Source organism: Myotis myotis, unplaced genomic scaffold, assembly GCF_014108235.1.
Source record: "Myotis myotis isolate mMyoMyo1 unplaced genomic scaffold, mMyoMyo1.p scaffold_m19_p_2, whole genome shotgun sequence".
Lineage (NCBI taxonomy): Eukaryota > Metazoa > Chordata > Mammalia > Chiroptera > Vespertilionidae > Myotis > Myotis myotis.
Window position 1 is genome coordinate 132,191,067 of NW_023416324.1, and position 144,179 is coordinate 132,335,245.

General features: G+C 40.3%; 2 protein-coding genes and 1 long non-coding RNA gene across 3 annotated transcripts; 2 read left to right on the forward strand and 1 right to left on the reverse strand.

The window, feature by feature from the left end:
* The first annotated feature begins 55,373 nt into the window (after window positions 1-55,373).
* LOC118677322 lies at window positions 55,374-104,500 on the forward strand. The gene is made up of 7 exons (XR_004974372.1): window positions 55,374-55,451; window positions 58,531-58,720; window positions 64,706-64,839; window positions 65,179-65,337; window positions 71,210-71,314; window positions 78,175-78,253; window positions 104,305-104,500. It is a non-coding gene; the product is annotated as an uncharacterized LOC118677322 (long non-coding RNA).
* Window positions 104,501-107,500: 3,000 nt separating this feature from the next.
* LOC118675676 lies at window positions 107,501-111,396 on the forward strand. The gene is made up of 3 exons (XM_036348507.1): window positions 107,501-107,539; window positions 109,815-110,474; window positions 111,228-111,396. The coding sequence occupies exons 1-3, from the start codon at window positions 107,501-107,503 to the stop codon at window positions 111,279-111,281; spliced, it is 753 nt and encodes a 250-aa protein (XP_036204400.1). The 3' UTR covers window positions 111,282-111,396.
* An 8,494-nt stretch (window positions 111,397-119,890) lies between these two features.
* On the reverse strand, window positions 119,891-120,877 carry LOC118675677 (zinc finger and SCAN domain-containing protein 4-like). Its single transcript, XM_036348508.1, has one exon. The coding sequence runs from the start codon at window positions 120,875-120,877 to the stop codon at window positions 119,891-119,893; it is 987 nt and encodes a 328-aa protein (XP_036204401.1).
* Between the last annotated feature and the right edge of the window lie 23,302 nt (window positions 120,878-144,179).

Sequence of the window (144,179 nt, forward strand, 5' to 3'; positions counted from 1 at the left end):
TGTTGTTGATGGCTTCTTTTGCTGTGCAGAAGCTTTTTATTTTGATGTAGTCTTATTTGTTTATTTTCTCTTTAGTTTCCATTTCCCTAGGACAGTGATGGCGAACCTATGACACGTGTGTCAGAGGTGACACACGAACTCATTTTTTTGGTTGATTTTTCTTTGTTAAATGGTATTTAAATATATAAAATAAATATCAAAAATATAAGTCTTTGTTTTACTATGGTTGCAAATATAAAAAAATTTCTATATGTGACATGGCACCAGAGTTAAGTTAGGGTTTTTCAAAATGCTGACACACCAAGCTCAAAAGTTTTGCCATCACTGCCCCAGGAGCTGTATCGGTGAAGATATTGTTTCAGCATATGTCTGAGATTTTGCTGTCTGTGGATTCCTCTAAGATTTTTATGGTTTTCCATCTTACATTTAAGTCCTTTATCCATTTTGAGTTTATTCTTGTGGATGCTGTAAGTTGGTGGTCTAGTTTCATTTTTTTGCATGTATCTGTCCAATTTTCCCAACACCATTTATTGAAGAGACTGTCTTGACTCCGTTGTATGCTCTTGCCTCCTTTGTCGAATATTAATTAAGCGTAGTGGTTTGGGTCAATTTCTGGGTTCTCTATTCTACTCCATTGGTCTATATGTCTGTTCTTGTGCCAGTACCAGGCAATTTGAGAACAGTGGCTTTGTAATACAGCTTGATATCTGGTATAGAGATCCCACCTGCTTTGTTCTTCTTTCTCAGGATTGCTGCAGCTATTTTGTGTCTTTTTTATATTCCTAATGAATTTTTGGAGAGCTCATTCTAGGTCTGTGAAATATGTCATTGGTATTTTAATGGGGAGTGCATTGAATCTATATATTGCTTTGGGTAATATGGACATTTTGATGATGTTGGTTCTACCAATCCATGAACACAGTATGTTCTTTCATCTGTTTATGTTTCCCTCTATCCCTTTTTTCAGTGTCCTGTAGTTTCCTGAGTACAGGTCTTTTACCTCCTTAGTTAACTTTATTCCTAGGTATCTTAATTTTTTTGGTGCAGTGGTAAAATGGGATTGTTTTTTTAGTTTCTCTTTCTGTGAGTTAATTATTGGTGTATAACAAAGCCATAGATTTCTTGGTGTTAATTTTGTATCCTGCTACATTGCTGAACTCATTTATTAAGTCTAGCAGTTTTTTTATGGAGTCTTTGGGGTTTACTATGTCCATATCATGTCATCTGCGAATAATGACAGTTTTACTTCTTCTTTTCCAATTTGGATGTCTTTTATTTCTTCTTCTTGTCTGATTGCTATGGCTAGCACTTCTGTCAAACAGGAGTAGTGAAAGTCAGCATCCCTGTCTTGTTCCTGTTCTTAAGGGCAATGGTTTTAGTTTTTGCCCATTGAGTATGATGTTGGCTGTAGGTTTGTCATATAAGGCTTTTATTATGTTGAGGTCTGATCCCTCTATTCCCACTTTGCTGAGAGTTTTTATCAAGAAAGGGTGTTGGATTTTGTCAAATGCTTTTTCTACATAGACTGATATGATTATGCAATTTTTGTTTCTCAATTTGTTTATGTGATGTATCACATTTATTGATTTGTAGATATTGTACCAGCCTTGCATTCCTGGAATCAATCCCACTTGGTAATGGTGTATGATCTTTCTAATGTATTGCTGGATTCGATTTGCTAGGATTTTGTTGAGGATTTTAGCATCTATGTTCATCAGGGATTTTGGCCTATAGTTCTCTTTCTTTATGGTGTCTTTATCTGCTTTTGGAATTAGGGTAATGGTGGCTTCATAGAAAGAGCTTGGAAGTGTGCCCTCCTCTTGAATTTTTTGGAATAGTCTAAGGAGGATAGGTTTTAGTTCCTCTTTGAATGTTTGGTAGAACTCCCTTGTAAAGCTGTCCAGACCAGGGCTTTCGTTTGTTTGAAGATTTTTTATTACTGTGTCATTTCATCAGTAGTTATTGGCCTATTCAAGGTTTTTTATTCTTCCTGATTGAATTTTGAAAGCTTGTATTTTTCTAAGAATATGTCCAATTTGTCTAGGTTGTCCAAGTAGAGTTGTTCAAGTAGAGTTTTTCGAGTAGAGTTGTTTGAAGTATTTTAATTTTATTTTTTTACAATTCTTTGTATTCCTGTGGGGGCTGTTGTTACTTCATCTCTTTTATTACTGATTTTGTTTATTTGGGTCCTCTCTCTTTGTTTCTTGGTGAGCCTGGATAGAGGTTCATCAATCTTATTTATCCTTTCATAGAACCAGCTTTTGGTTAGTGCCATTACCAGGCAGATCTTTTTTATTTTTTTGTCTCTATGTCATTTATTTCTGTCTGATCTTTATTATTTTCTTCCTTTTGCTTAACCTGGGCTTTGTTGTTGCTCTCTTTCTAGTTCTTTAAGTTGCAGGGTTTGATAATTTATTACCATTTTTTTCTTGTTTTTTTGAGGTAGGCCTGTAGAGCTATAAACTTCCCTGTCAGGACTGTTTTCACTGTGTACCATAGATTTTGGATTGTTGTGTTTTCATTGTTGTTTGTTGCCATGATGCTTTTTATTTCTTCTTTGATCTCTCTTGGTAACCCAGTCATTGTTTAATAGCATGCTATTTAGCCTCCAAGTGTTTTATTTTTTTCATTGTTTTTATTGCAGTTGATTTCTAATTTTATGCCATTGTGATCTGAGAAGAAACTTGATATGATTTCTATCTTCTTGAATTTGAGGAAACTTTGCCTGAGTTCCAATATGTGGTCTATCTTTGAAAATGTCCCATGTCCAGTTGAGAAGAATGTATATTCTATAGCTTTGGGGTGAAATGTTCTGAAGATGTCAATTAATTCCATCTGAACTAGTGAGTCATTTAGGAATAATGTTTCTTTGCTGATTTTTTGTTTAGAGGATTTATCCAGTGGTGTCAATGAGGTATTAAAGTCCCCTACTATGATTGTATTGCTAATGATCTCTCCTTGATATCTTCCAGGAGTTTTTTTTTATATAATTGGGTGCTCCTGTATCGGGTGCATATATGTTTACCAGAGTTATATCCTCTTGTTGAATTGCTCCCTTTAATGTTATGGAGTGGCCATCCTTATCTCTTATTGTGGACTTCACTTTGAGGTCTAATTTGTCAGATATAAGTATTGCTACCCCAGCTTTTTTTCATTTCCATTTGTCTGAATTTTTTTTCCCATCTCCTTACCACCTGTCTGTGTGAGTCCTTTGTTCTGAGGTGGGTCTCTTGTAGACAGCAGATATATGGGTCATGTTTTCTAAACCATTCAGCTACCCTGTGTCTTTTGATTGGAGCATTTAATCCATTTACATTTGAGTTTATTATTGATAGGTACTTCTTTGTTGCCATTTTTATTGTTTACGCCTGTATTCCTTCTTCCCTTCCTATTTCTTTCTTTTTTTTTTTTTTTACAACAGTTTTTTAGCATTTCTTGCATTTGGTGGCTTCGTGGTAATAAACTCCATTAGCCCTTTTTTTTTGTCTATGAAGCTCTTTATTTCATCTTCAACTTTGAATGACAGCCTTGCTGGGTATAGTATTCTTGGGCTCAGGCCCTTTCTTTACATCACTTTGTATATTTCATTCCATTCCCTTCTGACCTGATATGTTTCTGTTGAGAAATACATTGATAGGCTAATGGCAGATCCCTTATAGGCAACTTTCTGTCTCTCTCTGGCAGCCTTTAAGATTCTTACTTTATTGTTGGTGTTTGCCAATTTAATTATGATAAGTCTTGGTGTTGGTCTTTTTGGGTTCATCTTGTTTGGAATTCTGGGTGCTAACTAACTTGTGTGAGTTTTTTATTCTCAATATCAGGGAAATTGTCTGTCATTATTTCTTCAAACAGGTTTTCTATTCCTTGCTCAGTTTCCTCTCCTTCTGGAACCCCTATTATGTGGTGGTTGTTTCATTTCATTTGTCCCAAAGCTCCCTTAGGCTCTCCTCCTACTTTTTAAGTTTTTTGTTTTTTTTTTTTCTAGTTGCTGCTCTGCTTGGGTGTTTTTTCCTACCTTGTCTTCTAGCTTGATGATGCAGTCCTCAGCTTCTTCTAGTCTACTATTGATGCTTTCTATTGTGTTCTTTATTACAGATATGTCATTCTTCATTTCTACTTGGTCTTCTTCATTTCCTTATGATTCTTACACATATTGTTGAATATGTCTTCCATTCTTTTCAGCATCCTTATGACCATTGATCTGAATTCTTTCTCTGACAAATTGCTTGCCTCCATTTCATTTACTTCCTTTTCTGGTGATTTCTCCTTTTCTTTCGTATGGGGGCTGTTTCTTTGTGTTTCTTTTTCTTCCCATATGAAACAGGGTGTCTGGTTATGTGGCTCACTCTCTACCACATTGACTGAAAGGAACAAAATACTACTCACCAAGACACAACACAGAGGGATCAAAACACGGATGTATTCATGACACCGATAACCCTAATAAAGGTGACCACTATAGAAAAGAGAATTAGGGGAGAGAAAAGAGCACAAAAATGATATTGAGGAAAGAAAAAAAGGTAAGAGAGAAAAGAAAAAGAAGAAAGAAAAAGAGGAAAAAATATGTATATGGGGAGAAAAATTCCACAAAACAAACAAACAAACAAACCAAAAAATGAAAACAACGAACACCTAGAGAAAAAGGGGGGAACTGAATCTGAAGAGGCAGAGCTTATTTTCATAAAATAAGGTAAAGGAATTGACTGAATGGGGGAATGGCTAAGGTTCAGTGTAGAGGAAGTAGAAATAGAATGAGTGGATAAGAAGAAAAGTAAAAAACAAAATAGTCAGTAAATTTTAAAAAGATAAAAAATTTCCCCTTTTCTTTAATCTAGCTATCTATATATTCAACTATTTTTGGAAAAGGAGAATAGAGTAGAGAGCAAATAGGCTTGAGTTTGGTGAGTAAAACTAATTAAACAATTAGTAGAAGAAGAGAGCAAGCCAAGAAAGGAAAAAGAAAAGCATTAAAATAAATAAATAAATAGGCTAGCGAAGAAAGAGAAAAGAGAAGGGTGCATGGACTTAGAGCAGGGGAGAGGAAATTGGATATATGAGTAAGCCAACAGAGACTACTATTAATGCATCAATAAGGCAGATAAAAAGATCAATTTTTAACAGGGTAAAAAGAAAGGAGAGAGAAAAACTAAAGCAGAAACAGGAAGAGAAATAGGATGAAAAAGGGAGACATGAGGAAGAAAAGGTTGGCAAAAAGGAAAAAGTGAGATAAAGTAAAATAATGATATAAAAATAGAATATAGAATACTAATAAAAAATAAAAGGTTAAATAATAATAAAAATAAAATAAATAAAAAAGAAAAAAATTTTCTTTCCCTTTCTTAAGTAAAAGATAAAAAATAAAAAAGTGAAGTGGCAAAGTGTCATTTGCTTCAGCTGAGTTTTAATGTCCCATGGGCGCTGGATTAAGACTCCTCTCTACTGTTCTGTCTGGCACTTTTCAGTTTCCTGTGAGGTAGTCAGCACCATGTTGAAGTTCCCAGTGATCTACCGCTCCTCTGTGTCTGTATCCACAGCCTTGGTTTCATGGCTGCGGGACTAATCTGCCTGCTTTTTTTGTCTGCCTGCTTTCAGTCATATTTACACAAACATCTATTGCTGACACGGGCTCTAGGTGGCGGTGTTGCTGTATTCGTTTCTGGGGCTGCTAGGAGGGGCTAGCTAGCTCCTCTGGAGAAAAGTGGCTGTTCAGGGGTGGAGGGACTGGGCTATCTCAGAGCTGGACTCCTGGTCGCCTCTCCTTGCTTTGCTCCCCAGCCTCCACCAAACCACCTCCACCTGCATCGCAGCCTCAGTAAGTGTTTGTAACTGAAAGATCCTGTGTACCGGGTTTACTAGTAGCGAGTGAAAGCAAGGAAAATTTAAAGACAGAGCAATGGTGCCTCTGCGAGTCTCTCTCCCCATGGCACTTCACTGCCAGTACAGAACTTCAGGCTGCCTTTCTGGGTGCAGCCTCCCATGGCTGTGGGCTTAGATCTAGATTCCCCCACTGCCAGCAGCCTTGTGGACACCCTTCTAGAGTCGAATGTTACGTGTATCCCCAAGGGATGCGGATTTGGTACAGCGCAGTTTTCTTCTGACCCTCTAGTCCAGTGTTCTCAACCTTGGCTGCACATTAGAATCACCTGGGAATCTTTTTAAAATCCTGATTTCTGGGCCTCATCCTCTGGAAATTCTGTTTCTTTGTTATGGGGTGGGGCCACAACATTAGTAACAAAGAAACAGAATTTCCAGAGGATGAGGCCAGAAATCAGGATTTTAAAAAGATTCCCAGGTGATTCTAATGTGCAGCCAAGGTTGAGAACCACTGCTCTAGTCCCTGTATCTCTCTCCAGGTCAGGTCCCCAGTCCTACCTTTCTCTAGGCATCCTCTGTCCTTCCCAGTCTCGGATTGTCTCACCAGCTGTGTTTAATTCCCCAATTCCTGGTGGATATTATTCAATTCAGCTGTTCCTTCTATCTAATCTGTAAGAAGTTGCAGGACCTGTCTGCCTATTCTTCCACCACCTTGTCTCCTGGACAAACTTCTTAGGCACCCGCGGCTGGGGAGGCTGGAGTCTCAATGTTCGTGGATTCCCAGCCAAGGCAGCAGGTCCCTGGCTGGTGTGGCTGTAGTGTCCCAGGTGGTGTCTGAGGTCTCCCTGGGTGGAGGTGAGGCTGGGCTCCTAGTCACAGTCGCTTTCCCTTCAAGATGGTGCGGTCTCTGCGGCAGAGCCGGCCGCCCTGGGAGAGATTTCAGTGGTAGCAGAGGCTGCCCGGCTAGGAGAGCCTGGTCCGCCAGCCTCAGCAGTTCTGTGGAATATAACTGTCCCTCACTCACACACACACACGCCCCACACATCCACGCACTCTCCTTTCGCTCCCTCACTCCCTCACACTCTCCCTCACTTCTGTCCTGCTGGCTGCCAGCTTGGATTTCCCTGGAGCTTTTTTTTTTTTTGGTAAGTGTTTCATTTATTACATTCCTAATGTCTGTCAAGATTTTTACGTATGTCACCTCTAAATGTTATAACAATGCTGAAAAGTGTCAGTTCCTGTTTTACAGATGAGTAAACTGAGGCCTAGAGGGAAAAAGGGGTGAATTTCCCTCAGCCAAATATTAATTACAGGCCAGACTTTGGACTTCTTTACTCAGTATCAGTTCTCCCACTCTTTTCGAGCAGTGGAACTCCAATTTTGCAGGAGATAGCAACGTGCCCAGACAAAACAACATTTCAGGCTCTTTTGCATGGTAGACAGAAATGAACTGACTGATGAAATGTAGCTGGAAGTTGTTTTGTAGGGCTTCTGGGAAAGTGCCTTAAAAAGGGGGCTGGCTTGGTTGATATGTACATGTTTGTCCTTGGTCCTTCCTGCTGCTTGGGACAGGATATGATGCCTGGAGCCCAGCAGCCATGATGTAAACATAAGCTCCTAGCCAGACTATTAGGATGAAGGAAGCATCCTAAAGAAGTTCTCAACCTGCTTCATCAGCTCTTATGCCAGAGGACAATAGAACTCCCATCCTGCTTACACCAGGGTTAGTTTTCTTATATAGGCAGCTATACTCAATCTTAATAGGTAAAGACACCAAATATACCCATCCCCCCCATTGCTTTGTTTCACTTCTTTATTTAAAAGAAAATTTATAAAATTAGAGTTATAAAAGTAATAACATAATATTACAGTCCAAGAATGTCCATGCACAATCACAAACCTCTACCTCTACAGAAAATTGGGCAGAACCTTACCAGGATTTGTCTTCAAATGTTTGTCTTTGATTCTCAGCCTTTGCAAACTTGTATCTTCAAGGCTTGTTTCTTGTTCTCCAATTTCAGTGACTCTGTGGCTTCTGAAGGAACCTTATCTTGCCTTTGCCTCTGAGAATGAAAGTCTCTTGCCTTTGCTTGAACTCTATGGCAGTAAGACTTCTAGAGTGACCAGACCTTTGGATCCCACATCCTAAATCAGTGCATCTTCAAATTTCAGCGGCATGAGAATCACATCGGATATTTGTAAATAATAAATCAGCTAATCAGACCTACCATAGATATTTTGAACCAGTTGCTCTGTGTGAGGGCCCAGTAAATTGCATTTTTAACAAATACTCCAGACAATTTTTAGGTATGTGATTCACAAGTTGCCCTTTGAGAAACCCTGCTAACCTTTCCCCTTAATCAGTGTTTCACACTATGTTATCTGACCTGAAGTTGTAATGTGTGGGGGTGGGAGGAGTGAATTTGGTGTCATTAGCAGAGATTGAGTGAAAATGCATACACACACATACAGAAAATCCCCCAAACCCTGGCTTAAGCAAGATAGGGTTATATTTTCCTCTCATGTAAGCTCGGCTGTGGTATGAATAAAGATGATTCCTGAAATCTGTTAAGCTAGGTCAAAGTAATATGGCTTACTTTTTTCCTTACTATGGAAAATTTCTTGCAAGTATTAAATTTGTACTAATTGGTATGGCTGGCACAAACTGTACCAGATAGATAGGTAGTTCTCCTACTTTTGCAGTATTCCAACTTGCCTTTCCTGTTCTTAATTATTAAAGATTAACTTTATTTTGCATAACATTCACAGAGAATTGCCAATACCTTTCCTCAAAGGACATAATTTACGGTTTAAAAGATCAAAATTTTAACAGGAGTTTGAAGGTGTTGCCAATATTTTTACAGGAGCTACCAAATGATTTCAATTTAATGCTTTGTATTAAAGGCAACAATTATGAAAAAGTGAAATCTAGGCCACACCCAGAAAGAAAAGATAGCTCTATCCTCATAGTGGTAACATAGGCTATCTTCTGCATCCAGAGAGGATGTGTTCCTGAAAACAGAAACAAAATGGAATGTGAAAAATTGAAACAATCAACCTATAGGCAGAACTAGACATTTTAAAAGTCTGCAATTTTAGCTGACTACTCAGTTATAAATTGCTAGTATTTCATACACGCTCTTATGCTATTTGATTTATTCTTTTCCTTCACAGTTTTTCTTTTCCTTCAGCCAGGTTGAAGTAAATTAATTTTTTCTGTAATACAAACACTATTCCTGCTGCTGTTACTACTAGTACTACTATTACCACTATGTTATCTCCAACTTTCCCCGCTCTTTAAATTTCCTCTCAAGATAATGTCAGTATTGCAGATATTGTCATTCAATGCCATCTTTTTAATGGCACATTTCTCTGTTCCTCTATAGATTGGTTGATCTCTGGGCCTGGCGCACAGTCACTGTCTTGACATCTCTCTTCTCTATCCTCCCGAAGAGTCTTTTCATTTCTCTTTGCTGTTGGATTGCATTTCCAAGCTTCCCGGCCTTTCTTTTCTCGGTTCATCCCTTGTTCTGGTGGAACACAACTTCTAGCAGCATTCTGAAAAAAATTGTACAATAGGTAAACTTTTTGAGTCCTTGCATGTTTAAAACTGTCTTTATTATTACACCATCACTCTTAACTGCTGGTTTGGCTGGGTCTGAAATTCTAGGTGGAATATTATGTCCCTCTGTAATTCAGATCTCAATGTTACACTCTCTTCTAGCTTCTGTTTTTTGTTGTTGTTTTTAAATATATTTTATTGTTTTTTTACAGAGAGAAAGGGAGAGAGATAGAGAGTTAGAAACATAGAGAGAAACATCGATCAGCTGCCTCCTGCACATCTCCTACTGGGGATGTGCCTGCAACCCAGGTACATGCCCTTGACCGGAATTGAACCCGGGACCTTTCAGTCCGCAGGCCGATGCTCTATCCACTGAGCCAAACCGGTTTCGGCTAGCTTCTGTTTTAATGTTGAGAAATTTAATGCCATTCTAATTCTTATTTTAATTTCTATTTTAAAAAACCTTCAGTTGCATTTGACACTCAATATTACTTTATATTAGTTTCAGGTGTACAGCACAGTGGTTAGACATTTATATAATTTACAGAGTGATCCTCTGGTAACTCTAGTACTGATCTGGCACCATACATAGTTATTACAATACTAGAGGCCTGGTGCATGAATTTGTGCACAGGTGGGATCCCTCGGCCTGGGTGGTAATTGGGGCTGATCGGCCATCTCGCCCAGTCCCAATGGGGGCCAGCTGGCTTGGGGAGGGGAGAGGAGAGGGGCTGTGGGAGGTTGGCCAGCCACGGGAGGTTGGCTATAGAAGTGCACTGGCCACCAGGGGGCAACTCCTGCATTGAGTATCTGCCCCTGGTGGTGAGTGCACATCATAGCGACCAGTTATTCGGTCGCTTAGGCTTATATATATAGACTAGAGGCCTGGTGCACGAAATTCGTGCAGGGGGCGGGGGAGGTCCCCTTAGCCCAGCCTGCACCCTCTTCAATCCGGGACCCCTCGGGGGATGTCCAACTGCCGGTTTAGGCCCAATCATGATTGGGCCTAAACCGGCAGTTGGACATCCCTCTCACAATCCGGGACTACTGGCTCCTACCTGCTCACCTGCCTGCCTGCCTGATCGCCCCTAACTGCCCCCCTGCTGGCCTGGTCACCCCCAACTGCACCCCCTGCCAGCCTAGTCGCCCCCAACTGCCCCCCCTCCCCACTGACCTGGTTGCCCCTAGTTGGCCCCCTGCCAGACTGGTCACCTGTTACTGCCCCCACCTCCCTGCTGGCCTGTTCGCTCCTCACTGCTGGCCTGGTCACCCCTCACTGCCCCCCTCTGCCAGCCTAGTCGCCCCCAACTGCTTCCCCCCCCCCCCATGGGCCTGGTCACCCTATGCAGCCTGCTGCTCAGTCATTTGGTCACCCCCAATTGCCCCCCCTGCGGGTCTGGTCACCCCACGCAGCCTGCTGTTTGGTTGTTTGGTCGCCTCTCACTAACCCCCCTGCTGGCCTGGTTGCCCCATGCAGCCTTCTGCTCAGTCATTTGGTCAGCCCTCACTAACCCCACTGCTGACCTGGTCGCCCCATGCAGCCTGCTACTCAGTTGTTTGGTGGCCCATCACTGCCCCCCTCCCCCCCCACCCACCAGCCTGGTCACCCCCAACTGCCCCTCCTGCGGGCCTGGTCACCCCACGCAGCCTGCTTGTTCAGTCTTTTGGTTGTTCCTCACTAACCCCCCTGCTGGCCTAGTTGCCCCACACAACCTGTTCGGTCATCCATTCGGTTGCGATGGTTGCTTAGGCTTTTATTATTATAGATAGATTATTCACTATATTCCCTATGCTACCCTTTTTCCCAATGACACATTTTAGCCTGCAACTACCCCCTGCCCCAGGCCTTCACCACACTATTGTCTGTATCCATGGGTTATGCATTATGCATACAAGTTCTTTGGTTGATCTCTTCCCACCCACCCACCCAACCAATCCCACCTTCCCTCTGAGATGTTTCTATAACTCTGCATATATTTTGTTCATCAGTTTATTTTGTTCATTAGATTCCACATATGAGTGAGATCATGTGATACTTGTCTTTCTCTGACAGGCTTATTTTGCTTAGCATATTACTCTCCAGGTCCCTCCATGCTGTCTCAAAGGGTAAGAGATCCTTCTTTTATACGGCTGCATAGTATTTCATGGTGTAAATGTACCACAGCTTTTTTATCCACTCATCTTCTGATGGGCGTTTGGGCTGTTTCCAGATCTTAGCTATTGTAAATTGTTCTGCTATGAACATAGGGGTGCATACATTCTTTCAGACTGTTGTTTTGGTTTCTTTTATTTAATTATTGTCTAAAGTTTTACATACGTCTCCTTTTTCCCTGCTTGATCCCCCCCTCCCCCCCCTAGCCATTCCCACCCTGGAAAAGCCCCCACCATCCCAGTGTCTGTGTCCATTGGTTATGCCAATATGCATTCATACAAGTCCTTTGGTTGCTCTCCCCGTCCCCCCCCCCCCCAACCCGCTCCCCTGCCATTTGTCTCTGGATCTATTCTTATTCATCAAATTATGTTGATCATTATATCCCACCTATGATTGAGATCATGTGATATTTATCTTTCTCTGACTGACTTATTTCACTTAGCATAATGCTCTCTAGTTCCATCCATGCTGTTGCAAATGGTAAAAGTTCCTTCATTTTTATCATGGCATAGTATTCCATTGTGTAGATGTACCACAGTTTTTTAATCCACTCATCTGCTGATGGGAACTTAGGTTGTTTCCAAATATTAGCTATTGTAAATTGTGCTGCTATGAACATAGGGTGCATATATCCTTTCTGATTGGTGTTTCTGGTTTCTTGGGTTATAGTCCTAGAAGTGGGATCACTGGGTCAAACGGCATTTTCATGTTTAATTTTTTGAGGAAACTCCATACTGTTTTCCATAATGGCTGCACCAGATTACATTCCTACCAGCAGTGTACTAGGGTTCCCTTTTTCCACATTCTCTCCAGAACTTGTCATTTGTGTATTTGTTGATGGTAGCCATTCTGACAGATGTGAGGTGATATGTTATTGTCATATTAATTTGCATCACTCTGATGATCAGTGACTTTGAGCATTTTTTCATATGTCCCTTGGCCATCTGTATGTCCACTTTGGAGAATTGGATTGTTTGTCTTCCTTATATATTTTGGATATTAACCCTGTATCAGATGGATCTTTGCCAAATATGTTCTCCCACACAGTGGGCTCCGTTTTCATTTTGTTGATGGTTTCTTTTGCTGTGCAGAAGCTTTTTGATTTTGATATAGCCCTATTTGTTTATTTTATTCTTAGTTTCCCTTGCCCTAGAACAGTGATGGTGAACCTTTTGAGCTCAGCATGTCAGCATTTTGAAAAACCCTAACTTAACTCTGGTGCCGAGTCACATATAGAAATTTTTTTATATTTGCAACCATAGTAAAACAAATTTATATTTTTGATATTTACTTTATATATTTAAATGCCATTTAACAAAGAAAATTCAACCAAAAAAATGAGTTCGTGTGTCACCTCTGACACGGGTGTCATAGGTTCCCCATCACTGCCCTAGGAAATAGATGTATTCACAAACATATTGCTACAGGAGATTTCTGAGATTTTGCTGTCTTTGGTTTCTTCTAGGAATTTTATGGTTTCATGACTTACATTTAAGTCTTTTGTCCATTTTGAGTTTTATTCTTGTGTATGGTGTAAGTTGGTGGTCTAGTTACATTTTTCCCAACACCATTTATTGAAGAGACTATCTTGACTCATTGTACGCTCTCACCTCCTTTGTCAAATATTAATTGAACATAATGGCTTAGGTAGATTTCTGAAGTCTCTTTTCTGTTCCATTGATCTATATGCTTGTTCTTGTGCCAGTACCAAGCTGATTTGAGCACAGTGACTTTGTAGTATAATTTGATATCTGATATTGTGATCCCTCCAACTTTGTTCTTCTGTCTCAAGATTGCTGTGGCTATTTGGGGTCTTTTTTGGTTCCATATAAAATTTTGAAGTCTTTGTTCTAGATCTGTTAAATATACCATTGGCATATTAATAGGAATTGCATTGAATATATAGAGTAGATTGTTTTGGATAGTATGGACATTTTAATGATGTTAATTCTACCAATCCATGAACATAGTGTATTCTCCCACTTATTTATTGTTTCTCCTGTCACTTTTTTCAATGTCATGTAGTTTTCCAAGTACAAGTCTTTTACCTCTTTGATTAAGTATATTCCTAAGTATCTTACTTTTTTTTTTTGTAATGGTAAGTGGGATCATTTGTTTAGTTTATCTTTCTGAGAATTCATTATTGATGTATAGAAAATCCATTGATTTTGGGGTGTTGATTTTATATCCTGCTATAATGCCAAATTCATGTATTAAATCTAGTAATTTTTTGGTGGAGTCTTTAGGGTTTTCTATGTACAACATCATGTCATCTGCAAATAATGACAGTTTTACTTCTTTTTTCCCAATTTGGATGCTCTTTATTTCTTCTTCTTGTCTGATCATTGTGGCTAAGACTTCCAGTACTATGTTGAATAAGAGTGGTGAAAACATACATCCCTATCTTGTTCCTGTTCTTAGGGGAAATAGTTTTAGTTTTTGCCCATTAGGCATGATGTTGGCTGTAGGTTTGTTAGATATGGCCTTTATTATGTTGAGGTATGATCCCTCTATTCCCACTTTGCTGAGAGTTTTTTTTTTTTTAATCAAAAATGGGTATTGGATTTTGTCAAATGCTTTTTCTGAATCTATTGATTATTATATTTATCTGAAAACTTAAAAATTTGACATGAAAACCAACTCAATTTTATAATTTCCAAATTAGCAGGATGTCCAGTGTCTTTTTTCCCATCTCTTTTCTGAACTGTATAATGATTCCAGGGACTACTCAAAGGGGCAAATCTTGCTTACAATTGTCTAACCAAGAGAGAACAAGAGAACTGACTGACTCACTGCTGCATTTATGCTTTGCTGGTCTATATCCTTGCACAGATTCTCTGATGAGGTAACCTCACTCTTCTCAGAGTCACATCTTTTTAGTTTAGACTCACATGCTTAGCTAATGTTTCCAGCATATTGCCCCCATTGACTAAAATGAGATTTCAATTTCAGCTACATGTTGTCCCAGGACAATGCCTCACTAAATATGCCTGAGTCATCAGTTTAGATTGATCATCCCTAACAATAAGTGCTTCTTATGGGACTTAGAGTGTTCTCCTGCCAGAAGTCATTCTAATGATTAGAAGTCTGGATGCTGCCTGAGAACTTCCAGTCCCTGACATAGGGGGAAGCACAGCTTTTCTTATTAGCCTCACTTGTATGAAATTTGGAAGGTGAGAGAGAACCAGAAATCCATTATTACTCCTTTTGATCGCTGTGGTCAGATATGTGGGCTTCAACTGATGTGAGATTTTGTAAGGAACTTCAGTACTGTTCTGTGAATGAGTTACTTCAGTGCTAGAGGCAGCTCTGGTCACCATCAGCATTTTCTTGTGGTTACTGCAAACTTTCGAATCTCCAAGAGGTTATAGCATCTCCTAAATGCTAGTGGCTAAATTTCCTGGTGCCAACTCCTCTGGCATGTTTGACAGTTGGGTATGCACCTAACTGCTCGTATTAATTTTCTTTCTGTTTGAAACACTAGAGGGACAAGATCATGACTGCTATTGTTCATGCCCATCTTCTTCTGTTGCATATTTTTCTCAGGGCTTTGAGTGCCTATTGCCTACACGGAAAATAACATGGTAACTTTCAAATGGAAGCTCCTTTGAGGATCAGATTTATGGGTTAGGGTTAAGTTCCATTGAACCAGGCACCCTGCTTCAAAAAGAAGAGTGAGGGATATCCAAGAGTCAAATTTAAATTAATTAAGGACAGCCTTTGTTCTCCAAAAGGGCATAAAAATGGTTAGAGAAAAATTACTTTTGAAAGTAAATAAATAAATAAAAACTTGTAATATTTTATCAGAAATCAGTCACATTGGTAGGCACTCTGTAAATGGTATGGCAAGTAAAGCTATATAATTCAGTGGATCCCAGCTTATCTAAATCTATTATTGTCCACACTGTCACCCCATGGAAAAATTAGAAAATATTTTTTGGTCTCTTTCTTCCCAAATAACTTTGATTATTGGATTTTTCTATTATAGACATATTCTTTTTTAAAATTACATTTATTGGGCGGGGGTGACATTTATTAATAAAATTATGCAGGTTTCAAATGTGCAATTCTATAATACATCATCTGTATATTGCATTGTGCGTTTATCACCCAAAGCCAAATCTCCTTCTGTCATCATACTCCCTTTACTCTCTTCTACCTCTTCTCTACCCCTCTTTCCCTCTGGTTCCCACTGTACTGTTGTTTGTGTTTATGATTTTTTGCGTTTGCCTTGTTTTTTCATTTGCTGATTTCAGTTTTATATCTTACACTAGAGGCCTGGTGCATGAATTCATGCACCAGTGAGGTCCCTCAGCCTGGCCTGTGGGATCAGGCTGAAACTGACTCTCCAATATCCCCTGAGGGGTCCCTGATTGTGAGAGAGTACTGTCCAGGCTGATGGACCCCATTGGTGCACAATCAGGGGAGGGACACGGGAGGTTGGCCAGCCAGGCAGGGACCATGGGAGGGTCCCAGGGTACATCTGGCCTGTCTTGCTCAGTGTCAATCGGCTGAATCCCAGCAGCAAACTAACCTATTGGTTAAAGTGTCTGCCCCCTGGTGGTCAGTGCACATCATAGAGAGCGGTTGAGCGGCCTTAGAATATCATTAGCATATTATGCTTTGATTGATTGAACTGCTGACCTGCTGACCTGACATTTAGCATATTAGGCTTTTATTATATAGGACTAGAGGCCCAACACACGCAATTCATGCAAGGGGCTCGGCCCTCATAGCCCTGGCCGGCCCTCGCAGCCCTGGCAGCCCTTTGCAGCCTCAGCTGGCCCTCGCAACCCCAGCTTCATCCAGAAGGTCGTCTGGATGGTTGTTCTGCTGTTTGGTTTAATCAGCATATTAGCTCTTTTTTTTTTTTTTTTTTAATGGACATAGACACTAGTGTGGTGAAGACTTGGGGCAGGGGACAGGGGCAGGCTAGAAGAAGTCAATGGGCCAAAAAAAGGGGACTTATTAACACTTTCAACAATAAACATTTCTAAAAAATAATAATAAAATAACAATGCTCTGTCTATGGCTCCTGAAATTGTCTCTGCTGATTCTATTTGCACAAATCAATATAGTTTTTCCATATGTTTCACACCAAATCTTTCAGGGGATCCACACGGGGGTCAAGTTGCCTTTTCCCTCTCCAGGCTCTATTTCCCTTCCCTATCTCCCTTTTTTCCTCATAATAAGCGAATGAATGTATCTGTTGCTTGAGCTTCTCTCTCATCTAAGTTACTTATTCTCAAGCAATAGGAGAGAGAGAAACCTGAAAGTGAAATCTTAGTGGAAGACTTTATTCCTGTGGACTCTTTGCCAATGGAATGTTTATAACTAAGGATCTTTGAGCATATGCAAAAAAGGCTCTTACACTAATCAGAATTTCATGGGGTTGTTCTCCAGCAGTTACGTGTGGAGTGAGTTAATTATGAACCAGTGCCAAAAAAGTTTAGCACACTGAGAGACGATATCAGAAATATCTCAAATGAATATTAATGTTTTGAAATGTCTATGTAATTGAAATCAATTTAAATGTAAAAATAATTTGAAGAATGCTAATGCAATGGCAGAGCCTCCCACAGATAAATATGTCAAAGCACATTAGAATTTCTCTAAGGCTATGGCAGAAACCTGCATTGCAAGCAGGCTGAGAGAGAGGTAGATTTTATTTCATTTTTTCCCTGTAAATCTATGTATTTGGGTTTTCATATTTGCATCTTTAGTCAGATGGCTTTGTTGGTTTTGCTTGGAAATGATTCTTCTGTTTTTTTATTTTAACTTCATTTACTAGTAGAGTTGACCAACTTACCTAAAGGTGCAGGTTTTGGTTTGGGGGTCATAAATAAACATGGGGTTGGGGGGATGGGTGATAAAGGTGAAGGGATTAAGAAGTACAAATTGGTTATTATAGAATAGTCATGGGGATGTAAAGTACAGCCTAGGACAGGGGTGGGCAAACTTTTTGACTCGAGGGCCACAATGGGTTCTTAAACTGGACCGGAGGGCCGGAACAAAAGCATGGATGGAGTGTTTGTGTGAACTAATATAAATTCAAAGTAAACATCATTACATAAAAGGGTACGGTCTTTTTTTTTTTTTTTAGTTTTATTCATTTCAAGCGGGCCCATGGCTGGCCTAGGAAATATAGTCAATACTATTCTAGCAACTAGGCCTGGTGCTGGATGGGTGTGGGATTTATTGGGATGATCACATATTAAGTTATGTAATGTCTGGTCACTAGGGTGTACAAAAATATAAAAAACTATAATAAAGCAAAAAAAAAACCCCACTCTTTACATTTAAAGTGATTGATAACAAAAATATGTTGGTCAGACAAATACAGTATGGTTCCACATACATGAACTATCTAAAAAATAATCAAACTCATAGAAGCAGAGAATAGCATGGTGGTTGCCCTGGAATGGGGAGCGGGGAAATGCAGGGGTGGATGGATATACAGTTTCAGTTTTGCAAAATGAATAAGTTCCAGAGACGTGCTGTACAACGCTGGGCCTATAGTTAACAATGTTGTATTGTACACTTAAAACATTTTGTTCAGAGGGTGAACCTTATGTTGAGTGTTCTTACCACAAAACAAAAATACAAAGAGATGTGAGGAAACTTATGGAGTTGATTAATATATTTATTACCTTGATTGTGGTGGTGGTTTGTGGGTGCATACATATACCCAAACTCATCAGATTGTGTAGCTTAAATTTGTCCAGTCCTTTTTGTATATTAGTTATATATCAACAACTTGTTTTTAAAAAGAAACACATATGATAACAAAATTACTAAAAATGTTTTAGTTCATCTTTTTATTAAACCTCGACAAAAGCCATGTGAAACATACAGAAGAGGCATGACTGTCTACAATTCACAGTTGAAGAAACAAGGCTCAGATACAAGGAGTGAGCTGACCCAGGCCACTGTGTAATCCTTTACAGTTGTACTGTGCTAGACCATTTCAAAATGATTTCAAGTCCATTATCTCCCTTGAGGTAGAATTCTACATTCTCTCTATGCTATAATTATCAAGTTCTATTCACTCTTTCTCATGTGCGTTTCCACCTGTCAAAATCTCTCATTGTTAAGACTCAGAACGTATCCAGCTGTTTCTAACTTTGAGCCGGAAGGAATTTACCCCATTTTGACCTTCAATAGCATGCAATTGTTTCAGTCATACATCCCCTGCTGCATGCTTTTTTCAGGGCACTATTTTGTGTATCTGATTTTATTGACACTTTTTGGTGACAAATCTGGGAAATTATTAATTATTATAAACTTTTGAAGGCTTGCCATAATGTATTCAAGAAATGCTTGTTAAAATAAATGCACAAGATATGTCCCCCTTTTATCCCTATTGTCTGTCATCAATCCTATCCTTCCTGCCCAAACTTACTAGTAACTCCAGCTACCTGTCAATGTTTTCCCTCTGCCTCAGTCAAAGCAGTTACACTATGTACACTTTGTAGTTTAAAAACAAATGAACTAAAAACAAAAACAAAACAAAACAAAAGAAAACATCCCAAATACAGGCTTTGCATATATTAATTCTTCTCTTCAGAGTCTCCTTGCTACTCTGACGGAATTCATTTCTCCCTCAATCTCTGTGTTTAGAGCTTGCATCTTGACTGGATACCTTGTGTTCTCTGATTTTTCATGGGCACTTAGAGAGCAAGTCAAAACTGATACCTGCCTTCCAGGCTGATTACTCACTAAATAAAATGACTGTAGAATAAGTTTTGTTGTGGCTAAAATAGCCCCAAGTGCCTAACAATGGACTAGAGTGGCCAGCAAACTGGGGCTCGGCGGGCCGCAGCTAGCGAGCCACATGTGGCTCTTTGGCCCCTTGGGTGTGGCTCTTCCACAAAATAAATACCGACTTCTGCGCGTGGGCCACGAAGTTTCAATCGCACTGTACGTGCGCGCCCGCACGTGGTGTTTTGTGGAGGAGCCGCGCGCGGGGGCCTGGGGAGCCGCATGTGGCTCGGGAGCCGCGGTTTGCTGACCACGGGTCACTAGACAAATGGTAGGAATCAAAAAACTTGTTGAGTTGAATTGATTCACATAATTCATTTCCTGGGAGTCTGGTTTCAAGATTACATTTTTGCTCTTCTTTTATGTGCTTTTTCTTTTTTATAATATTGCAAAGCATTTCCATTCATTGTTTAGAATATTCAACACATAGGTTATTGATTTAGGTTTTATTTCCTGACCAAATTGGAACACTTTGGACTATAATGTGGGCTGTACATCTGATATTAAGTTTCCTATTACAAAATTACATTGTCCTCATGTTCTAAATAGGTTGGATATTTCACTATTTCTAACTATCTTCTGAGAGGTCATGAATATTTTTAATCTGAGAAATTTACTTTGTTATTCCTAGTAAAAATCAAGAAAAAAGATTAATTTTTAATATGATAGAGTGTTTTTTATTTTAAAAAATATTTATTTATTAAATTGATTGGGGTGACATTGGTAAACATGAACATATAGGTTTCAGGTGTGGGTTTCTATGTTACAAAATCTATATATTGCACCATTTGCCTCTCACCCAAAGTCAAATCTCCTCCTGTCACCTTAGGACCTCTTTCTCTCCCCTCCCACTTCCCTCTGGCAACCACCACACTGCTGTGTGTGTTCATGAATTTCAGTTTTATATCCCACATATGAGTGAAACCATATGACTCTTAGCTTTTTCTGACTGATTTATTTCACTTAGCATAATGTTCTCAAGGTCCATCCATGTTGCTGCAAATGGCATTATTTCATCCTTTCTTATGGCTGAGTAGTATTCCATTGTGTATATGTACCACATCTTCTTTATCCAGTTCTCTATCGGAGGACCCTTTGTTGTTTCCATGTCTTGACCACTGTGAATAATGCTGCAATGAATATAGAAATGCATATATCTTTGTAAATACATGATTTCGAGTTTTTTGGGTATATACACAGGAGAGGGATTGTTGGGTTGTATGGTAGCTGTATTCTTAATTTGTTGAGGAATCGCCAGGCTGCTTGCTTGCTTTCTCTCTCTTTCTTTTCTCTCTCTCTCTCTCTCTTATAATATATTGTATAAATATATTGTATAAATATATTGTATAAATATATTGTACAAAAATATATAATATATTTATCTTATAATATATTCAGAGAGGGAGGGAGAGGGAGAGATAGAAACATTAACAATGATGAAAGGAATCATTGATCAGCTTCCTTCTGCATGCCCCACACTGGGAATTGAACCTGCAACTCAGGCATGTGCCCTGACTGGGAATTGAACCATGACCTCCTGGTTCATAGGTTTACACTCAACCAGTGAGCCATGCCGGTCTGGCTCACCAGACTGCTTTCCATAGTGGTACCAGTGTACATTCCCACCAGCAGTGAATGAAGGTTCTTTTTTTCCCACAACCTCTCCAACACTTGTCATTGCTTGTCTTGTTGATAATGGCCACCCTAACAGGTGTAAGGTGGTATCTCAGAGTGGTTTTGATTTGCATTTCCCTAATTCCCAGTGATGTTGAACATCTTTTCATGTATCTACTGGCTGTTTGTATGTCTTCTTGGGAGGGAGGTGTGTTTTCAGGTCCTCTGCCCACTTTTTGATTGTGTTGTTTGGTGTTGAGTTTTATGAGATTTTTATATATTTTGGGAAGTAAACCTTTGTTGGAGCACTCTTTGCAAATATCATCTCCCATCTGGTTGGCTGCCTCTTTGTTTTGTTGTCGGTTTCTTTTGCTGTGCAGAAGCTTTTTAATTTGATTCATTTATTTTTGCCCCATTCATTTATTTTATTTTATTTTATTTTTTTAAAATATATTTTATTGATTTTTTACAGAGAGGAAGGGAGAGAGATAGAGAGTTAGAAACATCGATGAGAGAGAAACATCGATCAGCTGCCTCCTGCACATCTCCCACTGGGGATATGCCCGCAACCCAGGTACATGCCCTTGACCGGAATCGAACCTGGGACCTTTCAGTCTGCAAGCCGACGCTCTATCCACTGAGCCAAACCGGTTTCGGCTGCCCCATTCATTTATTTTTGCCTTTACTGCCCTTGCCTTTGGGGTCAAGTTCATAAATGTTCTCTATGACCCAGGTCCATAAGTTTGGTACCTATGTTTTCTTCTATGTAACTTATTCTTTCGGGTCTTATATTTAGGTCTTTAATCCATTTTGAATTAATTTTTGCACATGGGAAAAACTGGGACAAATTTTTGTCCAGTTTCATTCATTTGCATGTGGCTTTCTAGTTTTCCCAGCACCATTTATTGAAGAGACTGTGTGTTTCTGTCTTTTTTGTGGAAAATTATCTGTCCATATACATATGGTTTTATAGCTGGGCTCTCTATTCTGTCCCATTGATCTGTGCATCTGTTTCTCTGCCAATAACATGCTTTTTTAATTATCATAGCTCTGTAGTATAATTTGAAGTCAGGTAGCATGATACCTCCAGCTTTGTTCTATTTTCTCAGGATTACTTTGGCTATTCGGGGTCTTTTATGGTTCTATACAAATCTGATGATTTCTGGATGTGAGGGCGAGCTGGCTGTGACATCTGTCACTCTATTGATCTCCATGGTTGATCTGGCTAATCTGGCTGACTAGGCGTCCCTCACCGATCCAGGTGCATCCCTCCTGAAGCACGCTCAGTCGAAGAGGATGAACTTTCCCCACTCAGGAGAGGACCAGTCTTCGGCCAAGGGTACATGAGTAGCTGCGCTCCCCTGCTGAAAACTCCGAACAAGTTCTCAAGGTCCAAATCTGATGATTTCTCATTCTATTTCTTTAAAAAATGACATTGGGATTTTGATTGGGATTGCATTAAATCTGCATATTGCTTTGGGTAATATGGCCATTTTAACTATGTTGAGCCTTTCAATCCATGAACATGGGATATTTTTCCATTTTGTTGTGTCTTTTTCAATTTCTTTTAATAATGCTTTGTAATTTTCAGTAGATAGGTCTTTCACGTTCTTTGTTAAGTTTATTCCTAGGTATTTTATTCTTTTGGTTGCAATTGCGAAAGGAATTGTTTTGTTCATTTCTTTTTCTGAAGTTTTGTTGTTGGTATAAAGGAAGACAATGGATTTTTGCACATTGATTTTTGTATCCTGCAAATGGACTGTATTTGATTATTGTTTCTAATAGTTTTTTTGGTGAAATGTTTAGGGTTTTCTATATACAGAATCATGTCATCCACAAAAAGTGACAGATTGACTTCTTCCTTCCCTACTTGGATACCTTTTATTTCTTTATCTTGCCTTATTGTTTTAACTAGGACTTCCAGCACTATCTATATACATAAAAGGCTAATATGCTAAGTGTCTGACCATCCGACCAGTTGCTATGACGTACACTGACCACCAGCGGGCAGACACTCAACTCAGGTGCTGCCATGATGTGCACTTGCGCACTGGCCATTTAAAGAGAAATGGCACCACGGACCTGGTGCCCACAAAGCAACACTCGGATTCCCCCAAGTGGGACACAGGCCCCACCACCACCCTGGAGTGATACCCCACCAAATCGCAGCTGACACTGCCAAGACCCCACAGAGCAAAATGCAGCCCACAGCCTAGTCCAGTGCAGAAATGGTGGCTGTGGGCATTGGGTAATGATGTCACATAGCAACACTCAGCTTCCTCTCCCTAGCGACTAGCCTTCTTGGAGTTTCATCAGCACAGGAACATGACTTGCTTTATAGCCAGGTGCAAACATCTTACACTTTAACCAAAGGTCTGTGAAGTGTTTTCCCATACCTCATCTCATTTGATCCTCACAGAATTCCTGGAGTAGGAGACTCAGTAGAATCCTATTTTCTTTTCATTAGCCAGAAAATGGAGATTTAGAAAGCTTAGGAACTTGACCTGACTGAAAAAAAGTAAGAAATGGTGGACCTTGAAAATGACTTCAGGTTTTCTCACTGCACAGAATATAGTCAAACACTGCTGCAGTTAAATATTTTACTCTTTGTTCTCCCTGCATGATCTATAATAATTATCTGCTTCATGTTGATATTTACTGCTGTGTTGCTGACAATTACCTGGAAGAGAAGATGAGTTATTTCACTTGGCTGGAAAAAGTTTAGCTAAATCAAGAAGCAGGTCTAATTAAACAAGTTTATTCTATATATATAAAAGGCTAAGTTGACCCGCACATGCGCGATATATATAAAGCTCTTGCTGGTGCCAATCGCACATGTGTGTTTCGATCTGTCATTGTCGATTGTGAATTTGGTTGACACTTCTTATAGAGAAAGGGCAAATAGCGATATTAAAGTATTTCTAATAAATTTCCTTTCAACATGCATGAATTCATGCACCGGGCCACTAGAGTTGAATAAGAGTTGTGGGGGTGAACATCCTTGGAGGATCTTGGAGGAAAAGCTTTCAGTTTGTCACCATTGATTATGATATAAGCTAAGGGTTTATAATATATAGAGGCTCAGTGCACAAATTCATGCATGAATGGGGTCCATTGGCCTGGCCGGCAATCATGGCCAATTGGGGGGAGCGTGTCAGTCAGCCAGGGAGGGCTGTGGGAGGTTGGCCAGTCGGAGGAGGGACCATGGGAGGTTGGCCAGCCAGGGAGAGGAACTGTAGGAGGTTGGCTGTGGGAGTGCACTAACCACCAGGGGGCAGCTCCTGCATTGAGTGTCTGCCCCTGGAGGTCAGTGTGCATCATAGCAACCGGTCGATTGGTCGACCAGTCGTTCAGTTGTTCAGTCATTTGGTCACTTAGGCTTTTATATATATAGATGGCCTTTATTATGGTGAGGTACTTTCCTTCTATTCCTATTTTATTGAGTGTTTTCATTATAAATGGATATTGTGTCTTATCAAATGCTTTTTCTGCATCTATTCATAAGATCATATGATTTTTACCCTTTATTTTGTTAATGTGGTGTATTACATTGATTGATTTGCATATGTTGAACCATCCTTGTGCCCCTAGAATAAACGCCACTTGGTCATGATGGATTATATTTTGGGTGTACTGTTGTATTCAATTTGCTAGTATTTTGTTTAAGATTTCTGTATCTGTATTCATCAGAGATATTTATGTGTAGGTTTTTTTTTGTGTGTGTGTTTGCCAGGTTTTGGTATCAGGGTTATATTGGCCTCATAGAATGTGTTAGAAAGTATTGTCTCTTCTTCAATTTTTTGGATGAGTTTGAGAAGGATAGGTTTTAAATCTTCTTTGAACATTTGGTAGAATTCACTGGTGAAGCTGATAGGGGGACTTATAATCTAACTAGAGGCATGGTGCACAAAATTTGTGCACTGGGGGGGGGGGTGTCCCTCAGCCTGGCCTGCACCCTCTCTCAGTCTGGGACTCCTCGGGGGATGTCTGCCTGTCGGATTAGGTCCAATCCCCCCATGGATCGAGCCTAAGCTGGCAGTCAGACATCCCTCTTGCAGTCCAGGGATCTCACAGTCCGGGACCCCTTGCTCCTTACCGCCTGCCTGTAGCAGAGGCAGGAGAGGCGCCCACCACTGCCGCTGTGCTCGCCAACTGTGAGCCCAGCTTCTGGCTGAGCAGCGCTCCTACTATGGGAGTACGCTGACCACCAGGGGGCAGCACCTGCATTAAGCATCTGCCCCCTGGTGGTCAATGCACATCATAGCGACTGATTGTTCCAGCATTCGTTCCGCCGAGTGGTCAATTTGCATATTTTGGTTTTATTATATAGGATAGATAGAGCACCTGAATTAATCTAAAAAGTAATCATATTATGTTAAATCTTAGAATACATATACTTATGTACATAGGGGGTTAAATTTCTTATCCTACACTAGTGGCCCGATGCACGTAGATTCATGCAAGAATGGGCCTTTCTTCCCCTGGCTACCGACACCGCCTTTGCTCCGGCCGGAGCTGCCTTTCCGCCTTCCCACGCTGCCCAGAGGCCCAGAGCGGCTGGGGAGGCGAGTAAGGCCTGAGTTGTTGCCATGGCAATGATGCAAGCATCCTGCCCCCAGCCGTTTGGCACCTGTGTATGCAAATTAACCCATCATCTTTGTTGGGCTCATTTGCATACTCACTCCTGATTGGCTGGTGGGCATCATCAAGGTATGGTCAATTTGCATCTTTCTCTTTTATTAGTGTAGATAATAAAAGGCTAATATGCAAATTGTCCCCCAAGGAGTTTGACCAAGAGCCCGGGAATTTGAACTCTCACTATGATGTGCGCTGACCACCAGGGCGCAGCATGGAACATGGTGGGTGACCATCGGTGGTGGTGGGGCACTGAGGGAGTGAGGGAAGGAGGAGGCGGGGTGGCTGGAAGATGGGGAACCATGAGGTGGTGGCGCACGGGCTGCAAGGAAAGGAGGAAACAGTGAGGCGGGGAACTGATCAGCCCTGTTCACCAGCCAGGCCTAGAATTTCATGCATCGGGTCTCTAGTATATGAATAGGGAGTTAAGGTTTTCTTAAAGTTTCCTTTTCAGGGCCTGTGGGAAGCGATTGGGGAAGTGATTCAGCTGTGAAGCCAGCAAGCAGAACTGATAGGCATGATCAGGCTGACCCACCAGGAGTCAAAACATCTCAGCAACATCATCTCAACAACATCATCTCATCGCCTGATGACTAATTACAATAGCTGACGTCTGTGGATCCCTCAGGCCTGCACATAGCTGCATCTTGTACCCCAACTCGCTTCCCACTTGTGCCCTAGCCTTGAATAACCTGTTTCCCTGGATACTTATCTTACAGGGGCCGTAAACCATGCACAACCCCCACAAGGGTAGCTGACTGCTGATGCCAGCTGCAGCCTTTGATTGTAGGCTCATCTCCCCCATACCACTGTCATAAGTGGGGGCTGCAAAAGCCCGCAAAAAGCCTGGGAACTGGGAACAAAGAACTTACTGCTCTTTGTAAGAAAGCCTGCTGCAATCAGTGTGCAGCTTTAGAGCCAGTTCCCCTGAGCCACAGCACTGGTACTCCTGCAATAAAGTGCATTTTCTGAATTTTCTGAGTGCCTGGTTGTATGTCTTTCTGCTGCCTGGAAATTTTGCCATAACAAAGCCATCTGGTCCAGGCGGGGAGGGGGGTTTGTTGGTTGTTTAAATTTCTTCACTGCTGATCCATATATTTAGGTTTTCCAATTCTTCATGATTTAGTCTAAGAAGGTTAGATATTTCTAGTAACTTATTCATTACTTCTAGGTTATTGAATTTGGTGGTATAAAGGCTTTCATAATATTCTAGTATGATCCTTTGTATATCTGTGATGTTTGTGGTGACTTCCTCTCTCATTTCTGATTTTGTTTATATGGGTGTTTCCCCTTATGTCCTTAGTAAGTCTAACCAGGGGTTTGTCAATTTTATTAATCTTTTCAAGGAACCAGCTCTTTGTTTTATTGATTTTTTTGGTAGTCTTTTTGTTCTCTATTTCATTTAATTTTGCTCTAATTTTTATTATTTCCTTTCTTCTGCTGACTTAGGGTTGCTTTTGTTCTTCTTTTTCTAGTACTTTAAGATTTGATGTTAGGTTATTTACTTGGGATTTCTCTTGTTTCTTTTTTTTAAAAAAATATTTTTTTATTGATTTTTTACAGAGAGGAAAGGAGAGGGACAGAGAGTTAGAAACATCGATGAGAGAGAAACATCGACCAGCTGCCTCCAGTACACCTCCCGCTGGGGATGTAAGGTACATGCCCTTGACCAGAATCGAACCCAGGACCCTTCAGTCCGCAGGCCGACGCTCTATCCACTGAGCCAAACCAGTCTTGGCTTCTCTTGTTTCTTGAGATAGGCCTGTAAAGGTATAAACTTTCCTCACATTACTGCTTTCGCTGCATCCCAGAGGTTTTGATATGTTGTATTGTCATTCTCATTTGTTTCTATATATTTATTGATCTCATTTTTTTCTTTTTTTTTTCTTTGACCCAGTCAGTTTTTAGTAGTATGTTGTTTAATCTCTATGTATTTGTGGGTTTCTTTTTTTCCTTTCTGCGTTTGATTTCTAATTTTAAAGCATCATGGTCAGGGAATATACTTGGTATAATTTCAATCTTCTTGAACTTATTGATGCTAGTTTTGTGACCCCAAATATGATATATCCTTGAGACTGTCCCATGTGCAATGGAGAAGGATGTATAATCTGATATTCTGGGGCGAAAGATTCTGTTAATATCAATCATGTCCATTTGGTCTAGCGTTTCATTTAGGCCAATAGTTCTTTATTGAATTTTTGGTTGATCTGTCTAGGGCTGTCAGTGGAGTATTAAAATCTCCAACTATGATTGCGTTTTTATCTGTTTCTCCCTTTAGTTTTGTGAGTGGTAGTTTTATATATTTTGGTGTTCCCTGGTTGGGCGCATATATATTAAGAAGGGTTATGTTTTCTTGATGGAGTGTTCTCTTTATCATTATAAAGTGTCCATCTCTGTCTCTTGTTATATTTGTTATCTTTAAATCTATCTTGTCAGATATAAGTATGGCTTTACCTGCTTTTTTGTGGATGATATTTGCTTGGAGAATCATTTTCCAAACCTTTTACTTCGACTCTACCTTTGTCTTTGCAGGTCAGATGTGTCTCTTGTAGGCAGCATGTAATTTATTTATTTATTTATTTATTTATTTATTTATTTATTTATTTATTTATTTATTTTTGCCACTCTGTTACTCTGTGCCTCTTTATTGGTGAATTCAGACCATTAACATTAAGGTAATTATTGATATGAGGATTTCCTATAGTCATTTTATCTTTTGTTTTCTGGTAGCTCTGTGCCTCCCTTGGTTCTTTTGCTTTATGTTTCTGTGAGTTGTTTTGTTTCTTTCCTCTTTCTTAAAGCTATATGTCTGGTTTGAGGATTTTTGTGTGTGATTACCATTAGGTTTATTAAAAATGAATATATATCATAGTTTTTACCCTTTTGAGTGCACCTGATGTTCATCATCTTTTGCCAGTTCAGACTTTTCCCCATCCCCTTTTTTGTTTTTGTTGTCACAAATGATCCCTGTTTATGCTGTAAGATTTTGGTGATCTTACTTGTAGTTGTGACCTTATGTTCTTTGTTCCAGGTAGAATAACTTCCTGAGTATTTTCTGCAAGGGAGGTTTTCTGGTGATAAAAATCCCTCAGCTTCTGTATGTCTGGGGACATCTTCATTTTCCTTTCATATTTAAAGGATGATTTTGCTGGATATATTATGCATGGCTGGTAATTTCATTCTTTCAGACATTTAAATATTTGGTTTCACTACCTTCTGGCTTGTAGAGTTTCTGCTGAGAAGTTGAATGAAATTCTGATGGCTTTTCCTCTATAGGTCATTTCCTTTTTTTCCCTGGCTGCTTTGAGAATTCTTTCTTTGTCATTAATTTTTAACAGCTTCAATACAAACTGCCTTGGAGAGGGCCTCTTTGGATTGAGGTAACTAGGTGTTCCATTTGCTTCTTGGATTCAAGGATCTAGTTCTTTCCATAGATTTGGGAAGTTCTCACCCACTGCTTGTTTTATAGACTCTCTACTCCATGCTCCCATTCATCCTCTTCTGCAATGCCATAATTCTAATATTGCTTTTTTTCTGATATAGTCAGATAGGTCTCATAGAACTCTTTGATTTTTCTTTATTCTCAGGTCTCTCTCTTCTTCTTTCTGCATAATTTCTTAATTCCTATATTCGATATCACTAGTTCTTTCCTCTGTCTCGATGGTTCCGTTTCCTATGCTCAGTAGTTCACTCTTAATCTTAATTGCATGATTCATTTCTAGGATTTCCAATTTTTATTTTTAAGTTTCAATCTCCTTGGTAAAGTACTTATTTTGTTCATTGATTTGTTTACTGAATGCACTGAATTGCCTGTCAGTATTTTCTGGCATATCATTGAGTGTTTTCTGAATTTCAATCTTGAAATCTCTGTCATTTATATCATATTTCCACATGTTCCAGATTGCTTTCTGGGTATTTATCATTTTCTTTCTGGTCATCATCGTTACTTTGGTTCTTCATGGTATTTGCTGTCCTACTTTGCTTATGCTTTTATCTCTGAAGAGGTCTTTCTATTATTTCCTGTAGATGGTGCTGAATTGCAAGATTTTACCTCTGTGGTCTCCCAGGCTTGAACCTCCAGGGCATCCATAAGACAGCACAGCCCTGCTCCTTGGGGGTGGGGTTTGTTTTGCCCTCACCATAATGCTGACCCCTGACCTCATGGGGTCCTGTCCCAATTCCCCTCCTGGGGAAGAGTCACAGAGGGAAATAGTGATTCTTGTGCAATAGCTCTTGATTTACAGATAATATGCTCCTGGACCCAACTCCAAGGGCCATGGGAGGTGAGTTTTGGGAGTCTAATTAGTAACATGGCTCTGTGGTTCTGCTTCTTTGTCTGAAACACCATGGTCCAGCCCCACAGTGGGGAGCCACATGGTGGAACCCCATGCTCTGTCAGGCATCTGCTGACTCAGACACTGTTCACTCATCGCTTGCCACTCACCCTGCTAGGCTATCTCCATCACCTCCCTCCCCCCACAGCTCTCTGTTCCTCATGGCCAAAGGAGGTCCCTGCTACTGCTGGCTTTCTTCCCTCTCCTGGCCCACTCGCGAGCTCCAAGCTGTAGGGCTGAGTCTTGTCTCCCAGTTTATTCCCAGTTGCCCAACTTCAGGTATTTATTCCATGGGTCTCTCAGGCGTGCATCTGCATTGAGCAGGATTTCCTTTTTGAATTATAGATGGTTAACTTGTTGAAATTTCAGGGGGAGAGGAAAAGATGCACCCTTACACCACCATTTCTCTGATGTCACTCTCCTGATAGAGTTTAATATAATACTTCTTTATGGGAATTAAACACTCCAACATTTTTTAGACATTTATAATGTTTCTATGATTGATAGGAAGGCACTGGTTTTTGTGTAATAATCTGCTGTAATTTTCCTTTGGAGTTTATGTATTCAGTGTCCTTCACTGTGTCTGACACATAGTGGGTTTTCATTAAATGCTAGTGGAATAAGTACAAGCTTATATAGATGAACACTTTTATGTGTGCACACATTTTCTGTTTATTTTGCTTTATTCTATGATTTATGAGTTTATGGTGAATATGCAGGGAAAAGAATATTCCAATATTCTCCAGTTGAGGTCCATGGGACATCAGTTTTATAGAGAGTTGATAAACATTACTTAAAAAATGTGGAAAGGTCCATGGGAAATAGTATGAGAAATTCCAAATTAAACAATGTTTTTTATAGTAGGACTTTATATGACTTTAATATGCTAACTTGCATAGGACTTCTCCAGTATAGTATTCAGTATTACCCAAATTTACTTAATAATATAGGGCTTTTGGTTTTAGGTGACAGACACATAACTCAGAAAGGCTTGACTTAAAAATGGAATTGATCTGCTATGTGACTGAACTATCCAGGAGTAGATTGGATCAGACATTCACGGCTACACAAGGTTCTCAAATGGAATCCATCTCTTCCTCTGCTTTCGTCTGGGGTAAGTTCATTATTGCATAGGATATCCCAGTGAGGAGATAGGATGACCACCACAAATTTAGTCATACATTCTACTACATTAGCAACCCCAGCTCAATGACAGCAGCTCTTTCCTAATACTTCCAGGAAAATTCCACTCATATATAAGCTTTTCCAAAGAAAAATCTTTTCTATTTTGCTTCTAAATATATTTGCAGTTGCTAGAATAGTTTTTATTTTAAAGTTGGTATACAATAAATTGAGTCTCATTTACTTGGCTTGAGCTGCATTCCTGAACCAACTGTTGTGAACAGGAGGGTGTAATCCTGGAATGGATCACATTTCCACTTCTGGAAGGAAGGAAGGAAGGGAGGAAAGAAGGAAGGAAAGAAGGGAGGAAAAAGGATGGAAGGAAGGGAGGGAGGGAGGAAGAAAGGAAGGTAGGAAGGGAGGGAGGGAGGAGGGAAGGGGGAAGGAGAAAGGGAAGGATTAAAAAATGTGCTAATATATTAATAGAGTTTTCTCCCATTATTTTACCAGTAGTCTTCTGGATATTGGATTATGCACAGATACTACATCTTAGTGTCAGGTCCAGAGTTAAATTTTATCCTACTTGTAAGCTAATCCATCATCCTGTTTTTATTTCATGGATGCTGGCAGAAAAGAGACTCTTTGTCAGAGTTGATGGGCTTTATTACTCATGGTACAGCAAGCAGCATGAGCATTAGTATGTTCGTATCCATTTCCCTGCCTCAGTCCCACGTGAGACGGAGCAGATGGTGCCCACATGCAGAGGTTTTGCATCATACCTGAGAAACAATACTTTGGGAACTCACTACTTTTTATAGCAAGCAGTAAGCCTGTCCTTTGGGGAAATAGCTTAACTCATCTTTCAAGGTTCTCAATGCAAACATAGTCCTGATAAAGGCACTGTGTAGAGTATTCATGGCATTTCGCTCCTGGCATGCCCAGCAAGATGTGTAGAAGCCTGAGAAATACATGAAGGACTGTCTCCCAGCACGTACCTTGAAAATATTATTGTAATCCCACTTCAACCAGATGAGATGACCAGAAAGTTTTGCAGTTGTCAGGGCTTTGTAGCATTTCAGAAATTCTGTAGCAATTGGCTCCTCTGTGGAACTATGCTCATAACAGGAACATAAATTCAAATTCAGGAAAAGTGTACATATGCTTTGGGGCCTTGGGTTTATGGGAAAAAAAGATACGATATCTTTACCTTTTATGATTGCAGAACATGATGTTTTGGGTATGAAAAGAGAATAAGTGAGATAACTTGAGTTTTCGGGGAGAATACATAAGCTCTGCTTTCTTTTAATAGATTTGATTTCCAATAGCAAGCACTTGCTCAGCATGCCCTGTGAAGAGTCTTCATGAAAATGAAGAGCACAAAAGGTCTTCAGTGCGCCCTGTTCTAAAGCTGGCCTCCATGGTGGTTTGACAGTTTATCAAAAGCCACATTAATCCTCATAAATAGTGCTTGATTGCCAAAAGACAGCCCCTTGTTCCAGCCTTGCAGTCTGAGCCATGCTTATTATTTTTCTTGACTTCTTGTACACAGGCTGCATGATTACCAAGTGGTCATGTGTAAACAGGAGGCTGTTTTGTGCTGATAAATGGATTCCCACTGTTGCACAGCCCCTAGGAGCCTGCATAAAAAAAAAGTTGAGATGCAGAACAGAACGCCACATTTATTTTAACAGCAGGTGCTTATCATTGGTGACATTACCTGATACAGCTGATAATGTAAAGCATTATGACTTTGGAGCCAAATTTGGTTCATAAAGACATATAGGGAGATAAACTTAGGGCCTCATAGAAATTGTGAGCAATGCTTTGAATAGAATAATCTTATCTACATTCATCATGCAGCTAGCTCTCTCCCCCACTGAAATGAGACAAGGTAGATTCATGGCTCCCATTAATGCTAATAGTAGCTTCAGAAGTAAATCCCTTGTTCCCCCACAGGAGAGGACGGCTGCCCCTCTTGTTATAATATGCACACAACTGTGTCAGTCTGAGCTAATTGGTGGGAATTTTGAATACAAGGAATTTGAAATTAACCTTTTTTAAATGGTGGCCAATGCAATTGTTGACGATAGCAGCTGCTGGCTAAAAAGCAATTCCATTTCTCGGTGGAGTGCTGGCTCTGGTCAGCTGGTACTAAGCCTTCCCTGTCCTTGGGCCAGGTTATCTGCTCACACCCGTTTCTGCTTCTGGCACTAGCCTGTCAGGATATGCCTGGGTGGACTAGGAAGGAAGGCTGTGGGTAAGGCATGCTGGCATGGGATTCACTGATAATGGACTGTGCCTCTGATATAAAAAACAAATTTAGCTATTTCTCTACTTTGTGAAGTTGAGTAAGTAGCTTAAGATCTTTGTATCCCATTTTAAACATTTATAATAACTCTTCTAATATTTTATCCACAGTATTTATCCTAAAGATTAAATGAGACAACATAGTTACAACAATAAGGAGTAAAATTAAGGAGCTTGTAGAGGTTCCCACTTGATTTTACTGAGGCGATTACTTGCAAGAATCTGAACCTCCCAAACCCTAATGTCTGCTAGGTCCAGCTTGCCTGAGGAAGAATTACTCTGCATAATAAAGAAGAGAAGGGTTTGATATTCCCAAGGAAGTATTTGGAAGGTTGGAGAGAAAAGAGAAGTTGAATCCAGAAAGGGAATGGCTGAATGAGCTTAGGGCAGTGATTGGCGAACCTATGAACTCATTTTTTTGGTTGATTTTTCTTTGTTAAATGCCATTTAAATATATAAAATAAATACCAAAAATATAAATCTTTGTTTTACTATGGTTGCAAATAATCAAAAAATTTCTATATGTGACACGGCACCAGAGTGAAGTTAGGGTTTTTCAAAATGCTGACATGCTGAGCTCAAAAGGTTCGCCATCACTGGCTTCGTGATACACAGGGGTATCTGATAGGTGACTTTTGGTCTGTCCCTGTGGCACCTTTAATAAAATCTTCACTCTTCATCAGGGCATTTGCATAGGGAATAGTTTGGAGAACACACGGTCTTGGGGATGAGTATTGCAAACAGTTTGGCTCCAGAAGATACAAGATTTCCATGGTTAGAGGATATTAACATTGAAAGTTTCAGCTGGGGCTCCCAGAGAGCTAAGAGATAAGACACTTTTAGTGAGATGCCAGACTAAAATGCAGCTTTTCAAAGAAAAGGAGAACAGGTAGGAAGGCTCTCAACTTGTAAGGATGGCAAAAGGAAGAAGTGGAGCAAGGATGTTGTAGTGAGCTTTCTACATCCGCAGCTGCTCCCTGGGCTCCTTAGGTGCCTGGGCCCTGCCTGCTGCAGTGTCCTTTAGCTAGCGAGCTGTCTGAGGAGCAGGCTTTCCCTGTCAACTCCTAGATACTGAGGAGTTGAGTCTGAGTGGGCTCTGCCAGTGTCTGGTGGGCTGTCCACACAGTTGAACACCGTGTGTCATGGCTCTGCAGCCCCCAGAGAGGCAGCTCGTGGCCAGGCTGCTCGCCATGCCCTGCAGGACCTCAAGGTCATGGCAGGCAGCAAGTAAAAGCTCCAGCTGGACTCATGGACTGACACCCTTGCTCCATGCTCTTCCTGTCCGCGGCCCAGGCATCTGCCCAGCTCTGCTTACCCTCTGGAGGTGCCAACTCTACCTCTGACCCAGATTGCCTCCCCGCAGGCTAAGGAGGGCGTGGGCCCAGGAGCCAGGGAACCACCGTTGCTTCAGTGGCCCAGGATCTGTATTCATGTTACTAGTGATGATGAGGGGAATGAAATTGGGAATTGTCTGCTAGAGACCGGAATAAAGGTGTTGCTCCTTGGATTCTTAAAAAAAAAAAAAAAAAAAGTATATAAAGCCTGCCTGGGACAGCAACAGAGAGCAGCCAATTCAGAATTTTTTTTTTAATTTAATTTTATTGTTTAAGGTATTACAAATAATAGTACATATGTCTCCTTTTTTTTTTTTTCCCCCACTGACCTCCCCCGGCCTCCCCTACCCCCCGGCACTTGCCCTGTTGGTTGTGCTTATAATTCAGAACTTTGTAATCTTATTTCCCTGAATTTTTTTCCTCCTCATATGTCTCCCCACCCCCTGCTAGTAGGGTGTGCACCTAAAGTTTGAAAGTGGGGAGGAGATGAGTGGAGAGAGAGCAAGCATTGGCAGTCCTTCCTTTCCATTGGTGCACCAGACTCAAACAAGGGAACACTGGGCAACTCTTACTTTGAACTGGGGTTAATATCTTGGTTTAGATCAGTGGTTCTCAACCTTGGCTGCACATTAGAATCACCTGGGAATTTTTTTAAAATCCTGATTTCTGGGCCTCATCCTCTGGAAATTCTGTATTTTTGTTATGGGGTGAGGCCACAATATTAGTAAGAAAGAAACAGAATTTCTGGAGGATGAGGCCCAGAAATCAGGATTTTAAAAAGATTCCCAGGTGATTCTAATGTGCAGCCAAGGTTGAGAACCACTGGTGTAGATAGTTTTACCATCTGCATGGAGACTGTGCTTGTGACTTAAACGGATGGTAGGATTGTGCATGATGTTACAATAAGCAGAAAAGCCATGGGGCCTGCAGTGTTTCCCAAGGCCTGATTCCTGGACCAGTAGCATCAGCATCTGCTGGAAACACATTAAAATATAAATTATCAGGCTCCGTCCCAAACCTCCCACATCATAAACTTGAGGAGGGCGGGGCCAGTCCTCAAGGAGATTGTGATGGGCAGGAAAGGTTGAGAACCCTGTGCTAGAGCAGGGAGGCAAGCACTGGCTTTATAGGTGCTTTTATCTTGCTAATGATTAGATGTAAGTAAAGGTGGGGAAATGCAATACAGGTACAACTCATTTTATTGCACTTTGCTTCATTGAGCTTCACAGATGTGTTTTTTACAAGTTGAAGACAAGAAAGATTATATTTCACTTTTTTAGGGTGGTCTGGAGCTGCACCTGCATTATCTCCGAGGTGTGCCTGTATACACTTCATGAATAACCATTTAGGGGTTATGTGAGGAAATAAAGAAATCATTTTACATGATACAAATTGGGCTGTCAGACCATTTTTTTCCTACTAGGACATCTTTTTGAACTTCCTGAGTGGTAAATATCCAGGTTGGGTTGGTCTGTGTAACAACTGCATCAACTTGACAGGACGCATGGCTTTGCTGAAACTGGGGCCACAAAGTCAAGAAGAAGCGTCCCCCGCCCCCCATACCCATCTCATGATGGCTCCCTTAAACTGGTGTGTAGCACTTAGGCCCGAGCAGGATAACCATAAACAATATTATAGTTTGGCAAAGACATCCCGCTAAATTAACATTTCCATATTGTGCATGGAGCAAATCTCAAGAAAAAAACAAATTTAAGAATAGAATCTAAATTTTTTTTTTCTAAATTACAGAAAGTAAGGACTAGCTGCTAGTAAATATATCAAAAAATATGAATACACGATGAACAGATTTCCAAGCCTGAACATTGTGCCAACTCCATGTCATTTGTTAAATAAAAATACATGGTGCTTCACAGAGGTGTTACAAGGTGACATGAATTATAATGGTTGTAAAAATGTGACAGGCAAAAACCAGTAATCCCAGGCCCTTAAAAAATAAGGTTCAGTGTAATATTAAAATAATTTAGAAATAAGTGTAAAATCAGAGATAAAGTCACTCAAGACAATAAAAAAAGCTATTCAGAATTACTAGTATTTTAAAGAATATTTTAAATATAAACAATGAGATAAACAATTGTAATGATGTTTTACATAGTGTTCAGAGGTTCTCTTATAGAATATTATAGTATAGTAATAAACATGAGATTACTTGTACTTGTTTCAACTTTCTTTAAAGACTTGAAGTTTTAGAGATTTATTTATTCTTAAAGTAAAATTTTTTTTCAGAGGAACATTTTTTTTCTATTGCCTCTTTGGATCCAAATATGATTTGCATATGTGTGTCTGGGGGGGAGGGGTGTTAAGGTATGGCTATCACTAATTAAAATTCACTTTGTAAAAAACTTCTCTGTGAGCCGAAACCGGTTTGGCTCAGTGGATAGAGCGTCGGCCTGCAGACTGAAAGGTCCCAGGTTCGATTCCGGTCAAGGGCATGTACCTGGGTTGCGGGCACATCCCCAGTGGGAGATGTGCAGGAGGCAGCTGATCAGTGTTTCTAACTCTCTATCTCTCTCCCTTCCTCTCTGTAAAAAATCAATAAAATATATTTAAAAAAAAAAAAAAACTTCTCTGTGAAATATGAGTGTTACAGAAATATTCTCCTATTTCTCTTTATTGTGGTCTTTTTCTCTAGCTGGGTTATAATCTCCATTTAGAATTTCTCATGTAATTTAGTGTGGTGCAATAAACACCATAAAGGCTCAATCAATCTTTTAAAAAAATATATCATTATTGTTGATAGTATTACAATTGTTCCCTTTGTTTTTTTGTGTTTTTTTTCCCCCCCATTAACCCCCTCCCCCCTGCACCTGCCACTCCCAGGCCTTCCCCAGACTATTGTCTATGTCCATGCACTATGCATATAGCATATAAATTCCCCCATTAATCTTTTTCCCTCACCCTGCCTTCCTTCTGAAAGTTGTTGTCTTTTCCATGCTTCTATGTCTCTGGATCTATTTTGTTCATCAGTTTATTTTGTTCATTAGATTCCAAATATGAGAGAGATCATGTGATACTGATTTTTCTTTGGTTTATTTCACTTAGCATAATACTCTCCAGGTCCATCCAGACTGTTGCAAATGGTAAGAGTTCCTTCTTTTTTACTGTTGCATAGTATTTCATAATATAAATGTACCACAGCTTTTTTATCCACTCATATGCTGACAGGCACTTGGGCTGTTTCCAAATCTTAGCTATTGTAAATTGTGCTGCTATGAACATAGAGTCAATTAATCTTTATGCAGTGGCCAGATAAGCTAGATAAAAACTCTTTTCACCCTTACTATCATCTGCCTACTGAAGTCCATCTTATTAGTCCCTCAGCAGACAGATGATAGAGTTAATTTGGGGTTAGGTAGAAGCAGCTTAATATCTGAAACAATTTCACTAGGAATGGTCAAAAGTTTTTGGGAAGCAGTCAGTGTTTATAACTTCTCCTTTTTTTTGGTTTTGTATGGCACGGATTTTTTTATTTCAAAGACATGATTTTGAAAATTACTAAAATTCTCATATAAAAAAGTTCTAAAATAAACTTCCCCTAAGAGTAGTACCAAAATATTATTCTTTGAGCTCTGTAACACTCCATTATCAAACTTGTATCCAGTCATATGTATTGGGTTGAATGGATCCCATAAGATGTTAGGCTTGTTGACAGCACAACCTTGCAGATCTAGTCAACTTCTGAAACTTAGTTGGCTTAACACTTTCTAGTTCCTCAACCAGGAGAGGAAGGATAACATCTCTCGGGATTATGGAGGAAATAAAGTCATATTGAGACTGGTAATAAAGCTCCTTGGTTTCTGCAAAGGAGAGATCTTATAGAACCATGTCATGGCTGCTTTTTCTAAGCTTATGAATTGAGGGGTTGACCTAGCAACAAGCTGAATAGCAAAGTATGTGTTTTTTAGTCCCCATTTTCCTGCAAAAGCATATTTTTGATTGAACCACAGTGGAAAGCCTAATTAAATGTTACAGAGACTCTCAGAACTTTAAACCATTCTCTTTTTTCTTTTTTTGTGTGACAACACAAACAAGTCTAATGTTCCCTTTTGCTGGCTGCAGATGTCCATTGTGAATGTGCATGATGAGTGGTGGAGCCGCGGCTTCCACAGAGCCGATCTTCGGAGTGAAAATGAGGCGCTGCACATCCTGCAGGTGCCTCTGCGGAGGGAATCTTTTCACTCTGAGGACATTTAACAGATAAAATATACAGCTGGCCAAAGAAAGCCTTTAGGCTATTTCAAAGTTTTTATACAAAATCAAATGCTTCATAAAGTTTGCTTGAAAGTGGAATTTTGTAAATATGGTCATCTCTGTTCTCTCATTTTTATTCCAATAATTTCAGGCACTTTTCAAGGCTGAAAGTACTATTTTTAAGAATCCGATAAACTCCAATATTTGGAGTTCCAACAGAGAGAAAAACTGTCCATTAGGCACATAATTTGGAGGTTGTATTCAAGTAAACAAAAACAAAAATGCAATGATTCTTATATTTTGTCAATAATTGCTGCTTGCAGCTTGATTGTTTTGAAAATGTCAAGATCTCGAGCCACACATTTGTGCCAAAGGCTTTCAAAGGACACCTAATGAGAACCATTTATGGAGATGGCGTTATGTCTGACTGGGAGAAAGCTGTTCATATGCTTAGCATTTGAACTAGAACTCACCATCTGATTTTTTTCAATCAAGGTCTGGGATTTGGAAAGAATCTATTGCTGAGTCCAAATTGTCTACTGAAGTACTTATGACTGAATTGGGGATTGAAAAAAGTATCGTGAGAGTTTTTCCTTTCTTCCTTTCCTCAGAAGCCCCTTGATTGTACTACCTGAGTCTGTGTGCTCCCCCTGTGATGACTCAGCTGTATTCTCTTCCCAAAATGCCTGCGTTCTAAAATGATTCTCTCTTTCTAACTCCCTGCTAGAACACCAGTTCTTTCTGTCAACACAGCTGACCACAGCAAGAGGAAAGCAACCAGATGGAATTAATTCCCGCTAAGATGAGAAAGTCTGCTAGCCTCAGAGGGGGGTATTTGCTTCATAAAAGAGACTGCTTCAGAAGCTAAATTTATCTTTACTTTGCAGAATTTTGGAAATGTAGATCTTCAACTGCATGGAAGGGACTTATGGTTTTGTATTTTTTTTTTCTTCAGTATTTGGTGCATAATATAGCAAAAAAAAAAAAATATGTAAAATCACCTTAAATGACCAGAAAAAGAAACAGATTGAACTATGACTGAATAGTTAACACATTTAAGGCAAAAGGCCTTACTTAGATATTGGCCACTCTTGCAAATGTTGAAAAGAATCGTCACAGAGGTCCATTTTCACAAGGCCTAGCCTAACATAGTTCAGAGGTGAGAGTCTTAGATAACAGAAGTTTTAGTGATCTTTCTTACTGGCAAGAAGATGCTATATTAAAACAGACCTTATTTACATTAAGCATTTGATTCATCTAATTAACTCTATTTTCAAGTTTTCTAAGCAAACTTCTGGTTGCATTTAATTTCCAGGTAATTCTGTCCACAAAGAAGGAATATGCTGGTCACAGGGCCTTGAGGAACTCAGGACCCATAATAGTTATTTTTTTACATAAGTCAGGTGGGTTCAGAGAAACAGAAACACTGTGATTTTTTTCAGAGATTGTACCTTATGCAATGGTGGGAGATGGTTAAACAGTCTCTGTAAGGCTGTTGTTTTTGCACCCTTTCTGGAGCTTAGAGTCTGCAGGAGAGTAAGTCAAGAACAGAAGATAGATGTGAAGTAGGGGAGAGCAAGGAAATACTGGAACCCATGGGCTAAGCTGGAGTCCACCAGGATGGACTGGAACCTGGGTCTCACACTGCCTCCAACTCTGATAGTGTGGGACCAGCAGGAGAAACGGATGCACTTTGTTACAGAGCCAAACATGCACCTGGGCCAGGAGACAGAGAACCTGAAGGGCAACTGAGGGGAGATGAGCCCTATGTCAGTTGAGTATTAGCTAAAATATCAATGAGCTTGAGATGGAACAGCACCTGGTGCCCCTGAACCAACCTGAGGGTGAAAGCAATATGGCTGCTGCTTCAAATCGCCTTCCAAAACTCGTGCAAAAAGCCTTTTTGGCCAATGCTGGAAAGAATTATGGGAAATGTAGTTCCAACTGAGCTAAATTGCCATGATATCCAATCCATTACACAGAATAACGTATTGGCATTCTGGTTTTATGTATCATCTTCATAAACTTGTTAATAAGAATCTGGCCCAGAGCGATGAATCTACTCTTGATGTCCTGACGAAAATAAGGAGCCTGGCCGAAGGCCAGAGCCTGGGGAGAAGTTTATCCCACAAAGCTAATGAGTGACACCCTGTGAGGCTTCTTATTAGACTGCCTACTCATCCCCCGGGCAGTGCAGAGGCAAGCTGTCATCAGTTTCCTACTGCTTGCCTGTAATCCTTTTTGCTTTCTTTCTTTCTTTTATAAATTCCTATACCTGGAATGTCTCAAATCTCCACATCAGAGCTTACTGTGGACAGTGATTTTTCTTTGGTGTCCAGAAGATGGAAAGTGAGAATAATAGTTCTTCGGTCCCAACATTATCCTTCTCCTTGCTAATTATCAAAAGTTCTTTTGTTGTCTGTCCTACACTCCTTTTGTGTCAAATTTCTATAGGAACCAAAATATTCAAATATTATAGATATAGCTATATATGTATTGCTAGATACGTCAACCTACATTATCTTACTAGCTTTTCACAGCATCCTCAGAGTCTCTCCTATGAGGACATTGGTTCTAACTTCTAAATATCTACTTGGTGCTATTATAATGAAATTTAGTTTTAACCTAAATTCTTAATGAGATAGGTAAGTGTGATTGTATTTACAGGTTTATAGGACATCCCAGGAGTGATTCCAAGAAGGGCATGGGGTTGGGGTGAGGAGAGAAGAGAGAATTGCAGTCACTCTTTGAAAAACCTCTTTTCCAAAAGTAGGTTATTTAGAAAAAATGTGAATAACAACTTATTAAACTAGAAATATCCAACATTCTTAATATGTTAGTGGGTCTAGTAAATGATTAATTGTTAACAAAATACTAGAAAAAAAACACTAATAAAGCAGCTTACTTTTGAAAGGGTGAGTTGTATCATTATAGGAGTTTTTTTTTTTTCCTCATATGCAATTCCTTTGGCCCATAATTGTAAAAAAGTTCAGAGGAAAGAAATGAGCAGAACATAAGTTAGAAGTAAGACTGGAGAGAGGACTGTGGATCTGCAGGGAGAGAAGGCAGGCGAAGCCCCTTGATGAAGGATCACAGAGGGCTTTTGTTCTGAGCTGAGCATTTGCCTTATTCAGGAGAAGCTGAAGCTCCCCGCTTAACTCAGGAACTTCTCCACCATGGATAGAGGGGGGTGGAGTTGAATGGGGGGGACTCTGGGTAAAATGGGAGTGCAGAGAAGAAATGAAAGAAGTGCAGCTGCCCATAGGACACTACTCACAGGTACTCAGACTTGTGGAAGGAGGGTTTAGATTAGAATGACAGTGCATATCAATCAGTGAACACAATTGAATCACGTAGAAGTGCTCACATTTTCCCCAAATTGTTGTGTAGCATTGACTGTCTCTTTACAAATCCCCCTCCCTCCCCTACCTAGCTTTAGGTTTCTGGGATTTGGCAGCAAGATAGTCAAAACACAGAGTGTGAGATTTGGGGGAGAGGGAATAATTGAAAAGCTTACTTGCTTATTAGGCATACATTATATCCTGGGATTGATGCCAAGGTGGTTTTGGAAGGGCCAATACAGATTGATCTCTGAAAAAAGCGAATTTATTATCAAACAGTCTTTGTTTGAAATCTTAACTAATGCAGGGCATGTCAGAGCCCTGCCAGTTAGGCAGCTCCAGTGAGCAGGTACAAGGTTGGGAGGTTGGATTCTGCTGATACTTGTTTGGCAGAGACACTGCTGTTTGGAATCTCCTGCTAATCAGAAGCTTGTCCAGATCATTTCTCACTATTGTAGATCATCCTCCACTCAACTGTAATGCATATTACGGGGAAGAGCTACCCAAATGTAAAAGGTGCTGTCAAATTCGGTGGCGGACGTCTACCCCAGCGAGTGTCCTAAAGCTAAATGTTTTTATATTGAATATTGTGCTGTAACCAGTGGAATAACTGTTGAATGGAAAATGTGACTCTGTTCTTGGAAGAAGAGCACAGTCCAAGATTATTTACCTGATCTTGGGAATAAAAAAGATTAAATTACAGCTGCAAATACTAGAGAAAATATTTAATTAGTGTCTGTGGTTTAGATGAGTTAGAAAAATCCCAAGCAAGTGGTTAAATAGAGGAAGAACTATTATTTATGAATGAGTTAGTCAATGCCAGTAAATATCTGTAGAACAATTTAAAACGTATAGTCATTTAATTTTTACAACACTATGACATAGATATTATGATCTCTTCAGTTTATAAAAGAGGATTAAACCCATTTCACTAACTCAGGGGCTCTCAAATGGGGACAATTTACCCCCAGGGGACATTGGCAATGTCTAGCAGCCGTGGGCAAACTACGGCCTGCGGGCTGGATCCAGCCCATTTGAAATGAATAAAACTAAAAAAAAAAAGACCGTACCCTTTTATGTAATGATGTTTACTTTGAATTTATATTAGTTCACACAAACACTCCATCCATGCTTTTGTTTCGGCCCTCCGGTCCAGTTTAAGAACCCATTGTGGCCCTCGAGTCAAAAAGTTTGCCCACCCCTGGTAGAGACATGTCTAGTTAACATAACGGGGCGGGGGCAGAGGTTGGGGAAACCTTGTACAATACGCAGGACAGCCCCCTCAACAATGTGTTACCCAGACCATAATGTCAACACTCCTGAGAGTGAGAAGCCCTGCACTAAGGTAATGCTGTTTCATGGTAGAAACAGGAATAACTAGAATGGTAGAAACGGAACTGGAATCCAAGTTCTATGAAGGCCCCTACCTTTCCCCCCAATGTTGTCCTCATTACAATATGCCCCATTCTCTTCCCACATGAGATGTGTTTAGAACAGGATAAATATTTGCAGGAAGCTCTAAAACATTTGTACTTTTGGGACTTCTATGGGGATGAGGATTCATCACAAATGCACAATTAATGTTAACTCTCTCCAACCTCTCTCCTCTTCCTGGAGGATAATGGGTGGGGCAGAAAGTTCCAAGCTATTAATCATGGATTAGTCTCTCTGATAACCTACTAGTCCCCATCCTGGAGCCACCAGGAGCCCAACCGGAGTCACATTCGAACAAAAGATATGCCTATCACCCAGGAAATTCCAAGAGATTTAGGAGCTCTGTGTTAGAAACCAGGAACCAGACTCAAAGACCAAATACCACAATAAAAGATGTCCCTAATGCTCTTATTATTCAGGAAATTATAAAGGGTTTTAGGAGCTCTGTGTCAGGAACCAGGGGCAGAAACCAATATATATTTTCTCTATTATTTCACAGTGTCCTAAGCAAGTTTCATATTTGGCTTCTATCTGATCCTGCCCTAAACACTTTGGGGGGAAAATATTCACATTCTTATATGTAAAGCTATATAACTCCTATAGTAATATATCTCAGCAATTAATCCATTCAGAAGAGTGGTTCTTAAAATGTGATCTGTGGACTCCTGCAGGTCGTTAAAACACTTTCAGGGAATTTTCAAGGCCAAAAATCTCTTCATAACAAAGCAAGGGTGTTGTCTTTTTCACTCTCATTCTCATACCAGTTTACAGTAGAGCTTTCCAGGGGCTACATGAAGTGTGGTGACATCATTGCTCTGACAGCTAATGGGATGCATGCTGGTGCATTCTTGTGTTTTAAAAACTTCTCAGCTTTAGTTTTGGCTGGATATACCTCACATAAATAAAGGCTCATGGAGTCTCTGATAACTATTTTAAGAATGTGAGGTGACTCTAAGGCCAGAAAGCTTGACTTGAGAACTGTTCATGTGGGCCAGCTGCTTCTGAGACTTACCGGGATACCTTTCAAGATGAGGTTTCTCAGGTCCTTTTGTTTTCCTTTCTGCTGGTTTCTCTTTCCTAATTTCAGAATCCATAGGCACGAATCCCACAGGAAAAGGAAGGGGAAATCTTGTTAGAGTATTTATACCGTTCAAAGACTTTTAGATCTAAAATCAAATGAGAGGAAATGGAATTTTTTGTGTGTGGCAGAATCAGCCTTTTTCAACATCAATCTTTTGCATCTTTAATCAACTGTAAAAGAGGATGAGGAACTAACTAAAGAGGCAATAGATATTTATGCCTAACTTATAGGAAGGCAAGAGGAATTCCAATCCTCCAACCAGTTAGGGGCAGAGTAATTTTCCTACATCTCATTAAGGGTTGTGCGAATTCAACGAAGTGGTGAACCTGTAACCCCAGGAAGGAGAACGCTGTCCAGGAAATAGAGCTCAAAACGACCCAGCTTTAAGATCCCACCGCAGAGTGTGCGGCGCGTCTAGCTTTCCCCGAGCAGCCCAGAGAACTGCAGCTGAATCCGCTCCTGCTCACAGAGAAAGCACAGACAGAGCAATCACGCACACATGCATGCTGGAGGCATCTTTATTTAGAGAGGCCCACAGAATAGAATTTCTATGAATGATCGAGGTAATTAAGAATATCGGCTTACATTTTTTGAATAATTTAGATAATAGACCTCTGTTCTCCTTGGGAATAACTGCGACACTTTGTAGATGAAGGAGCAATACCATCACTTTGGAAGGTGATCTGTGCATAACAAACACACTGTACCAGTTAAGGCCCGCCTCTAAGAAGTGCGCTCAGTTTGCATCCCTCTATTTTATCTGCACGGAACCTGAAAGACCCGCTCTTTGCAAGTGTGTTTTGAATTTAATTTTTGGCCAGTTCCTCACATGTTGTAAAAGGGGAAATGAAAACTATGTGGTCATATTATTGTATATTTTAAAAGTATATTTATTACAAAGTAACTAAAGTGAAGAAGATATATGAAATAGGAAACAATGATATTTCTTCTCTCTCTCTTTTTTCCTGTTGTGTTTAGAATGTTGAATTCAAAGAATTAATGTAGTAATGATATTCCAAATTTCTTGGGACACGTTTACCATCAATTTTTGTAAAAACTAATTTTTGTTTGGTTTATTGTTGCTTCCCTCTTTATCCTTGACTCTATTTTCCACCCCCTCCTCTCACAGGCACCCACTCTGACAGGTGGATATGTACAAGACCTTGCACTATGGGATAGCGTTGTTTCACGTGGGAGGGGTTTTTAATTTACGTTGCTGGTATTATGTTTTAGAGCTCATTTATATCTAACTCTTTGTACTCAATACTGTGTTTTAAGACATCTATCCATGTTTCAATAAACCATTTTAATTGTTTCTAACTGCTGCAAAGTATCCCACAGAATGCATCTGCCTCCTTCTCATTATCTGTTTCATTAACGATGAGCACTAAACCCATACCCCCCTGATTAATTTCTTTGTCATTTAGTTCAGAATTTAAATTGCATGGAGCTACTCGGGATTTTTGTCTGTTTAATTTACTGCTGAATCCCCAGCACGCATAGTAGGGGTTTGAGAAAAGTTTGTTAAGTCAATGAATTGACTCATTTGCATTTGGTTAACATGGATAATATACAGAAAAATTAAAACTGCTTAGGTCTAAACTTTCTTAGAAAATTCTACCCCGACTTCCTAACACAGGTTAGGTTTTCTTATATACTCACTCTATCCTGGGCTTTTCTAGGGAGGCACCAATCACAGTTCTAATTGTAACCACCCCACTTTCTCGATTGGCTTGTTCATTGCCAAGGCCCTGACCTTCTCTAGGCTTTCACTCCGTCATTTGGCGAACTCTGCCACAGGTTCTCACTGGCATGTGATGCTTGCATTTGGGAAGATAGTGGTAGCAATAGAGGTGGTCTGAGGAGTGGGAGAATCTTAAAATCTCCATCAGCATCAGTCAGGAGCCCGGGAAAATCAATAATTAATCACTATGTAATTACCGCCTTAATGTAAGCTTTCCAGTCCTTTTCCCGGGGCCTGTTGTAACCCAGTTCTGTGCAGAAATTCTGGAAGAGCCTCTGACTGATACTCTGTTGATACTGTGGTTCCCCAGTGTCCTCAATGAGGCATAGTAGCATGCGTTTGTCCATCCTTCAAACTACAATTTTAAGTCTTCTTTATTCTCTGAAGGCTGCTTGGACAGAAGGACTGTGGGTGAGAGAAAGGGTGAGAAAGCAGAGGGAAAAGTGAGCACTATGTTCACAAGGAAGATGTTAGTGATGCTTTCAAATATTAAAATGATTAAAATACTAAGAAGACTGTATTTGAAAAGAATTACCAATTCAAGTATTCTCAGTGTCCTTGCTTGCTGTAGAAAAATCTATGGATTTATGCAGTGGGAGAACCTGGTTCAATTTGTGGATGGAGCCTAATCAATGCCATACGGTACTCAACAAGGCTGAGTGTAATCTTCACTTCTCCCACTGAACTTTAATTTATTAAAAATAAATTCAAGATCTATATTTCTAAGCATCACCCACTAGTGCAGGGTTAATTATGTAACTTCAAAACATGCTAGCAATCTTCATAGATAAATTAGTAGCTGGCATAAAATCTAATGGGAGAAGAAATAGGCTCACAGGCTGACACTTTCTGGTAGTCAGGAGTACATGGGAAAGGCAATTTAAACATTCATTCTATAGTTTAAACACTAATTGGTTAGTAGTTTGACCACAGACATTGATATTGTTGATCTTATTAATTTCACAATATCTCCACATATTAAAAATGCAGAGGAAAAGTAAATGTATAAAATAGAAATCAGACTGAAAATGTTCTGTTGTCTTGAAAGCTCAATTAGGATGAAATGCCAGTTTTGTAGTGTGAGCTTTTTAGGAACTAGTTTTGCAGCAATCTGACATTCACTTTCAAGTAGGAATTATGTAGTATCCAACAGTAGTTTTTCACTTGGTTATCTTTTACATGTTATTGGATCTGTTCTCTCTCTCTCTCTCTCCCTCCCTCCCTCCCTCCTATCTATACGTGAGGGACAAGGTAGAAATATACCCTACACTGCTAATATTTAGAAACTGTGAGTGTGTATGTGTATGACTATTAAGATATGTTATATTTAATATTTTAATGGCGCTTTCTTATTTCTTCCTTTCTTTCTGAGCTATTTCATCTGAGGTCAACATTTAAGATCATTGTTTTCTTTTTTGAATTGCATTTTATGTTCTTTGTGGAAAGGAAAAAGTTATATTCTTTGTCATCTGTTAGAAAGATTCAGGCTTCTTAGGATATGGTGAATCAAAAGAATTTTTCTGAGCCCAGGATTATAATGGGGAAGTGGAATCTATCTTTTGGGTAATAGCTCTGGGAGGAAACTGTTTACTCTGTGCTAATCTGCTTCACAGACCTCCTCCTCCCCAAACCCAGAGAACCCCTCCAGATCTTCTCATGTTTACTATACTGCCCCCAGCCACACACACCTCCCAACTCACAAAGGTTTGTTATTTTCTAGCATTGTCCCCACTTCAAAACTCCATGGTTATTATAAAGGTCAAGCTACCCCTTACCTTTACCATATCTACTCCTACTGCACTGAAAATTCTATTAACTTGATTTTACCTGTAAAACATTTTAAACAATGTTTTTTTCTTAATCTGATAATTAAGAGAGAAAATATATTATTTACAAATTGTGCTCTTTATGAAAATACATCTATTTTCTAAACTCCCATTTTTCATCACGAATATAGAGATGATCATTGTAAATTTAAGATCAATATCAGACCAGATAGTCAACCAACAGAAATTTTAAGAAATCTTTATTGAAAAGGGCTGTATCATGACTCACGGAAAATTCTGATTTAGGTCTTTAAATATATTTTCAGACTCGGAATTTCAGAATGTTTAAAGGAAAGTGTATTTAATCATTGTATAGTCTAGTGGTTTTTGACATTTGAGAGGGACAGTAGGAACAAATCCTATTTCAAATAAATTCCTACCAGAGCAAGAAAGCAGAGCTGTCTTGGTGATGAAGGGTGCCCAGCCCACTCCCTTTGTTCTCCTCTATAGAACCCCAGGGCTTCATGAAACATCATTCTGAAACCAGTGTGTCCAGATTTATTTCTGTTTTGACTCTTAAACTCATATTTCCTTTTGTCTAACAGCCCATTGCCACACTGTGGACTCCTCTGCAAAGGAGCTGAGCTCTGGTCTTCCCTGGATCTCAGGGCTAACTTCCCTAGGCTCCTTCCAAGCCCACCGTCACTGCATCTTCTTCACTTCCTGCTTCTGCAAGTTCTCAGAAAGCCCAACAAGCTGTCCACTAATTGCTCTGGAATCTGCCCGTAGCCATTTCTTTAGCTACTGTCAGTACTCTAACCAGTCTTGATGTTTCTGGCCTCTCCCCAATTCAAATGCTTTAGTCTCAGGGATAGTCTAAATTTATCACAACTAAGTAATAAATCTAAAGTTCTCAGTTTCCTTAACAGCAAATAAAACTGTCACACGCTGGCCGTAAGACAAAGAATAATTGAGTGGATGAGCCTCTGTACTGCTACAACACTTTCTGAGTAAGGTATTGGTCCTCCCTACAGTAAATCCCATCCCAAAGTGATCATTTAGCTTGCTGAACATTGTCATGAAGACACGGGGTAGGTGAAAAAAGCAGTGATTGTAGAAGCATAGTTTCTGTTATGAACTGAAGTGTGCCCGCATGCCCCCATTCATACATTTAAGGTCTAACACTTAGTACACCTCAGATTCTGACTATCTTTGGAGATAGGACCTTCGAAGACATAATTAAGGCTAAATAAGGTCATATGGGTGGGCCTTAATCTGATATGACTGCTGTCCTTATAAGAGGGAAAAACATGGATTGGCTGTCTCCTTCATGCCCGCTACTGGGGATCAAGCCTGGTGACCTCTTGGTGCATGGGACAACACTCAACCAGCTAAGTCACACTGTCCAGGCATAAATTAAACATTTGAAAAATAGGTAAGTACTCTTTGTATCCCAGGTTAAGATATCAAAGCAATGCCTCAAAGGGATGCTTAATTTCCAAGTTTATTCTATTCTAGGTTTATAAAATACTAGTGGCCCATTGCATGGATTCATGTACATGGAAAGGAAATTAATTAGAAGAAATATTTTTATATAGCTATTTGCCCTTTCTCTATAATAGAGGTTTCAACCAAATTCATTATCAGCAATGACAGATTTAAACACATGCGTGCGATTGGCGCCAGCAAGAGCTTTATATGTATCACACATGCATGGGTCAACTTAGCCTTTTATATATATAAAACAAACTTGCTTAATTAGACCTGCTTTCTGATTAACTAAACCTTTTCCAGCCTAGTGAAGCACTCCAACTTCTCTTTCAGGTAAATATCACCACAAAGCAGATTATTATTGTAGATCACGCAGGGAGAACAAAGGGTAAAATATTTAATTGCAGCAGTGTTTGACTATATTCTGTGCAGTGAGAACACTGAAGTCATTTTCAAGGTCCACAATTTCTTACTTCTTTTCAGTCGGGTCAAGTTTCTAAGCTTTCTAAATCTCCGTTTTCTGGCTAATGAAAAGAAAATAGGATTCTACCGAGTCTTCTATCTACCTACTCCAGGACTTTTGTGAGGATCAAATGAGATGAGGCTTGAGAAAATGCTTCACAGACATTTGGTTAAAGTGTAAAATGTTTGCACCTGGCTATAAAGCAAGTCATGTTCCTAGGCTGAAGAAACTCCAAGGAGGCTAGTTGCTAGGGAAAGAAAGCTGGGCGTTGCTATGTGATGTCATTACCCAGTGCCCACAGCCACCATTTCTGGGCTGGACTGTGGGCTGCATTTTGTGCCATGGTGTCTTGGCAGCGTTGGCTGTATTTGGTGGGGTGTTGCTCTGGGGTGGTGGTGGGGGTTGTGTCCCACTTGGGGGACGCCGAGTGTTGCTTTGTGGGCACCAGGTCCATGGTGCCATTTCTCCGCAAATGGCCAGTGTGCGTAACGGCAGCTCCTGTGTGGACAGTCTGCCCCCTGGTGGTCAGTATGCTTCATAGCGACTGGTCGGATAGATACTTATCATATTAGCTATATATATATATATATATATATATATATATTAGAGGCCTGGTGCACAAAAATTTGTGCACTGGCAGGGAAGGAGGTGTGGGAGGTTGTCCCTCAGCCCGACTTGTGCCCTCTCACAGTCTGGGAATCCTCGGGAGATACCACCTGCTGGCTTAGGCCCGCTCCTGGGTGGCAGATGGCAGGCCCGATACCTCGGTGCCTGCCTCGCCTCCCCGGGTTGCGCACATGGCAGGGCCGATCCAGGGGTTGGGGTGCCACCCCGAGTCGCACACACGGCAGAGCTGATCCGGGGGTTGGGGCGCCGCCCCGGGTTGCAGATAGCAGGCCCGGATGGAGGCGTGGCAGGTGGGATGGCGCTGCCCTGCCCTGCCTGCACAATGCAAATTAGCCGCCATCTTTGTTTGCAGTTAATTTGCATATCTCACTGATTAGCCAATGGGAGGTGTATTGAAGGTACGGTCAATTACTATGTTTGTCTATTATTAGATAGGATTAGCACTCAAATACATCTTTGGGCTTAATAGTAAACCTTTAATTTTTGTTAGCATGCAGGTTATAAATATTTGGAAACATTTCCATACTACTTATTTAAAATATTTTAATCTTGTCTAGTTCTCAATTTCTCACAGGCTTTATCATCATTAATCTATTATAACATATTTATGGAAAATTTAGCTGTTTCTCTCTCTCTTGTTTTGTTCTCCATAATCTCTATTATTCTCTCCTCCCTGGAGCACGTCAGAAGGCATATATCACTATAAATTTGCTCAGTTTTGCCATCAGTGTCTGAATTATAACAGGATATATCTATATGTATAATTTTTTGAATATAAAAATATAATTTATTTCCTTCTTAATTTTCCTCAATTCCTTTTGAGTGTGGCTTCAATGGAATTACCTTAGCAACATTGCACTATTGCAGAAAAGAATACGCCCAGAATTAGCAACATAGACCATTCAGGAGCATTTGAATATGTTTGAAATATAGTAGTTCAATTGCACACAAAAGGGAAACAGTTTCTAAAGAGATTCTGTCATTTTTGAAAACATAAGCAAAGAATAGTTGTCAAACTGTCACAAGGTTAATGACTTCATCTTAATAATTTTGATAAATGGCAAATATTTCACCAATGCTATAAAGACATGCAATAAATTTTAAAACAATTTACAATTGTTTTGCCTTTTCATCCCCCCCATCCCCACCCCAAGAAAATCTAGCAATGCCTCCTATTTCAAAAATATTTCTTTAAGATCATTTAGCTGATATTCCCTCATGTACAAAATATATCAATTGCATAGCTGACTAATAAATTGATCTAATTTTATCAGCAAAATTAAATATTCTCTCTTATCTAGTTAGGGGTTCTAAAGGTTCCTGTGTGAAAACCTCAGCGAATGAGTGTTCTGCATACTAGTTCGCTTTATTAGATGATTATTTTTAAGCTAATTCCTGCTTGGAGAGCCATATATTATTTCCTTTCTTAGAGAAAACCATTATGTTTAAGATACATGAGAAAGATATGTGAGATCCTCAAGTAGAAACATAGTTTTAAATTAGACATATGCTCTCAACAGAAAAACAAAAGCAACCCTCTGGAGTGCAGGAAATCTTAATCTTTAAAGATCTGTTTATCACTTATTCCAATCCTATTGTTTGACAGAGAGCTCATTGGAGATGCACCCAAGACTAGGAGCCAGATATCTGTCATTTTTGCCTGGCTTTGTACTGTTCGGCTTTATCTGTAGGGTGTCTTTATGGTCAGACATTCTGGGGTCAGATATTTTCAGGGTGAATGGTCTGTTAACATCTTGTCCTGGTCTCATTTGCATGCAATGCGAAGTTGTAGAGCTTGGAGTTTTAATTCCTAATACACAAGCACTGATTGAAGATTGGGCTTCAAAACGTAGCTCTAATAGCCATGGCCTTGGAAGTTTAGTGCTTCTCAGAGTAAATGTTGATGCTTGGCAAGGTCCTAGGAAAATGTGATCTGGAGCCTTGTCCAAGTTTTAATTGATTGCATTTCAGTTACAAAAAGATTTTCAGACATTTCTAAGTGAAGGACAGGGAGGCTTGAAGTAATTTTGTGAGTTGGGAAATGACTACAATTTATTTGCAGGGTAGGACTAGCCAGTAATGGTTTGAATACGAATATAATTGAAAATTAACAATGTTGCTGAAATCCAGGTTTTTATTTCTATTTGTGTTGGAAGTTTCAGGAGGAGGTTAACAGGTAAATGGGATCTGGAATTCAGGGGACTGTATTGGCCACTAAGCAAGCAGCTGTGTACCTTGGAAGTCACTTTACATCTCTGATGTTATCTCATTGTACATTAGGAAAACAAGAAATAACTAATTATTTTTGTTAATCTTCACCCGAGGATATATTTTTTGCCATTTATTTTCAGAGAGAGTGGAAGGGAGAGTGGGAAGGAAAGAGAGAGAGAGAGAGTGAGAGAGAGAGATTGGTTGCCTCCCACACACACCCCAACCATGGCCAAGGCTTGAACCCGCAACCCAGGTACATCGTGCCCTTGACTGGGAATGGAACCTGAGACCCTTCAGTGCTCGGGCTGACACCCTAACCAATGGGAACACTGGCCAGGGCAAAAATTAACTAATCTTTAATGAATTTTTTCATTGCTCATGATAAATGCAGCAAATAGTTATTATGTGTCAGGCATCATTCTAAACTGCCTTGCATGTTTTAAACTATTTAATCTTCATAAAAACCCATGATGTCATTATTGTTATAAGCCCTACCCCACTTCCTAAATGAGGAAACTCCAGCAACATAGAGATTAGATCATTTGCCCCAAGTGTCACAATGAGTTGGGGAAGAGCAAAGATGCAAACCCCAATGACCTAGCTCCACAGCTTACACTCTTAAACCCTACACCCTATGCTCTGGTTGTACTTAAGAAATAAAGAGAGGCTATTGGGACATTCTGGATCTCATGTAAATCAACCTTATGGCAAAAAGCACTTTGTTGTTCCTTACCAAGAAATCAGTTTGGACCTAAAATTTTTGATTTATGTTAATTGAACTCTTATTTTTTCAGTGCATGTTTATGCCCTGAATAGTCAAATGGCATCATTCCAATGCCTTCATCTCCAGACAGGACTTCTCTCATATAATGGATTTATGTACCTCTCCATTTTTGAGCCTTTAAGAATCTTTTAAAGACCTATTAGGATTTAAAGACCAGTCCTCATCTGTCTTTCAGGTGAGGACTGATTCCTATACACAAAATCCCATTCTAAAAATACCCCTACAAGAGTTTTTATTCTAGTTTTAAAAGGTCTATTTACTGACAGCAATTAGTATTCATGATGCCTTTCAGGATGGTAGAGAAGGGCATTTTCAACTTCTGCAAATATTCTCACTTTTCTAATTTCCCTCATGCGTTTCAGTCTGCAGATATTTGGTTCCAGGTTTACGGTTTGTATGCCTTTAAGCCACAGGATAGAGTCCTGTGTGCATTGCTCATGTAAATGTCATGCTGCATGTAAAGTGACAAGAATTTCACCATACTTTGACATGTGGTGAAGCATTAATTTAGGGATATACATACAAATGAGTTGAGGGAAAACATTTTGCTGTCAGGTAGTTTGGGAAATGACCATAATGAACATTGTTGGCATTTTTGTGACCTATAAATGCGATAGAAAGCTTTACCCCAAAATATACTGAGGTCAGCAGCAGCAAAGCATTAACTAATGGGTAATTAAACTACTGGCAAAATGAATCATACTAAAGCTTCAGAAGAATAAATTACTATTTACTGATGTAGAATAGATTACATGATTATTGCAAGCCACAGCATATGAGAATGTAATATCATTCATAAAATACGGAATGAAATAGACCTATTTACTGCAAGTTATTATTTTGATGCACATTTGTTTTTAATTAGTGGAACAAATGTTAATGGCAAAAAACTTGGATGCCCCGGCGAGAGAAGAATATTTCTCTGTAGCAAGAGCTGGACTGGGAATTCAAAGCATTAACAATTATTTTGTATTTACTACAGCTTGCCTCATTATAAGAGTTTGTACCCTTTGGAATGTTGTGACGCTTTCTAATGCTCTTTAACTGTTCTTGTCAAAATTTTGGCGACTCTGATTTAAATGAAATATGTATAGGAGAACACCAGCGGGGAAATGATGAGACAGGCGGACTCTGTGGGGTTGGATAATACCTCCTCAGATGCAAGTCTTTGCCTTGCAATTAAGTGTAAGCTCTTCCTTGGAGTAAGCATCATGTTTCTTAATCACCTCTGGGTCTCCAGCATTAGTAAATTTTCAAAAGTTTTCAAAAATTCAGAAACTGGAGAAATTTGAGCACCTGTTCCATCTTCCATGCATCTTCTCTTCCCTCTAATTTTCATCTCTGATATATTTTTTTTTAGGCTCGCTAATATAATGTTTTGGTTTCCGTCTCTATATCCATCCAAACTCAGCAGATTAACCCATGTATAGGTTTAGAACTGATCTTGAATTTTAAGATTGATGTAAGAATGTGATAAAAACTTGTAACAAATACTTAAAAATTTACATGCTTTAAATTGAAACATGGTTATTGTGATTCTACTTTCTGATGATCCATCCAATTTTGTCTTCAGTTTCTATCACCAGGTATTAAGGCCTTGAATACAGTTGTTCCAGTTGTCCAGATCACAGTCTTCAATGTCTGTTTCAAAGACATTTGTTGCTGGTAATAATTCCCACCTTATTATGATTGGATCAGTTCCTTGCTTTATCTTTCTTGTCTAGACTATGAACTTTCTAAGAGCAACAGATGCATGAGCTCTCTCTAACTGAAAAATATTGGTCAGAAGCTTACCAAATCCATTTCTTATGTCTGGTCCACTTTGTAGATCTTCATATTTAGGTCAGACAATGAAACAGATTTTTTTTTTTAAAGCAACAAACTTCTTTTAATTTATTCAGAAGTGGTCTGTCGCTACATAAAAATCTAAACTACATAGCAATGGCAAGCATTTGGTGACAGACTTCAAAGAAACAGGTATTGAAGGCTGGAAATATGTCAATTCATATAATTCACTGACAGCACAAGTTGAAAAATCTGCCATATTGGGAGGCAGACCATATGCCTGTTCAGCCAATGTGTCTATGGGAAGTGAATTAAAATAATGAACTGTTAGTGTATGTGGCTGGTATTAATTGATGTTGGCAAATATATAGGTAACCTCAGGAAAGACTTGACTAACCTAAAAGCACAAATAAATGGACATAGAGAAAAATCCAGAAAAAAGGTCTTTGAAGAGTTGGAAAAGTTGACTGTTGCTAGCTCAGGTAAGATTTGGAGATAAGATTTGATACCAAATATGACTGAGAAAAGCTGGTGAGACACAGAATTCTATTGAAAATAATCTTCCTTGCCCTAACCGGTTTGGCTCAGTGGATAGAGCATCAGCCTGCGGACTGAAAGGTCCCAGGTTCGATTCCAGCCAAGGGCATGTGCCTTGGTTGTGGGCATATCCCCAGTAGGAGATGTGCAAGAGGCAACTGATCGATGTTTCTCTCTCATCGATGTTTCTAACTCTCTATCCCTCTCTCTTCCTCTCTGAAAAAAAAACAATAAAATATATTTTAAAAAAGAAAAGAAAAAAAAAAGAAAAGAAAATAATCTTCCTAGCCAAATCTGATAGCCTCAAGGAAGCAGCAATTAAGGTTGGATTGGCCTGTTGGCAGAAAAGCAAATTAACACATCTCATTTGGGAACTATATCCATGAAATGACTTTGAGTATGTTTGTTGTACTTCATACTAATTAGAATAAGAAAACAATATGCCAGGACTAAAATCATCTTACTAAACTTTAAATCAACTATTGGAATGTCAGCTTTCAATGAGCAGAAAGTAGGTTTTGGAAATTTTTCACTTCCAGGGTGGGCAGAATTTCCAAAGTTTATTTTAAGTATGGCTATGGAGGATTTTGACATGGGAGAACCATGTCTCCAACTCAGAAGCCCAGGAATCAAAAGAACCATAGATGAAGATGTCCTTTCCAAAGCACAGAATCAGGTTTGTCCAGTAGAATTTTAGAATTGCTATATACCGATAACTGCTCTGTGGTTTCCAGTTTTTTCCCTTTTCTGAATGGGAAGATTTATTGCAGTTACATTATCTCTGTCCTACCACTAAGCAGACAATGTCAGAAGGAAGCCAATAATTTCTCTTTTTTTGTTTGTTTGTTTTTGTTGTTCATTAGTCACAAGACCATGAGAAGCAACAGGAGGCAAGTTGAAGAGGACTTTGCATCATCAAGAGTCCTTGAACTTTCAACTGATTGCAATAAATGCTTAGGACTGAGTTTTCCTTGGGTGTAGATTAGTATGGGATAAAAAGCTAAAGAGATATTTCTTGACTATAAAGGAGAATTGTGGCAGAGATAATGGTATATGTTCACCAAACCCATCTCTTTTTCTTTTTGGGCATGCTGATGGACTAATTTTTCTAGCCAATTTGCAATGGATAAAGCTTTATGACTGGCTGCTGTTAAAGGAATATGGGCAGAAATGTTATTTACAGCTGCTATTTCTACACCACAAAAATCACCCCTGAACAATTGTTTATTCTCTTCGTATTGTAGGTCATCCTTTTAGTTTATGTGTTCAAGGTGGTGGTATCATAAAATGGAAGGAGCCAAAATTGTGAAGCAGAGCCCTCCCAACCCCCATCACCATGTGATTAGATTATGGCATATGCAATTGATAGCTTTTATTAAATGACTGAAACTTTAAGTTTTTTTTACCCTACCCTAAATATTACACACAATATTTTCAACTTTTGTTTTTTTCACAATATATTGCTCTTGGATTTACTTTGTATTTTTTTAATACAAGCCTTTCCATTTCTTAACTTTTCTGAAATTCTCTTACCTCATGGTGTTGTTGAGGGTATTAAATGAAAAACTGCAGGCAAAATCATTAACACCATGTCTATTTAATCACAATAACTGAGTAAATAGTAGTGAATGCCATTAAATTGCTTCTGTTGTAATATTCTAAAGATAGTAATTGTGCCTATGGAGGGAGAGTGGCCTTTGTGTTATCTATTGGTGTGTAACAAACCAATCCAAAACTTAGTGGCCTAAAATTACAATAACATTTATTTTGCTTACAAATTTAATATTTCGGCAGGCCTATTAGGGTAGCTCATTTCTGCTCCATTCAGCATCAGCTGGGGCATCTCAAAGTCAAAGGGCTGGAATCATCAGAAGATTCACTCATTCATGTATCTAGTGGCTAATTATTCTGACTTGGTTTAAACCTTAGCTGGTGCTGTTGACCATAAAACCAACTAGTGGCTTCCTTATGTGACCTGAGCTTTCTCACAATGTGGTGGTTGAATTCCAGGGGGACACACAGAGAGAATAAGAGAGAGAAAGGGAGAGAAGTGGAAGCAGTGTTGATTTTCCTAATCAATCCATGGAAATCATGCAGTTTCTCTTCTTCACTCTCTTCTTCTCTGTTCTATGTGTTAAAAGCACATGCTAAGGAGGTCTGTATTCAGGGAAGGAGCGTCAACATAAGATTGTAAGACTACATCGGGTGAGATAATCATCTTTGGAACATGTATCTACCGCACTGGGTTTATCGTTAATTCTCATTTTCATTTATATCCCTTACTGTGATAGATGATGAAAATTCAGTCAGTTTCTGATTTGAATATTGGGTCTAAGTCTTTATGATTATTATGTTTGTTATTATTATTTATGTTTATTATTATTTTATGTTTATCGTGATTATTTCTTCTGAATCTTCATAGATATTTTAATAGGAATATTAGAAAAGCTGGATATAACACTGTTCATCACTTGGACCGTATGATGACATGGACCATACTGGATCACTTTTGAACCTTTACCCTGATGCTAAAATACAGATCTCGTCGGGAAATATCACCAAATCAATGTGACCTAAATTTGGTGAAATAATGAAGATATACTTCCTTGTGGGTAATAATTCCTTTCCCATTTTAATTTAGCAGCCTGCCACTGCTTTGTTCATGGCTATAACTTTTAAGGATGGTAGAATCTGGGCCCTGGGCTGGAAATGTCGTGGAGGTTGGAGTAGTGATCTATGCTTTGAGCAGCCAAATCTAAATCAACCTTTGAAATATTACTTGGGTTGGCAAGCTGCAGCCTGGACCAAGGACATTGCTGCAAGCCAAAAACTTTTGGAACAGTAGATAAAGCTCTGACATTCACACCAGCTGTGACTTTGATTAAGTCACTCTTCTTGCTTTTCTGGATATTTGCCTTCCTTCTGGCCAGACCCCCTTACACGCCTTCAGAACAGGAGAGACAGAGAGGGCTGATGAAATAAGCTTTTACTCACTAGTTTTATTAACAACTAAGCAGCATTACATGATGACTTGTCAGAGTCTAGATCACCTGTAGAGTCTGGAGCATGTTCAACCCAACAAGAAAAGCCCAGTAAAGAAGCTCTTTAACAGCATGAGGTTAGAACCATATTTGCTAATAATGATAGCTAATATTTGTTGGATACGTAGTATAGTCCAGGTTCTATGCTAAACATTTTACATTTATTACATGTGATTTTCTTAAACAGGTGAAAAAGATGGATGTTTTATTACCCTCATTTTAGGGGTATGGAAACTGAGGCTCAACAAATTAAACAACTTATTCAAGTTCACCCAGCTGACTGACCGAGAAGAAATAGAGTCTTATTCCAAAGTCTAGACTTGAAAACACTTCATTATACAGTACTGCAGATATGATGGAGATCTGGTTCAACTCCACTGTTTTTATGATGAAGTCATTTAGGCCCAGAGGCAGTAAGACCTTCCTAGGGTCACAAATCTAATTAATCATTTAGTCAGACCTCTAGGTACCGTGTTGAAATACTTTGTGGTTCTCCTCACACCATAACACTCTTTAGATTTTTAACTCCACTTACAGTAGTTATATCCCTAATAAGGAGCTACATCCCTAATAAATTACCAAGCCATAATCTAGATAATTAAATATTAGAGATATATTTCTGAATTTATGTTTTGTCAATACTTGAGTTCTTATAAAATTATTGCTTAGTAAAAAAAAATATAACAAATAATGGCAACACCTCTGCTTGTCTGTTTCACAGAGATATCTTCAATATCGATGAAACTGTCTGCAACGTAAACAGTATGAAACACTAAACATTATTTAGATAAACTACTAGATGCCCATGTCACTGCTGTGTTTGTGGCTGAGATTTCTGGCTACCAGCTGACCACCGTGCAAAAATCCAACAACCACAGACACTCCCCTCCCACTCACGCAAAGTGGTTCTTCCTCTTCTGGTTAAGCAGTTAGAGTAGCGTAGAGTGTTGTCGTTGTTGGATTTCTATACTGAGGGTAGCAGAGAGCAAAGAAATGATCGTTGTCACAAATTCAGCAATAGAACAAGCTTTACCGGCATGTTTAATTATTTCCTATAGCTACATCAAATTGCTATAGGAAATAATTAAATCTTGCATTTCCCCAAGGTTTAACCAAAAGCCCATTACTACATAACGAAAATTACTGGGATAAAGCCTAAGACATTGCCATTTGCCGGTTTCCATCTAATAATAAAATAGATATATAAATCCTTTCCCATCTCATCCCAGCTTCTTGTTGACTATGGAAAGCTGGCTTCAATACGTTGCTCCTGTATGTAAGCTCTGTATGTAAGAGAAAATTTTAAAAAGTAGTTGGTTGTCTCATAGTAAGTTCCCCAAGATTTTTTCAGACTTGAAATAATTATATGCACTTAATCTGGGGAGTGTTTTTAGAATAGGGAAGGAAATGTGTTCTCCAACTTCATTAGATCAGTATCATGTCCTCTCGTACATGATTTTCCCAGATCAGTTTCATAGACTGTTAGTCTTGGTCCATGTCCTTTTTGTAGCACACCTGAGAATTTCTTTAATTCAAGGCACTTGTCTGAACACTTTCCTGAGAAAATAACATTAGTGCTTATTCACATGAAAGACTGATAACAGTAACTCAGTGGTTGGTATATAACCATGACTTCTCCTAAGAAAGTAAACTCCAGATTTTCAGTGGCCAAAACACTGCCCAGGAGGGCTGGCTGGTGATGTGGGCAGCATCCTTGATGTTCTTACATCAATTCCAAGCATACTTGCCCCTCATCCTAGTGATGAGAGCCAAGTTAAACCATTTACTTTGTTCTCATTGTTTTGACAGTTCGGAAATCTGTACAGTGCTTGCCAAATACCCATTTGCTTTGAGAAGAGGAAAAAAAAAATCATGCCTTTTTCTTTCAGTCACCCTTCCTGTCTTTATGAAAAACAATTGTTTTTCTTAGTCACTTTCTTCTTTCTCTTTCTTGTACAGCATAAGTGTTCTTCAGCTTTTTTCCCCCCTCTACCTGACAGTCATTTCTTGTCTCATTTTGGCTATTTCTTTCCATCTCATTGTCAAACTGTCTCTCATGCTCTTGCATAATCAGTTCTGGACTTGTTTGATTATATCTATTTGCAGTTACTTCAAATATCCAATTTTGAACTTTCAGCTATGAATTAAGCAACATTAAATTAATTTCAACTATTGAAAATCCAGTTATAAACATAGGTAATGCTTTTAAAAAATATGTTTTCATTGATTTTAGAGGAAGGGTGAGGGATAGAGAGATAGAAACATCGATGAAAGAGAAACATCTGTCAGCTGCCTCCTGCATGCCCCTTACTGATGATAGAGCCTGAAACCTGGGCATGTGCCCTGACCAGGAATAGATCTGGGACCTCTTGGTTCATGGGTCAATGTTAAACCACTGAGCCACACCGGCCGGGCAGTAATGCATTCTTATCTACATTCGCCTGTGTATTTAAACTACTTCTTAGAGGCCTGGGAATTTTGGAAGATTCATTAACCATTTCAGGTCTATAAGGCTAGTAGGGGGCTTCTTCTTATTGTTATCTTAAGTATTACAAAAGTTAGATATTTTTGAATTCATGGCAATTTTAAAGATCTACATATCAGTCAAAGTAAAAAAATGTTAGAGACAAAATGTTAAAGGTAGCAACTCTCTACCTTTGCCTAAAATATACCCCTTTTTAAATCTGAAAGTGCTGGTTGTATTTCTTTTATGACAATAGAAAAGCTGAGAAGATGAGTTAGGCATTGTCCTACAAATGGTTAGTTGGAAAAGCAAGCTTCTCAAATCCCAAGTTGGGAAAGGTCTGGACTATGGAAGCAAAGGGTGAAATGTGAGGAGAGATGGGTATTTCCTACTGGCTGGGTTTGATAGGCTTTCATTTTTAGAGTTCCTATACCTCATATTTGTTTTCCCCCCATTGGAGCCCAGGCCTCTGGCCCCTGGAAATGGATGGGAAGTGCCATTCGAAGCTGAAATTCTGAATCCCCTTTTCACAGGAAGAGTTCAGTATGGCAGTTCACTTTTACAAAATTTTCAGGACAGGATTTGCTTCAGCCGCTTTAGCTATCTGATTGTCTCCAGGGAAAATGCAAACTGTGTCCTAAATAAATAACTTGCAACCTGAACTCTTAGAACATAGTCCACGTGGAAGCTAGGGGGTGCCTTTATGCTTAGAAATATCAAAGAAATCCTTGTTGGCTTCTCGGCAAGCTCTCTGGAAAATCATAACACTTTGTAGAAACCCAAGCAGAAGTCAGCAGGAAGCCCGAAGGCACACATTGTTGAACTTTTGAACCTGAAACAGCATCGGTTTTCTGAGTTCTGTTTGTTGACTTCTCTTTGATCTCATCTTATTAGCAAGATAATACCCTAACGCTTTAGCATGTTTAAAATAAACTGCTTCTATAATCCTCCAGGGAGCTCAGCTTAACGTTAGCCTTTTCCAATCTCCGAAGCTCTTTACCACAGTGTGTACTCACCTTCATGGAAATTAGGTAGTTCTCACTAACAGGGAGTTTACTTTTCGGAATACACTCTTCAGAGTGATATTTTTATTTACTTTCATCATTTGAATATGTACCTTTTTCTAATTGTGTTATTACCTTCGAAAGGTTAGTAATAAAGCTAAAAGGACCAAAAGGAGTAGGAACCCTATCTATAGTGATGGTGGTGGTGAAGGCAGCCTTTGGCTATTTTGCAATTTGGACAGGGCCTTACATTCAGAAAGGGTCTCAGATTTACAACACTTTCTATAATCTCAAAGCAGGAAAGAATATGCAGCTACATACATAAAATATAGGATAGAAAGATGATCATTTTGCACTTCAAACTTGTGTTTGTTACTGAACAATATCAAAGCAGCACACTATCAACTCATATTTATTTCAAAATACTCATCCTTTAATTATCTTGCAAATAGCAACATATGTTTGCATTGTAATATTTATTTTAAAAGCAAATGGACACAGACAATGATGTGGTGAAGGCCTGGATGGGGGGACAAAGGCAGGAAAGTGGGGAACATCTGTAATACTCTGAAAAATAAAAGTAAATTAAAAAAACAAAATAAATAAAAGCATATTTTAATATAAATATTGAAAACCAAGTTGCAGTAGTGGATAGTATTAGTAGCATTTCTGTAACTCATTTCCCTGCTCACATTTCCAGATATCGCCCAGATTTTCTTCAGTTCAATTCATTGCGCCTCCGCCCACTCCACCCTCAATCCAGGAATGGCTGCAGTTGGCCTGAATGAGTCAGCATGATTCATTCTTTTTAAAAAAAAAAACACACACACACACACAACACATATATTTTTATTGATTTCAGAGAGAAAGGGAGAGGGAGAGAGAGAGAGATAGAAACATCAACGATGAGTGAGAATCATCGATGGGCTGCTTCTTGCATTACCCCCTCCCCACCCCCCACTCGCTTCCGCCCCCACTTCAGCAATCAACCTTGCAACCCCAGGCACGTGCCCTTGACCAGAATTGAACCCATGGTCTGCAGGCCAACGTTCCATCCACTGAACCAAAACAGCTAGGGCAGCATGATTCATTCGTGTAGTCATAGTCACAGGTGCAGGGATAGACAAGACTTCTGTGGTCCATATTGATTGAGTTCTAGGACTCTTCCTGGAAGAGCTGTTAGATTCCTTCTCCTAAGAGATGTGAAATACTTGAAAGCCTGAGCTGAGAAGAGTTTTGCCCAATTCAGGAATGTGTAAGGGTCTAAGAGTTTGTGATATTGAGGGCTTAGTATCACTGCCCTCTGCTTTACATTCTTAATTTGATTCCCCCCAAATGGTGTGAAATGCAGAACAATGTTAGCTGAATAGGATGTGACCGTGATCTAAAAATCTATTGTGCATTTTAATCCTTTTGAGGAGTCCACCCTAAGTATAAGTTAACTCTAAACCAATGGTTCTCAAACAGGCCCATGTTACCCTCTAGAATCTAGAATCTAGATGACATTTGGCAATGTTTGGAGCCATTTTTTTTTTGTTGTTGTTGTTATCAAAATTGCAGGAGCGATGCTTCTGGTATCTAAGTGGGAGAGGCCAGGAAAGCTATTAACTATCCTCCAGTGCCCTAGGCGGCCCCCACAATGAAGACTTATCTAGCCTAGAATGTTAATAGTGGCAAGTTTGACCAACCCTGCTGTAACCATGCAAAGTAGCAAATGAAATTGATGGTCTAGCTGTTGCCCTTTCACTCTTGTTCAGTCTTTTATTTTCTGTCTCTTAAGTGTACTGGGTTAGCTGGGTTATTTATGGTTATTTCAGAACTTCCTGGTTTAGGTTTGATTTTTCTTTGTTATGGGAAAAAGTGGATAATTCTAAAAATGGACATAATTTGTTCTATGTTACAATTAGGCAGTTAACAAAAATAATCTCTAAGCAAGGGTGACTGTATTATCCTTAGCTGCTTCTCTCCCTTTCTCTCTTTTAACCAAGTTTCTAAACAACGAGTGCTTATGAGACACTACTCATTTTTTGGTTTGTTTCGTTTTTTGAAAGATTCAAAGTTGTGTAAGATTTTTTTTTTGCTTTCTAGGAACTCAAAATCTAATTGTTCACATGGGAAAACATTCAGATTTCTTTAGTACAAGGGAGTGCCTGTATTTCCAATAATGACATCACCAGAATCCTATCCAAATGTACACTAAAGAGGATACACTTGGAATCCAGGTACAATTTACAGTTTACTTACTCCCAGGGTAAATGCTGTTGGGCAAAGACTGTAAAGCAGGGGTCCTCAAACTTTTAAAACAGGGGGCCAGTTCACTGTCCCTCAGACCGTTGGAGGGCCAGATTATAGTTTTAAAAAAAACTATGAACAAATTCCTATGCACACTGCATATATCTTATTTTGAAGTGAAAAAACAAAACGGGAACAAATACAGTATTTGTATTTGCATGTGGCCCGCGGGCCATAGTTTGAGGACCCCTGCTGTAAAGGGTCACTCCCAGCTGGTCCCTTTCCTTTGGTGACATCTCTAAGACAGCCGACTTCTTGTGTGCTTTTAGGGGCTTAGAGGCAGCTGGCTGGGGGAAGGCTGCCAGCTTTAATCATTCACCTTCCCCTGTGCAAAGACAGCGAGGAGAAAACGCAGCTGAACAAGGCTGAGAGGGCATGAAATTGCGTTAAGCAACACTCATGACAATGACTGGATTTGCTATTTTAGAGTAAGTGACTAAATGTTTTTTTTGCAATTGTAATTTTCCTGTGCTGTTAAGTGTAAAGGTGACCGCTCTGTGGTGGGCTTTCAGCAGTTTGTACTCGACAGCTAATCAGGCTGATTCATTTGGTCAGGTGGGCAGTAAGCTCAGGTATAAAGCAACATTGAGTTCCTACCTCACTGAGATATAAGACCATGTTTTTTTTTTCGTTCTTCTTTTTGAAGGAAAGAAATTGCTGTGCAGACATTTTAGGAAACGTTGGGAAGACACGGAATTTTATATTTGTAGTAGGAAATATAATCATCCATGGACCAAAACCAGTTCCCTTATTGAGTTTGCTAGCAGCCTTTTAATAAATGATTTAGGCTGCTATCACCAATGGGAGTCAGAGATTTGGTACAGACCATCCTGAGTTTATTCTAGCCCAATCCCAGGGCTGGTGGAGTGTGAAATACACGTTTACCTCTTGCTAATTGCATCAGAGCAGACCAGGGGCCAGTCAGCAATGGCTCAGTATTACCAACTTTCCCCACAGGATGGCATCCATCAGTTAAAAACAAAATTTACAGTATTAGCAAAACTCACAAAAATAGAGATGGATTAAATTTTCTGTTAGGCTTTGCAATGTTTAGGGTTTATTTTGATACTCATTTTTAACTTGATCATAGTGAGTGAGGGAGTGTGGGTGTTTGCCAGGTGCCCGCACGGAACCAGAGATGGAACTTGTGGTATGTGCCAAGAGAGAAATGGACAGTTGCTAACAAATAACTCTTAGTGTTTCAGAGCCCCTGATCACCAGACGGCCATTTGTGGAATTAATTTTTCCTCCTCAATCAGAAGATTAGCAACTATCAGGAGATCACATCAGAACAAGCAGAATCTCATGGCAAATTAAGGAGCGGAGTACCAGATGATTCGGGATTTTGGTTTATGATAACACTGTGAATATTTTATAGCACGAGAATGATAAAGGATAATATTTTAGCTACATGACTATAGAAGTCACATGGACCAACCCTGAATGTTTCTGATGGGGAAACAACAACAACAACATTCTAGAGAAAAGGAGAAATTAATCTAAGCCAGGACTAGAACAAAGACAGTGATCATTTGATATTTCCACTCAGTGGGCACTTAGCCAGTGGGAAGGAATGAGCAGGTTTGTCTTAAAGCTATGTGCTCCCAGAAAATGTATTTTCAAAATTAGAGAAATAAAAATAGCAAATGTTTTCTAAAGATGATTTATTCACTGGTAAGTTAAAGAGAGAGAAATGTCAATTGCACATATTAAAGAAAGTGATTATTAAAAGCACTTGGGGTAGCTGGGGGGGGGGGGGGGTGGATAGAAATGGGCTATGGACACTAAGAAGCTCCCTCAGGAACTCGTTGGCATCTCCTCAGAACCAGGTCTCCTACCCGTTGTCAGATGCTTTTCCACTGCATGAGTCTTTCTTGAACCTTTCAAAGTCCGGTGCGGTGAATAGCTGCTGCATTCCCTGGAGATGATCTCCCGTTGTCCACCTCTGAGGCTCCTTCTGTGAGCCTGCTGTCCTTTTATCCATTGCGTCTCACGGGCCTTTGATGGCTAAACTGTCAAGCACACTTCCCCATCACTTTGGAAAAAACACCCAAGTCTTCCTGGAGGAATTATTTCCTCATGAGGGAAAGCCAAGTTACAGTTCATTTTTTTCTGCTGCCAACTGCCAATTTTATTTCAGTACCAAATGCCTTGGAGTTCAATTTTTGTTCGTGGGCAAAGGTGCTTTTCTACATGATCACCCGCATTAGGGGATCTCATGGAAAGCTGATAGAGGCAAGGGTGTTGTGTTCTCCAGCTCACAGAGCTCTCGCCAATGCAGCCATTTCATTAAAAAAAAGTGCAAAGCAAACAAAAAGAACAAAAGCTACTAATTATAACACCTTGGTGTCTGAAGATGCCCCAGTTGCTGATACAGCAGGCTGCCTCTGGCTTATGAAATAAGAATATTTTAAGGGTACTTGTTTAAAGTACTGGAAACTGTAACCCATCTATGGAAATGCCAATACATCCTGGGCCTGAAAACCTGTATTTTAAGCTTTTCCTCCCAAACCATATGCCTTTGATAGGCAGAGGTCAAGTGAATCCTATACCAACCAGCATGGGAATCCTCCTCCCTCTCTCTATCTGGAAAGTCATTAATTCTTGAAGAGTCCTGAAGAATGATGTTGATAAAATTGGAATTTAACTTTCTATTTCTTGGTTGAAAGTGTAAAATCTTTCTATACATGATTGTGTGTCCTATTTGTGCATTTTCCTACTGGATAAAGAAACCTGTGAATACAATCCTATATAATAAAAGAGAAACATGGTAATTAACTGTAACTTCGCTACCCTTCCCATTGGCTAATCAGGGCGATATGCAAATTAACTGCCAGCCAAGATGGTGGCCGGCAGTCAGGCAGCTGAAGCGAACAGGAGGCTTGCTTTCTCCAATGACGGAGGAAGCCAAGGTTCCCCGCCTGCCGCTGCCGGTCTCTGAGCTGCACTCTAAGAAACAATGTTGCAATTATAGAAGCTAAACAAACTCCAGAAACCTGCTTTCATCCGGCTGGGCCTCAGAGCTGGAGTTGCAACAGTGTTTCAATTATAGAACCCAAACAAACCCAGATCAGCAGCCGAGGTCTCAGAGCTGGAGCCAAGCCTCAGAGCTAAAGCCGGCTCTCAGTTCCAGTGACAGCTATAGAAGGTAAATAAATCACAGAATAAAAAAAGAAAAAAAGGAGAGGTTGGGAGCTTCAGTCACCCGCCAGCCTGAAAACAGCCCTCAGCCCCTCACCCAGACTGGCCAGGCACCCGAGTGGGGACACCCACCCTGAAGGGGGTGTGACCAGCTGCAAACAGCCATCATCCCCTCATCCAGGCTGGCCAGGCACCCCAGTGGGGACCCCCACCCTGATCCAGGACACCCTTCAGGGCAAACCAGCTGGCCCCCACCCGTGCACCAGGCCTCTATCCTATATAGTAAAAGGGTAGTATGCCTCCCAGCACCGGGATCAGCTGAGCAGCGAGGCCTCACTGCCCTGGTGTCAAGCGGAGCCGCGAGGCCTTCTGGCCCCTGGAGCAGTGTGACAGGGGGCAGCTCCCAAACCCCCTGATCACCCTGAGGCTCTGTGTGTGACAGGGGGCGGGGCCACAACCTCCCTATCCACCCTGCTCTGTTCGTGACAGGGGAAGGTGCCCCAACCCCCTGATCGGCCCTGCTCTGTGCCTGATAGGGGGGAGCTCCCCAAACCCCTGATCAGCCCTGCTCTGTGTGTGACAGGGTGCAGTGCCCCAATCCCCCCTCCACATGGGCCCTGCTCTGTGTGTGATGGGGTAGAGCCACAACCTCCCCATTGGCCCTGCCCTGAGTGAGACAGGGGGGAGTGCCCCAAACCCCTGATCGGCCCTGCTCTCTGGGTGATAGGGGGCAGCGCCCCAACCCCCTGATCGGCCCTGCTCTGTGTGTGACAGGGATGGCGCCGCAACCTCCCCATCGACCCTGCCTTGAGTGTGACAGGGAGCGGTGCCCTAATCCCCCAATCGGCCCTACCCTGAGCCTGACTGGGGGTGGCATCACAACCTCCCGATCCGCCCTGCTCTGTGCATGACAGGGGTTGGTGCCCCAACTCCCCAATCAGCCCTGCTCTGAGCCCGACCAGGGGCTGCACCTAGGGATTGGGTGCCCTCTGCCACCCGGGAGCGGGCCTAAGCCAGCAGGTCGTTATCTCCCAAGGGGTCCCAGACTGCGAGAGGGCACAGGCCTGGCTGAGGAACACCCCCCACCCCACCAGTGCACAAATTTTTGTGCACCTGGCCTCTGGTGTGTTATAAATCACTTTGGAGGTCAGTGTTGTAGGATGTAAGGAAATTATAGCATTATTATGATGTACATATTGCAAAAGCAGAGAAACCTCAAATCCTTTGAGCCACCAACATTTGCTGTATTGAAAAGGCAGAATTTCACATCAGCATTTTGAAAACAGGCTAGGTACATGTGGGCGTGTTCATGGCACCTCTTAGGTTGATTATTTGCAGAGTAAAATCTCCTTGGGCCATGTCAGCAACAACTTCATCTTTCCAAGTTCAAGTTATGGTTCTTTGATGACATTCTGTTAGACAAAGAAGACAGAAAAAAAAAAAAAATCCCAGTCTTTTTTCTTTACCTTTTTCTCTGATATTATCAATATGCAAAACCCAAGGCACAGAAAGGCCCCTTACATCTTTGTTAGTAAACAAACAGATCAGATACAATTCTATTCTTTTTACAAGAGGTGTGCTCTTTCTCCTCTTCTCCCCTGACTTTCTCTCCTCCAACTTGACAAGCTGATTGCAGAGGCCAATGAAAACATCCGTGTCTCTTTCAGGGTGAGAGCATTTGTTTGGCAATTGTGCGGGTGGCATTCCTGCCCTGGGGTGTCAAGTCCAGAGCATCTCTGACCAACAAGTGGCCCAATTAGAAACTGAAGAAAGCATTTCACCCTGGGACACCAGCTAATTTTACCGACTTTGGCTTTATTAGATTGACAGGGCAACAAGGAGAGGTGGTAGTGTCTGAGAGGATATGGAGACAGGGTTCATGTTTCCTCAAGAAGCAAGAAATGACTCTTTTTTTTTTTCACTTTTGTTGGCAAATTGTTGATCTTGAAAAACAACATTCACAGATTATTTTTCAGATTTTGTTGTTAATATTTACATTATTTTGAGAGACATTGCCCACATTTAATATCCTATAATATTTAAGGTGCCTCCAAAATTTACTTCCAAACCTATGCATTCAGGTAGGGCATTTAAATAGTTTTATTTCAGGTTTACTCACTCACAGCCCCAGGCCCTTGACCCTCTGCAAATGTCTTTGATGATTTTTTGTTCTCAGGAGGTACTTTACACATGCTCACCAACATGTTTCCTTATAGCTGGGCATCAGGGTGCCCACCTTTTCTACAGAGCCTTTCTCTTTCTGTCAGACTTTACTGTCAACCTTGTCAGTTTTTAAACTCTGTCACTGACTTAGGCTTTGCCACTGACTTACTAGATCCCTTATGGAGTCTGTGTCTGATCCAAAGTGGGGAGAATATCTCTCTTTTTCCCCCTCTTTTGGTGAACCCTACTTTGCCACTGGGGACAGAATCAGGTATTTGACCCATATTTCAAATAGTCCCTCTTGAAAACTGATGTCATCATTTCTCTTGGGAAGGAGACTTTTGTTTTATTTAAGCCCTCTTGACCTTGCTCAGTCTACTTTTGGGCCAAAAACAGATGAGAATTGACAGATAACAACACTAAATTCCAGATCATGAAAACTCAGATGCAAGGAGAACCAGACTCCTGTAGTATATAGGCAGACTTCAGAATCAGTTGTCTTTGTATGATTTGGGGTTTGGGGTAGCAGAAGAGGAAGCACACCACTTGTCCTCTTAACCTAGGTGGATCAACCATCACCTTACAGCCTTTGGACTCCTGACAAATCAAACTTGAGAGGCAAGACCAGGAGTGACAAAGACACATTTCTTCAGCTCACAGGGGCCACATTCAGGCCTGTTAGAAGGGCACAGATAATAAGAAGTTTCTAGAAACCTATTAATTTTTGCTGTATCACAAATCACCCTGAAATTAGTAACAGAAAACAACCATCCTTTACTCATGTCATAGTTTTGCAGGTCAACAACTTGGACTAGGCTCAGCTAGGAGATTATTCTAGCCTTAGCTGGGCTCACTCATGTTTATGTGGTCAGCCGTTGGGTTGACTAGGGGCTGGGTTAACTAGGATGACCTCGGCTAATGTGGCTCATTTCTGTTCCATTTGATTGTTCATTCTTCATTGATCTAGCCAGGGCTTACTTCCATTATGTCTACTAGGATTTCAAAAGAAGTTGAGAAGTCAGTAAGACTTCTTGAGTTCTAGGCTTGGAATTGACACACCACTACTTCTACTGTATTCTGTTGACCAACGCACATCAAAAGGTAGGTGAAAACTCAAGGGAAGGAGAAATAGTCTCCCTCTTGATGGGAGAAGGTGTGAATTCAATTACAAAGGCTTGAATTCATAGTGATTGAAGCACTATGTCATTTTTTTTCCAACTTATTTCAGGGCATGTTCTAAATAGACCTATATGTATTATTTCTGTGAATTGATTTAGACATGTTCTAAATAGAGCTACATGCATTATTACCTCTGTGGATTGATTTGTAAATTGAAAAAGCCTCACTTTTGTTTTGTTTGTTTGTTTTTGTTAGTGTCACTCTGAGTATATTTCTTATCTCTGAGACCCTAAGGGGTAATTTTGTCTAGACCTCATCTTGTAATTTACTGTGTAAAGCCACAAGGCTATAGAGAGATATGTTCAGAAATAAATGAGAGGAAAAAATAAAGACAAAAGTAATATATTTATATTGTATACATGCAAAAGAGAGGGACAGAGTAAAAGCGTTATTTAATGGAGGAAAATATAAGGGTAATGTTATGGGACTTTCATGTCTTATCTGAGCAAAAGAAAGAGAAATAGTTATTTGTGGCCATTTGTGGGAGTATTTACTAGTCTCTCCCAGCTTTGCTTTATTTTCTTTTACCCCTGGAGGATGGGGACTCTTCATGTCTTTGCTATTCCACTTTACCTGTCTTGCAGACCCTCAACTCTGTATCAGGCCTGTTGTCAGCTGTTTCTTAGACCTGAGTTTCTAGGCACTAATGGAGGAAGTGAGATGACTGGGCAGGTTGGTGTCACTGTTGAGTCCTCAGCTTTGTGTTAGAACCCTTTCATATGTAAGTCACTCTCTTTCCCCCTATCAACAATCCTATATTCCCACCATTATCCTCATTCTCTTATCTCACCTTTCAAAGAGAACCAATGATTTCATGTTCTTAACCACCTTCTCTCCACACATAAAATGATCTGAATAAGATCAAACTCTTCCAGAGTCTTGCTCATTCCGTGTAAGTCTTCTCTTTCCTATAACAAGCAAACAATTCAAATTTTGTTTCTACCTCATATGAGCTGCATGATGTCACTCTGTCAGCTTTTTCATGTGTAACAGAGGCATAATTAGGTAGAGTGTGAGAATATAATGGGGCTTTCCCATTTACTGCAATGTGCTTAATATCATATCTGACACATAGTTATCAAAAGCCATATCTATTTACAGTACTTGGGCCCTGAATTCCACCTCTCATATTTCCAGAAATTGTACTCAATGAGTTACGGTGAGCATTTTCTATATAGTCAATCTTTATCTTCCTTACTGGCTCAAGTGTGCTCTATATTTTTTCCTTCATTCTGATTTTGAGACTTTAAGTGACAAACCATCCCTTTAGATAATGCTAGGTCAATCTCTTTTTTTAAAAAGGAATTATATTTAAATTTTTAATTTCATGTATCCCAATCTCTTTAGGCATTTGCTTTATCTTTCTCCTTTTCTTCACAGCCATATACGTTTGATAAAGCTAGTTACATCTTTCTAATTCTTTAACTAAGTATAAACTTATAATCTATCCATAATATTAGTCAGCTTTATTCTATATGGAATACTCCAAATTCAGTGACTCCCACATGTAGGGCATGAGCCTTCTCATGGCAGAAGCAAAGAGTGGGAGGCTAAGCTGAATCAGAGAAATGCATGTATAGTTTTTGTTTGGATCTGACAAACAACACATCAGCTCACATTTCATTGATCAAACCAAGCCATATGATTTGATTGAAGTCAGTAAGATGAGAAGTATAATTCTACCCATAGAAAATAAATAAGCAATGGGGATGGAAGTTAATGTACAATGTTCAGTAGAACAATTTATCATGTCAGTCCACTAAAATACAGTCTTGATCGGTACCTAAATAATCACCTACTTACTAAATTGCAGGGCTGGTAGTGGTGAGCACACTTGGGTTTGAGTCCTTGCTACACCAATTATTTAGTGTAATTTTATCCTCAGTAAGAGTGTTTCCCTATTTATAAATGGGGTTATAGTTTCTAGTTCATGAACAACTATTTTGGAGTGTTGAAATATTATATTTAAAGCACTTACATAAATGTTAACATTGATTATATAGATCAGTGTTATCACCAGTTCCACTATCCTGTGGCAGGGACCAATATGAGTTATTTTGAAATGACAGTTGAAAGCTGTTTCTACATTGGAGGAGAAAGGCGATGGAAGCTGAAATTCATCTTTGAGAAGGAAAAGAGAGTGTTACCTTTGTTTTGAGAAGGACTGCTTTTGAGAGCCTTTTGAATTAACAGATATGAAATCTCAGACACACTGAGATGTTTGCTATTAGAATACTGTAAGATAATATAAACAAACTAGAGGCCCGGTGCACAAAAATTTGTGCACTCATGGGGGGGTCCCTCAGCCTGGCCTGTGCCCTCTTGCAGTCTGGGACCCCTTGGGGGATGACCACCTGCTGGCTTAGGCCTGCTCCCTGGGGAATTGGGCCTAAGATGGCAGTCAGACCTCCCTCTGGCAGCCCTGGAGCCCTCGGGGGATGTCCACTTGCCAGCAGGGAGCAGGCTAAGCTGCAGTCAGATATCCTTAGCGCTGCTGAGGAGGCGGGAGAGGCTCCCACCACCACTGCTATATTGGCAGTCATCAGCCTGGCTTGTGGCTGAGCAGAGCTCCCTCTGTGGGAGCACACTGACCACCAGGGGGCAGATCCTGCATTGAGCGTCTGCCCCCTGGTGGTCAGTGTGTGTCATAGTGACCAGTCATTCTGAGTGGTTCTGCTGTTAGGGTCAATTTTCATATTACCCTTTTATTATATAGGATAGAGGCCTGGTGCATGGGTGGGGGCCGGCTGGTTTGCCCTAAAGGGTGTCTCAGATCAGGTGGGGGTCCTCGCTGGAGTGCCTGACCAGCCTGGGTGAGGGGCTGATGGCCATTTGCAGGCTGGCCAGAGCCCCTTCAGGGTGGGGGTCCCCCCTGGGGTGCCTGGCCAGTCTGGGTGAGGGGCTGATGGCTGTTTGCAGGCTGGCCATAGCCCCCAGCCACCCAAGCTCCCAGTGGAGGCTGGCTGGAAGCAGGTATCTGGGGTTTATTTATCTTCTATTATTGAAACTTTGTTGCCTTGAGTGAAGGCCACAGCTGGCCAGGGCAGGCAGGAAGCTTGGCTTCCTCCATGACCAGGGCAACCAAGCCTCCTGCTTGCTCCAGCTCTGTGGCTGCTGGCCGCCATCCTGGTTGGGTTAATTTGCATATAGTCGCTCTGATTGGCTGGTGGGTGTAGCTTGGGGCATAGCAGAGGTGCAGTCAATTTGCATGCTTCTCTTTTATTAGATTAGATCAGTGATGGTGAACCTATGACATGCGTGTCAGAGGTGACACGCAAACTCATTTTTTTGGTTGATTTTTCTTTGTTAAATGGCATTTAAATATATAAAATAAATATCAAAAATATAAGTCTGTGTTTTACTATGGTTGCAAATATCAAAAAATTTCTCTATGTGACATGGCACCAGAGTTAAGTTAAGTTAGGGTTTTTCAAAATGCTGACATGCCGAGCTCAAAAGGTTCGCCATCACTGGATTAGATTATCCTTTTTCTTATGGGTAGTGGGTATCATTGTAGAAATTAATATAACATTACCTGAATGTTTTTACTGCTTCTTCTTGATTGTTCATATAGGGAATAATAGGTCTAGGACTTATGAGAAAAGAGAGAAAAAAGAAAAATTCAGATTATTGTTTTATGTGTTGGTTTACTAATTCTTTCATATATTCATTCAATCATTCAAGAGGTATTTGCAGTGCAGTGTGCTAGATTCTGGGATTATAATAATGTACAACCCCTCAGATATGGTCCCTGCCTTCTTGAACCCTTCAGATTCACCTCTGCTTGGAGAGGAAGCAAATTAGAGCATTGGCCATAGCAAATGCAGTGGCTCCGAGAGAGCTGCACATGGTAGAAGCCAGAGCAGCAGTCTGGGGGGAGAGATGACTGATGGCAGTCAGACCTGAATTGTGGTGTGTGCTGGAATCTACTGGGGACTCTCAAAGCAACTGCAACAATAGGAACCACAATTTAGGGCTCCTGGACACAGAACTGGAAGAGATTTGGACCTTTATCATTTGTATAGTAAAGGAAAGAGTGATGCAGAAACTTATAGTTATTGGCTTACTTGTTTACCTTCCTTTCTTCCTCCCATTCCCCATCCTCCTATCTCAACTACGAGACTTGAGACAATATCTTCCATTTCCTTTGTTACAATGTCCTAATATCTAACATAGTCCATGGGCACAATATGTGTTTGAAAATTGTTTTCTCTAAGAACAAATACATAAAATCACCTGGTCCAAAGATTTTATCTAGCTCCTGGATGTCTTTAAATATCAATGAGTTTGGGGAATTTAGAAAAGGACATACTGTGAAGTTGAGACTTTGAAACATGTGGCAAGATTTGAATGTCTGAAGTGAAAGGGGTGAACATGTGGTGAAGTCCTTGAACATGCAGAGGAGCTTTGTAGGTCATATGCTTTTTCCATAACAGGATCTCCCTCAACAGCAATAGCTATCACTTACTGAGAATTACCTTGCAGAAGTCACTGTTCTAGATATTTGACCTTCTTTCACTACCTGGCATGAACCATGCTAGAGGATGGTTGTGATACCATGTGACAGAGCACCAGCAGCCACACTATTCAAGTGAGAGTCAAAAGGACTAGATCTTCCCTCCCTTTTCCTGGAAACCTATTTTGTAATGATTTTAGGTAAACAGACTTTGTTTCCCAAATTTTGGTTAAGAAGAGCCAACATATAAATTGACACTACATTTAAATGGAATAGAATACATGTTGTCCTTAATGGGGTCCAGAATTTGATGGAATGCAATTGTCAAAACCTATAGACGCTAAAAAGAAATTGTACTCATTTTCTTTGGGGGAGAAAGTGAGAGGGAAGAAGGCAAAGGAAGGGACATTCAGTGAGCTCTGGTTTGGAAAGGTAAGTAGCTTCTGCTTCCCGTGGGGCTGCGCCAGGAAGAAGAGGCTATGTCTCTACAGTAGATTATCTCAAACGTTCCCCTTGCCTGTTCTGGGGGATCGGCCCTTGGGCATTTATGTGCATTTGTAGAGTGATGGAGGTTGTTTTTATTTCTATTTTTATGATATAGCTGGTACACACTATGTCTAATCCTGGAATTTATGTATTTGGGCTGACACATCAGTTCAGACGTTATGTCCTAGACATAAGCCCTGAGATCATGGAGCATGATGTAGTATTACAAGGCAGCAATGATTTGCCCAACCATTTACAATAGTTTTCTCAGGAGGTGGCCTCTTTGTCTCTCAAGGAAATGACAAAACATCAATGAGGTTTCAGTTCAGGGGCTTGGAAGAAACTTGGAATCTAACACTCACTAACTGACAGGGATATTTTAAGCTGAGACTCAAATCAGAGATTCTCCTGAGGTAGTTCGGATGCTTTGTTTAACAAAAGCAAACTATGAGTCCAAATTATTCATTACCATATTCATAAGTAGGCTATTTAGTAAGACGGTGTGGAGATAATAACAAAAACAAATATTGAATAAAGCTCTTTCCATGTCAACCTTTCCAGCATATACGGTATCTTAACTCATTGTTAGTCTGGAATCAACAGCTTAAAATTAATGAGCACATGCTCTTGATTGCCAGGTAAGAGACTTAAGAAATTGGAACTATGTAGCCAGATTTCCCCTGAGAGCTCTTCCTGTAGGAAAATGCTGGATAAAAAAAAAGTTGAATTACAATTCATTTTAAGTGGATTTGAACATTCAAAATATATCCTATATCAGTGATGGTGAACCTTTTGAGCTCGGCGTGTCAGCATTTTGAAAAACCCTAACTTAACTCTGGTGCCGTGTCACATATAGAAATTTTTTGATATTTGCAACCATAGTAAAACAAAGACTTATATTTTTGATATTTATTTTATATATTTAAATGCCATTTAACAAAGAAAAATCAACCAAAGAAAATGAGTTCGCAGGTCACCTCTGACAAGCATGTCATAGGTTTGCCATCACTGTCTTATATGGTTCTCTTACTTAAATGTAGTAACTCATACTAAATGAAGGTATCAACATTATTTGCCAGTATCTTTCCATTCTCTATTTTTTTTCGTATCTCTCATATTTTATGATATTGCAATTAGAATCTGAAGACAAGTTGCAAGTAATAATCTGGCTTGCACTTGCCTTTATATTCTCTTGAGTTTATACTCTCCTTTGTGTTTCAGATTTTTTGAGTAATTTCTGCGCCTACACTACTGCCATTTATAACTATCCAAATAGAAATGTTTCAAAACAGCTGAACTTGTTTCTCCTTGGTGAGGGAACTCATAGAAACATTTGTTGAAACGGTAAATTAAGATCTGTTGGGAAAAGAAAGTATTTTCTTAGTTCTTTGGAAAGAGCTGATTGCACGCAATCAAAAGAAAACTATTCATCCTTGATTATAAAATGAGGAACGGGGAGAGGCAGGTTTACCATGCAGCTAACGATGTTCCTGGGAGGGACACTGCAATGCATTTTCAAGGACTTGACTTTTCATTCTTATTCTTAGAGATGGCTCTCTAAATTGTCGGAGCCACACAAAACCTGGATCCACCTCTAGAAGCAGTCTTTGAATTATCAGTGTTCTAAAAAAAAAAAATCTCAGAGTTGAACTGATTGGAATGAGGAGGCCAGATGAACTAGTGGCAAGCTCTAAAGTCCTGAATATATACAGATACAACACATTAACATTTACTTTATACATGGTATTTGAATATACCTGAAAAGCCTTCTTCTGAAGTAATTTAAATATCCTCATTTATTAATATGGTGAATTTGATTTGTCAATCCTTTTATTTATAGTTGTCAAGGGAATGTTAAATGCCAAGAATCTGAGCCTATGGAGTCTGTATTGAAGACTGTTCTAACATACTTCTCAAAGGTATCTTCATTTTCATTTTTTAAAATTTATTTTATTTTTAATTTATTTATTATCCATAGTTATGGAGTGCGTGCCTGGGTTCTGGTGGGCATTATATCAAATATGGATTAAATGTTAATAAAAACAAGCCCTAATCAGTGAGCCTATTTTTTACAGTTCCTCACATTTTTTTTCAAAAAATTATCAGAGACTACAGTCTTTATTTATTTATTTTTTAATATTTTTTTTATTGATTAAGATATAACATATGTGTCCTTATCTCCACATTATCCCCACCCCCCGCTCATGCCCTCACCCCCCCGTCCTTCCCCCCCCCCCCCCCCCCCCCGTTGTCCGTGTCCATTGGTTAGGCCTATATGCTTGCATTAAGTCCTTTGGTTGATCTCTCCCCCTTATCCCCACCCTCCCCTACCTTCCCTCCAAGGCCTGACAGTCCAGTCAATTCCTCTCTAGAGACTACAGTTTTTAAAGTGAAGGCTCAGGTTATATCATTATCATCATTATCACTGTTACTCCTATTAATTGTGTAGCATCTGTTTTTTAGTAGTAATTCCCCCCATTACTTTTTATTGTAGTAAAAATACACATAACATAAAATTTATTATGTTAACCATTTTTAACTATACAGTTCAGTGCTGTTAAGTACATTCATGTAAAACTATCACCACCATCCATCACTAGAACTCTTTTTCACTAGCATAACTGAAACTCTGTACTCATTCAGCAATAACACCCATGATCCATTCACTTTCTTTGTTTTTTATTCTTAAAAAAAATCCCCATTCTGTTAATATGGGTTATAGTTTTGTGGATTGCTTTTTTATTCCATACATAAGTGAGATCATGTAATAGTTGTCTTTTTGTCTGACTTATTTCTCACACACTCACACACACACACACACACACACGCGCGCGCACACGCATGCCCGGCAGGCACACATCACGTTTTCTTTATTCCATTCATTCATTGATGTACATTTAGCTTGTTTTCATATCTTGCTATCTTATAAATAATGCTATAATGATCAGGGGGTGCAGATATCTCTTTGAGATAGTGATTTTATTTCTTTTGGATGTATACTCAGGTATGGGGTTGCTGGATCATATAGTGGTTCTATTTTTAATTTTTTAGAAACCTCCACACTGTTTCTCATAGTGCCAATTTACATAGTGCCAACAGCACACAGGGGTTTCCTTTTCTCCACATCCCTGCCAATACTTACTGTCTTGACCTTTTGATGACTGTCATGCTAACAGACAGGGGGCAATATCTCATTGTGATTTTAATTTGCATTTTCCTGATATTAGTGATGTTGACCATCTTGTTATATAACTGTTGGCCATGTGTATGTCTTCCTTGGAAAAATGTTTACTGAGGTTTTTGCCCATTTTTTATTTGGGTTATTTTTAATTTTTATTAATTTTTGCTATTGAGTTGTAAGAGTTCCTTATATAGTTGGGATATTAACCCTTTTTCAGATGTGATTTGCAAATATTTTCTCTCATCCTGCTGGTTCTTTTTTCATTTTATTAATTATTTCTTTTGCTGTGCAGACAATTCTTAGTTTGATGTAGTCCCACTTGTTTATTTTTTCTTTTGTTGCTTGCGCTGTTGGTCTCAAATCCAAAAAAAAATCATTGCCAAAACTATGTCAAGGATCTTTTCCCCTGTGTTTTTTTTTCTAGGAGTTTTATAGTTTCAGGTTTTATGTCTAAGTGTTTAATCCATTTTGAGTTGATTTTTCTGTATGGTGTAAGATAAAGGTCCTATTTTACTCTTTCACATGTGATTACCCAGTTTTTCCAGCATCATGTATTGAAGAGATTATTCTTTCCCCATTGTGTATGTTTGGTGCCTCTGTCAAAAATTATATGTTGACCATATATATGTGGGCTTATTTCTGGACTCACAATTCTGTTCTATTTATCTATTTGTTAATTTTTTATGCCAATATCATTTTGTTTTGATTATTACAGCTTTGTAATATAGTTTAAAATCAGGGAGTGTTGAAGCCTCCAACTTTTCTTGTTCAATTATTCTAGCTATTCAGAGTCTTATTGGTCCATACAAATTTTAGGCTTGATTTTTCTATTTCTGTGAAAATGCCATTGCAATTTTGATAGGAATTTCCTAGAATCTATAGATTTTTTTTGGTGGAATGCATATTTTAACAATATTAATTATTCCAATCTATGAGCACTGAATAGCTTTCCATTTATTTGTCTCTTCTTTAATTTCTTTCTTCTGAATTTTATAGTTTTCAGCATACAGATCTTTCACCTCCTTGATTAAATTTATTATTAAGTATTTTATTGTTTTTGATGCTATTGTAAATGGGATTGTTTTCTTTTTTTTTATTAAATCTTTATTGTTCAGATTATTACGTTTGTTCCTCTTTCCCCCCCCCCATAACTCCCCTCCTCCCAGTTCCCGCCCCACCCTCCGCCCTCACTCCCCACCCACTGTCCTCATCCATAGGTGCACGAGTTTTGTCCAGTCTCTTCCTGCATCTCCCACACCCCTTTCCCCCCCAAGAATAGTCAGTCCATTCCCTTTCTATGTCCCTGATTCTATTATAATCACCAGTTCATTCTGTTCATCAGATTATTTATTCACTTGATTCTTAGATTCACTTGTTGATAGATGCATATTTGTTGTTCATAATTTGTATCTTTACCTTTTTCTTCCTCTTCCTCTTCTTAAAGGATACCTTTCAGCATTTCATATAATCCTGGTTTGGTGGTGATGAACTCCTTTAGCTTTTCCTTATCTGTGAAGCTCTTTATCTGACCTTCAATTCTGAATGATAGCTTTGCTGGATAAAGTAACCTTGGTTGTAGGTTCTTGGTATTCATCACTTTGAATATTTCTTGCCACTCCCTTCTGGCCTGCAAAGTTTCTGTTGAGAAATCAGCTGACAGTCGTATGGGTATTCCCTTGTAGGTAACTGAGTTTCTTTCTCTTGCTGTTTTTAAGATTCTCTCTTTATCTTTTGCTCTTGGCATTTTAATTATGATGTGTCTTGGTGTGGTCCTCTTTGGATTCCTTTTGTTTGGGGTTCTCCGTGCTTCTTGGACCTGTAAGTCCATTTCTTTCACCAGGTGGGGGAAGTTTTCTGTCATTATTTCTTCAAATAGGTTTTCAATATCTTGCTCTCTCTCATCTTCTGGCACCCCTATAATTCTGATGTTGGTACGCTTGAAGCTGCCCCAGAGGCTCCTTACACTATCCTCGCATTTTTGGATTCTTTTTTCATTTTGCTTTTCCGGTTGGGTGTTTTTTGCTTCCTCGCATTTCAAATCATTGACTTGATTCTTGCGCTCCTCTGGTCTGCTGTCGGGAGTCTGTATAATATTCGTTATTTCAGTCCGTGTATGCTTAATTTCTAGTTGGTTCCCCAATATAAGATCGAGGGTCTCATTAGTTTTCTTGTAGATCTCATTAAGTTTATTGGCGGCTTCTAAACAGTTCTTGAGAGACCTTAAAAGTGTGGTTCTGAACTCTATATCTTCCATTGACAATTTTGTCCTGTTTCTTTGTCTCCTCATTTTGTTATGCTTCCTTGGTGCACCCCCTAGTGGTCTTTGTGCGCAGTCTTATAGTTAAACCTTGATTGTTGTAGCTAATACCAGGGAGGGTTTGACCTCCAGGACAAGTGGCTATGAGACTCAGCTGTGTCTGCAGTAGAGAACTTCTGTCCTCTAGGGAGGTGCTAATCTGGCGTTTGCCTGAGGCTATCCGGCAAATGCCTTTGTGCAGGGCTTGGGCGGGGCGGGTCGCACAGGATCAACAGGGTGGGCTGAAGAGAGCAGTTATGGCGGCTCTCAGTCCTGTCCCCAGGGGCTCTGCCTCTCTGAGTCCCAGCACCCGCTGCAAACCTCGGAGAGAAAGCTGCACTCGCTCTGACCGAAGCCAGACAGTCCCGCTTCTCCCGTTTGAGTCTGGTCCCTAAAGACTCGCCTGTATCTGGAGCTCAGAGTCTGCGACTCCCTCCCGATTGAAAACGCCAACCGCGCCCTCCGCCGCCAGCCTGCTCAGCGCACTCCGCACCTCAGAATTTGACTTCAGCACTGCGCCTCCTCTGAGTGTCCGTATGCGTTTCTCTTTCCTCCTGGTTGTAGGACTTCCACTCAGCCAGCGTTCCTGTGTTTCTGGGTGATGTCCCTTCCGTTTTTTAGTTTCACTTTTGAAGTAGTTGTTCAAGGCAGCAAACTCCGGCGTTAACCTATGCCGCCATCTTGGTTCTCTCCGATTAAATTTATTATTAAGTATTTTATTGTTTTTGATGCTATTGTAAATGGGATTGTTTTCTTAATTTCTTTTTTGGATAGTTTGTTATTAGTTTATAGAGACACAACTGATTGTTGCATATTGACTTTGTATTCTGCAACAAAGTTTACTTATTATTTTTAACAGTTTTGGTAGATTCCTTAGAGTTTTCTCCATATAAGATCATGCCATCTGCAAACAGATACAATTTTATTTCCTCATTTCTGATTTGGATGACCTTTATTTCTTTCTCTTGCCTACTTGCTTTGGCTAGGACTTCTAATACTGTGCTTGGATAGGAGTGATAAGCGTGGCACAATTGTCTTGGAAAAAGCTTTCAGCTTTTCACCACTGCGTATATTAGCTGTGGGGTTGTCATATATATAACCTTTATTATATTGATTTCTTCTGTATGCATTTTGTTGAGAGTTGTTTTTTACTGAAAGGATGTTGAATTTTGTCAAATGTGTTTTCTGCATCTATTGAGAGGATTATATGATTTTTATCCTTTATTGTTAATGTGGTATATTATATTTATTGACTTGTAGATGTTGGACTATAACTGCATCCTAGGGATAAATACCACTTGATCATGGTATTTATCTTAATGTGTTGTTGAAATCAGTTTTGTGCATTTGTTGAGAAATTTTGCACTTATGTTCATTAAAGATTGGCCTGCAATCTTCTATTTTTATGTAGTATCCTTGTCTGGCTTTGGTATTAGAATAATCCTGGTTTTATAAATTGAGTATGGAAATGCTCTTTCCTCATGAGTTTTCTGGAAAGTTTGGGAAGGATTGGTATTAATTCTTTTTTAAAAGTTTGTTAGAATTCATCAGTGAAGCTATCTGATTCTGGGCTTTTCTTTTTTGGGAAATATTTGGGTACAGATTCAATCTCTGTACTCTTTTAGACCTTTTAAGGAGTCCTATCCTATATAATAAAAGACTAATATGCTAAGTGTCTGACCATTCGACCATTCGATCAGTCACTATAATGTGCACTGACAACGAGGAGGCAGACGCTCTGACCGGTAAGTTAGCTTGCTGCTGGGGTCTGGCCAATCAGGACTGGGTGAGATGGGCCGGACATGCCCTGGAGCCCTCCTGCGGTCCCTCCCCGGCCCCAATCATGCACCGGTGGGGTCCCTCAGGCTAGCCTGCACCCTCTCGAAATCTGGGACCCCTTGGGGGATGTCAGAGAACCAGTTTCAAACCGATCCCTGCAGGATTAGTGCATTGGGCCTCTGTTTCTTCATAATTTAATCTTAGTAAGTTGTATATTTCTAGAAATTTATCCATTTCTTCTAGGTTATCCGATTTGTTGGTGAATAATTGTTCATTGCAGTCTCTTATGATACTTTGCATTTGTTTTCAACAAAATAAGGCTATTTTACATATTTTAAAAAGTATTTTGCCTTTATACATTTCAGCCTCAATGTGGAAATGAAAGACAATTGAGGTTGAAAGGAGAAGGAATAAAATCTACTTATATAAAAACCCTGGGTGTAACACCATGGCCAGAACCGCAACCAAGCGGAAGGAAGTCAGTCCTGCAGGGTTGTCTTGGAAACAGCTGCACCCTCCCCTGAGCTATTTCCTGGAGCTGTTTCCTGTAAAGGTGGGGTTTGAGGCAGGAACCTGCCCTCGGAGTGTGGAGGCATATCTTTATAAAGTGTGCCGCGCCAGCACGGCCAAGGGTGAACCTAAGTGGGGGCAGCTGAAAGGCTTAGGAAAGACAGACAAGAGAATCAAATCTGGGTCTCGGTGGGGTGCTGCTTCTCTGAGAGACAGAGACCACGCCCTTATTTTATAGCAAATGCCACGAGGAAAAGTATGGGTGTGACCAAGATGTTTACAACCTTCTCCTGGGTTTCAATCCTACTCAACTACATGCACCTGAACTCTATCAAGCCTACATCACTCAGGCATGTGGGGCCACATGTTTGGACCATAGGTTCAAGCTTACAACTACAGCTGTTGATTATAATTGTGCTGGGAGGGCCCTGCTCTCCAAGCTGGGACTTGCACATGGCAATGAGAAGACTGTGCCTTCTCATCAGTCCAAGGCTTGAACCTGTCCAAAGCACTCTAGCAGCTCCCCACAATAAAGTTTTAATACATTATATTAGAGGTTGTGGTGGTACTGTTTTAACCACAGCATCTACAGGAACTGCTGCAAATTTACTTCTTGGTGGAAAACCTTTCATTCCCAATATAAATGGCCAATTCCATTAAATGAAACTTCAATTTCTAGACTCGATATAAACCGTGAAGTTGCTCAAAACTATTAAAAAGTCCCAACTTCTCATTATTGATGAATGCATCATGCATCCAGTCATGCTATATACACCATAGACAGATTACTAAGAGAAATTATGAATTTGAATGTTGTATTTGGTGGGAAAGTTCTCCTTCTTGGAGAGGATTTTCAACAATGTCTCAGTATTATACTGCATGCTATGGGATCGGCCATAATACAAACGAGTTTAAAGTACTGTACTATTTGGGGATGTTTCAATAAGTTGTCTCTTAAAACATATATGAGATCAGAGGATTCTGCTTATAGTGAATAGTTAGTAAAACTTGGAGATGGCGAACTTGATAGCAGTTTTCATTTAGGAATGGATATTATTGAAATCCCCTCTGAAATGATTTGTAATGGATCTATTATTGAAGCTACCTTTGAAATAATATATCTATAGATAATATTAAAAATATATCTAAACATAAATTCTTTGTCCAAAAAAATGAGCACATTCAAAAATTAAATGAAGAAATTTTGGATATACTCGATGGAGATTTTCACACATATTTGAGTGATGATTCCATTGATTCAACAGATGATGCTGAAAAGGAAAATTTTGCCATCGAATTTCTTAATATTATTACTCCTTCAGGAATGCTGTGTCATAAGTTAAAATTGAAAGTGGTGCAATCATCATGCTATTGAGAAATCTTAATAGTAAATGGGGTCTTTGTAATGGTACCAGATTTATTATCAAAAGATTATGACCTAACATTATTGAAGCTGAAGTATTAACAGGATTTGCAGAGGGAGAGGCTGTTCTGATTTCAAGAATTGATTTGTCCCCGTCTGACACTGGCCTCCCATTTAAATTAATTTGATGACAGTTTCCCGTGATGCCAGCATTTGTGATTATTAATAAATCACAAGGACAAACTCTAGACAGAGTAGGAATATTCCTACCTGAACCCGTTTTTGCACATAGTCAGTTATATGTTGCTTTCTCTCGAGTTTGAAGAGCATGTGACATTACAGTTAAAGTTCTAAATACTTCATCACAAGGGAAATTAGTCAAGCACTCTGAAAGTGTTTTCACTCTTAATGTGCTGTACAGGGAGATATTAGAATAAGTTTAATCATTTTTTCAGTCATTGTTTGCATCACTGTTGTTTTTATATCATATTTTTGTTGTTTTCATATCATGTTTTTGTTGTTTTCATATCATGTGTTTTTTTTTTTCTAGTACGCCTCTTTTGTTGTTATATCCTTTTGTTACTGTTTATTTACTAATAAATTTATATATTGTTTTCATATACATTTTACTAATTTCCTTTCATCTGTCACACTTCTATTATAGAGAAAGGGCAAATAGCAATATTAAAATATCTCCATTAATTAATTCCCTTTTTAAAAAAATATATATTTTATTGAATTTTTACAGAGAGGAAGGGAAAGGGATAGAGAGTTAGAAACATCGATGAGAGAGAAACATCGATCAGCTGCCTCCTGCACACTCCCCACTGGGGATGTGCCCGCAACCAAGGTACATGCCCTTGACCGGAATTGAACCTGGGACCCTTGAGTCCGCAGGCCGATGCTCTATCCACTGAGCCAAACTGGTTAGGGCAATTAATTCCCTTTTAATGTGCATGAATTTTGTGCACCGGGCTACTAGTGTAACCATAAAGAAATCATTAAGCCCTAGCCAGTTTGGCTCAGTGGATAGAGCCGCGGTTTATAATCTGAAGGATTCCAGGTTTGATTCTGGTCAAGGGCATACCGGTACCTCAGTTGCATGCTCCTCCCCGGGCCTGGGTTCTGGTCAGGGCCTGTGCAGGAGGCAACCAGTCAATGTGTTTCTCTCACATTGATGTTTCTCTCTATCTTTCCCTCCCTCTAAACGCAATGGATGCCTCCATTTCTTTTAGTTACTTTTATGGTGATCCCTTCTTTTCTTGCCTTTTGGGGTTGTTTCTTTGTCTCCCCACTTTTTTTTCTCACAGAAGGGTCCAGGTGCGGATTCACGTGGGGCCTGTGGCTGAAGTGGTGGGCTTGGCGGGAGGGTCGTGTACTCTGAGACTCATTTGGAAACAGCCTAAGTGCCCATCAGCAGATGAGTGGATTAAAAAACTGTGGTGCATCTACACAATGGAATACTACCCTGCTATAAAAAGAAAGAACTCTTACCATTTGCAACAGCATTGATGGACCTGGAGAGCATTATGCTAAGCAAAACCAGCCAGCCAGAGAAAGATAAATATCACATGATCTCACTCATTTATGGAATATAATGATCAACATAATTTGATGAACAAAAATAGATCCAGAGACAGAGTAGCATTGAACAGACCATCAAACCTCTGAGGGAAGGAAGGGGAGGGTTGGTGAGGGGGGAGAAGAAGAAATCAACCAAAGGACTTGTATGCATGCATATAAGCATAACCAATGGACACACACTAGCAGGGGTGAGGGCATGTGCTGGGGGTTGGGAGTGGCCAGGGAGAGGTCAATGGGGGAAACAGAAGACATAGGTAATACTTTAAACAATTCTTTTAACAAAGAATGAAAATAACCCCATCTAAGGAAGAAATTTGTAAAATTTTCAGTTAATACTTTGTATAAAGAGATCTTGATGAAATGATTTTTAGAAATATATAACCTTTATATTTGAACTTAAAAAAATAAAATAAAAGCAATAGAAAAATATCCTCGGGTGAGGATTTTAAAAAAAGAGCTCATTAACCTAAGAAGAGCTGAGAACCAGTTGGGCAGCTGACCACATTAGCAGCACCTGTCACTCCTTGGTACCCATGAAACAATACCATTGTGTACACTATTTTTTTGTTAAGAGCAAAAGGTTTACTGTTTAAAAGTGATTCTATAAAGTCACTATACAGAAACAAGAGGAAATTGTCTTGCTGTCCTTTACCATCAAGAAGTATTTTTTTTATTGTTGGAAGATCTTGTCTAGCTCATTTTCTTTTCTCTCCCTATAGCTGGTATAAAAAGTTGGGCCCATTAACCATGCATTGTGTTTGGGAACTTGCAAACAAATGCTGGTATTTATAGCATTCTATTTCAATGTTCCTGATTGTTCAGCATAATTAAAATAAAGCCCTCAAACACCAACAGCTTGTCAAACACTCTGGAAGCTTCTCCTGACTCAGGCCTTCAGAGGCAAGAACACATTATAAACACTATGGGAGCTCTCCATTTAAGGGAATATGTGCTCCAGGAAAGTTAACCTTAAAAAAATCTTTAAATAATTGAATTGTGCTTTCCCCTGGACTTTGTATTTCCATAAAGAAACTATGTAGGATCTCTACAAAATAGTAATGACTAGAATGATTATGGTGCTCACAAGGCAGCTTTTGGGGGGGGTTAGCAGTCAAAGTGTCATGGATTATTTCATACTGAAATGACATGTAGGAATTTAAACTGTCTCAGGGCATTCTAACCTCCAAGGAAGCAAAGGACTTATGAAATGATGCATTTTCTGGACATATCTGAACCTTTTTGCCATGATGTTCTAGGTACTAGTCTTCTTAACTGAAGTGGCTTAATAGTAGCTGCTTACAACAGGCTCTACTGATTGCTTCTGGCACCATTGATAAGAACTTGAATAATGACTTGTTTTGGTTGGCACTATAGTTGCCAAGATTCTCAGCTAAAGGTCCTCCTGCAAAAACCACTAATAAAATTACCTACCTGAGGGAACCAGAAGGAACCACCATTGGAAGTAGCAGCAGGACTATCAGGCCTGGGGGATGGGTGTGTCTTCATTCTCTGATATCCCAGTGTAAATATTTTTAATCGGTGTGGAAAGGGAAAAAAAACTGAGGTCTTCCAATGTTTTCTCATAAGAGAGTATGACTACCTTTCTATCAGAAAAGCTAATAAAATGTGCATGTTCATAAATTTTGGGAAGATGATAAGATAGACATTGGAACTAAACTTTTTTTATCTCTTGTAATCTTTGTGGAGTACATAATCTTGGAAAGAATCAATAATGAATAATAAAGGATATATAAGCTACAGACAATAAATACAGATGCTAGAAATATTTAGAATTGGTTAGCTAACAATAAGTTGATTTGTTGTTTTCAATAGATTGGGCCCAGAACCTAACTTCTTATGAATGTTTCTTTAAAAAACTACCAGAGGAAAATAGAATGAAATCAATATTCTATTCTTGTCACAAATAATTTTATTACCTTAAGTTGCTAATACCGTTTATTTCAAAGAGGTGAGCGGATATACATGAAAGGTGTGATTTGTCAGTGACAGAATATAGCCATAAAGCCGACTTTTCTATTTGAGGTAAGATTCCAAAATGCTGAAATAGACTGCAATAAAATGTGATTTGTTCCTAGAAAGCTATGCAGTTCATGAGACTTTACACATAGTACATATTTTTTTCTTCTCAAACTTGATGCTCAACTAGTTTTCACTAGTGTACATGATGGTATTGTTTCATGGGTACCAAGGAATGACAGATGCTGGTAATGTGGTTGGCTGCCCGACTGGTTCTCAGATCTTCTTAGGTTAATGAGCCCTTTATGGTTACATTTTATTCCCCCACCTTTCACCCTGAGTTGTCTTTCATTTCCACATTCATGCTGAAACTTATAAAGGTAAAAAAAATTTTTTAAGTGGGTTTGCATTGGAGTTAGAATGAAATCTGAACCCTTAATTTTCAGCCACAAAATCCCAGTTGAAATGTCTTCCCAATTAAGATTATGTGTGATGGGCAATGTTCATTTACTTCTTTAGATTCAGCTATTTGAGTGGGAGCAAAATGAGGTCACGGCATTTACACACTCACCTCTCTGCCTGCAGCTGCAACTGCTCCTTTCATGTGGACAACTCCACAGTCTCATAACTGCACACTCCCCTGCCCTTTCAGCCCCAAATTGAAATGGTTCTCAAGAGTTCTTAGCTCAGGAGGAACTACAGCTTTCCTCATTTGTTTCCTTTTATCTTGGTCATTCCTATGGAAGTAGTCCTTTATAAACTTTTCACAGATTAGCCCAATTGCATGCACCATCTCTGCTGGGAACATTGCTGATAAAGTATCTGGCAGGGGAGGTGGCCTGAAAGATTGGTTCTAGGATTGGATAGCTCCATATATTTGTGGAATACATAGGTAATCTTTTGGTAGGAAGAAAAAGGACATTAGTAATCCATGGTTTACAGCATCTATATGGTTACTTAAAATTTCACTAATGTGGCATAGGCTTAAATACAAGTAGAAAACAAGGGAGTGGAAGATGAAGTGCTATGGCCCTTGGTCCTATAGTAGCAGTAATGACTATGAAGACTGTGGATCACCTGGATGTTTCTAAAGGCCCTCGGGATCATACAAGGTAAAGGGTCAAATTCAGAGTCATAAAACTACAGCTCAGATTATGAGACAGAAATCAGAAATCTTTAAGGGCAGCTTGAAGGGAATAAGACTTCCCTTGAATGAAACTTTTAATGACTGCTGCTGGGTGAGATATCCCACAAAGAAGTGCCAGTTTTCCTTATTACCCACTGCCACTATCCTTCATGGCTCCTCTGCCATGAAGTTGGTTCCCAATATGGACCAGATGAAGACATGCAAGAGTATAGCCTTCATATACTATACTCTTCCAGAGTGTAGTGTGTACACCGAAAGGGTTGCAGAACAGCATCAGTATTAATAACAGGAATTAGGAACATGCATAATTAAAGTGTAGATATAATGAGTGTTATTTGATTGGACAAAAATTATTGATATGCACATACCCACAAAAGTTATAGAATTTAATATGTTGGTTTAAGCACCTAGGAGTTATTTTAATTAATTAGGTTGACTAATTATAGGCTAGAATCATTGGTGGCCTACCATAAAAAAAACATTTCATGCTCATTAGATTCCACATATGAGTGAAATCATATGGTTCTTGTCTTTCTCTGACTGGCTTATTCCACTTAGCATAATGCTCTCCAGGTTCCAGCAGGTGATTACCAGAAGGGAAAGGGTTGGGAGAAGGTAGAAGAGAGAATAAGAGGGATAAATGGAGATGGAAGGAGACTTGACTTGGGGTGGTGAACAAACAGTACAATATACAGTTGATGTATTATAGAATTGTACACCTGAAACTTATATAATTTTATTAACCAACGTCACCCCAATAAATTTTTAAAAATGAAATTTCTGCCCCAGCTGGTTTGGCTCAATGAATAGAGCATTGGCCTGCAGACTGAAAGGTCCCGGGTTTGATTCTGGTCAAGGGCACATGCTTGGGTTGCAGGCTTGATCCCCAGTGGGGAGCATGCAGGAGGCAGCCAACCAATGGTTTTCTCTCATCATTGATGTTTCTATCTCTCTCTCCCTCTCCCTTCCTCCCTGAAATCAATAAAATATATTTAAAAATAAAAAGATTTAAAAAAATAAAAATGAAATTTCTTTTAAAAATTATAAAATTTCAATGCTGCAATTTTCTTTCCATACTGCAGAAGAAAGAGTTAAAAGGCCCAGGGAGATAGCAATATTAAGTTCATTTAATATTGCAAACTACTTAGATACTTCTCTAATCATACCTGTCATGAGGGCCAGGGACATTTCTCAGCAAGGTATTAAAAAAATGCCTTGGTGAGGAGTCACTAATGTTTTTGGAACACTCTGTGGTGGCTGTTCTCTGTGGTCTGAACAGCATGGCGGGGATGCTCATTAGCTCATTGTTATTAACCAGATAAATCTCAACTTGGGGCTGTGTGGATTTCAGTAATAGCTAAGCATTAACACTCTAAATGACAGAATTAAAGAGCAGAGAATAAAACCCCACTTTCAATATCTCAACATCCTGGTTTACTCACTCTCATTTAACGTAAGGTTGTACATCAAAAGCCTTGGAAATTTAAAAAAGTATTTTTTTATTGATTTGAAACAATTTGGTTTTCCTTTTATGTCTTTTTAGTTACAGTAATTCAAAATTTTGTTTGCTGTTTGCTTTTCAGTCCTTAAGCTTTTTCTTAAAAAATAATTCAATTTATAAAATTTGTATTATATAAACATATAAATTATATATTAATTACTAAATATATAATTTATATGTTAATGTAAATTTATGTATTAATATAAATATACTCAACTGAGTTAAAAGAGGAACGTAGATGAGCATGTGGGAAAGATTAAGAAGGTTTGCTCTGTAGAGCATGACTAGAAATCCACTGGTCAACTAGTCAAGGTGATTGGCTTATTACTTTTAGAATTGTCCTTTCTCTTTCTAAAAGAAAGGTGAGGAGTTATTGCTATCAGAGGCACTGTGTCCTCCAAGAAACTCATAAATAATATTTAGTGGCTCAGTAATTGCTTCAGTCAGTTCCTTAAGTACCTTGGGATGTGTGTTATTAGGATCAGATAATTGGATGGCATCCAGTTTTTTTTTTTTAAATGTAATCTTTGATATGAAACTGTCCTGTTTTTACCACCCTATCACATATCTGGTTATAGACTAGCACTGGAAATGAAAGGACATTTGCTATGTTAGTGTCGTTGGTGGATATGTTTTTCTTTTACTAGAGGCCTAATAAAATGAAAGTAAATTTCAAGTTTAGTTTTCAGGATTTCTAGGAAAAGCAAGTGTGCATCTTAAGAAAACTACTTGTAATATGAATTATGAATAAGATTAATATAATTTATAGAATATGTTAGTGAGATTTTTCATGACAATAGATTTTAATTCATAGGAAAATTCTCACCAGCTTGCTTGAAATCGAGTTTTCAGAACTTAACAGCAATAACAACAAAACTGATGGCTAATATTTGTTGAGCTTCAGGTACCAGGCCCTGGGTGTTAGCTACTTTATATGGATGATCTCATTGAATCCTCAGATCAAATTACTATCTATGTGGTATCATATGCAATTTCACAACAGAGGAACCTAGACTTAGAGAAGTTAAGTAAATTACTCATGGTCATACAGGGTAGTGAAATTGGCTAAGTTGTTACATGCCATTGAATCATGGTGACCCTATGAATGAATGACTGTACTGTTTGGGACAGTACAGTCTACAGTGTACTGTCCCAAACAGCTCTGCTCAACTCTTTTAGACATATCCTATGGTTTAGACAGGATTGAAACCCAGGCAATGTTTACACCCATAGTCTATGCTAAACTGTCTCACCATTGATGGTGACATCAGAACTAGGAAAAACTGGCAGTTAGTATTCTAAAAGAAGTGTAAAATTAGGAATGAAAGGAAATTTTAAAATCCATCTAGTCAAGCATCTTATTTTAATGATAAAGAACATGAGGCCCAAATAGTATCATATAGAACCCACAATGCCTGGGTCCACCTCTTATGCAGTAAGGGAATTTAGGCCTCTTGGTTCCTCTATGCAGAGTGTAATAACCAGATAGGTGTTGCAAATGTACACTAGGGTTTTTCCCTACTTACCTGTTAGAAATGTCAGCCAAAATCCCAAGGGAATGGTTTCAGAAGATGTAGGTACTCTTTCTTACTTGATGGCTTGAAATAGCTTAATGTTAGAAAAGACAGTTAAATAGAGGAAGTTGCTAGAAGCAACTTATTCTCTCCCCTCTAACTACAGTATCATTTTTTCTTTATTTAAAGCTTTTTTTTTAATGCAAATTAAACAATAGGAAAAAACCGCACACCCACATAAACCCCCACAACACCTTAAGACCACTATTTCTTCAGAGTTGAATGTCAGTTTTAACATTCTCTGGAGTATTAAAACATTCCAGAACCAGAGGCTTTATGGAAGTGAGGGAAAGGCATTGTGTTTGTTACTGATTAGGTGATGATATATCTGTAGCAGGAGGCTTAGAATGGTCACTGTGTAGGGATGGAAGAATGAGAATGGATTTTCCTCCATACAACTCCTCTTTAAATTAAAGATGCTTCAAAGGCTTAAGTTCCTTAAAAGGCAGTCATGAAGGGTTTCAGAAGGAGATGTTTCAGAACAGTTCACTGAGCAGAAATATAACATTTGCCCATGGATGTCAAATACACAGGAAAAAGCTTCTATAATAGCTGACAGCAACCACCAAATGAAAAATAAAATAAAATAAAAACACAGGTGTGAGATTTTATTGCCAGCACAACTATAATGAGTTTAGGAAATGAATTCTTACCTCAAGTGCCTGGCTTGAACATATGAATAATCTTATATCTCAAGGCATCTGTCAGTGAATCTGTTCAATACTCTTCTGGCCCATGTTTATGAGTGAACTTGCCCCATTAATGATCAGGAAAAGTGACTTCATGCAACACTAATGCCAAAAGGGGATAATTAGTCATTTCATCTCTCTGGTTCCCTTTAGCTTAATAACCGTTCCTTTCTGTGTAGCTTGAAGCTATAAATACATAACATTATTTCATAATTTTAACATAGCTTTTTTCCCCTTTTGCTACAATACAAACACATTTGTATTAAATCCTTGTGTTTTATATAACAATTCAAATGTTTCAAACTTGATTCTGAGTTTCTTTTTTTTTTTTTTTTTTTTTTTTAGGTATATTATTTATTTATTTATTTATTTTTATGTTCTTTTTTTTTTTAATTAAATCTTTATTGTTCAGATTATTACATTTGTTCCTCTTTTTTTTCCCCCCATAACTCCCCTCCTCCCAGTTCCCGCCCCACCCTCCGCCCTCACTCCCCACCCACTGTCCTCATCCATAGGTGCACGATTTTTGTCCAGTCTCTTCCCGCATCTCCCACACCCCTTTCCCCCCAGGAATAGTCAGTCCATTCCCTTTCTATGTCCCTGATTCTATTATAATCACCAGTTCATTCTGTTCATCAGATTATTTATTCACTTGATTCTTAGATTCACTTGTTGATAAATGCATATTTGTTGTTCATAATTTGTATCTTTACCTTTTTCTTCCTCTTCCTCTTCTTAAAGGATACCTTTCAGCATTTCATATAATCCTGGTTTGGTGGTGATGAACTCCTTTAGCTTTTCCTTATCTGTGAAGCTCTTTATCTGACCTTCAATTCTGAATGATAGCTTTGCTGGATAAAGTAATCTTGGTTGTAGGTTCTTGGTATTCATCACTTTGAATATTTCTTGCCACTCCCTTCTGGCCTGCAAAGTTTCTTTTGAGAAATCAGCTGACAGTCGTATGGGTATTCCCTTGTAGGTAACTGAGTTTCTTTCTCTTGCTGTTTTTAAGATTCTCTCTTTATCTTTTGCTCTTGGCATTTTAATGATGATGTGTCTTGGTGTGGTCCTCTTTGGATTCCTTTTGTTTGGGGTTCTCCGCGCTTCTTGGACCTGTAAGTCCATTTCTTTCACCAGGTGGGGGAAGTTTTCTGTCATTATTTCTTCAAATAGGTTTTCAATATCTTGCTCTCTCTCATCTTCTGGCACCCCTATAATTCTGATGTTGGTACGCTTGAAGCTGTCCCAGAGGCTCCTTACACTATCCTCGCATTTTTGGATTCTTTTTTCATTTTGCTTTTCCGGTTGGGTGTTTTTTGCTTCCTCGCATTTCAAATCATTGACTTGATTCTTGCGCTCCTCTGGTCTGCTGTCGGGAGTCTGTATAATATTCGTTATTTCAGTCCGAGTGTGCTTAATTTCTAGTTGGTTCCCCAATATAAGATCGAGGGTCTCATTAGTTTTCTTGTAGATCTCATTAAGTTTATCGGCGGCTTCTAAACAGTTCTTGAGAGACCTTAAAAGTGTGGTTCTGAACTCTATATCTTCCATTGACAATTTTGTCCTGTTTCTTTGTCTCCGCATTTTGTTATGCTTCCTTGGTGCACCCCCTAGTGGTCTTTGTTCGCAGTCTTATAGTTAAATCTTGATTGTTGTAGCTAATTCCAGGGAGGGTTTGACCTCCAGGCCAAGTGGCTATGAGAATCAGCTGTGTCAGCAGTGAGAGAACTTCTGTCCTCTAGGGAGGTGCTAATCTGGTGTTTGCCTGAGGCTATCCGGCAAAAGCCTCTGTGCAGGGCTTGGGCGGGGCGGGTCTAACAGGATCAACAGGGTGGGCCGGAGAGAGCAGTTATGGCGGCTCTCAGTCCTGTCCCCAGGGGCTCTGCCTCTCTGAGTCCCAGCACCCGCTGCAAAGCTCAGAGAGAAAGCTGCACTCGCTCTGACCGAAGCCAGACAGTCCCGCTTCTCCCGTTTGAGTCTGGGTCCCTAAAGACTCGCCCGGATCTGGAGCTCAGATTCTGCGACTCCCTCCCGATTGAAAACGTCAACCGCGCCCTCCGCCGCCAGCCCGCTCCGTGCACTCCGCACCTCAGAATTTGACTTCAGCACTGCGCCTCCTCTGAGTGTCCGTATGCGTTTCTCTTTCCTCCTAGTTGTAGGGCTTCCACTCAGCCAGCGTTCCTGTGGTTCTGGGTGATGTCCCTTCCGTTTTTTGGTTTCACTTTTGAAGTAGTTGTTCAAAGCAGCAAACTCCGGCGTTAACCTATGCCGCCATCTTGGTTCTCTTCCTGAGTTTCTAATAATACTTTTAATAATAGCATGACTTTTTTATTCTAATGATAATTATTAAAATAATTGTCACAACTGACATTTATTGGGTTATTTCTAAATGCTAGACTCTATAAATATTTCATAAGCCGAATCTCTCTTAATCTTCTCAGCAACCTTCGAGAATATGTGGTCTTATTATTTTTTATTTTGCAAATGAGAAAATGATCCCCAGCGAGATATCACACAGCTTACAAGTAGATAATTTATCTGAACCTCAACGTATAAGACAATGCCAGAGAAATCTAAGTTGTACAGCTGTCTAAATGTAAAACTCCCATTTTAAAGCATAAAACTACATTGAATTATAACAGTTTCCTATTGGGAAAGTGTAAATAATTATGTATATTGCTCCTCACAGTTCATAATAATCAATGCCTTTTTCATAGCTCGTGCTACAGTACATGTTTGATGAATGATTAAATGAATCAGCAGTAAAATATAGAGGAAGTACTAATGCTTGAATATTTTAAAAATAATTTTATTTCTTTATTATTTTTAATCATATTCAAAGTATTGAAGTGTGGATATTTGCTGATACTGTGTGGTGTGTGCAATTTCAATGTTTTGCATTCTTGACGGTTTATACATGGATCATTGGTGTTCCAGATGATTTTTTATATGGAAAGGATATAATATTTTGTACCACCTTTATCTGGAGTCATCCTGGTTCTTTTGAGAGAGACAGTCAGTAGGGGCCCAGGATCAGAGCCATGGGCTGATTGAGCAGGAACAAACATGGATGTGGCGGCAGGATACCTCCGCAGAGAGACAGGCTGCTCTATTTGCTCGCTGTCCAGGACAGCTTCATGAACCTGCTGCTTATAGCAATTTTTCTTGCTTCAGGAAATAAATCTGACAGTGTGATTTTCACATGGATTTAGGCTGTCGTTGCCAGTGCTCCCATGTTGTGCAGATAATTGAGAACTGATTAAAATATATACATTTTCCTTTAAGGTAATAGATGGAAATAATGGCTGTAAAGAAAATTAAATTGATTTCTTTGGGTTTGGGGAAATTAAATTTATAAAACTTTAGTGTATAATATCAAAAGTTCTTTGGGAAAAAAAAGAGTACAACACTAATTATATCACTCCGTTGTACCTGTTCCTCATTTTCTAACATTCAACAACTTAGCTTGGTAGTCAAGGCTCCCAACTCCCAGCCCCAGCATTATTCTTAGTCTTCAATTTGACTTCTTCCATGTGTTATTCAAGATCAAATTGAAGCCCTAACCGGTTTGGCTCAGTGGATAGAGCATCGGCCTGCAGATTCAAGGGTGCCAGGTTCGATTCTGGTCAAGGGCATGTACCTTGGTTGCGGGCACATAGGAGTGTGCAGGAGGGAGTGTGCAGGAGGCAGCTGACTGATGTTTCTAACGCTCTATCCCTCTCCCTTCCTCTCTGTAAAAAATCAATAAAATATATATTTTTTAAAAAAAGATCAAATTGAACTCTAAAGAATTTCCTGAACATTCACTATATTTTCAGTTCTTCATTTCTGTTAAAATTCTACTCATTTTTCTAGGATGCAACCTCCTTTATGAAGTACTGACTGATGCTTTCAAGTAAAGATGATCTATTCTTCTTATAAATCCCTTAATGCTTTGTGCTTTTCTCACAATACATGCCAAGTTTTCTTTTTAGTGCAGATATTTCTATATTTGCCATTTGTAAGTTCTTTGAGAGCCTGGGAAATAGCCTATTTTGTAAGGAGATTAGTCTGAGGAGTGATAAATTGATACATTGTGGGGACTGTGGAATTAGGTATGATGTACAAGAATCAGAAAATAGGAGGTCCAATCATCAGAGGATTACTGGTACTTAAGACAAGCCATTTAAAGTCAACTCAAATTTAAAAGGAGACCAAACATCTACACTAATAAAAGAGAAACATGGTAATTGGCTTATGATTGCTACCCTTTTCATTGGCTAATCAGCGAGATATGCAAATTAACTGTCAGCCAAGATGGTGGCCGGCAGCCAGGCAGCTTGAAACTAACATGAGGCTTGGTTGCCTCAGTGACAGAGGAAACCAACGTTCCCCGCCTGTGGCTGCAGGCCTCTGAACCTGCAGTTTGAAACATTGTAACAAATACAGCCGGACTTCAGCCAGTAGATTCGCAACATTGTATGCAAAGGCCAGAAACCTACTTTCAGCAGCGGAGGCCTAAGAGCTGGAGCCAAGCCTCAAGCTAAAGCTGGCCCAGAATAAACATAACAAAAAGGAAAAAAGGAGCGTTTGGGAGTTCAGTCACCCCCAGCCTGAAAACAGCCCTCAGCCCCTCACCCAGACTGGCCAGGCACCACAGTGGGGACCCCCACCCTGATCCAGGACACCCTTCAGGGCAAACGAGCCAGCCCCCACCCGTGCACCAGGCCTCTACCCTATATAGTAAAATGGTAATATGCCTCCCGGCACCGGGCTCAGCGGAGCTGCGAGGCCTCCCGGCACCGGGATCAGCATGACAGGGGGCAGTGCCCAAACACCCTGATCAGCCCTGCTCTGTGTGTGACAGGGGGCAGGGCCACAACCCTCCCCTACCCCCACCCCGGGCCCTGCACTGTGTGTGATGGGGTAGAGCCATAACCTCCCCATCGTCCCTGCCCGGAGTGTGACAGTGGCGGCGCCCCAATCCCCTGATTGGCCCTGCTCTGTGGGTGATAGAGGGCGGCGCTCCAACCCACTGATCTGCCCTGCTCTGTGTGTGACGGGACGGTGCCCCAACTCCCCTATCGGCCCTACTCTGTGAGTGACAGGAGGGAGCTCCCCAACCCCCCTGATGGGCCCTGCTCTGTGTGTGACAGGGGGTGGCGCCGCAACCCCCCAATCGGCCCTGCTCTGAGCCCGACCAGGGGCTGCACCTAGGGATTGGGCCTGCCCTCTGCCACCTGGGAGCAGGCCTAAGCCAGCATGTCGTTATCTCCCGAGGGGTCCCAGACTGCTAGAGGGCACAGGCCAGGCTGAGGGGCCCCCGCTTCCCCCCGAGTGCACAAATTTTTGTGCACTGGGCCTCTAGTATAGTAAATAAATGCTATGAACATATTTGATTGGGATTGTATCTTGAGAAAGAAAAATTAGGTTTTTTTCTTATATTTAATTTATATTTGAATAACAAGTCTATTGTAACTATTAGGATGAACAAAGAATCATTTAAGACATTTTTTGCCACTGATGTGATTTTCCTGACTAAACTGTAGCACATTAGTACATTTCATGTGTGAGTTTTTCAGATCATCATTTAGTGTCACCTTATAAAATTATTCATCAGTTTTCCCCAAACCTCTCTCAATCCTTTGTTATTTTGATTATTTCCTTTTAAATGGTGTTATCCTTGTTGACCTCTCACCTTTAGCTGTTAAATGGCAAGACTTGAAATTTTTTAAATTTGGTAATGATTGTTCTTGTGATTTAAGCAATCTCCAGTGTCATTCTCATTAACTTCATGAAATTTTGCATATCGTACTAGAAATTCAATATCTTTAAAAAATACTTTGTATTCTATTTGCCTTATAGACCAGTACTCAATGAAAGTCTCTCAGACAAAAATGAACTAAATAGCTGTGATGAATAATGTTAATTAGTAGGAATGTTTGAGCAGAGAATAACCTTATAAATGATCTGCTCATTGTGTATAATTTTATATTATTCTTCCCATACAGCATTGGACAATAAACTCTATGATGAGAATCGCCTCCTCAATGAGTATGCTGCATTGGCCTACTTCCCTGCCTATTTTTTCCTTGGTGTTCTTCCAAGGGTCTCTGAATATGATTGTACAGTTTGTGTCTGCAAAACGGTGCCCAGTGAGGCCATTGGACAAATGTTTCTTTCACTAAATCCAGCAAGAGCTGCATCTCCTTGAAGAAGAGATCCCTTTACTTGGCACAAAGTTCATGTCTACCTGTGGCATGCCTTTAAAAAAATATAACTAAGGCATTCCATAGGTTAAAGTTTCCCTGGTCCCATTATTCTTTTCTTGCTGACTTCTCTTCAGCCATGCAGTCCATCTTGCAGATTCTGCTGCTGTCCACGCAAATGGTTCATCAGGGCCTTGTGCTTGTTGCTATTTCTTCCACATGAGGGGCTCCTGATGAAAATGTTCATTGGCTCTCTTGTTCACATCATTGAGGTCTCTGCTCAAGGATCTGCTTCTCAGAAGGGTATTCTTTAATCACCAGCTGAAATATCATCGTTCATCATGTTCTATCCCCTGCACTTCTCTATTTTTCTTCTTGGCGCTGCTTTCCTTTTTTCTTTCTTTCTCCATAGTGTTGACATTATACTACATGTTTGGTTATGGCACCTAGAAGAATGCTCAACTAATATTTCTTGAATGAATGAATAATTTTGTAAACCATCAACTAACCTTAACTTCAACTCTCCAGGTTGAAGGAGAAGACAACTTGTTATTCAGAAGCTTTAGAGTTGTATGGGGATCTGTTTGTATTTAGCAGCTTCATGGTTTGGTCTAACAAGGTTTTTTGTTTGTTGTTTTAAAAAATGTTGTTTTATTCAGAAATTACTGTGTATGTTAGGGAAGTCTACCATCAATTTTAGCCAATTGACCACCATCTAATATTAAGAAATTTTATGTAGTTTCTTGTACCCAATAAGGATTATAGAGTCACCTACTGCCATGCCCTCAAAGAAAGCCAAGTGTGACTTGACTTGTAATGAAACACTCTGATCTGTGGTTTCATTTTGCCCATTGGTGGTGGCCTGTGATGACCAAGTAGCATGATGTACCAGTGGGACCTTGCAGAAGATATGCTGACATAGCAGTCAAGGGACTTTTTATCTGTTTGGGATTTCAGAGCAGAGTGCTTCCTGGACAACTTAATGAAGCTACTTAGAGATGAGCATTAGTTTTTCAAAATTAAAGAATAAATGAAATCCTACAAAAAGTTAAAAGAATAATAGAAGGAATATACATATATGTTTCCTTTAAGTGTTCTGATGTTTATCAGTTTGCCGCAGTTACTTTAAAATCTCTATCAATACATGCCTCTTTCATTTATACCTTTTTTTGCTGAAATATTTGAAATTAAGTTACAAACATAATGATATTTTACTCTAAATAGTTCAACAATCATAAGAATAAGGACATCCTTTTAAATGAACACAATATCATTTACATAGCTAAGATGTTGAAGAGCATCAGAGTAATATCTATTACCCAGTCTTTTTCTTTTTTTAAATATATTTTATTGATGTTTTACAGAGAGGAAGGGAGAGGCATAGAGAGTTAGAAACATCGATGAGAGAGAAACATCGATCAGCTGCCTCCTGCACACCCCCAACTGGGGATTTGCCTGCAACCCAGGTACATGCCCTTGACCAGAATCGAACCTGGGACCTTTCAGTCCACAGGCCGATGCTCTATCCACTGAGCCAAACCAGTTAGGGCATCTATTACCCAGTCTTATTCAAATTTCTCCAATAGTGCTACATATGTCACTTATAGTTGTATGACTATGGATTTTATTTACTTATTTTATTTAGCATCTAATCAAGGATCCCAATTTTAGGTGTCATGTCTTCTAAGTGTCCTCTCTTTAAAAAAAAAATTGCTTTTTAAATATGCTTTTTAATTGATTTTTGGAGAGTAACATCAATCATGACAGAGAATCGTTGATTAGCTGACTCCCGCAGGCCTCCTACTGAGGACTGAGCCCAGAGCCTGGGCATGTGGCCTGACCAGGAATCGAACAGGTGAACTCTTGGTTCCTGGATGGACACTCAACCACTCAGTCACACTGGCCAGCACTTAGAGTCCTTTTAATCTGTTACCTATCTCTTTGCTTTTGCTTTGTCCTCACCCCCTTGCCCTTCTTGAACCTTTAATAACTGGACAAGTTTGTCAAATCCAGGTCAAAATTTTTTGTAAAAAATTCTACAATTTGGACTTGTTTTTCTCATGACTAGTTTCAGGTTAAATATTTTTGTAGGAATACATCATAGTCATGGGTGGTATTGTATACTTCCTGTATGAAGATACATAGTTCTTATGTGTCCTATTGCTGGTGATGCTAACTTCGATCTTAATCTCTTGATTATGTTATTTTTCTTCATAATTAATAAATAGCTTGTGGGTGAAACTTTGAGAATGTGGGAATCCTTGTACCCTATGTTTTTAGCATCATTTGGTGATGCTTGCTTAAATCAATTTTTACATTGTTTGCAAAATGGTGATTTCCAAATTTTATCATGTCTTCTACATACAATAACTAGCATTCTTTTGTGTCAAAGAACTTTTCCTCCTTTCCACCCCGCATACATTTGATTGGATCTTTAAATAATACATTTTCATTTTCTTTAGAAAAAAAAAATATTCTAATTGTCTCAAATTTGGCTTGTTGGGTCTTTTAAACTTGCCCCTATATTTCTTGTTATATCCCCATTGAGTGTTTCTTGCTTTCTGACACTGTAAGAACATTTACTCTCACCACTGATTTTACTTGCTCAGCCATTTCTCCAAGGAACTCTACTTCCTTTATGTAGAGGATGGTATTTAGAAACTAGGATCTTGGTCCTAGATGAGCAAATTGATATTAGGATAGGCATGAGCAATTTCTACTTCTATTACATGCAGTCCACTTCTATCCTTCTTACTCATGTTCCTACTAGTACTTGTTTAATTTTGGATTTTATACAACTAGAGAATTTCCATCCTTTGCATTTAATTTAATTCAGCTAAGTATTTAATTTCAAATACTGCCACCTAAAATTCAATTTTATTCCTAAGAATTGGCAGAAAATGAAAATCGCTCTCTCTTTATCTGACAGCATGAGATCTCTAAAGTTTCATACTTCATTCAAGACTTAGTCACCTCTGTTTGTCTTTCATTTGATTTTTACAGATGTTCTGAAGCTTCCAAAATAAATAGAGATTTTCAGTGAACCACAATATCTGGAAGATAAAGCAAGTGCTTACCAGTTTGCTTTGCCATCTGTTCTGTTTTAGATTGGATAAATACATATTCAATCCCCCCACACAGCATGCATGTGTCACATACCTGTGGTGACTGGCTCTGATTCCATATGGTTGATTCTGATTATTTCATTACAATTGTTCAGATTTATAAACCCAGCAATTAAATAAACTCAGACATGTTAATACCTATGTAGCCCTTAATAACATGCCTCCAAAATAGTGTGGGAGATTTTACAAGACATTGTTTCATTGAAGGGACTATTATTAATTTAACAGAACATGTTATTCATGCATATTATTTTCAAAAGTTTATTTCTTTTTATATTTGTCAAGCCTTCATTTTAAAATAGATTAACTATACTGTATTTTGATTGTTCCAAAAGTGATGATGGTGAAAAGCAACAATACAAATCCCAGCTATTTTTTTCTACCAATGTTTCCATGCAGAGATTAAGAGTGTCTGTGACTGGTTTCTAGAGTGATAATTTCAATTGGCTCAAGTCCATTAACTGCAGGGAAAAACACCTGGCAAGGCGGTTGGTAGCAGCCCATTCTTGTTAACCTTTCAGCCTTCACAATAACTATCAGCAGGCACAGAGTCAGGTCCTCTAATAAGCTGGCATTAGAGCTGCTGACAGCTAATAAATAACATTATATGGGTTTCTAGGACTAAATAAAAGAAAATATTCTGATTAATTGGAATGAAAAATTTTCAAATTTCATAACCTTAGAATTGAATAATTTTCAGACATAGAAAATAAAATAAAGATCGATATGACCTCTTAGAAGACATATTTCTATGAATAAAATAGATTTTCAGAGTATATTATTTTGGCTACTTTAATCCAGTTTAATTTTCTGTTACTTACACTGCTCTTTTATTTTTAGTAAAAGGGAAAATAGCTAAGAAGTGGAAAACTTACAGTACCAACTCTAGAAGTAAAGCTTTAACTAGATTCTTCACACCTGTAAAATCATTTCTGCTAGGGAATTAGAGAAGCCTTTTAATCCCCTATAAATGTGGGAGATTAGACCTCAGTCCTGCAGGAGGAGCTGAAGAAGAGTATTTAAGAGCTTCACCACTGCCTTCTTTTTGCCTTGCAGGTGGAGTAAATCTATAAAGAGAACCTGTTTACCACTGGTTATGTGGGAGCTGAGATGGACATGAAGAGCCACAGGAGAAGACCAGAGCGGGAGAGTCACTAGAACAACTACGGTCCTGCAAAAGGTAGCCAGTTTGCATATAGGAAGCAAGATTCTAGAGGAACAAATTCAAGTAAGGTTCCCACTTTCTTGGCATGCAGGGAGCTTTGAAAGTAAAACAAAATTTTTTTCAAGGATGTAAATATTTACTAATTGGATAAATGTAGTAGGAAAATATGTTGAGATATTAACTATAATTCTTTATAGTGTATGGCCTTTTGTACTAGAGAAGGCAGCTACATGTTTCACATTAATGTTTCAGGGAATGGATATAACCAATATCAGAAGTGAAGAGAGAAAAGAACAAGAACTTTTGAAGGGATATTAGAAAGAACCTTTGAACTCCTCATTGGGAAGAAGGGCCTCTGGATCTTCCAAAGTTTGAGGTTTAAAAAGTCAAACAATGGAACTGGAAGGCCATGATAGACGGAATCAGTATTTTTCCATACTTAGTGATTCGATGAAATCTACTAAGAAGGACGGGATAATCAGAGGATAAGCAAGAAAGTTTATGTATGGTGGGTCCCTTATTCCTTCTCTCTACCCTTGCTTGAAACTGGGGAGGCATTGACAGATGCCAGATCTCAGAGCAAAATCCATTTCCTCTTTCCTATTGAGAACCCAAACAAGTCCCGAGATCCAGACCACCCCTTGTTCTCAGCATCTTGTGGAAGCGAAAGGCCAGTTCATATGGCATGTCTGAGATGAGAGAACTTGAGCAGCCTCACAGAATTTGTCATAACTTATGGAGGCGAGGGAGGGAAGTTGGTTGTTTCCTGTGCCCCTGAGAGACTGCGTAAGTTCCAGAGAGAGAGGGAGTAAGAGCCAGACCTGGAGCATTCCTAGAGGAAGGAGCATGAGAAAATGCAGAGGTAATTTGCATTAGTTAGTGACTAGGATTAGATGGGAACATGCTCATATGCTAGATGAGAATGCAGACAAGAAGAGTTCATGAGTAAGTAGCAATTCCATCACTTCATTCACTAACATTGAGGCATGACCTAAGAACCCGCAGCTTATGACAAAACCTCTGGAATAAAAGGAAATGGTCCTGACTTGATTAAGACTTTATTTTCAACGCTTGATCCAATGGGAACACAAAATACAAAGTTAAGTTAAATTATAGAAAAATAAACAAATCTTCACTTTTTGTCCACCTGAGTTTTGTGGAATGGGATTCATACCCATTACATTTTATATTTAAGTTATTTGTGTGTCAGCTTTAATAAATTTTATTAGAGAGTTCCTGAAGGATAGTGGTTGCCTCTCTTTCTGATTTCCAGGCATCTTGAAAATGGTAGGGACTTCATAAATATTTGTTTAATAGTATTAAATAGCTTAAACCAAAACCTTCCTAGTAGCAAAGTTTCTTAGCAATTTCACTCATCCACTACATTGAGCTTGCTGCTCAGGTATTTATGCTCATTCAGTGAGTCATCAGACATAATCAGCTACAGTTAAACTCAGCTACTCCAACGACGGCATGGAAAAGATGCAAATATGAAGGTCCTAATGACTTGTGCACATAGATACCTAGTCTCAACATCGGATATCTCTCTACTTCTTCAAGTACTGTCTGCATTTGGTTTCCAGCAACTTACCTAGCCTTCTTCCTACATTGTTCACTACTACTCAATTTCTTTTGCTGGTTTCTCCTTCCTTGATCTTATTTAGTTTCCAGGCTATAATTTCCATTGTGTCTACTGATGATTCACATACTTATACACCTGGCCCACATTTCTTGCCTTAGCTCTAATTGCCCCCTTGACCTGTGCATCATGTCTAATAAGCTTCTAAAAGTTGCCATGTCTGAAACTGAGCTCCTGATATACTCCCCAAGCTGGCTCCTCCAGCAGTTTGCTGCTATCTCAATAAAGGAGAATCTCCTATTTCTAGTTTCTCAGTCCAAAACCAAAAGATGCAATCCTTTTTTTTTTTTCTCCACTTAAACCTCACTTCCAAATCCACAGGAAAATGTATTTGACTTTACCTTCAAATATATCCAAAATCTGACCATTCTCATCACATCTATTGATGTCACACAAATCAAAGCCCTCAGCATCTACTGCCTGAATTCTTGTAACAGTCTCCCAGCAGGCCTCTGTTTCTAACCTTGTCTTCCTACAGTCTATTATCAACACAGTAGCTGGAGTTACCCTTTTAAATTATAATCAGATAAGGTCACTCTGCACTCAAATTTTTCATGTCTTTCTAATTCAGGGTAAAACCCTCCATCCTCACTATAATTCTCTTGATGTGATCTGTTTTCATATGACCTCTCAACTTTCATTTCTCTCTTTTAAGACCTCAGCCACTCTGGCTTCCTTGTCCTTTCTCATACATATTTGATATATTTTAAAGACCAGTCCTCTGTACTAGCTGCTCTCACAGCTTAAAATGTTATTCCCTATTATATTGACACTAGAGGCCTGGTGCACAGATTCGTGCACCAGTGGGGTCCTTTGGCCTGGCCTGCGGGGATTGGGCTGAAACTGGCTCTCCAACATCCCCCAAGGGGTTCCAGATTGTGAGAGGTTGGTTCTCAGGTGACCCACCCCAGAAATTGACCACAGCTCAGCTCAGCAGCTCCTGCATTGATCGTCTGCCCCTTGGTAGTCAGTGCACATCATAGCCACCGTCTGGTCAGTCAAAAGGTCTGATGGTCGCTTAGCCTTTTATATATACAGATTAGTGGCCTGGTGCACAAAATTCATGCATGGGGACGGAGCATTCCCTCAGCCCATCCTGCACCCTTTCCAATAGGGGACCCCTTGGGGGATGTCTGACTGCTGGTTTAGGCCTGATCCCACAGATATTGGGCCAACACCGGCGGTTGGACATCCCTCTTGCAATCTGGGACTGCTGGCTTCTAACGGCTCACCTGCCTGCCTGCCTGATCGCCCCTAACTGCCTCTGCCTGCCTGCCTGATTGCCCCTAACTGCCCTCCCCTGCCAGCCTAATCTCACCCCCAATTGCCCTCCCCTGCTGGCCTGGTTGCCCCTAACTGCCCTCCCCTGCTGGCCTGATCTCACCCCCAATGGCCCTCCCCTGCTGGCCTGATAGCCCCTAACTGCCTCTGCCTCAGCCCCCACCACCATGGCTTTGTCCGAAAGGAAGTCAGACATGTGGAAAATGGCCGGTCGACCTGTTCTAATTAGCATATTACCCTTTTATTAGTAAAGATAGATTATAAAGGATAGGATTGCTTAAATGGGGGGAGGGGGGAGCCTTTTTTAGCAGGAGGAGATGCTCTTGGCAGACAAAAACACATAATACCTATATCTGGACTTATAGCCAGCCATATGCACTGTATTGCCAAACCAGTCATTAAAAAATTGAACCACTTTCATACACCTTAAACCAAACAGCTGTTTCCCTTAAAACCCCTCCTCAGCCTCCACCTTAGGTTCTGCCTTCTCAGTTCACCCAGATTAGGTTCTGATTGGTCGGTTTCTCTGCCAGTCAGGGTCAAAAGCTCCGCCTCCTAGGCAGCCATTGGCTCCTGGCACTTCACCCAGATTTGGTTCTGATTGGTTGGTTTCTATGCCAGTCAGCATCTCTGGGCCTATCTCTGGGCCTTATCAAAGAGGCAGAGCTGATCAGCAGCCCCTGAGGAGGCCCAGAGAGAAACAGAGGCATGGCTGCTGGCGAAGCTGGGAGAGGAAGAGAAAGGCAACGGCTGATCAACAGTTGCAATGGAGGCTGGGGATCAGAGCCTGCTTCTCTCTCTGCAGGCCTCTCTCTGTGCCTGATCTGTAGCCCCCTTGGCAGTCAGTGCTGGGTCTCTGTGCTAGTGACCCAGCACTGACTTCCAGTGTTCGGTTGAGCCTTGGTTGTTATGGACCCTGACTCTTGGGGTTCCCTCAGCCCAGCCTGCACCCTCTCTAATCAGGGACCCAGTGGGGGATATCTGACTGCTGATTTAGCCCGATCCCTGTGGGGATTGAGAGAACAACCCTTTCACAATCTGGGACCGCTGGCTCTTAACCGCTCACCTGCCTGCCTGCCTGATTGCCCCTAACTGCCTCTTCCTGCCTGCCTAATCGCCCCTAACCTCTCTGCCTGTCTGCCTGATCACCCCTAACTGTCTCTGCCTGCCTGCCTGGTTGCCCCCAAATGCCCTCCCCTGCCAGCCTGATTGCCCCCAACTACCCTTCCCTTCTGGCCTGATCCCCCTAATTGACCTCCCCTGCCAGCCTGATCTCCCTAACTGCTCTCTCCTGCTGGCCTGATTGCCCCTAACTGCCTCTGCCTCAGCCCTGAGACCATGCCTTTGTCCAGAAGGATGTCTGGAAGGTCTCCTGGTCTAATTAGCATATTACTCTTTTATTAGTATAGATTTTGCAATAAGAAAGGCAAAAACCATTTTAAAAGAAAATTTGCTGTGGCTCATGTCTAAAGTTTATCAAATCTGAACCTTTACTATAAACCTCAGCCTTCCAATGAGGAATTCTTCAAATGCAACCTGAGCTGTGGACCCTGAGCAGGATACCTCTCTTCAAAGTTCCTTATCCGCCCCATCCCCTGCCTTGCCCCCAGCCCCTGGCCCATTATTTTTTCCAAGCAGACTCAGCATCTTGAAAGCCCAGTATTCTCATTCAGGAGCTGTTAGAGTGCAAGAATGCATTTTAAAGGATATTTCACAACCCAGAGCACTTTTTAAGTTTCTCAAAGATAAGTGGATGGTCACTGAACATGGATGCAAAATGCATTTTACACGAAAAAGGAGTTACTTAAATGTTATTTTTAGAAGATTTTTTCTCCTCATCAAAATAATACAGGATCATTAGTAGAAAATTTTAAAGAATAGTATAAAGAAAAAGAAACCACTTCTCTCCACTATCCCAGGTTAACCACTGTCAACATTTCAAAGTATTTCCTTTTGTCTTTTGTAAATTTATATATCCAAATACCTTTTTGAGGTGATACTATTTATTTATTTTAATATATTTTGTATTGACATCAGAGAGGAAGGGAGAGGAAGGGAGATAATAACATCAATGATGAGAAAGAATCATTGAGCAGCTGCATCCTACACACCCCCTACTGGGGATGGAGCCCACAACCAGGGCAGGTGCCTTGACAGGGAATCCATGCATGACCTCCTGGTTCATAGATGAATGTGCAAGCACTGAGCACGCAAGATGATACTATGTATTACGTGTGTATCCCTACTTGTTTTCTTTTAGTTATGGTGTATGTATTTCACTACATCTATAACCACATTTTTTCCCATTTATTAAGGCACTGTTTATTTTTCCCAGCTTTACTGAGAAATAATTGATATAACCACTGTATAAGTTTAAGGCAGACTGCACGATGGTTTGGTTTACATACATTGTGAAATGATTACCACAATGGGTTCAGCTAACGTAACAAACCAAAACTGAAATCTCTAATGTAATTTAAGTTAGCGCAGAGACAGCCAGCACCACCCGCTCAGGGACGACATTCACCTCCGTGTCACCACCAGGAAGCGGCTGGACGCCCACAGCAGCTGCTCCAGCGCATCCACGCTGATGCCATCCAGGAAGCAGCACAGCGGCTCCTCCGGCTCCAAGGCGCCCCCTGCTGCGCACAGCCCCTGGGTCAGGTCCGCAGTGGTGGGGCGCACTGCCTGTGGGGCCCCTGGCTGGCAGGCCGGGTCCTGTGGGAAGAAGACTCCGGCGGGAATCAAAAGCGAAAGCTGCCCCGTTGGGGGAAAGCAGAACCGCTGCAGCCTTGCCACCCCTCGGGCCAGCAGCTGAGTGGAGCTCAGCACCTTCCCTGGGCGCCCCCGCAGAGGCGGCCGGCCAGCCCGACCAGGAGATCATCCCGCCATCAGGCCCCACGCCCTGGTGGTGCCCGGACAGCTCACGGCCCCTGCGGGCAGCTCTCGGGGTGCGGGGAGAGAAGGTGCCTCTCAGGGCCCTTCACTTCGAGGATGGAGGGCGACGCCGCATGCGTTCTCCTCCTGGGGCCGGTATGTGAGCGAGACTCCACTGAGCAGAGATTTTTTGCCCGGCACTTCCATCGGATGGGATGCGATGGCCCCTGGGAGGCTGTGCCGTCCTGGTTCACAATGAGAAAGGTACTGTGCTGAGCGGTTTTCCAATCGGACCTTCCTCTTCCTTCCCCAGCACACTCCAAACCTACTCTGGCCGACCACCTCAACCCCGCAGACCCTTAAGACCTTCCTACCTATTTTGTTGGCTTTCCCCCATCAACCGTGCACCCAATTGTGTTGCCTAGGGGCGCCCCTAACCGCTCCCTGTAGGGTGGGGACAGCCAGGGGAGCGGCCATGGTGTTGCGGGAAAGCGGGCTGCGCCTTCCATCAGTGGCCAGCCAGGCACAGGCGCATGGAGGTGAAGTCTCTGCATTCGCTTTCCCACAGGCCTGAGCCAGAGCAGCCGGGGATGAGCTGGTGATAACCCAACGTCCTGCCACCCACACGGATTCCCCTGTTCACCATCACTGATCCATTGGAGCTTGTGGGGGAGGAGGTACCAAGAGGTCAGCAGTTCAGCCCCTGGCCAGCTGCCCCCCACACAAGCCTGCTGCGAGCACAGCCTGGGCGTTAGGTCAAGCCTTCGGTCCTTATGGATGTTACGGACCCTGGCTCTTTATATATATAGATAGTTAGTTCCCTTACTTCCTTCATAATTTTATTCAAAAGTCATCTTTTTAGTAAAACTTCCATTGCCACTACCTAGAATTTCAGTGCTGACCTTCATATTTCATAGGGCCTTTCTCTGTTTTATAAATTCTTCTTAGATATCATCATTTATTCAGATATATATTTTACTTATTTATCTTGTTTATTGTTTGTCTCCTGCTTGACAGTGTTTTGTTCACCACATGATATCTGGCCCTACAGTAGTGCTTGACATATGGTAAGTACTCCATAAATATTTGTTGAGAGATCATTTAGTAAATAAATGTGTATTTACTAAACTATTACCAGTTTCTTTTTTAGTTTCACTAATTCATGACCATATGAAATAAAACTATGCTACTAACAAAATTTCTTTACATGGATTTTGTTCTTTTTCATTACAAAACCCAGTGTTAAAAATGCTTCTGTAATGCAAGTTTGTATATGATAAAATATACTGTCTGAGTACAATGCTATCAGGAAAAACTCTGTTAGTAATTAACATAAAGGTTATTTTGCATCCTTGTAAATTGGTTCTTTATCCTAGAATGGTTTCTGGACCAAATAATAAAATAAGCATTATGTTTTGGAATAAAAGCTATGTTTTTGTATACAAACTTCTGTTTGCTTTGTTCTTTGTTTATGCTATTGTGTGTGTGTGTGTTTTTTAAACTAGAATTTTCAACATCCTCATTTTTATCCATGGAAAATCTACGTATTAACGGTGTGATATTTTAATACTTTGATAAATTGTTTTTTATGAATAAACTGATTTTTTATGTTCGCCATTATGGCATCAGGGAAGGAAAGAAGGACAATGATCTCTCTGAGAGGAGAGTTTGATGCTGGGGAGAAAGGTGATGGAATTTGAGATCTACCTTCCAATGCTTCAAAGCCCCAGAGTGGGGAAGAAGTTCACTGCGCGTGGAGACAGGAAAACTAAGGGCTGAGGGCTGTGGCCTTGCTTAGCATTTGGTACTCCACTAGGAAACCGATGTTCCAGGGCTCCTCTGGCCAACAGGCAGCAGCTCAGCACAGTCAATATGGTGGTGGTGCGCTATGGTGGTGGTGCGCTCTGCTGGAGAGAAGTTCTTGCTGACATGTGCATGCTGCTTTAGCTCCTGCATGGGCACTGGCTTAAGGGCCACAAAAGAACCTACTGTTAAGATGAAAGATATGGCAGTGACTCTGAGGGGTGTTCAAAATCAGGGAGCAGAGTGAAAGCTGAGTCAACTTGGACTGGCAAGGTATCAGGACAACCTGAGAAATTTAGGATCACAAGGACAGAGCCATAGAACAGGCTAACACTGGGTGAGTGATCCCCAGCTGACACACCCAATGGTGAGACTGAGGCTAGAAAGCCTCCCTCCCACAGTACTCAACGTCATCTAAGCTGCAATATACCAGGGGCCAGCAATTTGTAGCTCATAGACCAATATTGCCTGTTGCATGTTCTGTAAGAATGGTTGAAAAAAATCAGAATATTTTGTAACACTTGAATATGATATAAAAATCGCATTTCATATAAAGTATCCATAAATAAAGTTTGATTAGAACACAGCCATACTCATTTATTTACATCTTGTCTATTGTTGCTTTCTTGCTACAGTAGCAGGGTTGAGTAGTTGCAATAGAGACTGTATGGCAAATAAAACCTAAAGTAAACTGTCTGGCCATTTACAGATACAGTTTGCACACCCTTACAATATGTCATCTTAGAAACTAGCCTAAGGAGAAAGAAAGGATTCTGAAAAACTGAGGCATAACCTGAAAGAGACTGAATTAACCCCAAGAGATCACTAAATTTTTTAATTCACAAAATATAATTAGATTCGATAAAGATTAGGTTTAGCAAAGAATTTCTATGCCAATTCTTTCACATGTTCTTAAGTGGCTCAATGGGGCATTCTCAGGTACAGGGTGATTTCTAGACCCTCAGCAGACTCAGTGCAGATGTACTCGCACCTTTGATGGTACTTCACAAGTATCAAACACATAAAGAAGTTATTAGAACCCAAGTTTATGAAACCTCTAGGCAAAACTATAAAATAGCTGTTTTGTTTTTTATTCTTTCACTCTACTTCCAAGTCTGTTGGCAGCCCTATTTCCATCTTGCTAAGGTATCAGTCTCACTAAGGCTGTTTTATTGATGTCTTGTGTCATTTCCTCCCGGTTGACCTTCCTTATTGTCCACAAGAGGATGGAAACACCTCATTCATTTACACTGAAATATGAATATAGTGATAGTTATGAATATCTTTAATCTTTCAGATATATATTTCTTAAAGAATAGTTTATTGATTTTTAGAGAGAGAGGAAGGGAGAAGAGAGAAACATTGATGTGAGAGTGCAACATCAATTGGCTGCCTCCTGCATGCCCCCTCCTGGGTATTGAGCCTGCAACCTGGGCATGTACACTGACCAGGAATTGAACCAGTAACCTTTGATGCATAGGACGATGCCCAACTGAGCCACACTGGCCAGGACAAGTCTCCCAGATATTTTGAAAACAGTGGTTTGTTAATGCCAAGGAATAAATTCCTGATGGAAGAACTTAAGGGGTAATTTTGGTTATGTGCTTTTAGAATTTAAACTGTGGATTCATGCCAACATAATAGGTCAGTTTGTGAGGAATACATGTTTATATGTTATGTGTGATATTTTTCTTTCTTTGTTTTTAAAATTTACATTACTTCAATTTTAAAGGGGAGAAAATGAAAAAAGGTAAAAGTTAATGTTAACTTCAAAGCCTATTTTCTTAAATTAAGAATATGTTAAAAATCCTAACCACTACTTGACCCTATTTTCTATGTTTGAAATACATTTTTGTAAATGACCTAGTTGTTTGTTTTTTTTCCTTTTCTAAATAATTGCTGCGTTTCCTATACACAGGCCCTAAAGGCTTCAGCAACCTAGTCCTTTCTTTAAGCCACAAGGTTAAATGGCCCAATTTAGCTATGCCAGCGTTCTTCTTGGTAAAGTTAGCAACTCATTGTGCCGAGTTAACCTTGAAGTTATTTGATGTTAAATCAGTTTTACTTGGGAATGTTTTTTCACTCCCCTCCCCCCCCCCCAGCCAAGGTCCTTTTTATTCTGTCGTATAATTTGCTGCCAAATTAAATGATGCATTTAAATAAAATGACCAAAGATAATGACTATAACAAGGGAGAGACCAGAACAATTGCTGTTGTAATATCATTCCAATCTGAATGACCCTGCTGTGTTAGAGTCATGAAACAAGGGGTGTCAACTCATGGTAACCTGCCACTTTTTGTCAGCCAAATAATGGAAGTTTCTAGTGGATTGGCATTTAAAGAAAAGTTGACCAAAGAACAAGTATTTGTTATAATACAGGCTCAGGAATAACCACACATTAATTGGAAGTAGAGTATAAAATGTACTCAAGGTAATCATAAAACTGAATGACATTGAAAGTATATTTCTTACTAGAACTTACGTAGCATGGTAAAATAATGACGAAGAACACTTGTGTGCACCAAACTGTCCTGGCTACAAGTGTGGTGAAGGATAAGGGAGGCAGAGGTGGAGGTGGGTGGAGATGAACTTATGGGAGGAAAATGGGCAACATCTGCAATAGTGCCAATATTGAAAATTTTAAATAATAATAAAAAATTAAAAATGAAAGCAATTGGCAAGACATCTTTCAAAGACAATTATATTTATAAATTTAGAAATTGAATTTTTGTGGTGAAAAAGCAGTTGCAGAGCTTCCAGACTAATGACAACCTTAGAAGAATATCCTTTCTTCCTTCCTCCTTCCGTCCTTCTTTCCTTACTTTTTTCCTTCCTAAAGTGAGAAGATGCTGGAGGGTATTGTTATTTGCCTCACTTGCACAAAGGGAACTTGTATAACTTTACTTTTATCTTTCAGGTATCAGAATTTAGCACCTATATATACTTGATTTAAATTAATTAATCTCTAATACAAATGGACTATATTTTACAACTCCTTTCTGTCACTTTTTTTCCCTGCACTTTTTTTAATGCATCATTATTAGATGTTTTGTTTCATAAGTAAAAAGATTTGCTTTTTAAAAATTTGACTTTCTGTGTACTTTCTTAATTTATTTTTAAGTAGGAAGTCTCATAATTTCCTTTATAGCTTCTTTTTTTCCTCATATGATATATCATATGATATTAATGCCTTAGTTTATGGACTTTACTTCATGAATATGAGTCTATTGAGACTAGATTTTGATTTTGTTATTCTTATATGTCCTTGGATTCTTTTCCACAAGGTCAATATTTTTGTTTTATAATCAGAGGCCAAATTTAAAGTTCACCATCTGTTTATCAAAATTCATCAAATAATCAGTTTGCATGCCCTATGCCAATTATATACCCTTTTCTCAGTAATAGTATATATAATTTTCTGCCATCTATCTGTAATATCAATCCTGTATTCTGTAGGGAAAGAAAAAATAATTTTCCTAAGTTCTTGGCCTGGTGTCCCTGTAACAAAAGAGAGATTACCAAGAGAAAACAAACAGAAGTTTATTAACAGGTATAACCTGTATACATGGACAATAATCCAGGGAAAAATGAGTGACTCTCAGATGTGGTTTAGAATTCAGGCTTAAATACCATGTTTAGTTAAAGGCAAAAGTGGGGAGGGTGTGAGGGAGGCAAGTTGCAGGGAGATGACCAGGAAAAGTATGGTAAACAAGTGTAAGCTTTGTTATATAGATTTAAGTTGGTGCCTTTTCCATTGATAAGTGTTTCTAGTGAATCGTGCTTTTTTTCTTGGACAAAATTGAAGATTTCCTCCTTTGGGAACCCATGAGAAGGCAGGATTCTTTGGAAAAGACAATGATGCTGGGAAAAATAGAAGGCACAGGAAAAGAGGAAGACCAAATATGAAGATAGATTGACTTTATAGAAGCCGCAGGTGGGAGTCTGCGGGGGCTGAGCAGGGCTGTTGACAGAACATTGTGAACATCACTCATTCATAAGGTCACCAGGAGGCAGAGGACCCAACAGCATGTAACACACACACACACCCTTACACACAGAGGCTTCCTTTATAAATGTAAATTTTCCTTACAAACTAGTAACTTCTACTTCATTTTCAGAATTCCTCCTGTGTCTGCTATTTCTCAAAATAATCAGCTCAAAATAATTCAATTTAAAAGAGACATATTTTAGGGTGGCATATTCTGCCACTCTTCAGTCCTTTTCAGTTTTGATATTTGTGATTCTTAATTTTATAATTAAAGGAAAAAACTTGAAGTATTTTCAATAAAATTTAAAAAGTTTATGAGGAAAAAAATAGGATATTTGAAAAAAATGGACTTTAAAGATTTATTAGTAACTACTAGTGAGTGGCAACTAAATGTCAGAAAAACATACAAGAAAACATCCAACTCTTCCTTCTTTTATTTGGGGCTCCTCCCCTTGCATTTGACAGTGTTTTCGATCTTGTTTAGATTACCAAAACAAAATTCAACACAGCTCTGTTCTAATTTTAGTACTGCTGATTGACTCTGATTTCTAAAATGCCCCTACCCTTTCCTTAGATTGCACTATTTTGATTCTCTTTCTATCTCTCTTAAGTTTTTCCATGTCTTTGTCTTCCCTCTTAAATCAGTATTTGTTGCAGTAATATATAGAAATGTTTAGAAATGCTTTAAAAATGCCTGAAAAATATTAAGAAGGTTTTAAAATGTTTTCCTTGAAACTTAAAGTGTGATATTAAGGACACATTCCGCACTGCCCACATTCCGCATGTGTCCCTCATAGATAAGGATTTGAACTTCAGTTCTGACTCAGAGTGACTTGCTAAGATAACCATTTGAGTGAGTGATGTACTCTCCCTAGATAACCACACGTAGCCCCTTGCCCTGTTTGAGATTAACATGTGTGCACTGACGTAATTCATTGATAGCCACCTGAACTGCTGAGGGTGCGGTACAGGCTTTAAAAATGGGGGTCCTGACCAGAACGGTGCTCGCCTGTTGAGACAGCCACAAAGGCACGTCCTCTTGTCAGTTTGGCAAGTGATGCTGCTCCACGCTCCTCTCTCAGCCAGAAGTACAGCCAGTACCTCCCTTTTGAGATGCAACCGAGCTCTTGGGTGAGGAACGCTAGCCCCCCGTATCCGGACCGGACCAGCCCAGCTGCTGGATCCCAGAGGACAGCACTACTGGGATCCCCAATAAGCCTATACCGGCAGCACCAGGAACTGTGTGAGTAATAAAGTGCTGTGTGATTTGCAGCTGCATATGTTTCATGTGGTGTAATTACTCCAGCAGTTAATTGAATTATTTTGCATAAGCTTAAAATTAAAATTAAAGCTTCTGGTCTTTTCGGTCCTAGGCCTGCCCTTGGTTCTGCTTGCGTAGAGTAGCCTCTTTGCTAGTAACTACTTGAATGTCCCACACCTGCACGGTTAAAGTTTATCTCAAGGGACGCCTTAGATAAACACCCCAGATCCTTTCCCAGGATCTACTTGGGACAGTATTTCTCCAAGTATGATTCTTAGTTCATTTGTATGCTTAATAATTATTAGAATAGGATTCCTATTAAATATGCAGATTTTTTATCCCAGGCCTGGCATCCTAGGGAGAAATCTCCTAATGGTGGAGTCCAAGAATCTGCCTTGTTTCTCTGAATGCATTTCACTCACAGTAAAGTGAGACCTGTTACTTTAAATCATGGGCTATTTCAGGATTCTTCCACATTTCTGCCTTAGTCACACTAAAATTCTCCCTATTGTCCAAAAATTCATTGAACCTATCCAGGCTTCAATGCTTGTGTCCATTCCAATCTCACTCTCGAGTCTCAGACTTCTATCTCTCCTTGGAGGGCTCACAAAACTTCAAATTCCCCTTGAACCCGGTCTGCGCCCTGCCTTCCCTCTTGCAGTGATTGACATCACTTACATCTACACAGTTGCCAGAACAAGCAATTGGGAGGTAATCCTAATTTTTGTCTTTTCCCCTACATTTATTCACTGTCAGGCTTCTATTTATTTTGCTTTCTAACTATTTGTACATTCCATCCAATTCTCTCCATTACTACTGTTATCATTGAACAAAATTATTATAATAGTAATTTCAATGTTTCCGCAGACCCTAACAATGTCCCATGTATGTCCCTCTCAGGTCTTAACCTAATCACTTCTCTAATTAAAAGCTTTCAGAAGCTCTCATTGATTTTTTTCTTTTAAAAATATAAAATATAAACTCCTTTGTGTGGCTTACAGTGCCCTTCATGATCTGATCATTGCCTATCTCTCCAATTTATTTTTTACTATTCCCAGCATTATGCTTTATAATTTGGTCATACTAAGTTTCTTATATTTTCTTTAAGCTTCCATACTGTTTCTTGCCTTTGGGCATTTATGTAGAATATTCTTTCTGCCTAGACTCCTATTCCCTACCCTCTTTACTCTGATAGTTTCTACTTAACATTTATGTCTCATCTCTTCTGGAATGCTTTTTCCTCACCTCTGGAGTGGGCACAGCATCACAACAGTTTCATAAATGAGAAAGAAGAAAAGATGTTACTGATACTGTTATAACTTGGTTATTAAATAACAGGAAATAAATAAAGGGAACACTAAATAATGTAGACATGCCATTTATATAGCTTTGCCAGAAAGCTACAGTCTGTTCTCTGAGTCTGTTCCCTACAGATCACTGTGGGGAGGGGCTGGACAATAGATGAGTCTGGGTGATGTAGGAAGATGAGTAGCTGTCAGTCATATCTGGGAACAAGTCAGAGGCCAAAATAGGTGTGGCCACTGCAAATGTGGGAAGATCTGGACAAAGGGACTTTTCTCTCTCTTGCTTTCACCTCTCCTGCTTGCCTGTACTCCTGGGTCTGCTGTTGCAGGGGGCGTACTCCCTTGCACTTGCCCATGTGGCCAACAGCTATAAGGGACCCACACAATGGACTGATGGACTGAATCTAGCCTGATGCTACATTGGACTCAACTTCACCATGAAAACAGAGACTCTGGACACTGCTCCTGCTTTTAGCTCTATTAAGCCCCCAGCTGTACATTTTCCAGGACTGGGTTGCAGACAATGGGATTTTACACACCAAGGGATGTAATTCAATGCAAATAAAATCCATTCATTCTCCTGTGGCAGTCTTAGAAAATTCACTTTCTAAAGATATCACTAGAACTCCACTTCCACTAATGTCGGGGAAATTGTACTCACTGATTTCTCCAGTAACAGCACCAGGCAGCACTACTCTAACATTTTATTTCTTTCACAGTGTTTTACAGAATTGGGTCAAATAGTTACTGGTAGCTGCAAGGGAGGCTGGGAATGAAAGTATCTTTCAAAAAACATGAGACATCAAGTTTAGTTTACACAGATCATGATTCATCACTCAAACCAGAGGTATTATCTTTTTTTTTTTTTTTAGCCTGCAAACCGAGTCTTTACTTTATAGCCAGATTCCATGAGGCAAAGTAAGGGTGTGGCCAAGATGTTTACAATGTTCTCATGGGTTTTGAATCTACTCAATTACATGCACCTGATCAAGCTTTGTTTACTTGCTGCACCTCCTGCAGCCCATATCACTAGTCACGTGGGAGCCCCTTTCCACACCACTTCAGACGCATTTCTGGATTTTAAGAAATAAACAATACACTTTTATTTATTCAACAACTATTGGTCATTAGAAACGTGTCAGCCACTTTCTCGGGCACATTCCCGGGGTTGTGGGCTTCATCCCCAGTGGGGGGCATGCAGGAAGCAGGTGATCAATGACTCTCTCGTCATTGATGTTTCTCTCCCTCTCCCTTCCTCCCTGAAATCAACAAAAGTATAAAACAAAGTAAATAACATAAAATAAATATATCTACACACACACATTACAGGGAGGAAGCTCCGGGCGTGGAGGCCCTGGATATGGAGGCCCTGGGCACGGAGTCCCTGGGCATAGAGTCTCTGAACGTGGAGCCCCCGGACGTGGTGTCCCCGGGCGTGGAGGCCCCAGATTCGGAGGCCTTCCTCTGGTGCATCCGCAGGTGGCGGTGGTAGGTGGAGGCCTGGCGGTAGGTCCTCCCGCACTGAGCGCACGCGTAGGGCTTGGCGCCCGTGTGGATGCGCTCGTGCGCCAGCAGGTTGGTCCGGTGGCTGAAGGCGCGGTCGCAGCGGCTGCAGCGGAAGGGCTTCTCCTTCGCGTGGATCAGCTCGTGCACGCGCAGGTCCGAGGCCTGGAAGAAGCCTTTGCCGCACGTGGCGCAAGCGAAGGGCCGCTCGTTGTTGTGCCTCCTCTGGTGCAGCTGGAACCGACAGAGGTACCTGAAAACCTGGGGACACTGGTCGCACCGGTACAGCTTCCGGGCGCCCCCCACCTCCCGGGGCGCCTCCTCCCGGGGAGGCTCTTCCTGGGCAGTGGGGGCGCCCGGACTTGCTGAACCGGAGCTGCGTGGACTCTCCCCGGACACTTTGCTCTCTGCGGGGCCCTGAGGACTCTCTTCCTCCGGGATGAGCATAAAGGGGGGTTGGTGGTCTGGACTGGAAAGGTTGTCGCCATCTTCATCTGCATCTCCTGGTGCTGCTGGTCGGGGTGTCTCTGGGGGAGTCGGGGAGGGGGTCCCCCTGGCGGCGGCTGCTGAGCGCTGCTCCTGGAGGTGGGCCAGGACCTGTCCTATGGGCATGTTCTCTGAGAACAGGGCTTCCTGCTCCTCCATGCTGACATGGACCATGCTAGGGGACCTCAGTTCCTCATCCCCCAGGTGCTCTATGAACGCCTCCATGTCTCTGCCACTGGACTCCCACTTTTCCTGCCAGGCGGCCCTCTCGCTGCTGGGCCTGTTGAGCACGAACTGCTCCACTGACAGTTGGTAAATCATCTCCTGCTTACTGTGCTTGTCTGGCTGCAGCCACGAGCAGAAAGACCAAAAGATGCCCCGCAGCTCCACCGTCCCGTGCCCGTGGCTGCCGTTGTTCAATGAGATGAGCCCAGGGCTGGGGAAGCCGACCTCCTCCGCCTCCTCTCCCTCCTGGTTGACGGGTCCTCCGCGAGATCGAAGCGTGAAGTTTCCTGCCCCCGGACCGTTCCTGGCTGGTTCGTCTTGAGATGCCATTCTCCTCACGGACACAGACGTTCACGCTAGGTGATCCTGGCCCAACGCTGAGCTGCTGTGGGGCTTGGCTGTCAGTGATGGTGGCTCTGATGTGCTTCCCAAGGCTCCTGCCTTTTAAACGGCCCGCGGTCCGAAATGAGATTAAAGCCTGTGATGGGATAAACTCAGCCTGTGAGGGTTGTCTGGTGGCATCTAGGCCTCCAGGCTCCATCTCTAACACCGGGTCTACACCCTCTGGGCAGGAGCCAGGGGCCATCCTCACACACACTCCTTGTCTGCAGGGCCATCGGACCTTCTCACTAAGGGGCATACAAAGGTGAGCGTCGTCTCATGGACATTCTGGTCAGGGTTGGTCATAAGCGAGTCTCCCACAGATATGGAGAGAGAGAGAGAGAGAGAGAGAGAGAGAGAGAGAGAGAGAGAGAGAGAGAGAGAGAGAGAGAGAGAGAGAGAGAGAGAGAGAGAGAGAGAGAGAGAGAGAACGCAGAGAAAGAGAGAGAGAGCACAGAGAGACTCCTGCCTCAGCCACTGAGCCATACAGGCCCAGCTCCTACTAATTTCCTAATCCTATCTTTCTTGATAACAGATCAAGAAAGAAGGTGAAATAGTCTAAGTCAGCGGTCTTAAGCTTTAATTATGTTCAATTTGTAACAATGAAAATACATCCTGCATATCAGATATTTACATTACGATTCATAACAGTAGCAAAATTACAGTTATGAAGTAGCAACGAAAATAATTTTATGGTTGGGGGGGTCACAACATGAGGACCTGTATTTAAGAGTCTCGGCATTAGGAAGGTTGAGAACCACTGGTCTAAGAGGAAGAGATTAACAAGGTTTACCAGCTTTCTCTTACAGACTGACACCCCTAGGGAATGGCCAAGCAGGCTTACTTCTTAATCCAGCCCTAGTCATTACCTCTCCACCCCAATCAACACCACCTGCCCCCACTCACACCCCTTTCCTCATAACCTCAGGAATTTTCCAAAGTAAAATGCTGTTTCCAAAGTAAGATGCAAATGACTACAGGGCTCTCCCAGTCAAGGTTAATGTCTAGGCATCTTCTTTTTGTTGCCTCTTAAGGGAGTCTCTTGCAACTTTGCATGCTACTTGTTTCTGGAACTGGAGAAACACAAACAAAAGGATTAATTTGGCTAGTGCTCCAGAGAATTTGGAAGGCAAACAACTGCTTTCTTCTTCTTCTTCTTTTTTTTTTTTTCTTTTTGTCAATATGGCAATTAAGAGGGGGAGATTAAAGAAAGAAAAATAAATGCAGTTTTCATTTCTACAGTAGACTGATAGGCTGGTGAATCGCTGAAAAGGTAATGAGCACCAGAATAGTTTTGGATTAACATATCCAGTTCAGGGATAAAAGTCTCTCTTCCCTCAATTACTTTCTCCCCAAAGTACCCAAACATGGCATAGACCAAAGCTTGCCAATTTAGATTGAGAATTTGTGTTCATAAGATTGTGTATAAAAAATGTTTTTATACTAGAGACAGAAATCTGCATAAAAATTTGGTTGCAAGTAAAATCAGGTTTTGTTTTTTTCAGTCAGCAGTGTTACTTTTGATTTTGTTGTGGATGAGAAAAATATAAATATGTGAATAAAAAAAGGGGGCTCTGTGGAAAGTAGCCTCACAGGGTGATCTGATCTTAAATTCTTAAATGGGCAGTTCAAGGTGGGTACTCACACCCCAGGCATATAATTTATTTAGTAAAAGGCTTATCTTTGCCTTAAGCAAGCCCTGCCTATTGTTTTTGTGCATCCAGGTGAAAACACCTTTGAGATGACTCTTTTCAGACCCCTCCTTCTAATGCATGAACCGTCCTTCTAGACCCTTCCTTGCAAGGGAGTACATAATCTTAACTATTTTATAATCCAATCCTAGCCTTTCTTTGTTCCACCTTCCTGTAATCTTCCTTATGTCCCCTCCTTAACATTAGATGCATAAAAGAAACTGCAAAAACTGAGAATTTGAGATCTTGTTCCCTGGCATGCATCATCAGTTTGGCTCAAATAAACTCATAGAAATTCTTTACAGGTCTGGATGTTTCTTAAATTGACAAATATATAGTCAGATTATTAGAGCAAATGATCCAATAGGAATATTCGTAGTTGTTATGAAATCATAGTCTCAAAGAGTAAATACTAATTCTAGCTCGGTTATCAATTTACCTGTCAGTGATTTTGGCAAATTGCTTCATCTTTCTGACACTGTTTATGTTTTAAAGAGTGATGGTGCTCCTGTCACATTGGGTTGTTAAAGCCTCTCGTCCTTCATTGTACCCCCTATTCCTATCTTACTGCCTGACACATGAGAGACTCTCAGAAAATAATCATTGAATAGAATATAGAATTAAAAATCAAATAAAATATGTATATAAAAGTATTGTTGTAACTGCATAGAAACTTCATCCTTACTTTTTCTTCTTTCTTTCCTTTTGATTCAAACTGGCCTCATCCAACTCCCTTATTCTATGGAAATGTACCTTCTGCAGCTCTGAGCCCTATGCTTTTTCCATGGACCCCCTAAGTCCTAAAATTTCCTAAGCCTGCCTATTTTACTCCCCAAAACTCCTTTCAATGTCTGATGTCTCATCCATAACCAGGTGGTTCAGCTTTGTCTTTCTGAGGAAGAAGTCCAGCTTCTGTGGCCACAGGCCCTCACTTCTGCCAACTGGGCCTGGGGGGGTCAGAACCCAGGCCTGCAGTACCATCACCCAGAACCTAAGTGATACGGAATTTTTGGACTGGAACCCGGATTCTTTGTCTGCCGGAGTCGAAGAATGAACCCACGGACAGAGGGTAGTAGAGCAAAGGTGGAGGTTTATTGACGAACAAGTACAGATTCCCACGTGGGGAGGGGGAAGAGTCCCACAGAACTGACTCCCACGAAAGGAGGGGGAAAGGGTCCCACTGAGTTCTTTTTCCCTATGGCTTATAAAGGCTGCAGATCCTGGTGCCTTGATATCCCCTCTGATTGGTCACTATTCCCTTAGACTGGTTACTATGGTTTCTCTAAGCATTTCTTGGTTTTTCTCTGGTCTTCTGTAACAGGGGAGCCAGGTGTTTGAGCATGGGCCACTTCCTGAAATACATTCTTACTTTCTTTACTGTGAGCTTCTGTTTATGTCGTATTGGGCTTTATGTACACAGGCAAACAGACCTATTTAGTCCAGTAACATAGTGAATGACTACACAAATGTAAACATTATTAGTTTTTACATGGTATGAGTATGTCTTATTTCAAAGCCAGCTGTCAGAAATTAATGGATAATGTAATACCATTTATAAAATGGTTTTAATTTGTAATATTTTTAGTATTTATTTGGCAGTTGATTCAGGTTGACTTCATCTATAACTTTCAGAATTATTTATGAGTACACTTTATTTATACACATTGGAATCATTTAAAAAGTAACTTTAGGGCAAAGAGCCTAAATATAGACTTCTCCAAAGGGGACTCCCAGAAGGCCAAGAAACAAATGCTCAAAGTAACTAATCATCAGAGAGATGCAAATTAAAAAATGACAATGCAGTATTACCTCACATCTGTCAGAATGGCTACCATCAACAAATTAATCAATGACAAGTGCTGGTAGCAATGCAGACTGGTGCAGCCATTATGAAAAATAGTATGGATTTTCCTCAAAAAATTAAAAATGGAACTCCCATTTCACCCAGTGATCCACTTCTAGGAATACATCCTAAGAAACCCAAACACCAATCAGAAAAAATATATGCACTCCTATGTTCATATCAGTACAATTTACAATAGCTAAGATTTGGAAACAGCCCAAGTGCCCATCAGTAGATGAGTAGATAAAAAAAGCCATGGTACATTTACACCATGAAATACTATGCAGCACTCACACACAAAAAGGATCTCTTACCCTTTGAGACAGCATGGAGGGACCTGGAGAATATCATGCTAAATGAAATAAGTCAGTCAGAGAAAGACAAATATACCATGATCTAACTCATAATTGGAATTTATTGAACAAAATAAACTATAAACAAAATAGATCCAGAGGCATAGAAACATGGAACAGACTGTCAAATTTCAGAGGGAAGGTGGGGGTGAGTGGGTTGAAAGATATCAACCAAAGAACTTATATGTATATATGCATAATCCATGGACACATACAATAGTGTTAAGGTTAAGGCCTGAGGCAGGGGTCAGGGGTGGGCTACAAGGGGTCAATGGGGGAAAAAGGGGACATATATAATTCTTTCAACAGTAATGATTTTTTAAAAAGGAACTATTAAGAGACTCAACTACATACCACACAATTTAGGGGAATTGGGAATATTTATATTATATTATGGCTAAAAGTAGGGAGAAACTACTCAGATTTGGGTTTTAAGTTCCAGAAATGACTAGCATTGTAGTTAAGAGACAAATTCTAAAGTCAGTATTCCATGCCCGGCCTTGGTGACTCATTGGTTGAGCATTGACCTATGAGCCAGGAGGTCGTGGTTCGATTTCTGGTTAGGAAACATGGTGGGGTTGCAGGCTTGATCCCTAGTGTGGGGCGTGCAGGAGGCAGCCGATCAATGATTCTCTCTCATCATTGATGTTTCTATCTCTCTCTCCATCTTTCTTCTCTAAAATCAATATGATATATTAAAATAATAAAATAATAATAATAATAATAATAATAATAATAATAATGATGATGTCAGAGTTCTTAGGTCTGAATTGTATGATCTTTAACATACAATTCACCTTTCCATGTCAATTTTATAATTAGTAAAATGGGGGATAGTAATATTGTCCACCAGATCAGGGAAAAAATAAGTAACTTTATAATTTTAGATGCTTTTTAAGGACTGCTCTTCTGGGTAAAGGAACAAATGGAGTAGCTTTTGATGCACTATGCTTTTTATTTTCAGGTATTAAATTAATCAACAGCTGAAGTGTGGCTATGAAGAAGGGAACTCATTTATTGGAATAACTTCAGGACAAGATCATGATGTGGATTCCCTTGGCTATTTCAACTCCTGGAAGAGAACTGAGTGCCTTGAGATAATGTAGCTTGAGATGTGGTGGGAAGAATTGCTGAGAGGAATGCACCAATGCAGTCAGTTGCTATCACTCCAGTTGAGAATTTCAGGACAGCCACCAACAAATACCCATTTAAGACTTGAGTATAGTTATCTTACATGGTGAAACTTATAGAAAAAGCAGAGAGGGCAGGGAATCTAAAGAGGAAAATGGGACATTTTTTTAGGAGACTGTGTTTCAGAAAACCCTTTAAAAATTCAAGACAAGGGAGGAAACCTTGTTAAATTAATTAAACAAAGGGGCCACTATGGGCTGAGGTGTCTGTAATGCCTCAGTAGCTTATATACACAAACCAGACACTAAGCCTGTATTGCCTTAGGGTTAAGAAATTGAAACCTTAAGGTCAACCAATCACAGTCAGCTAAGGTTTTCCAAATAAGGCAACCTTAAGTTACAGTCAATGAAGTAATTTCCTTGCTTTGCTTCTTCTTCTCTAGAAAGCTCCTCCCCTTTGCTGCTGTTGGTGGAGTGCTCCTAACCACTTCCCGTTTGACACCACTTGACTCAAATAAACTTTTGCTCACCGGGAAGTCAGAGAAAAGGAGGCCTTGGGGACAGGTTCAGGGGTTAGCGTGGAATGGACTGCAGCAGCCCATTGCTTCCCTGGTCGCAAGTCTCATGGGAAGATATGTGCCGGTGGGGGAAGGGAAGGGGAAAGAAATGGCATGGGCCTGGTCCTTGGGGGTAGAGAGAGAGAGAGAGAGAGAGAGAGAGAGAGAGAGCGAGCATGCCTCCCAACTCCTGGCTTTAAAAGGGGGATTTTCTGGGCGAGACCTTTCATTAGCATTCAGGGATGACTGATAGAAACTATATTTTTTCTGGGCATGTCCTTACCCATCATGTATACAGAAAAAGCCATTGGGAGCGGGGTAAAGACCAAAATGCAATTTTTTTTATAATTAGTCTGGGGCCCTAGTAAGGTTGCACTGGCATTGAGTTCATGTCATTTTTCTCTGAGCCTGTGCTAAGAGCCAGCTGGCTCCGAACCTGCCTGTTGGCAGTCTACTGGGCCACCCATAGAGAGGTGGTCTGAAGGCTATGTTGGTCCCACCCCTGTTCAGGACCCTAGGGCAGGCCCTGCCACAGATGCTCCTATCTACCTTCCTACCTTTCAGCATGTTCTGGGAAGTTCTTTGAATATGGTGACAAATAGAAAGGAATATAAAAAAGACTCATAGTCAATATTTACAGCAAAACTAGGTTACAAGCCATTTGTTTGAACTTCAAAATATAAGTATAACAGCACAGAAACTTCATTCTTTAATATGACATTTTTTCCTTTATTTTCTTTTGTTTCAAACTAGCCTCATCCTGCACTGTAACTCACCCACTTCCTACTCCCTTGCACATCCACTCCCTTATTCATTACTAGAGGCCCGGTACACAAAATTTGTGCACTCAGGGGGGCAGGGAGGGGTGTCCCTCAGCCCGGCCAGTGCCCTCTCTCAGTCTGAGAGCCCTTGGGTTATGTCCAACTGCCAGCTTAGGGGAGTGAGCCTAAGCTGTCGGTCGGACATCCTTAGCCCTGCCATGGAGGTGGGAGAGGCTCCTGCCACCGCCGCTGCACTCACCAGCTGTGAGCTCAGCTTCTGGCTGAGTGGCACTCCCTTTGTGGGAGCACACTGACCATCAGTGGACAGCTCCTGTGTTGAGCATCTGCCCCTGGTGGTCAGTGTGCATCGTAGCGACTGGTCATTCTGCTGTTCAGTCTATTTGCATATTAGCCTTTTATTACATAGGACTAGAGGGCGGTGCACAAAAATTTGTGCACTGGCGGCGGGGGGGGAGGGGTAATCCCTCAGCCTCACTTGTGCCCTCTCACAGTCTGGGACCCCTAGGGAGATAACGACCTGCTGGCTTAGGCCCACTCCCGGGTAGCAGAGGGCAGGCCCAATCCCTACGTGCCTGCCCCACAGCCCCTGGTCGGGCTCAGAGCAGGGCTGATTGGGGAGTTGGGATGCTGCCCCCTGTCATGCACAGAGCAGGGCGGATCAGGAGGTTGCGATGCCACCCTCAATCACGCTCAGGGTAGGGCTGATTGGGGGGTTGGAGTGCCGCCCCTGTCACACTCAAGGCAGGGTCGATGGGGAGGTTGCAGCGCCACCCCCTGTCACGCACAGAGCAGGGCCGATCAGGGGGTTGGGGCGCTGCCCCCGGTCACATACAGAGCTGGCTGATCAGGGGGTTGGGGTGCTGCACCCTGTCACGCACAGAGCAGGGCCCATGAGGGGGGTTGGGGCTCTGTACACTGTCACACACAGAGCAGGGTCGATCAGGGTTTGGGGAGATCCCCCCTGTCACCCATAGAGCAGGGCCGATCAGGGGGTTGGGGAGATCCCCCTTCCATGCACAGAGCAGGGCAGATCAGGAAGTTGCGATGCCACCCTAAGTCACGCTCAGGGTAGGGCCTATTGGGGGGTTGGGGCGCCACCCCCGTCACCCTCAAGGCAGGGCCGATGGGGAGGTTGCAGCTCCACCCTGTCACACACAGAGCCGCAGGGCTGATCAGGGGGTTGGGGAGCTCCCCCCTGTCAGGCACAGAGCAGGCCGATCAGGGGGTTGGGGCACCTTCCCCTGTCACGAACAGAGCAGGGTGGATAGGGAGGTTGTGACCCCGCCCTCTGTCACACACAGAGCTGCAGGGCGATCAGGGGGTTTGGGCTCTGCCCCCTGTCACGCTGTTCCAGGGGCCAGGAGGCCTAGCGGCTCTGCTGATCCCGGTGCTGGGAGGCATATTACCCTTTTACTATATAGGATAGAGGCCTGGTGCACGGATGGAGGCCGGCTGGTTTGCCCTGAGGGGTGTCCTGGATCAGGGTGGGGGTCCCGCTTGGGTGCCTGGCCAGCCTGGATTAGGGGATGATGGCTGTTTGCAGCTGGTCACACCCCCTTCAGGGTGGGGGTCCCCACTGGGGTGCCTGGCCAGTCTTGGTGAGGGGCTGAGGGTCGTTTTCCAGCTGGCAGGTGACTGAAGCTCCCAACCTCTCTTTTATTTCTTTTTTATTTTTTATTCTGGGATTTTATTTACCTTCTATGGCTGTCACTGGAGCTGAGAGCTGTCTTTAGCTCTGAGGCTCGGCTCCAGCTCTGAGACCTCGGCTGCTGAAAGCAGGTTTCTGGACTTTGTTTACCTTCTGTATTTGAAACTTTGTTGCGACTCCAGCTCTGAGATCCCAGTTGACTAAAAGCAGGTTTCTGGGTTTTGTTTAGCTTCAATATTTGTAACAATGTTTCTTAGAGTGCAGCTCAGAGCCCAGCAGGCAGGCGGGGAACCTGGCTTTCTCCGTCACTGGAGCAAGCAAGCCTCCAAGTTCGCGTCAGCTGCCTGGCTGCTGGCCGCCATCTTGGTTGGCAGTTAATTTGCATATCTCGCTGATTAGCCAATGGGAAGGGTAGCGAAGTTACGGCTAATTACCATGTTTCTCTTTTATTAGATAGGATGCCTTCAGGATAATGAGGTTCTGATCAGCATCAAATAATCTTAGAAACAAAGCCTGGGGTCTGTTGATCATAGAGATAGAGCTACAGTGTAACCAGAGTTGTGTTTCAGCTCCAGAACCAGAAAAGTGGAAGCACCCCCCTGATCATACCGTTGTGAAACCAAACAGATCAACACTGTAGCTGACATCAGGCAAGATCTACTACCCCTACTCTAGTGCTGACCAATCACTAGAGACCACGACCCTAACTCCACCATGATTAATGATTCGTCCCCTATATAATCTACCCCCTAGAAGCCATGGGGAGCCAGGTCTTTGAGCACAGCCTCACCTGTGACTCCAGGTTTGGCACATTTCCTTAAAAATAAAGCTTTATTTCTTGGCTGCGAACTCTTGTTCACTTTTGATTAAGGTTTGATGTGTGCAGGCCAATGAACCCTTTTAGTTTGGTAACAAACAAATGAGGAAAAACTATCAACTGCCACAAAAACTGTATGGCACCAACATTTTCATTGCAGAAGAAAGAAGAAAACAACAGGAACTGAAGGATCTGAGCACAGGAACCCACAAAATAGCCAACAAGTATTTACCGGAAAGTGTGTTGGATTAATTAGAGAAGAGCAGCTAAACTTGGAAGGGTTTCCCCTGTTCCTATAGTGCAGTGATTCTCAACCTTGGCTGCACATTAGAACCACCTGGGGATCTTTTTAAAATCCTGGTTTCTGAGCCTCATCCTCCGGAAATTCTGTTTCTTTGTTACTAATGTTGTGAGCCCACCCCATAACAAAGAAACAGAATTTCCGGAGGATGAGGACCAGAAATCAGGATTTTAAAAAGATTCCCAGGTGGTTCTAATGTGCAGCCAAGGTTGAGAACCACTGCTCTAGTGGGTGAGTGCAAGGACCCACATTAAGGTTTAAGGAGCTGGAACTGGTTAGCCCCTATGCATTCTTGAAACTAATTAACCAGGATTTCTGTCCAGCATAGGGTCTCATTTGGGGAAGAAACTGTCTGGCATAGAATCAAATCTGGTCAGGATAGAGACAATAACAAGAAAAGAAAGAGGATGTTCACGTGAATGTGGGAAAGAGAAACAGAACTAGAAAATCTTAGAAAACAAGCCACCATATTTATATATATATATATATATATTTATTACTATTAAATTTTACTACCAAATTTTTAATACTGTACAGAAATACTGGATTAAGAAGCCCTATGCAGTTAGAAAATGCCTTTTAAACCATAACCTTTCCTAAAATTTAAGGAAAATAATTTTATGTAAAAATGACTAGTAAAGCCGAAACTGGTTTGGCTCAGTGGATAGAGTGTCAGCCTGCAGACTGAAAGGTCCCAGGTTCGATTCCGGTCAGGGGCATGTACCTGGGTTGCAGGCACATCCCCAGTGGGGGGTGTGCTGGAGGCAGCTGGTATATGTTTCTCTCTCATGGATGTTTCTAACTCTCTAACTCTCTCCCTTCCTCTCTGTAAAAAATCAATAAAATATATTTTAAAAAAATGACTAGTAAAAAAATGTTGAGGCTAAATCCCACTAAAAAGTATCAAAATACAAGAAACTAAGGGTGAAAGCATGGTAGAATTATATGTCTTTAAAAGAGATCAAAATTATAATCTACTGTTTCAAAACATGTTTAGACATTATAATGTAACATCCTATATTATATAATAAAAGGATAATATGCAAATTGTCCCCTCAACTGGGAGTTCGATGGGAGTTTGACCTAAGGCCCCTCCTGCTGGCTGGCCCCACCACCAATTGGCCCCCCACACCCTGATGGGGGGCGGGTTTGGCCCACCAATGGCCTGGGGCCCCTCCCCCGAGCCGGCCCTGCCAGCGGGGATCATTGGCAGGCTTTGAGCACTAAGATATGCTTTAGTTAGATTAGCATAACATATATTGCAGGGTAATTTACAAAGACTTTCAGAGGTAGGGAGACCAACAGTTCACTCTAGCAATGGTCTCAAAAGAGTTAATAAAGAGATGACTTAGGATTGAAAGGGAGAAATACGAAATTGAGGATGGATGAGAGAACACTTCAGACATACAATCTGCAAGTCTTGAAAACACTTTGAATGCCAAACATAAGGGAGAGATATATGATAAAAAAAAATTATTCCTAGGCTTTGAGGCTGAATAACTGTAGAAGGATGTGACATTAACAGAAAGAGAATAAGAAGGGCAAGTTGGTTTGGATGTAAGAAGATAATGAGTTCAGATGTGAACATACTAAACTTGATATGCCAGCAAATATAAAAATGAACCCACTGAACAGGCAGTTAGAAATGAATGATCAGTAGTTAGAAAAAGGCTGAAAAAATAGTACTAGAAATCATATATACAGAGAAGATTATTGAAGCCATGGAAATATCTGAAAAAACAAAGATGGTGGGGTTAGAAATAAAAATAATTAAGGAAAGAAACTTGGAGATCAATAATTTTGAGAGACAGTAGTAAATTAGACAGAGCAAAAGGTTGCACAGGAAGTGTGTGTGTGTGTGTCGGGGGGGAAACCAGAGTAGCACATGCCACCAAGACAAGGAAACTGCCTTTCCAAGTAAAAATTAGCATGACAAAGGCTACCAAGGGTCAGGAAAACAGACGCTACCTCATTACAGCTGGAATCAATTTCGGTAATCAAACACTTATTACTACACTGCAACTATAATTAAAGCTCCCTGATAAACTGAAATAATCTGTTTCCCCCCATTTTTCTAAAGTATCACAGAGTATTGGTAATGCCAAGTAAACATGAATTTGTTATTGAACCAGTAACATTACAACAATATTTACATGTTTCTATTTATTTGGTATTGTAGCCATGACTCTAAAAATACAGTTACACAAACAGTAATATATACTTTTCTACATAAAACTTTAGAGAATCCATATTGGTAACTCAAGTTCTTTAGAGCCATTAATAAGTCAGGCAATTTTTTCATTGTTGTTAAATGAATTACAATGTAAATGAACCCACATCCTAAATAGAGTTACAGCTGTGAACTTGCTTTGTGAACATTGCAAAGTCATAACTTCCCTGGTTTCAGTTCTTTTTTCTGTTATACAGAGTAGGTGCGGAAGACACCTCTAAGGTACCTTCCTAACTATATATTCTAATATGTTTCTGAAATACCTTTTAACTAATTAACTCAGTTAATATACTAGTACAAAGGTGGACTTAATTAAAGGAGGGAAAGCAACAAGATGAAGAACTATCGGTCTTGCATACATGTCAAGAAGAGTGTTTTAAATTCAAAATACTTTATTGGAGAGAGGCTCCAGATAAATGTCAAGAGACAGGAAATATAACCTTGGATGCTCAGCCATGCTCTTTTGCTCCAGGGAGTGACAGGTTGGAATAGCAACATTTTCTTAAAACAATATTGTTTCAAGAAAAATGTTAGGCAGAAACTGAGATCTTCTACTGGGGAATATCCTGCAACTATTAACAAGAGATTATGAGAACCCTGCCACCATTAAAAATTAGCCTGTAATTCTTTTTAAAAATAAATACACAGACCTAGGTCCTTCAGGGAGATCCTTTCATTACAAAGAGGTTGGACTAAATTCAACACTGAGGTACTTAGGAATCCTTAAATGAATCTCTGCCAGGAAGATGGATGGTTGTCCAATTCCAGTACCATCACAAGCTATATAAGACCTCGAGTTCATGGCCTGCATTTTAGAAATCTCTTGTGTCACAGCAGTTGACGAAACTCACTTTGAAGGTATGTCAAAGATGGATAAAAGGGGGTGGGGTGGGAGAATCTATCATCTATTCTCTAATGTGCTCAGTAATTTACAAAAAGAAGTTAAACCAAGGCTGGATTTGTCCTTGGTTTCTAATTCCTAACAGCAGAAGTAGATTAAAAAAATAAAAAAAGACTACTTGAACTAGTTCATCAGAATAGATAACAAATAATAAATAAATGCATTACTGGTTAACCTCACAGTTTTTACTAAATATAGTACCTGTTCCATTTATAGAAAAACTTGAAATAGCTGATTGGCTTTAGTGACTGATAAATTAGATTTAGCAAATAATGAAGGCCAGATAAGATACTTTATTTTACTAACTCCATATTTTTTAAAAAAATTTTGTTTTACCAGCTCATGTAGTATATTAAATAGTGAAAAAAACTCATTGGGGGTTTAATTTAGAGGTATATAAAAATAAACACGTTAGATTTCAAGGAAATAATAAATACATTAAATAAAAGTTGCATATTAATTGAATGTCTTTAAATTGTCTTCCCCCCCCCCAATAATAAATTTAACATGATTTATCCTTTCTCCTGCTGCAAACTTTTACAAACATATGTTTAAAAGGATAAGGCAGGGCTGGAAGGTCAGCACTCTGCTGGTGGACAGGTATCCTACTAAACCTTTCTAGAGGACAATTAGACAATTTGTATTAAAATCATTAAAAATATATTTGACTAATAATTTCACTTTCTTATGAAAATAATCATAGCTATAGAAAACATTCTACTATAAAAGGGTTTGTTGAAGTTATAGTCATAATACAAAATACATAAATAAGATAAAATAAAAATCCAATAAAAATAAAATATTACTTAAATGATAAATCTGGTGCTATACACCCATATACTAGACTATTTTTCCATCATTACAAATGTTGTATAGTATTCTCAAAAGAGGGAACATGTTTATGATACATTAAATTTCTTTAAGAGCAAACTATTTATTACAGTTTTATACTTGTATATAATACATTTTATTATTTTATTATATATATTTTTTGTATATATTTTGTTGATGTTTTACAGAGAGGAAGGGAGAGGGATAGTTAGAAACATTGATGAGAGAGAAACATCGATCAGCCGCCTCCTGCACACCCCCTACTGGGGATGTGCCCGCAACCAAGGTACATGCCCTTGACTGGAATCGACCCTGGGACCTTTCAGTCCGCAGGCCGACGCTCTATCCACTGAGCCAAACCGTTCAGGGCTATTTTATATATTTTTAATAATATTACAGTATTATTCCATTTTTATAAAAACATATTTCACACATGCACACACAGTACAGTTTGGCAAGATTTTGTGAGAGACACTATCAGTCACTTCATTTGTGGGTGAAAGTAATTCACTCTGGAACACAGTTTGTTGTGTAAAATGCTGATACTCTAATTCTATTACTTTTTTAATTACCTGAAATAATTTTATAAAGAGGTGCTTCACCTTTCTACCATTTGGTCAGCCAATTTTACAGTGCATATACGAAAGCAACATAAATACCTATTTTTTTCTCTTTGTATAGCATTTCTCAAGATATGTATTTATTCCGTTACATCTCCCAAAAGATGACTAATTAATTTTTATATCATCATAAATCCATTAAGTAAACATATTGTATTTCTTATGCTTATTGAAACAAATTGTTTTATGTTTAGCCATTGGGAAACTCTTAAAGTTAATGCCTAATTCCTTTTGACATGATCCTAAAGTCTCTGAAAGCTCCCTTGCTACCTGGTATAACAAGTTTCAAACTCAATTTGTACATTTCCAGCCCTTCATATGGAAGCAGACATTTCTCCATTTCTCTTATGTTATAAAGTATTTCAAGACACAATTTGGTCACCAGAAATATGCTTTGTTACTGGGTTAGTCATTGTTTCCAGGGCTTTTCAGTGGATATATATATATATATATATATATACAGGGTGGGGGCAAAAGTAGGTTTACAGTTGTGCATATGGAAAATAATACAATAATTAATCAATAAAATAATACAAGAATAAACTCTGTTTCACTTACTCACAACTGTAAACCAACTTTTCCCCCACCTTGTGTTGCAATTATATATGCATGTATGTGTGTGTGTGTGAGAGAGAGAGAGTGTGTGTGTGTACTATGTATAAACTAGAGGCCCAGTGCATGAAATTCATGCACTGGGGGGGATGGAGGGGGGGTCCCCTCAGCCCGGCCTGTGCCCTCTCGTAGTCTGGGACCCCTTAGGGGATGTCCGCTGTCTGCATTTAGTAGTTTGAGATTCTGTTGTGAATAACAGAAAATTGAAAACTATAACAGTTGGTTCATGCAGCATGTTTCATTATTTACTCTCTTTCCTGTAGACAAAAGACAGAAATAAGTAAAGCAGGGTTGGGATTCTGACTCTGCTCTGCATTGTCTTGAAGACTCAGGCTCCTAGTTCACACTGCTTTGTCAACTCTAGATTTTAACCCCTGTCTAGGTTGGCTTCTACTACTGAGGTAGCAGGAGGAAGGAACATAGAAGTGGGGGCAAGGATGTATGACAGCTGTCTGTTAAGATAGGATTCAGAAAGCTGCCACTAATACTCTGACTCATAGAACATTGGCTAGGATTTAGTCACATGCCTACTCGTGGCTACAGAGGACACTAGGACATGTTGCCTTTATTCTAGTGGCCTTGTGCCCAGCTAAAATTTTTATGAAAAATGGTAAGGTGGATAGTTGGGGACCACTAGAATTTATGTTACTCCGTGGTAGGAAATTTTACTTCAAAGAAGTTATTTTTGCTAGATAAATAAAAGTGTAACATTGAGTGTATTAAAACACATGCATTAAAATGACCCATACTCAAAGATTTAACAGGTCAAACTCTTTTAAATATTGTTTCTTCCCCACATAGTTCTTATATAGGCATGGTTTTTATATTTAGTAGAACGATACAATTGTTTCCTCTTCATTTGGTGTTAAAAATAAGTAGTTTTCTGTGATGTCATTGTATCCTCATAATGTTAATGGCTTTATATTTGTTATAATAAATATTTTCATGCATATTAAGTTTTCCTCTCATTATTTTTCTTCCTTTATCTATCTTCCCACCAAAAGTGAGATAATTAGGTTATAGGGTACAAACATTTTATGTCTTAAAATAGACTGAAAAATTATTTTTCTAAAAGAAATTCATCAATTTATTTCCTTTTATAAGTTATGTACAAGAGAGCTTGCTTGATTACTAAATTTATTCATTTTATTGGATGAAAAAGGCACATTACTTATTTAAATGTGTTCTTTTGATAATAGCAGAGTTGAACATTTTAATATAGATATCTTACTTTACTCACTTTAATTCAAATTGTTTATATCCTTTAAACAAATTTGTATAAGCTTTTTATGCAGTGTATATGTATATAAAAAATTGGGCTACATTACCAATTAGGTTGACTGTACATACACATGAGCTAGAGATACAACCCAACCTAACTTATATGTTGGAACACTGTGGGGAAAAAGGCAGAAAACCATCCTGGAGCTTAATGGCTCTGATGTGGTGATGTCTGGTCACTGACTTCTGTAGTCAAGGGCATCAAGCAGTAGAGGGCCACTGGATGTCCATGCATGTTGTAAAGATTATTCTCAAAGTAGATTTTGTCATCTGCTTGGTACACACTGCATTGTGAAGGCAGCACACCCTCAGACTGCATTTTGTGATGTCCAGTCTGAGAGTTATTAGATGACCTTGCTTATCTCTATAAGCTTTCTTCTTCTGCATAAATATTTTTTCATAATTTGATAGCCAAAATCGTGAGCAATAGCACAGCAGTAATGGAGATTCCAATGTAGAACATCTCACTGGTGATCATCCATGGATTTTGTTCCAGGCATATGTGAGTTTCAAGGCATTGCCAAACACCTTCTGCAGGCTGTGCCATGACACCATTCCCATCTGCTGTGTAAGAGTTCAGTGGTGAGCTAGTCATGTTTGTTTCCTGTGGTGTGATAGCCTGGGTTTCTGTTGTCTGCACTGGAGAAGATGAAATAGCTTCTCTCAGGACAGTCTGCGTGTGCGCTGGCATTATGGGAGCAGAGATAGAGACCCAAGGTGATGTTGGAACACTGTTGACCTTAGGTGGAGCGGGCTTACTCTTTAATAATACGTTGATTTTCAAATCATTAAGCCAACCTGCTGTTAAACACAGCAACGATACATGCCACGTCAGACTGGGCTGCAATGATTCAATTTAGCTCATGTTCTTCTGAAAGGTGACAGAGTATCCATCAGTCCCTATGAATCATTTGAGCATTTATTATTATGAACATGCTCCTTGGCCCTCGCACGCGGTTGTGACTTCACTAGCTGTTTAGTAATTGTAGGGTAGCATAGATATTGTTTTTTTTTTTTAATATGTAAAATTTGCTGCAAATATTTGTCTGAAACTGTTTTTCCTCTTTTTATAAAATTATTATTATTATCACTATACATACATATTGCATATTATAGTCTGTCGATCTTTTTACATAGCTCTTTTATGCATAAGGAGTTTATATATTGTATAATGTTATACATTGTGAGGCATGATCTAAGTTTATTCTCCAAATTCCTTAGTAGTTATGACACACCATTTAAAAATAGCTCTTTCCTTTAGATTTATGATATAACATTTATGACATAAGTTAATAATATATATGGGCACACATATATGTATACAAATGGAACCTGAATAATCATTTTGTTTCATTTCTGTTTTTGCAATAATGATGTTTTAAAATGTTTCTCAAAGATGAATAATGTTAGCTCTTATGTTACTTATCATAACTTTTCTTTTAAATAATATTTGTGATAAATTTATCAATTTTTGAGGTTATTTATTTTTCAATGGGATATCATTAGTGAGGATAAAAACCCACTCATAAAACTAACTTTGGACACAGGGGCCAAATTTTAGGAATGGCAAATGAGTACGGAGGAGTAAAGCAGCCTATTCAACACCCCTCTCCTCGCACCTACCTCAGCAGCAGTACATGTGGACAATACTCCCAGAGTATTTCTGTTCACAGGTGCTGGAGGGAGGCTCAGACTCAAACATCTGTCTATTGTTATGAGGTTAGCTCCACAGTTACCTGATTACCACTCATCACCCATTTTGGGGGGATGGAAGTGATCTGTAAAATAAAACATTTTTCTCCAACTTCACTCTCCAAACTTTCCCTTCCTTATGTTGGCATATGACTTGGCAAACAACCACTAGTAACTTTTCTATCCCTGTTCTAGAGCCCGAGAGAAGATCAAGGGAGTAAGAAAAAGCAGGAGGGATCTTTGACAGAGACTATGACCTAGAAAGACACATGGCAGAGAGAGGGGAACATAATTAGGAGAGAATGACTGAGGTGATTCAGCTACGTGGCAGCTGTTTCCATTACTCTGCATGTTTAAGTGCATATGGCACTTGAGCATTTGATGTATGTTCCTTTGAGTTATGCTAGTCTTTTTAGCATCTCACGCCCTGTACCAAACCGAAATACCATTGTCTGACGTAAAATTATAGACTTATCGCTCACTTTAGAGTCCCTTTACATGCAAATTTGTCTGCTTTGAAATGTGAATAAGCAAAACCAACAGTTAGGGAAAAATTTATATAAATTTCTTTATTTTAAGCAATCATAGTTTGAGATGAGTTTCTTTGAAGTTGCAAGTTGAGGTTTTATTCTCTACATCATCCAGCTTTGCAGCTTACATCAAATAGTTTTTGAGCTTCACAATTCCTTTGTATATTTATAGGCTCATTAGAAGGAATGACACTATATTGGTTTTAAACTCGTTATCTTATTTTCTTATATATTTTTTGCATAAAATTTAAGTAGAAGGGAAGATTGTTTTGGCGACTTAATCCCTAAATCTATCCAATAAAAAAAAAAATAGCTAAAGACCTGATTTATTATACAATTTTGCAAAACTCAGCTGACAAGTTCACCCTTTTTACTTCTCTCATATTCTGTCAAAATGGATTATTTAGAAAAATAAAAGTTTAAAAGAATAGTCAAAATACATGTCAAATGTCAATGCAGAGCAAATGTTAGAGCATCTATCTCTTACCCAAGGATATATTTATTTCAATAAATTTTATTTTCTGATTAGTTTTCTCTTGAACACTGCTAAAATACACAAAATCAGCCTTCAGGGCTTTCTAACATTCGCTGTGATTGTGTGGTTCAATCCATTCGCAAACCGGCAGTTCGTAGCACTCCCACACTCCGCTCGAGGAAGGAGTCACAATTTCAGTTTGGTTCCCAGCACTGCCTTGTAGGGGTGCTGTCATAATGAGTTTCTGGCTCTTGACACGTAGGCAGGAGTCTCTTATGCTGGCTTCTCAAAGGGGAAGGAGTGAAACACTCGGGGAAAGAACAATTATATCACCAGTAACACAAAAGCTGTAGAATTGCTCCCAAACCTCTCATGTATGCTACTGAAGCAGTGTGTCTCTTTTCCCCTCAAACAATGATTTCTTTTTTCCCAGAAGACTGGTGCAGATTTGTCCAAACTAGAACATAGGAAGAAGCCAGAGGAACTAAGATGTGCATTATTTATTTAAAGGTAACAGAGACAGGAGGGGAGAGAGGTAACAGAGACAGGAGGGGAGAGAGGTATCAGAGAGACGAGGGGAGAGAGGTAACAGAGACAGAAGGGGAGAGAGGTAACAGAGACAGGAGAGGTGAGAGGTAACAGAGACAGAGGGGGAGAGAGGTAACAGAGACTGGAGGGGAGAGTGGTAACAGAGACAGGAGGGGAGAGAGGTAACAGAGACAGAAGGGGAGAGAGGTAACAGAGACTGAGGGGATAGGAGGGGAGAGAGGTAACAGAGACAGGAGGGGAGAGAGGTAACAGAGAAAGGAGGGGAGATTGTCACAGAGACAGGAGTGGAGAGAGGTAACAGAGACAGGAGGGGAGAGAGGTATCAGAGACAGGAGGGGAGAGAGGTAACAGAGACAGGAGGGGAGAGAGGTATCAGAGACAGGAGGGGAGAGAGGTAACAGAGACTGAGGGGAGAGAGGTAACAGAGACAGGAGGGGAGAGAGGTAACAGAGACAGGAGGGGAGAGAGGTATCAGAGAGAGGAGGGGAGAGAGGTAACAGAGACAGGAGGGGAGAGAAGTAACAGAGACAGCAGTTGAGAGAGGTAACAGAGACTGAGGGGAGAGAGGTAACAGAGACAGGAGGGGAGAGAGGTAACAGAGACAGGAGTGGAGAGAGGTAACAGAGACTGAGGGGAGAGAGGTAACAGAGACTGAGGGGAGAGAGGTAACAGAGACAGGAGGGGAGAGAGGTAACAGAGACAGGAGGGGAGAGAGGTATCAGAGAGAGGAGGGGAGAGAGGTAACAGAGACAGGAGGGGAGAGAAGTAACAGAGACAGCAGTTGAGAGAGGTAACAGAGACTGAGGGGAGAGAGGTAACAGAGACAGGAGTGGAGAGAGGTAACAGAGACAGGAGGGGAGAGAGGTAACAGAGACAGGAGTGGAGAGTGGTAACAGAGACAGAAGGGGAGAGTGAGGTAACAGAGACAGAAGGGGAGAGTGAGGTAACAGAGACAGGAGTGGAGAGTGGTAACAGAGACAGAAGGGGAGAGTGAGGTAACAGAGACTGGAGGGAGGAGTGGTAACAAAAATGGGAGCAAACAGAGGTAACAAAGAAAAGAGGGAAGAGTGAGGTAACAGAGACAGGAGGCAAGAGGTAACAGAGAGGGGAAGGGAGATAGGTAAAAGAGACCAGAGTGGAGAGAGGTAACAGAGACAGGAGGGGAGAGAGGTAAAAAATAGGGAGGGGAAAGAGTTACCAGAGACAGGAGGGGAGAGAGGTAACAGAGACTGGAGGGGAGAGAGGTAACAGAGACTGGAGGGGAGAGAGGTAACAGAGACAGGAGTTGAGAGAGGTCACAGAGACAGGAGGGATAGTGTTAATGGAAACAGGAGGGATAGTCGTATGGAGATCAGAAGGGATAGATGTAACAGAGATTTGAGTGGAGAGAGGTAACAGAGACAGGAGGGGAGAGAATAACGAGCTAGAGGGGAGGAGAATAACAAGATAGTGGGGGAAAGAGGTAACAGAGACAGGAGGGATAGAGGTATCAGAGGAGAGGAGGGAGAGAGGTAACAGCGCCAGGCGGGGAGAGAGGTCTCAGAGATAGGAGGGAAAGGAAGGAGGGAGAGAAGTAACAGAGACAGCAGTTGAGAGAGGTAACAGAGACTGAGGGGAGAGAGGTAACAGAGACAGGAGTGGAGAGAGGTAACAGAGACAGGAGGGGAGAGAGGTAACAGAGACAGGAGGTATAGTGGTAGCAGAGACAAGATGGGAGAGAGGTAACAGAGACAGAAGGGGAGAGTGAGGTAACAGAGACAGGAGTGGAGAGTGGTAACAGAGACAGAAGGGGAGAGGTGAGTGGTAACAGAGACTGGAGGGAGGAGTGGTAACAAAAATGGGAGCAAACAGAGGTAACAAAGAAAAGAGGGAAGAGTGAGGTAACAGAGACAGGAGGCAAGAGGTAACAGAGAGGGGAAGGGAGATAGGTAAAAGAGACCAGAGTGGAGAGAGGTAACAGAGACAGGAGGGGAGAGAGGTAAAAAATAGGGAGGGGAAAGAGTTACCAGAGACAGGAGGGGAGAGAGGTAACAGAGACTGGAGGGGAGAGAGGTAACAGAGACTGGAGGGGAGAGAGGTAACAGAGACAGGAGGGGAGAGAGGTCACAGAGACAGGAGGGATAGTGTTAATGGAAACAGGAGGGATAGTCGTAATGGAGATCAGAAGGGATAGAGGTAACAGAGATTTGAGGGGAGAGAGGTAACAGAGACAGGAGGGGAGAGAAATAACAGAGCTAGGAGGGGAGAGAAATAACAGAGATAGTGGGGGAAAGAGGTAACAGAGACAGGAGGGATAGTGGTAACATACACAGGAACGGGAGAGGTAACAGAGACAGGAGATGAGAGAGGTAATAGAGACAGGAGGGAGAGAAGTAACAGGGACAGGAGTGGAGAGAGTTTACAGAGACAGGATGGGGAGAGGTAACAGAGACAGTAAGGAGATAGAGGTAACAGAGACAGGAAGAGATAGAAGTAACAGAGACCGGAGGGACAGAGGCCACAGAGGCAGAAGGGCAGAGAGGTAACAGAGACAGGAGGGGAGAGAGGTAACACAGGCAGTAGGGATAGTGGTAACAGAGACAGGAGCGGATAGTGGTAACAGAGACAGGAGGGAGAGAGGTAACAGAGAGACGCAACAATTGCCCTCATTTTCCTGCTGTCTTTTTCCGGTGTTATTGAAGACCATGATTTTGAACTCTATGTAGACTTATGAGGGCTCTCTGCAAATTCGCCCTTCCCTTAATTCTTGGTGAGAAGGGGACCAACAATTGTCACTAGTGTTGATTTTTTTTCAGTACATATGGAACTTCTTTTAGTTGTTGTAGATTTTCTTTTAAGTCTGTGAAGCACTTCCATAAAAGATGTAAATTAACTATTATCTATCTATCTATCTATCTATCTATCTATCTATCTATCTATCTATCATTTATCTATCATCTACCTGTCTATCTCTGTCAGTCCGTCTATCCATCTATTTACTTATTGATGGGATCCCACATATTAATTGAATAGTGAACAAATCTCACTTTGGGAAAGAGAATAAAATATTTAACTTTGGGTGACCTCTTTTTGGTGCAGTAGGCAGGATTCTGAGATGGTCCTCCAAGTCCCTGTCTCCTGGAGTATATGCTCTGTATTATCCCTCCCCCTTGATTTTGAATGGGACCTGTGAATAAAATGTATTTCACTCCTGTGATCAGGATATATTCTATGGCAAAGGTGAAAGGATTTTGCAGATGGAATTAAAGTTGCAAATCAGTTGACTTTGATTTAAATCATGAAGGAAAATGTTGCTGGGTGGGCCTGACCTAATCAGGTGAGCCATTAAAAGAGTCTGGGTCCTTCCTGAAGGTGGAGAGTGATATTCTTGTATTTGGCCTTGAAGAAGCAAACTGCCACCTTGCATAGATTGCAACATGGAAAGAACAACAGGTGCTTCTAGAAAGGTAGAATGATACCAATAGAACAGGAACCTCAGTTTCACAGCTGTAAGAAACTGAATCCTACCAACAGGCAGTGAGCTAGAAAGAGGACCCTGAGTCTCAGGTAAGGACACAGGCCCAGCCTACCGTTTGATTTCACTGTGTCAGGCCCTGAGATAACCCAATTAACCAGTGTTCTGATCTATGATAATATCATGTCTTATAAGACAAGACAATTGTAGTTGCATATTGCCAAGTTTTTAGTGGTTTGTTATTCAGACTTAGCAGCCTTAGAAAACAATAGACTAATACACTTGGCTAAGAAAAAAATTGAAGCCATCATTTTCTCCTTTCCCTAAAGAAAAAAATTATCTCCTTAAAGTTAATTGTTTTACTTGGGTATGTTTTGATTTCATTCTGTACCTTCAAAGTCACTCTGTACTTGTGTCTGTAATGAGCATGTAATCATGCCAGGTCACTCCCTCCTTAAGACACTCTTACATCTAATCAATGTCCCTCTTTAAATATCTCCCAAGCTTGTTCTAAAAGAATTGTCTACCTATTACTACTTTCTGGAATTTAGCTTCTTTTACTCACTGCAAACTCACTTGCCCCCATTAATTCACAGATACATTTTTTGTCATGTTCATTCATAACATCCTTGTGAATGAGTCCAGTTCTTAGTCTTCTTTTTTTTAGTTCTTATTATTCTTGACCATTCAGTAGCATTAATACCCTCTCTTTTCAAAGCA

Coding starts and splice junctions, on each gene's coding strand:
- LOC118675676 (XM_036348507.1), top strand. CDS start 107,501: ATGGCTTTGTCCGAAAGGAAGTCAGACATGTGGAAAATG. Junction 107,540..109,814: donor AGTCAGACATGTGGAAAATG/GCCGGTCGACCT, acceptor ATGTAATTTAAG/TTAGCGCAGAGACAGCCAGC. Junction 110,475..111,227: donor CCTGGTTCACAATGAGAAAG/GTACTGTGCTGA, acceptor CCTGCTTGACAG/TGTTTTGTTCACCACATGAT.
- LOC118675677 (XM_036348508.1), bottom strand. CDS start 120,877: ATGATTTACCAACTGTCAGTGGAGCAGTTCGTGCTCAACAGGCCCAGC.